General features: G+C 44.0%; 1 protein-coding gene across 3 annotated transcripts; it reads left to right on the forward strand.

Annotated features, from left to right (window-relative positions):
• Nucleotides 1–2,359: 2,359 nt before the first annotated feature.
• On the forward strand, nucleotides 2,360–109,410 carry RPAP1 (RNA polymerase II associated protein 1). Of its 3 annotated transcripts, none has more exons than XM_061611373.1 (25): nucleotides 2,561–2,668; nucleotides 7,771–8,010; nucleotides 23,494–23,639; nucleotides 25,760–25,852; nucleotides 36,558–36,744; nucleotides 43,409–43,585; nucleotides 44,165–44,401; nucleotides 54,828–54,937; nucleotides 56,687–56,785; nucleotides 57,494–57,595; nucleotides 59,532–59,699; nucleotides 60,646–60,840; nucleotides 64,324–64,458; nucleotides 64,644–64,823; nucleotides 65,836–65,993; nucleotides 67,389–67,568; nucleotides 82,353–82,554; nucleotides 84,619–84,728; nucleotides 91,526–91,721; nucleotides 93,383–93,532; nucleotides 94,334–94,476; nucleotides 99,017–99,821; nucleotides 101,443–101,619; nucleotides 106,548–106,604; nucleotides 108,981–109,410. In XM_061611373.1, exons 2-25 carry the CDS (start codon nucleotides 7,821–7,823, stop codon nucleotides 109,113–109,115), a joined length of 4,332 nt encoding a protein of 1,443 aa, XP_061467357.1. In that variant the 5' UTR covers nucleotides 2,561–2,668; nucleotides 7,771–7,820; the 3' UTR covers nucleotides 109,116–109,410. The 3 variants fall into 3 exon arrangements, with proteins under 3 accessions (XP_061467359.1, XP_061467357.1, XP_061467358.1); XM_061611374.1 differs by lacking the exon at nucleotides 2,561–2,668 and adding an exon at nucleotides 2,675–2,769; XM_061611375.1 differs by lacking the exon at nucleotides 7,771–8,010 and having other exon boundaries at nucleotides 2,360–2,668.
• Nucleotides 109,411–144,179: the final 34,769 nt, after the last annotated feature.

Genomic DNA, 144,179 nt, shown 5'->3' on the forward strand with positions numbered 1-144,179 from the left:
TGTGTGACCAAATCCCCCTGGGCAACTTGATTGTATAGCCAATCCCCGCAGAAAGCAGGGTTGAAGTCACCACCCACCAGCTATTTAAGTCTGCTTGATTAGCTGAGCAACTGAGTCATGGGGAACTCAATCATAGAGCTGATCCCTGCAGAAATTTTGCCAAGCGCAGAGCTAGCAAAGCCCCTTGTGCTGCAGTTATCAAGCACTCGACAACCAGCTGGCTGTGGGGCACTTAGGAAGTGCAGCACAGGGAGTTTTGACAAATGGGCAGGACAAGCCACCTGTCAATCATCTGCCATCATACTGATTGACAGGAGGGTTGTGCCGCCCACATCCCAAAGTTGGCCTGCGGGGGTGTGGACAGATAACAAGGGAGGAATGGAGCAGGGATAGCCCATGGGTTATATAAATATTTCTTCATACTGTGTCCCAATAAATATTTGATTTCACACGATGGTTGTAGATTATTTCCTCTACATTTTAAGTGTGCCCTTCTTCCTTGGGGTGAACCACTTCGTGAGGTCTGCCTGAAAAGTGGTATATAAATGCCTTAGGTAAATAATAAATAAAAGTGGGTCCTGGGTTGGAAAAGGTTTAAGGCCATTAATTTAGTATCTGGACTTCATGGTCTTATGACTCCCTTCTCTTTAGATGGTAATGTGTATTATTTCACTTATTTCAACATGTGGTGAGTCAGGTCTGCAGTGATGCATTGGGGCCCCTCCTGCTTCTTGTGCCGAGGGAGGCCCAGAACTTCAACCCCAATGCCCTGCCCTGACAACCCCACTGCTGCTAGCCACATTCTGTTTATGTTGGACCCTGGCATCATGTTGACTTTGTTACGTGGATCAATAACAATCATAAGCAAGAGGTTTCTCCTCTTCAGAAACAACTCCCAGTTTTCTAATGTCACTGCTGATCCTACAGAAGAAGAATCTGTTACAAGAAGCCCTTCAAAGATCTTGGACCAGAGTACTGAGATTATTGTTGGAAAAATGGAAATGGACTGCCTTCAAGTCGATTCCAACTTATGGCGACCCTATGAATAAGGTTTTCATGGTAAGCGGTATTCAGAGGGGGTTTACCATTGCTTTCCTCTGAGGCTGAGAGGCAGTGACTGGCCCAAGGTCATCCAGTGAGCTTCATGGCTGTGTGGGGATTTGAACCCTGGTCTCCCAGGTCATAGTCCAGCACCTTATCACTTGTGGAGTATTTGAAACAGAAGCAAGTCTAAATTATTTGTTATTTAATTCTGATAATTGTGCAGAGTGCCAAGCGGCGGTCACGCAGCCGAAGCTCTGCTCACGGCCGGAGTTCGATTCCAACGGAAGGAGGAAGTTGAATCTCTGGTAAAAGGGGTCGAGGTCCACTCAGCCTTCCATCCATCCGTGGTCAGTAAAATGAGTACCCGGCATACTCTGGGGGGTAAAGAAAGGCTAGGGAAGGAACTGGCAAACCCACCCCATATATACGGTCTGCCTAGTAAACGTTACAAGACGTCACCCTAAGAGTTGGAAACGACTCACACTATAAGTGCAGGGACACCTTTACCTTTATTATTTTATTGATGTATTATGTTCTATTGATGTATTGTTATGTTCGTGTTTTTTGTAAGCCGCCTTGAGGCCCTTTTGGCCATAAGGCGGGGTATAAATTTAATAAATAAATAAGTTTAAGCCAGATTTCTTCAGCGCTTAGTCCTGGAATGCCAGTTCAGTAGCTGGCTTCATTGTAGAACCACATTAGTAATAATGAAGAACATGCCATTGCACACAGACTGAGCAATTTCACCAGTGAGTAGCCACAATTAGGCATTCATGTAAATGTCACTCCCAGGACGACATGTGCCCTCATACCTCTCATGAGGTATGAAAAGAAATCAATAGAACATAGGAGGCTGCTTGGTATCAGGTCAGACTATTTGGGCAGCTATACTCTGGTCCTATCTATTCGGAGTGGCAAGGTTTCAAGCAACAAGAAGTATTTCAGTCAGCTATTAGTTGATCGTTTTTAAAACTGTAGGTGTCCGGGATTGTACTAGGAACCCTCTGCATGCAAAACATGTTCTCTATCAAAGTGCTATTCCCCCTCCCCCATCTCAGTTCGCTGGGAGAATCGCTATAGTGAGCTTCACATGACGCCCACCATTGCTGAAAGAACGCATGACGGGATCTCAGTCCCGCCGATCAGTGCCCCCCTCCCCCAGTGTCGCAGGGAAGAGCTCTGCGCATCGACATCAGTACGAGCGAAAAGCCCTTTCCAACTAAGGGAAAGAGAGGCGAAATAAAGAGCCGATACAGTTAACTACACCATTATTTGGGAATGGTTTCAGTGGGGCTTACTTCTAACTAAATATGCAAGGACTGGGGTGCATCCCCCCCATCCCATCGAGACGCGGTTGGCTGCGTTATCTTCAGTGTCTCCACTCATCCCGCTATTCCCAGAAGCTCTGCTCCTTCTACCTTCGTCGACAGTCGCTCTCCCCGAGTGCCTGGACTCCGCATCCAAAATGGCAGCGAAGGCGGAGCTGGGCCTAGACGCGCCCCTCGGGCAACCTTCCTATCCTGGCTGAGGCGGAAGGAAAGGCGTGTGCGTCAAGCGCTGCTGGGTGGAGGAGCGGAACCGCTGCCGCTGTTCAAGGATGGCAGAAGCAGCCCACGCAGTACAGGTCAGTTAGCGCCAGCAACGGCGGCGCCCGCTTCTCCTCCAGGGTGGGCAGCTTCCGTCTATCAAGCAAGGACGAGGAGGGTTGCACCAACCTAGGCAGTGGTACTGGTGCCCTCCATCTTCTACCACCGGGGGTTAACTAGATAAATATTTAGGAAAGAAGTGCCTCTGAGTACATGTCGAGGGCTTTTTCCTCACAGCAAACTCCTTGTAATCCGGCCCTGCATAATTGGGACTACTGAGCCTGCGTCCTTGATGGTGGGAAGGTGGAACCTTGTTAAAGACACTAACCATCGTATTGCTTTTTTTCCCCCGGTTCTGGTGCTTTCCTAACAGCAATTTCGGGGTGGGATGCGGAATATCTGCAAAGTGCGGCCTGTGCAGTCTAGATTCGCCCTTTGGCTTCAGGCGGGTTGTTTTGGAGAAACGTCCCACAGTTGCAGGCTAGAATTGGTTGAAGGGATTTTGTTCACGCATCAGATTCGGTCATGTTACCCTTTGTTGCAATGAGCCGCTAATGGCGAGTCGGGGGCCTGTGAGCTGGCCATAATATTTTCATGAGGGTAGTGGAAGAGGTGATGATACCTGCTTAGAAAAAGAAATCAATGTATGAGTTGAAAGAGAATGAGAGAGAAAGGCAGGTTTCTGCGTGTGTGCAATGGCACGTATTCAGTCCTGCTGGTGTTTTGTTTTGTTAAGCTCCATTGTTACATAGGAGCAGCCAGACAGTAGCCAGGAAGGGACTCTTTCTCTTATGGAGTGTAATGAAGGGGATTTGAGGCCTCTGGTGGAAAAGTTGACTGTACATGTTCATAGCTGTCAGACCATTGATCCATCTAACTCTGTATTGTTTACTGGCAGTATCTTTCCAGGATTTCAGACAGGGTTCTCTCCTAGCCCTACCCGGAGATTGACCCTGGGACCTCTTTCATGCAAAGCAGATGCTCTGCCACTGGGCTATGGCCTTTCTCATGTGACTGTCTGATGTGCATCAGATGTGGTATTTGCTCCTTGCATCTGTAAATCTGGCAAAAATAGGCACTTAATGTATATTTTAAAGGTGTATGTAATAAATAATGCACAGGTAGATAACCGATGGAGTCTGCCTGTATTTTGTTCCTATTTCTTTCTTTGTATTTTATTTAAATAATAAAAAGGATACGGGACATAGGAGCAAAAGCCAATTTCTCTGTATTCCTTCACTAATGACCCATTCGCTTCTGAAAGAAAATGCTCACTGAAAAGGATGGCTGGTTAAAGAGCATTACATTGGTAAAATTATTTCACTGTAAATTCACAATCGACTGTCATCTGGCAGCAGCCACTCTATTAGGCTGCATCAGTCAGAAAGATGGGAAGCAGGACTCATTCTCTGCCAAAAGACCAACTCCCATCAGGCACCTCCTACCCCTGAACTGATTCTTAAGAATTGGTGCTTGAGTTTAGTTTTTCCCTCTTCTCACCCTGTCTCTTTTATCTTGTGTGTTTATTTATTTATTTGATTTATATCCAGCCCTTCCTCCCAGCAGGAGCCCAGAGCGGCAAACAGAAATGCTAAAAACACATCATAAAAAGACCTTAAAATACATTAAAACAAAACAACGTTAAAAACATTTTAAAAAAAGCTTTAAAACATCTTTTTTTAAAAAGGGTTAAAAATATATTAAAGAAAATATATTAAAAGCAATTCTAACACAGACGCAGACTGTGTTGTGTTTTTTAGATTGTAAGTTTATGTGTTGGGACTGTCTTGTTTTAACTGATTGTATGTAAGCCCCTGTGGGAACATTTTTGGGTGAAGAGCTGGGTACAAATGCTTTAAAATAAAATATATATTCACTAATAGGCAACAACCTGGTGCGGTTTAAGAGCATACCTATAGCCAACAGATATTTCCATCAAACTTTAAAAAGCAGGGAAATTGCGCAGCTATAGTAAATGCACCAGGGGAGCAGGAGACCTGACCTTCTCTCTGAGTATTGTACTGCCCTACAAATTTGTCAAAATGCAAACACAATTTGGGTTGGTCTTTCACAGTCCAGTCCACTTCTTGTGTTGCTTGGAAGAATTTGGTAACATGTGCCTGTGAACATACAGTTATGTTCTTAAACCGCAAGGGGTTTTTTTGCCTATTAGTGAATTTCTCTGCATTTTAATCCGGGAGGTAAGAAATTGGATCCTGTGCAAGTTTTCTAAGAATGGATTGATCATTTGCATGCTTATTGAGTTCAGTGGGATTTACTCTTGTATAATTATGCTTAGGATAGGTGAAACTGACCATGGGGGGGAAGGGGAGGGCGAGGGCAGGTTTGAACATTTGCATGATTATTGAGTTCAGTCAAATTTACTCCCATGCAGTCATGCTTAGGATAGGTAAAACTGACATGGGGGGGAGAGAGGAGGAGATTGGGTGGGCACTGGGCAGAGGGAAAGCCGCTTTCCTTTTCTAAAGGAAAAAGGCAGACACATGTAGTCTTCCACCCAACTTTAAACCAAAGCTGTCCCTGGCCACCAGACATTTATTCCATTATAAACAGTTATGGTTTCCTCCAAAGAATCCTGGGAAGTGTAGTTTGTGAAGGGTGCTGAGAGTTGTCAAGAGATGTTCTCACAGAGCTATAATCAGCAGAATCCTTTGGGAAGAGGGGCTGACTGTTAAACCACTCTGGCTATTGGAGCTCTGTCAGAGGAATAGGAGTCTCCTAACAGCTCTCAGCACCCTTCACAAACTACACTTCCCAGGATTTTGGAGGGAAGCCATGACTGTTTAAAGTGAAATAAATGTCTGGCATGGGTGTGGCTCCCTGATTAGCCAAGCCAGACAGCTGTTAGTCTGGCTTTTAGAACACTGGCAGTTGGTTCTTACTGACCATGTCTGTTCTTATCATAGACTCCAGTGTTAATTTTCTTAACTTAATTAGAAATCAGCCATGCATTTTAAAGAAATTATTAAACTGCAGAAGATGAAGGTCAAAGTATGGGGCATGGTCAGTAATAGGATTACTGGTACTCTGTAAACATAGCTGATTTTTAATTAATTTCAGCAAAGTATGAGACCACTGACAGAAAAAGTCCAACCGGGGTCTGGAATATTTTACTCTTCTTTTAGACTTTGAACTCTTGATTATTTCTTAGTGTTTTGTGCATCGCCATGAAAACTTAGAGGGTTGTTAAGGAAGCATTTCTGAGTTCAGGACTATACTTTTTGTAAGATTTTGTTTTGAAATGAGCTTGGGAAGTAGAATGGCATGGGTTTTTTTTCCAATTTAACATGGTGGAATGTGAAAAGTCCATGCTGGTTATAGTATACAGCCACTCTTGTGACTGTATATTATATATACAGTACATACATTCATTTAATTTTGCGCTAGTGCAAGGATTAGTGCTACTAGAATGGGATTCCCCTCTCTCATCCCCCAGTACGCATCCTGCTCCATCCCCAGATCTGCTCTAGAGGGTTGGTGGAATCCCTAGAACAGATTTAGGGAGTGCACGGGGGGGGGGGGAGAAGGGAAGATTGTTCTGTCATGCAAGTAGAAATCCTTATGCTGACAAAACCATAGTGCTATATTGAATACAGCCCAATATATTTATTATTACATTTATATCCCACCTTTTTCCCAAGGAGCTCAAAGTGGTTTCCCCTCCCCATTTTATCCTCACAACAACCTTGTGAGGTAGGTTGGGCTGAGAAAGAGTGACTAGCCCAAGGTCATCCAATGAGCTTCATGGCTGAGTGGGGATTTGAACCCTGCTTGCTCAGGTCCTTGTCCAGGACCAGCTTGACTGGTGGAACAGAACTGTAGTACTAGCCTCTTGGTAGGCACATCACTGCCTCTTACTTACCTGGAGGAGTGAGATGGAGGCGAGGGCAGATGCACCAGGAGAGCCAGTCCTGCACTGTTGCTGGTGCTTCTGCACCGCCCCAACCTTTCTGCTCTCTCCCCCTTCTAGTAGGTTGCAGTGCCAGAAGGCTATTGCTACAACTCTTGCCCCTCTGGGCAAGCGACTCCTGTCCTTTCCCAACACTCTAACCACTACACCAAAGTGGTTCTCCTGGGTAACTGTTCTTAGTAATATTTTAATTAGGTCTTGATCTGATTCAAAGAAGAAGAAAATCCCCTCTTCTTTGGCATGCCTCCTGCACAAGCATTTGGTAATATTGATCTTGGACTAAAGGAGTCACATGATTTCACCTTCCAACTGTGAAAGTTGAGTTGCTAGAAGGTCTGTTCTTGTGGGGCTGCATGCCCCTAGTATCCATTGCTCTGGCATTGGGGTAGGGGTGTCCTTGTTAATGTTCACTGGATGTTGTGGAGTCAGAGTTGCACCTTACAGTAGACTGCCTAGGTAAATACACAAATATGTCAGCTTGCCTACACGATTCCTTTTGTTTTGAAGGAGGATAAGGACAGAGGAAACTTTGATCATAAGTCATAATCGACTTGAAGGCACATAACAACAAACAAAAATGTTTCACCTATGAGTGGTTGCAGTTTGTCCTGTGGTGGTCTTTTGAAATCACTTTTTCTAGGATATCAAACAATTGGTCTCTGAAGCCCCACTGCGTTACTATATATATCAAAAGTGGACCAGTTTGCTGAAATTTGCTTACTGTTCCCTCTGGATCTAAACTTTCCATAAATAAACTGGGGGAAAGTGCTTGTGCTATGAAGAACAGAAGAAAGGAAAGAACGCTTTAGAAATAACTGTTTGTGCAGTAGTCACATCAAAGGCAGGTGGATTCTGGGGGGGTATGTTCTGCTTCCTTCCTAAAATAGAAAACCCAGCAGCAATAACAACTTGTTTTCTCCCCTCTTTTTTGTCAAGAGAATGCATCAGTTGTTTACAAAGAACTTGTGCAATCACTATTGTAGTTCTAACTACTGATGGGTGTCATAGCAGGGCACCTTACTTAGGAGATGTGGGGGGAAGCCAGATGACTCTCCATTGGCACCTCTGGACTTGACATTAATATCTTTGTCTAAGCCTTTGAGATGCTCTGAAAGTGTGTGAAAGTTGAGGTTAATAAAAATTCTCCAAAAGCTTGTCTTCCCAAGAAAAGTTCCTTTCATTCATTTCCTTTCTCTCTGCCTGCACCAGGTTAACCTGTAAGCTTTACGAAGGAAGGCAGTGATAGCAAAAGGAGAACAATGTTGTCAAGGCCCAAGCCTGGGGAGTCGGAGGCAGATTTGTTAAGGTTCCAGAATCAGTTCTTGGCAGCGAAAGCTTCCCCAGGAGTGAAGATTGTAAAGAAAGCAGATAAGAGAAGAGGGGATGTGGGCAGTGGAAATGATGAGAGACCCCTATTGCAACACAACAGGGATGTGGTGACGCTGGATGGTAAGTTTATTTTTATTTCAAATTATTTTGTTTGCTGATGGTTTAGGACAGCCTTTGCCAGCCTTGTGCCCTAGATGTTTTGGACTACACCTCGCATCAGCTCATCTGGATGGCATTAGGTTGGGGAAGGCTGGTTTAGTAGAAGTTGACAAAAAACAAAAACATCTTCATTGCCTGTGAGATGCTAGGTATATTTGAATGGCATTCTGACTGACTGTAGCCCTGCCTGCACTTTGTACAGCTCCTAGCTTTAGTAAGGGATAAGCTAGATGGCAAAAACTTCCTTCCTTCCTTCCTTCCTTCCTTCCTTCCTTCCTTCCTTCCTTCCTTCCTTCCTTCCTTCCTTCCTTCCTTCCTTCTTTCCTTCTTTCCTTCCTTCCTTCCTTCCTTCCTTCCTTCCTTCCTTCCTTCCTTCCTTCCAGTAATGTGCTGCTTGAGGTGTTCAAGTCAAGTTATGATCTCTGCTCTAAATCCTTTCTGGATGGCTTTTGGGTGGACAAGAATCTGCTCAAACTAGTCCCCTTTGCCAGTTGGGGTGGCAGCTTCCGATTCTGTTTGCATAGTAGCCATTTTTGGTGCCAGATCATTGTTAGACTAGACTGCAACCTGTGATGCGTCCTTTCCTGGCTCTCCCTGTCAGGTTCCTACCTGCTGGTGGTTACTGCCTGTCTCTAGGCACCACCAGGGACTCCACCAGTCCGGACCGCACTCTCTTATGGTTTACCTCCCCGCTCTAGCACAGATCTCAACAGATCCCCCTGCTAGGCAACCACCAGTAACGTCCCAATACTAGTATTCCCAGAGACTCTGAATACTGGTATTGTTATTCTCTTCACCGCTGCCACCATTTGTTACAGTTCCCCTTCAGCCTTGGTCATTACCTTACCCTCCCTTCTGGTCTGTGAAACCCCAGCCAAGGATCAGGCCTTTGGTAAACCAAATTAAGTATTTATTACAGATAACAAAGCTAACAAGATTAACAAGATTTCTTCTTAAGGCACATAAGCATATGGTTTTACTCAATACTAATCTGAACTCCACCTCCCTCCTGGTAAACAACTCTCTAAACCCCACCAAGCAATCCACTCTTTCTCTTCTCCCCCCAGATTCCACAATTCACCACCTCACATTCCCCAGATTTACCTGTCATCCTTTCATTTATACTGTCAGCCATTTTAAACATTCAGCCAATCATCAAGCATTCTATTGCCCATTCACTCCCCCTCCTCTTTCACTACTTACCATGTATACTCTAAACAACCAGCACTTACCATATATACACTAATATATAGGAACATCACATTTCCCCCCCCCTTAAACAACAGCAGAGTATTATTCCTGTTCCAGGATTTATACGTCGCGTTAACAAACAAAAGTCTCTATGGGGAAAATGTCTTTCTTTGTTCCTCTGTCTGGTCACGTCACTGCAGTCCCAGCCACTTGCCTGGAAAGTCCATCGGCCAGTACATTGTCCTTGCCTTTTATGAACTGGAAGTCCACTTGATAGTCCTGTAGGGCCCAGGACCACCTCTGCAGCATAGTGTTATGGTTTTTCATAGTCTGCAACCATAACAAGGCCTGATGATCCGTAGTCACTGTGAATCTTCGTCCCCACACGTATGGGCGCAACTCGTTCAGTCCCCACACGACCGCTAGGCACTCCTTCTGGACCGACGAATAGTTTTTCTCCCTCGGCGTCAGCTTGCGACTCAGGTACGCCACTGGATGTCTGGTGCCTTCTCTCTCCTGCAGCAAGACGACTCCCAGCGCGAGGTCCGACGCATCTGTAGCCACGATGAATGGTTTCTCATAGTCTGGTGCTATTAATATGGGTCCTTGGCACAAGGCTTGCTTCAGTAGATCAAAAGCCTTCTGACATTCATCCGTCCATACCACACGCTCAGAACACTTCTTCTTTGTTAATTCATGCAAGGGGGTTGCTATTTCCCCAAAATTTCTCACAAACTTCCTATAAAAACCAGCCACACCCAGAAATGCCCTTACTTGTTTTTTGGTTAAGGGGATCGGCCACGCTTGTATTGCCTCCACCTTGCTCCATAAGGGGGTGATTTTCCCACTCCCCACCTTATGTCCTAAATAGATTACTTCCTTTAGTCCAAACTGGCATTTCTTAGCTTTTATTGTGAGGCCTGCTTTTCTTAAGGCCTCCAATACTGTTGTCAGGTGTTGGACATGCTCAGGCACCGACTTGCTAAAAATGGCCATGTCATTGATATAGGCCACTGCAAAATCTGACATGCCTCACAACACAGTATTGATTAGCCTCTGAAATGAACTTGGTGAGTTCCTTAGTCCCATGGGTAAGGTCACAAACTCATATAACCCATCTGGTGTACTGAAGGCAGTTTTGGCTCTGGATTGCTCATCTAGTTCCATTTGCCAAAATCCTTTACAGAGATCTAGTGTAGAGATAATGGTTGCTGCCCCCAATAACTCTAACATAGCGTCTACCCTAGGCATAGGATACGCATCTGGGACAGTAATTTTATTGATTAGCCGATAATCAATGCAAAACCTTGTCCCATCTTTTTTCGGAACCAGGACAATACTTGAGGCCCAGGGACTGATGGATTCCCTGATCACTCCTAATTCCAGCATCTCTTCCTTTTTGATCTCATTCAAAACTTTCCCGTTCACACGGTACGGAACAGATCTGATTGGGGCATGATCTCCAGTATCAATGGAATGTATAACTATACTGGTTCGGCCAGGTTTGTTGCTAAAGAGATTCCTATAGGTTTTCAAAACTCTCAGAATCTCCTCTTTTACTTCCTCCTTCACCTCCTCTGACCATTCCACTTGATCTACCCCTCCTTTGTCTTTGCTTTCCTGTACCAAATCTGGAAGTTCAGGCCCACTTCCCTCAGGGAATAAGGTAACTTACAACACCTTTGCATCCCTGGTATGGTAAGGCTTTAACATATTTACATGAACCACTTTGCTTTTGTTTAATTGGTCTGTGGTGATTACATATGTCACTGTGTCAAGCCTTTCTCTGATGGTATATGGTCCTTCCCAGTTAGCCTGTAATTTGTCATGTTTCCTGGGTATGAACGCCATAACCATATCTCCCACATCATACACACGTTCTCTGGCTGTTCTGTCATACCAGTAACTTTGCTTCTCCTGTGCATGACTCAAATTCTCTTTCACCACTTCCATCATTTGTTTCACTGGTTCACATTCATCCTTTCTCTCAGCAGGCATCCACAGTCTATATAAAATCCCATTCTCACACACAACTTGATTCCTCAGTTTGTCAGTGAAAGGAATCTGTTGGGTCAGCGCTTGTTCCTTTATCTGCTTCAGACTTATATCTTTATGCAGCTCTTCCCTGAATTGATCTGCTTCTTCCCCAGAGACCACTTGATACAGTTTGTCTTCTTCAGCAGGCCTGCTAGTGGTTGCTATGGTGACCTGAGGCTGGTTAACAGATTCCACTCTGTTAGTTTCAGCCCCCCTTAATATGGCTTCTTTTTCTCTGCCAATTTGCTGTCTGGTCACTACATATATTTTCCCCTGTGCCCCCATAACATCTCTTCCCAGTATTACTGGTTCTTGTTGCTGGGCATTAATACCAACTTTATATTGGCCCTTTCGGCCTCTCCATTCCATTTTCACTAGGGCCACAGGCAAACTCTCTGGTTGACCCCTCACTCCTTGGATAGTCACTGTTTCCTGAGGTAATATTACCTCAGATTTTATTAAATCTGGCCTCAGTAATGTCTGAGTGGCACCAGTATCAAGCAATGCCCAATAATTTGCCCCTTGTACTCTCACTTCCTCTCTCAGACTTGAATCCAGGTCTGTTACTTCTGTCCAGTTTATCTGGCAAAACTGAACCTTTTTCACTGTTTCTAAAGCCTTGGGCTCTGTTTTCACTGCCCTTGTCTGAGCAGGATTACTACTGGGGTTGGCAACCTCACATTGAAAACGTAGGTGCCCTGGTCTACCACATTTGTAGCATAATTTCTCCTCACTTTTAGGGTACACAGATCCACTCTGGGGTGTCCTGTGCCCTTCAGATTTTAATGGAGGACTCACTCGCTGTGGTACCACATCCCTTCTGCCAGCACTATATGGTCTGGGTTTAAACTCTCTTGATGTTTTCCCCACCCAGCCAGTTCTATTGGAGGCGAAGTGATCCGCCAACTCTGCGGCCTCCTGCACAGATGTAGGGGAACGGTCTTTGACCAGGAGCCTTATTTCTGGTGGTTACTGATGGTATAATTGATCCAGTATCATGAGGCTTTTCACCTCTTCCACTGACTGAGCTTTGGCACTACTCATCCACTTTCCAAATATATCCATCAACTTTGCTCCCAGTTCCACAAAAGACCTCCCTGTCTGTATCTGGCAATTTCTGAAAAGCTTTCTAAAATAATCAGGCCCCAGTCTGAATCTTTTAAACACTGCTTCTTTGAATTCAGCATAGGTGACGGGCTTGTCTGAGGGGAAATATTGGTATACCTCAGCCAATTCCCCTTTAATCAGGTTTGATAAATACTGCATGTATTTATCTTCAGGTAGCCCCCACAACTGAGCTGCTTTTTCAAAGGTGCTGAGGTAAATTTGAGGATCTTGACCAGGCTCATAGACAGCAAAGTCCTTTGGAGTAATTTTTATTTTTGCTCCATCTCTGTCTTTCCTTGTCTCCTCAGAGTGAAATTTCTCTCTATCAAATTTTAACTTTTCTACTTGTAATTCAGCATCCAATGCTCGTTGCTTCTCCCTCTCCTCAAACCCCAATCTCATTCTCTCAATTTCCAACTCCCTCTGTTTTTCCTTCTCTGCACCTTCCATCCTCAATCTCTCAGCTTCCAACTCTCTCTGCTTGTCTTTTTCCTCAGCCTCCATCCTCAATCTCTCAGCTTCCAACTCTCTCTGTTTTTCCTTCTCTGCACCTTCCATCCTCAACTTCTCTCTCAAGTACTCTATATAAGCGGGATTGCTTAAATATCCTTCTGGGGTCTCTTCTCTGACAGGTTGTTTTTGCTGGGCAGTTGCAAATACTATAAGTGCTACCCTCAATTCATCTACCCCTTTACCCTCATGAGGTAAATTGAATGTTATGCACTTCTCCACCAGCTCCTCTCTTTTCATTTTTATGTATTCAGCCATGGTGTTTGAGTTCACTCACTCTTTGCCACACACTCTTTGCCAGTCACTCTCACAAGAAATCTTGTTTTGTTATTTCTGTTTGCCACACAACTATTAGGGATTGTCTAGTATTCGTATCTCACTGCTACAGCCAACACCTGTGACGTAGTCTCCTTTGTCACCACGTGTCTTTGGGACTCTCTTTGGTTCGTATCTGGATTCTCTGTTGTTCATATCCCACCGCTACTGACACCACATGTGATGCGTCCTTCCCTGGCTCTCCCTGTCAGGTTCCTACCTGCTCGTGGTTACTGCCTGTCTCTAGGCACCACCAGGGACTCCACCAGTCCGGACCGCACTCTCTTATGGTTTACCTCCCCGCTCTAGCACAGATCTCAACAGATCCCCCCGCTAGGCAACCACCAGTAACGTCCCAATACTAGTATTCCCAGAGACTCTGAATACTGGTATTGTTATTCTCTTCACCGCTGCCACCATTTGTTACAGTTCCCCTTCAGCCTTGGTCATTACCTTACCCTCCCTTCTGGTCTGTGAAACCCCAGCCAAGGATCAGGCCTTTGGTAAACCAAATTAAGTATTTATTACAGATAACAAAGCTAACAAGATTAACAAGATTTCTTCTTAAGGCACATAAGCATATGGTTTTACTCAATACTAATCCGAACTTCACCTCCCTCCTGGTAAACAACTCTCTAAACCCCACCAAGCAATCCACTCTTTCTCTTCTCCCCCCAGATTCCACAATTCACCACCTCACATTCCCCAGATTTACCTGTCATCCTTTCATTTATACTGTCAGCCATTTTAAACATTCAGCCAATCATCAAGCATTCTATTGCCCATTCACTCCCCCTCCTCTTTCACTACTTACCATGTATACTCTAAACAACCAGCACTTACCATATATACACTAATATATAGGAACATCACACAACCCACTTGAATGAAAGGCATCTTTCAGTGGCTTAGCTTTACCTTAGGGTTTCTGCAAGTGGGATCTGGTCAATCCCAAATCGATTGTTAACTGAAGATGAGCATTTGCTGTGCTTGTAGATATGAGGAGCAAAGAGTTTAAGCAGGCATCTTAGCTGATTACATAATCACTCCTTATATTAATTTTTGTATCTAGAGCAGAACACTATTTTTGTGTTTCACTCAGAGTAACCTATCCTTGTCCAATGCACCTGTCTCCATTTGAATAGCTTATTAACTTATGAGGTTAACTGATATCTGTGATAGTATTCACTAAGAGGCAAAAAACCTTGCGGTTTAAGAACGTGCCTATAGCCAACAGATATTTCCATCAAACTTTAAAAAGCAGGGAAATTGGGCAGCTATAGTGAATGCACCAGGGGAGCAGGAGATCTGACCTCTCTGAGTATTGTACTGCCCTACAAATTTGTCAAAATGCAAACACAATTTGGGTTGGTCTTTCACAGTCCAATCCACTTCCTGTGCCACTTGGAAGAATTTGGTAATGTGTGTCTGGGCATATGTGAGTGGTGGCAACACCTGCCATCTCCAAAGATGGAGAATTACATTTTTGTATGTTTCTTGGTGTTCTTCTTACTTTGCTTCTTTTCTGTGTTACTACTGCTTCTACAGAGTATCTAACATAGAAAATTGTATTTCTCTCATTATTCATCCCAGCAATTTGTGACAAATTTTTATTTATTTATAGGTCAATGTCATATAATGGTGAAGACAGCCTTTTGTGTTTCAAACTGGAAGTTATGCTCTGTTTCTAGTCTGGGCGCATTAACAGTTGAATCTGAAACTGCAGTTTGATGTAAAATCACACTGATTACAATATGTTGCTACTTCAGCAATGACTCTAACTGTTGGAAAAAACAAACTTGGCCTGCCCAGGATGCATGTTTTCAGCCTGCTATGCTTAAACTACTCCAGTTAAGGAAAGATGGGCATGGTCAATTAAAAACATAGAGCACACCTAGAATTTTGCTAGAATATATTTTACCTCCCACTGTTTTATCTTGTGCAAACTGAGACACTCTTCATGTCTATTGGAAACTATTTTGCAGAACAGTCAGTGCCATTATTCCACAATTGTTTTTGGAGCTTTTTTTTAGTGTTGCAAAGTGTTGCTGTACTTCATATATTCACAGAAACAGAAGCAAAATAAAGTGATTTACTATAGGAAAATTGCAGAGTAAGTCAAACATATTTAAAGTGACTATATGAACCCTGTCAATTGTTTTAATATTGTTGCTTCCTCCCTGCTAAAACAAGATCAACACAGCACGTCTTGTTTCTGTTCTTTGGGCTGATTGTAGGTGTTGCCACCCCTCACCATATGCTCAGAGGCACATGTTACCAAATTCTTCCAAGCTACACAGGAGGTGGATTAGACTGTGAAGGAAGAACCCAAATTGTTTGCATTTTGACAACTTTGTAGGGCAGTCCAATATCTCAGAGAGGAGGTCAGGTCTCCTGCTCCCCTGGTGGATTCACTATAGCTGCCCAATTTCCCTGCTTTTTAAAATTTGATAGAAATGTCTGTTGGCTATAGGTATGTTCTTAAACGGCAAGGTTTTTTGCCTATCAGTGAATTTCTCTGCTTTTTAATCCGGGAGGTGAGAAATGTGATCCTATGCAAGTTTGCTGAAAATGGATTGATCATTCGCATGTTTGCTGAGTTCAGTGGGATTTACTCCCCTGCAATTATGCCTTGATAGGTGAAACTGACCACAGGGGATGGGGAAGGAAGGAGGGGGATGGGAGCAGGCAGGAAGGGGAGGAGGAGGGCAGGTTTGATCATTTGAATGTTTATTGAGTTCAGTGGGATTTACTCCCATGCAATCAAGCTTAGGCTAAGTAAAACTCACCATGGGGAGGGAGGCCTGGCATGGGCAGGGGAGGAGAGAAGGAAGAGAGAGGAGATGGGGAGGGGGATGAGGGCAGGTTTGATCATTTGCATGTTTATTGAGTTCAGTGGGATTTACTCCCGTGCAATCAAGCGTAGGATAGGTAAAACTAACCATGGGGAGGGAGGCCTGGAGTGGACAGGGGAGGAGAGGAAGAAGGGAGGAGGAAGGGAGTGGTGATGGGAAGGAGGGGAAAGGCAGCTCTGATCGTTTGCATGCTTAGTTTGGTGGGATTTACTCCCGTGCAATAATGGCTAGGATAGATAAAACTGACTATGGAGGAAGAGGAGGGGGAGGGGAGAGTAGAGGGAAGGAGAAAGGGGGAGTGGGGAGTGGGGAGCAGAAGGAGGAGGAGGGGAATGAGGGGGAGGGCATGCTTATTTACATGCTTATTGAGTTCAGTGGGATTTACTCCCGTGCAATCATGGTTAGGATAGGTAAAACTGACCATGGGGGAGGAGGGAGGGGAGGGAAAGGAGGAGGAAGGGGGAAGGAGGTGATTGGAAGGGGAAAGGGGAGGGGAAGGGAGGGGAGGGGAGGGGTGAAGGAAGGAGCAAGAGGGAGGGAATAGGAAGGAGGAGGGGAGGGCAGGTTTGATAATTTGCATGCTTATTCAGTGGGATTTACTCCTGTGCAATCATGCTTAGGATGGGTGAAACTGACCTGGGGGAGGGGGGAGGGGGGAAGGAGGACATTGGATGGGTGGGCACTGGGTAGAGGGGAAGCCCCTTTCCTTTCCAAAAGGAAAACATTGTGAACAGTATCATTCTTTTTCAGGGTTCTCCCCACCTTTTTATTCTACAGCAGGCACATGTAGCCTCCCACCTGTCAGGCCCAGGATGCGACTCAGGAACCAGACCAGAGGTTGTAGTTAATTCGTGTTTTATTAGGGTAATGTCCAAACAAAGACTGCGCTTTCTCATGAAGCAATACAGGGATACAGGTCCTGCGACATTGGGAGAAAGTTGACAGAGCAAGGGGCTGCTTCCCGCCTGTTCTTCAAGAAGGGGCTAAACGGGCGCGCAACCTTTCGCTCCTCCTTAACTCCCCCTCAGGTACTGCCCGCCTTCCCCCCCTTCTCTCCTGTCTTTTCAACCGCCTGCGTGTGCGTGGTGAGGGGGGAGGCATCACCTCCTCCTCTTCTGAAGTGTCCGATTCCACTATGGGTGATAAAGGAGGAGCTGAGGGTAAACCATCTCTCCGCCTTTCTGCTGTGATCAGTCCTCCCTCTTGCTCTGAGCTGCGGAGAAGGGAGGGCCTGGGAATGTCTGGGGGAGATTCTAAAACTTCAAGGCTCTCAGGCTCCCCGTTGCTAGGCGACCCTATCTCTGGCATGTCCTCTGTTTCGGCTTCGCTCCACAGAGGGTAAGTTCCTCCCTCCTCCCTCTGCCAGCCATCTGAATCCTCTTCTTCCAACCCCCCAGGAGCCCAGCTCATCCTCCCGACACCATCCCCCTTCTCAAGGTGTGCCCCCCTCCCCCTGTCTGGCTTGGGGCGGTGAGGAAAACGTTGATGGAAAAGTTTTACTAACTCTGGAGCATGCACATCATCTGCATTTTCCCATGATCTGTCAGCTACTCCATAGCCCTTCCAGTGAATCAAATACTGCAGCTTTTGGCGTCTGATCCTGGAATCCAAGATTTCCTCAACTTCAAACTCAAGCTGCTCATTTATCAGGAGTGGGGACCCAGGAGGCTCCTCCGGCCGCAGCTCACTGGGAGGGGCAGCTTTCGTTAAGAGGGATCGATGAAACACAGGATGTATTTTAAACGTGTCAGGTAGCTTCAGCCGGTACGCCACGGGATTAATTTGAGTTTCTATTTCAAAAGGACCCACCCTTTTGTCTTGTAATTTTTTACATTTGCCCGGCATCTGGAGGAAACGGGTGGACAGCTATACCTGGTCTCCTGGTTGAAGGGGGGGCCCTCCTTCCTGTGCAGGTCAGCAACTCGCTTGTACTCTGTTTTGGCTTCGTTTAACTGCTGTTTCAGTGTTTGTTGCGCCGCTTGCAATTCTTTTAGGAAGTCCTCAGCTGCCGGTACCAGCATTCCTTCTGAGCTGCTTGGAAAGACTTTAGGATGGAATCCATAATTCGCGAAGAATGGGGTTTGTTGAGTGCTGGAGTGTAGAGAATTGTTGTAGGCGAACTCTGCAAAATGCAAATATGATACCCAGTCAGTCTGTTGATAGGACACATAACTTCGTAAATATCTTTCCAAAACGGCGTTCAAGCGTTCCGTTTGCCCATCTGTCTGGGGGTGATGGGCGGAGGAGAGTTTTAATTCCGTCTGCAACTGTTTCCACATTGCTCTCCAAAATTTGGCTGTGAACTGAGTTCCTCGGTCTGAGACTACACTGTTTGGCAACCCATGCAGTCGGTAGACTTCTTTGATGAATAACTTGGCCGTTTCCTTAGCCTCTAAGGCCCCTGCACAAGGGAGCAAATGCGCCATTTTGGTGAGTAGATCTACCACGACTAAAACGGCTGTCATTCCTTGGGATTTGGGTAGATCAGTTATAAAATCCATGGAGAGATCCTTCCAGGGTTCATGTGGGACAGGTAGCGGTTGTAACAGTCCTGCTGGTTTTCCTGTTTGTGTTTTTGTCCGCAGACAGACAGAGCAGGACTTTACATAGCTTTCAATATCCCTACGCATTTTAGGCCACCAGAAGTCCTTGGCCACGTTCTGAATGGTCTTGTAAATCCCAAAGTGTCCCGCTGTGATGGAATCATGGCACTGGCGTAGGATTCTGAGCCTTAATTCTCCTTCTGGCACATATCTGGCTGTTTTGAACCATAATAGTCCATTCCTCCAGTGAAAGGTTACTTCTGAGTCTTGACTTTGTCCCGTCTCCTGCCCATATTTTAGTACGTCTGCATCTTCTTGTTGTGCCTTTTTGAGTTCCTCTTCCCACGAAGACTGGCATGATCCCAACATTAATTTCTCTGGCGGGATCACGTACTGAGGCTGGTCCTCAGATTCACTTTCTTTGTACTGTGGCTGGCTGGATAAGGCATCAGCTCTCTGGTTTTTGGCTTGGGCTTGGTAAGTGATCTTGAAGTTAAACCTGGTGAAGAACTGGGACCATCTTATTTGTCTCTGGTTCAGCTTTCTGGCAGTTTGGAGGCTTTCAAGATTCATGTGGTTGGAGCGCACTTCAATTCGATGAGGGGCCCCCTCTAGGTATTGTCTCCAGTTTTCAAAAGAGTCCTTGATGGCCAGCAGCTCCTTCTCCCAAACTGTGTAATTCTTCTCTGCAGGCTTTAACTTCCGAGAGAAGTATGCACAGGGGTGCAGCTCCTTTCCTTCTTGGTCTAATTGCAGAAGGACCCCCCCGATAGCAAAAATCTGAAGCATCTGCTTCCACGATGAAAGGGCGGGTCGGGTCAGCAAAGTGCAGAATGGGCTCGGAAGCGAACCTTCTCTTCAGCTCCTCAAAGGCCTGGGTGGCATTCTCTGTCCATTGAAACTTCTTCTTTCCCCTTAAACAGTCAGTCAGAGGAGCTGTCAATTTGGAAAACCCTGGAATGAACTTTCTGTAATAATTGGCAAACCCCAAAAACCGTTGTACATCCTTTTTGGTGACAGGTTGGCCCCAGTCCAATATACAGCTTACTTTCCCTGGGTCCATCTCCACGCCTTCCGCTGAGATTCGATATCCAAGGAAGTCTAGAGACTTGAGGTCAAATCCACATTTCTCTAATTTAGCATACAGGTGATTTTCTCTCAGTCTCTGCAACACCGTCTTCACATGCTGGTCGTGGTCTTCCTGGTTCTTTGAGAACACCAGGATATCATCTAAGTAACAGATTACATATGTGTCCAACAAGTCTCTAAACACGTCGTTCATGAATTTTTGAAAAATTCCTGGCCTTCCACAAAGTCCGAACGGCATGACCAGGTATTCATACTGTCTGTAAGCGGTCAAGAACCCTGTTTTCCATTCATCTCCCTGCTTCATCCTGATCAGATTGTACGCTCCTCTCAAATCCAACTTCGTGAAGATTTTTGCAGAGCGCAGTCGGTCCAACAACTCTGAGATCAGGGGCAGCGGGTAGCTGTTGGGGATGGTGATCTGGTTCAATGTGCGATAGTCGTTACAGGGTCTGAGTCCCCCCCCTTCTTTTTCACAAACAATAGTGGCGCTCCAGCAGGGGATTGTGAGGGGCGTATGAATCCTCGTCTCAGGTTTTTATCCAGGAATTCCTTCAGGGCCTCCCACTCAATCTCTGTGAGAGAGTAGATTCTCCCTGATGGAATGCTGGCTCCTGGCACTAGATCAATCGCACAGTCGTAAGGGCGGTGGGGGGGGTAAAGTCTCTGCCTCCTTTTCATCAAACACATCTTTGAATTCTTCATACTTTGGCGGCAGGGTCACTTGCTCGATCTCTTGCACTGCCCCCGCTAAGGTGTTTTTGATTCCTTCAGGTTGACAGTTCTCCTGGCAATACTGTGAGGTGAACCACACCACCGCCTCCTTCCAACTTATTTTGGGTTCATGCTTTGCTAGCCAGGGCATTCCCAGAATCACCTCAAAGTTCGAGAGATCTGACGCGTATAGCGAAATGAACTCTTCGTGCCCGGGGATTTGAAGTTTCACTTCCTCCGTGGCTTGTGTCACCCCTCCTGACTTCAGGGGTCTCCCATCGATAGTCTCCACAGCTAGGGGAGCGTTCAGTTTCCACCGGGAAATTCCATGACGCTTGACTAACTTTGCATCAATAAAATTTGTGGAGGCTCCACTGTCAATTAAGGCAGTGGAATTAAACACCACTCCTCTGGAAGTTGTAATCCGAATAGGCAAGACCAACACCCCCTTTGAGGGAGGTTGGATCGTTGGGGGGCCTTTATACCACGCTGCCCCCAGTCCACCGGCCTGCACGTGGACTGGGTGTTCTAGTTTCCCGACGGCTCAGCTTTCCCCCCTTTTAGTCCACAGTCTCTGGCCACGTGGCCCGGCTTTGAACAATAAAAGCATAAACGTTCTCGGCGGCGTCTTTCCTTTTCTTCTTCCGACAGTCTTGGCCTAGCCCCTCCCTGTCCGTCAGCTGCATTACCTGCCATTCCTGCAGAGGGAAGGGTCTTGCTGCGAGATGCCGAGGCTGAGTATCTCGGGACCTCCTGCTTCCTTTCCAGGCGCCTTCCTTCCATCCGGTGATCTGTCTGTAGGCATAGCCGGATGAGCCCTGGTAGGTCAGCGGGGGGGGAGGTCCTGGCCAACTCATCCAGGATTTCAGCATTTAATCCACTCCGGTACATAAACATCAGGGCGGCGTCATTGTAACCAGTTTCCTGGGACAGAATTTTAAAAGCGTTAGTGTACTCGGAAACAGTCCCTTTAGCTTGCTTCAGAGCGCCTAGTTGCCGCGCTACTGTTTCAGCTCTTTGCGGGTCTTGGAACATCTCGGTCATCTCCTGTATAAATCCTCTGTACCTTCTTAAGACAGTATCTTTTCTCACGAGATATGGAGTCACCCATTTTGCAGCTTCTCCCTCCAGGAGGCTAATCACGAAGGCCACTATAGCCCCATCGTCTGGAAACTCCATGTGCCTGACATCCAGATATAACTCACATTGAGCCACGAAAGTTGCCAACTGATCACTTTGTCCCACGTATTTGGGGGGCAATCCAATGGGAACCTTTACTGCGGCAGCTGGAGGGGCTGTTTGCATCTGGTCTATCGTGGCCTTCAAGGTTTGATTATCCGTCTTCAGCGCCTTGACTGCTGCTAGCAGGGCTTGGACATCCGTCTGCAATTCAGCTACCTTAGTCCTCAAGAGTTTCACTTCTTCCGTCTCAGAAGTGGGGTTCGTCCCCCCCGCTGCTCTCTTTGACATCTTGTCCCAGTCAAGTCAAGAGAGCGTTGAGGGTGATTTAGGTGGCTCTGTCAAGCTGTCAGGCCCAGGATGCGACTCAGGAAACAGACCAGAGGTTGTAGTTAATTCGTGTTTATTAGGGTAATGTCCAAACAAAGACTGCGCTTTCTCATGAAGCAATACAGGGATACAGGTCCTGCGACATTGGGAGAAAGTTGACAGAGCAAGGGGCTGCTTCTCGCCTGTTCTTTAAGAAGGGGCTAAACGGGTGCGCAACCTTTCAGTCCTCCCTCTTGCTCTGAGCTGTGGAGAAGGGAGGGCCTGGGAATGTCTGGGGAGGATTCTAAAACTTCAAGGCTCCCCGTTGCTAGGCGACCCTATCTCTGGCATGTCCTCTGTTTCGGCTTCGCTCCACAGAGGGTAAGTTCCTCCCTCCTCCCTCTGCCAGCCATCTGAATCCTCTTCTTCCAACCCCCCAGGAGCCCAGCTCATCCTCCCGACACCACCCAAATTTAAACCAAAGCTGCCCGTGGCCAAATCCACACCAGACCTTTATTTCACTTTAGATAGTCATGGCTTCCCCCAAACAATCCTTGGAAGTGTAGTTAGTGAAGGGTGCTGAGGGTTGCTAGGAGATGCCCTGTTCCCCTCACAGAGCTTCAATCAGAGCAGCTGACTGTTAAACCACTCTGGCCACTGTAGCTCTGTCAGGGGAATAAGAGTCTCCTCTCAGCACCCTTCACAAACTACACTTCCCAGGATTCGTTGGGGGAAGCCATGACTGTCTAAAATGAGATAAAGGTGGGTGTGGCCACCTGAATAGGCAAGCCCAGCAGCAGTGAGTCTGGCTTTTAGAACACTGACAGTTGGTTGTTACTGAGCATGTCCGGCGTTATTGAGTTCAATGCTAAATTTCTTAAATTAATTAAAAATCAACCAGGTATTTTTTTTAACGTTTCAACTGCAGAAGATGAAGGTGAGACCATTATGGGGCAAGGTCAGTAGTAGGATTACAGGTACTCTGTGAACATGGCTGATTTTTAATTAATTTCAACAAATTATGAGAACTCTGACAGAAAAAAGTCCAAAAGGGGTCTTTTTTTCCACTTTTTCCACTTTGAGCTCCCGATTCTTTCTGTTTTGTGTATCACCATGAAAATTTAGAGGGTTGTTAAGCAAGCGTTTCTGAGTTCAGGACTATATGTTTTGTAAGGTTTTGCTTTGAAATGAACTTATGGGAAGCATCAGAATGACATGGGGGGTATTTTCAATTTAACATTGTGGAATGCAAAAAATCCACGCTGACTATAGTATACAGCCACTCTGGTGACTGTATAATTTGCACATACATCTTGAGCAAGCTTGCTATAGAAGTGATATGATGTAACTGTTACCATTAGCATGCTTTAGCATCAATTGTTTTATCTTGTAGTGTGATCCCTCTCTCTTATTTGCCTATATAGCTTAGTTAAGTGAAAAAGCAAAGGAAGAATGTGCATAATTAGCGTCTCCGTTTTGTGCAACTCTTGTCAAGACGGTAGTTACCAAGTGGTGCTTCTTTAGTTTCATCACTGTTTCCTTGAAGAAGGAAAAACACCTGAAGCTTGCTGATGCTCTATGTTTTTTTGCTCTCTCAGACTTCCCTGATGTGCCCCCACTGCTGACTCCAGCACCTCCAAAGAAATCCAAATTCAAAAGCGCCCGTGTCCATTTTGATGAGGATCCAGAGGAGCAGTTGGATCACAGTGATCAACACATCACAGCAGTTTTCAGCAAAATCATTGTGTGTCCTGTTTGTAAGAACTATAGAAATAGTGACGAATCCTGTGGTGGTGATTGATCAATACTGAAGCTGGGGCTATATGCACTAAAAATAAAATAAAATGATATAATCTGCCATAGTAACCCAAACATTGCAGACACACCTCAAAAGCAGAAGTTGCATAATTTGTATATTTTATACAAATATACATGTATTTATTTTTATTTAGTTTATTCTGCTTCTACTAATCATGGGGTGAGAGAAGGTGCTTTCTGGGATCTGAAGGCACTTCCTAACCACTGAGTCTATAGGAAGCTGACTTATATGAAGTCAGTTGATTAATCTATCTTGTCCAGGATTGCCAGTGATGTCTAACTAGTAGTGGCTCCCTGAGGCCTTGGGCAGTGGTCTTTCTTAAACCTGCTGCCAGAGATCTTTTTAGGTGGAGATGCTGGGAACTGAAACTGCAAAAAAATGTGCACTGTGGAGCTGTGATCCTCTTCCCCAGGAGAGAGAGAGAGAGAGAAAAATATGTCTCATTCTCAAGATTTTCAAATACAAGCTCCAGGATTTTTCAAAGGATGCCCGTTTAGATTGCAAGCCTATGGGAAGAGCCTGCATATTATTTATTTATTCTATAGTTGTATATATTATAATTGATTATTATTGTTGTATACTATTATTACTATTATATAATTTATTATTTATTCTTTCATGCTAGAGCTTGGCTGCACATACCCCAAAATAAAATACATGGATGATCTATCAAGGGTGTGTGTAAAATATATTTTACCATGTTCTTGTTTGACTCTTTGGGAAGGGCCATAGCTCAGTAGTAGAATATCTGCCTTGCATGCAGAAGATCCTAGGTTCAATCTTTGCATCTAGGCATAGCTGGGAGATGCTCCTGCTTGAAATCCTGGAGAGCTACTGCCAGTCAATGTAGACAGTACTGAGCTAGATGGACCAATGGTCTGACTCAGCTTCTCATGTTCCTATGATTCACATTTATTTCTTACTTGGGTATGCTTACCCCATAGAAAAAAATTACGTGGAAATTAGCCCATATTGTGAACATGTTGTTAGATGTGAAGTTTGTGTGTAAGATTGTGAAATGATCAGTAACGGATAGTGTGATAGTGTGAGGTGCTTACCTCTGACCTTTTGGCGGGGGTCACTGATGATTACTGGGAAGGACAAGGGTGAGACGTGAGTACCAGTAGGAGTGCTAGATTGGCTCAGCCTGTGCATTTGCACTGTGCCGGTCTCATGCCCTTGCCCCCCCCCCCCCCGGGAAGCAGCAGCAACTCATCTGCCGGGAGGTCAGGTAAGCGCCTCCACCCCACCATGTCATCCACAACTGTCATGCCATCTATGACTGAAGATGTCAGTAATCAAATTAAAAGGCTGCAATTCTAAGCACCTTTAACTGGGAACAACTCATGGAACTCAGTGGGACTTACACCTGAGTATAAATGCTTAAGAGAGTGCTAAGAAGTTAAGTTAAAAATAAATAGAACCCCATTTGCATGTAGGCATGTGCAAATGTGTTTCAAAACTGAAGTTATACCTTGTCAAGAATGCAGCTCCTTGCTTTACATGGCAGTTGTGTTTACCAAGGGTCCACGGGGGTTTCCCACAGAATAATTGGATTAACTAATATTTTGACATTAATTTTGTTAATGTTAAGATAACATTTTTATCTTTTAGTAAGAATTTGCTTAATTGTGTCCTTTTGTTTTTTTTAAAAAAATATGCTATATTGTTTTAAAACATAGATATTATTTTTTTAAAAGCAAAATGGAAGTGTTGACAGTAGGCCAGCATCCTTCAGTACCTGTTTGCATACTTTTCAAGGGACACACTTTTATGCATTTGTTGTGTAAAGGATGGAGCTGCCCTTGTCCAATGACTATGAACCTATTGCCTGCTTCATTCTTACAAGTAGCTGCTATTTGTCAAGTGTAAAATGAAAATTGAGGGGTGAGGGGCTTGTACAAGAGCTGCTATCTCATGGCTGAGGAGGGAAGACGTGAGCATGAGTCATAAGGCCAAACTCTTTCTAGTGGGTCATGCTAGCTCGTCACACTTTAATGAATGAATCAAATGTTCATACAACATGGTCTCTTTATCTGTGGCAGGAACACGACACAAGCGCAGCCAGCGTGACCATGCCCGTGTTCACTGGATATCCATTTCCCAGAGTCTTTCACAGGTCTGAAATAAAAACAGAGGTAAGAAAAACAGCTTTGTATTTACCACCTTCTGTTTCTGTTTTTGTTTAATTTTTTGTTGTTGTTATGTGCCTCCAAGTCGACTACGACTTATGGCGACCCTATGAATCAGTGACCTCCAAGAGCATCTGTCATGAATCACCCTGTTCAGATCTTGTAAGTTGTTTAATTTTGCTTATCCTTTTAGTTCTGGATTTAATGCTTCATTTTAATGTAATCTACTGGATTACTGAATGTCAGAGGAAAGTGTTGGTGCATTCCACAAAAGGCTTAGCAAACTAGATGCAGTGAGTTAAGTTAAAAGCAGCTGGGGAAGGCCCCGTAGCTCAGTGGTAGAGCATCTGCTTTGCATGCAGAAGGTCCCAGGTTCAATTCCCGGAATCTCCAGGTAGGGCTGAGAGAGGCTTCCTGTCTGAATCGCTTGAGAAGCACTGCCAGTCATTGTAGACAGTATGGAGCTAGATGGAACAATGGTCTGATTCAGTATAAGGCAGCTTCCTGTATTTCTATGTAAACAGACCTGTTGTATTTTCAGTTGTGGGTGATGAGTTTTCTAGAAGGGTGAGGCAATGGTGGAAGCCAGTGGCTGACTAAGTGGTTATTTTTCTGGTGGTCATTAGGGCTCTGAAGCCTCACGGAGTTCCCAAGGATTTTAGCCCTGCCAGGTCCAGCTTTAAATGAAGCTGTGATGGCTTCATTCAAAGAATCTGAGCAGAGAAGGCACATAGGAGAGAGAAGGGCAACTGCTGATGCAGAAAACAAGCACTGTGAGTGGAGTAAGCATTTGGCCACGATTTCCCACCTGGCTCTGTAAGATGTCAAGGCAGGAGCAATGGCGCCTGTTACAGAGGTTCAGCTGGCCTCAACCAGAGATTGAGCATTTAATGTCACAAGTCCCACGCTGTGGAACACTTCTCGAGCAACAGACATCCTCACTTTTGACTTTCAGGCATCTGTTGAAGACCTTTTTTTTATGCTGACAGGCACATACAGTTGTTTCAAATTTTCTTGAGTAGCCAGTCATTTTAGTGATTGATCTGTACTGTTTTTAATAGTTTTTGAATATTTTTCTGTTGCTGTACAGAATCCTGATATTTTATGAGATGATGTTATCCAAATTTATTTATTTATAAGCTCCCTTTCTTCTGCACTTTAGGGCACAGAAGGTATGTTAACCCATAGAAAGATTTCTTTTGCTAAGGGAGTGTGTTGGGTTGGAAGGGATTTAGTCCTGTGAAGTTCCCTTTTTATTTATTATTTATTTAGACAATTTATATACCACTTATTTTTAAATGAAACTCTAAGCGGACAACATCAGTTAAACATTTTAAATAGCAAATGCAAAAAACTATACGGTCTATAAAATACAACTGATAACTGAACAGAACAACCTCGTTAGTATCAACATTTAGTATAAACATTGCATATAAATGAACTACAAAAATACAAGAAAAAATCATAGCAAACATAGTAGACAGAACAAAATATCCCCTAGGCATAAAAAAAGCAAGTTAAAAAATCAAATCTTATTTTTAAACATGGTAGATTAGAAAAAAGAAAATAAACTCATTTCTTAATAACTATATAATAAAAAGCAGAACAATTACAACAGCCAGCCTTTATAATAGCAAACAGAATTTCATCTAACTACAGTTGGAAATAGATATGATTCAATTTACTCAAGCACACCCTTAGAAGATCAACACACATTTATCCAGTATATTCTAAACCAATGCACTCAAGCATACTATTTTAATGACCCTCTGCAAGCACTCACATAATTCAGTCTCACATCCTAAAAACAGCACACTCGCATGTCCACTCCATGAGAACCACTCAAATCTAAATACAAATAAGCAACAATACGTACACATGCTAAATGCAACATTCATACCAAGCACACACACACACCCCTTGTCTCTCACTCAGGGGCACAGAAACCACCACCAGGTTGTCACCCTGAGGGTATAGAAACCACTTTTTCCAGCATAGTAGGCAATGACACTTCCCTCGTCTCACCCAAGGAACCAAAAGCTACTCAGGTATCAAGCTTTTACCCTGAAAAGAGGTGGGCTTTCAGTCACCTGTTAGTTTGCCCGTCTCTTTTCAGCACTTGCAGAGTGTGGCGATGATTTCTGTTGGAGGGAAATGGATTCCAGACTCCAAGTGTGCCACTGCCTCAGGCGGCCCCTCCCCTTTATATACCTGGAGCAGAGAGAAGATACGGCAAAGTTAAATTCTCATTTATCCAAGTAGTAGTAGGAAACATCTAAGGCAGCTTAGGGTAAAAGAAAATCTTTTATTCGTAGCATGATGGTCTGTTCTACCTCCACTGTCAGAGGCAGTATGTTTCTGAATACCAGTTGCTGGAAACTGCAGGAGGGGAGAGTGTTGTGCTCAGGTCCTGCCTGCCTGCTTCCCATAGGCATCTGGATGGTCACTGTGAGAACAGGATACTGGACTAAATGCCCCATTGGCCATCCTATGCTGGCATAGGCTACAGGGGATGTATAGAGTTACCTTGGTTGAGTAGACAGTCAGAGGAATGCATGGTAGTTGACAAGTAGCATAGAATAGCCTTCTCCAATCTTGTGCCTTCCAGATGTTCTCAGTTACAACTCCCATCATGACTATTGACCATGCTGACTGGCCTGATGGGAGTTGGAGTCTGAAAGGTCTGGAGGGCACTAGACTGGAGAAGGCTGGTTTAGAGTAATCGGTGAGAGTCCATCAGTTTCAGTGCCTCTCTCTCTAGGGTTATCTACTCCATTCTGGAAGAAGGTGATAGCCTATACTCAACCTCATCATTCTATGTCACTTCAGAATGAAAGTTGGGAAATCTAGTTTTGGATGCTGCTCCACATTAAATAATAAAAGGTAAAGGTGTCCCCGCACTTGTAGCGCGAGTCGTTTCCGACTGTTAGGGTGACGTCTTGCGATGTTTACTAGGCAGACCATATATATGGGGTGGGATTGCCAGTTCCGTCCCCAGCCTTTCTTTACCCCCCAGCATATGCCGGGTACTCATTTTACCGACCACGGATGGATGGGAGGCTGAGTGGACCTCGACCCCTTTTACTGGAGATTCGACTTCCTCCTTTCTTTGGAATCAAACTCTGGCCGTGAGCAGAGCTTCGGCTACATTACCGCCGCTTACCACTCTGCGCCACGGAGGATCTTACATTAATAATCTCCCTGCAAATAAAAAAAAAAATCTCAGCAAAAGAAAGGGTCCTATTCCAGTTTTTTAATAGGTGAGAGCTTTCAAAATCACTCAGAAACTTGAAATCTTAACTGATACAGCCCACTCTTGCGAACTCAGGAGACTTATCACCTCCTTTTGGTTCATGTGTAAATGAGATCTTCTAAGGCAGTGCTGAGATGGCAGCTTTGCAGCATGATCCTGGTGGTGCGATAATGGCACTAAATAGCAGCATGTCATACAGTAGTGGGGGATGGAGGGGGAGGAAGGTACAAAGTTGCAGGGGGGGTTGCAACAATTCCTGTGAAGGATGAACTAGTTGAGGTCAGTATGGGTAGGTCTGCACAGTCCTTTTGGGGGGTTGTTGGTATATTGCACACTCAGACTTGAGTACTTTGAGTCAACAGGATTGTTTTCAGAAACTTAAGTTTGAGGAAGCCCCGTTGAACTCAGTGGGATGTGCTTATGAGTAGACACACATAGGGTTGCACTATTCTAACTAGAGAGCAATTCATTTATGCAGTTATTCAACCAAATCATTAATTGCAGTTTAAAATGTGGTTGTTGATTAATCATTAGTACTCACAATAAGCAGCAACACAGTGACTTTGGGTTCTCGAAAGCAGTGTCATCACACAGGCTGCCTATATGTACTCTGCTTTCTTTAAGACTTTATGACAAAAACTTTTATACTGCAATCTTGTACATGTCAGTACATGTCTACTCAGAAGTAAGCTCAACGGGACTTGCTTCTGAGTAGACAGCGTATAGGCTTACCCTGTAAAAGTTGGTTTCCCCCCACTAGTTTGCATCCAAACATATTGAAACTACTATATTGTTAATCTCCAGCATCTTTGAGACCTAAATTGGGCATCCTCAAGATGGCTTTCAATGGTATGCTGTCTTTCTCTTGTTAAGATATGCAGGCAAAGCTTAATTGAAATCCATGTGTCATTCTTACCCTAGCTAGGTGCTCTACTTCCATATTAAATTAACATGTAAAGGAGAAGTGGGGCTGCCCCTAGTAGCCCTCCCATAATGCCATGTGCGTTGAATCGCCCCACTCTGGCACATACAGGTATTTCTAGAGAGGAGGCTGCAGGCTTCCTGTTCGTGTGGAATTCTTGCATTGTAGCCCCCTCCTTGTAGATGGTTGCTTTGTATATGCAAATGCCAGGATAAGGGTCTTCTTGGTGCATAGGGTGCAGCTACTTTTGCGCCCTTCTCCTCCCCCCCTTCCTCAACATGATAATTTAACAAGTAGAACTCCTGAATAGCGGTAATCTTTCACAATGCTGATAGACGTTGAGCTTGTTTGTCTTTTTAAAAGCCATTTTGGTGTGACGCTGTGGTAGGGTTACAGTGTCCAAAAGCCCAAAAAGGGTTATAGAAGCCCAGAAGGGTTCTGTGATTTGGCATTTTGTTTGCCTGTGTCTCTGTCCTTCTCTTTTACATTTTTTTTAGAAGAGCTACAGTCAGACTTGGCAGCCACTTTTTCCTCAGCAAAAAGTCACTCTCATCAGCCTCGCTATTGGAGTGCTTGGAGGTAGCAGCTCACAAATAAAACTGAGAGCATGTGAGAATTTTGTTTCCTGGGTGACAGCATGGGAGTGACCCTGCAATGTTTCTGCTATAAATATGGTAGTGTGCAGTATTGGCTTGTGTCACTTTACATATTGAAGGTGACATTTTTTGCCCCTGTTTTTAAAAAGCTGATGGGAGACATGGAACGGGATCCAGAGAGTCTCTTCCACGTGCACAAACAAGTTTTTGCATGCTGAACCAGCTCTCGTGGCTCTTGCTGGAGGGAGGGGAATTTGCACCTGTTTTCACACAGCTAATTATGTGCGTAGAGGTTGTGCAACTTTGGATGATGCAATGTATTATTTTCCATTCCATCACGGCTCCCTGAATCCCTACCGTGTAGGTGGATTTGCTTCGTGGCTTCTTTTCCTTATCAATAGTCAATAGGTCTGTGACAGACTCTGAGACACCATGCAGATTTTAAAATCCATTAGTTAAACACCAATAATCTAGTTTATTACTGTGAAATTCTTGCCCTATTATAGTCCCAAAATCTCAGAAATGACCTTTACAAGACTGTGAAGTTTGTTTATCCTCAGAAAAGCAAAGCATTCTGATAAGCAGCCTCTTGGGTTAATCATGGAGATGGATTGGAACATACTAGTCAGAATTTACCTACAGTTTGATGCTTGCTTGTTTCACCTTGTCAAGAACTGTATGTGTTTTCTCCTTCCTTCCATTTAAATATATAACAGCAAAGCAATATGTTCCATTGTATCTGGGAAAGAATAAGGAATAAGGAAGGCTTTAACTTCCTGATGCATTAAAATTATCTAACCCAGAACGTGGTGCCAAGGACACTTCTTTGGGCTTGGCCTTTGTAACATGTTAAAAGCTATTTTTTAATTTATTTGGATTTCATTTCAATTCATTTGCCCACAAAGACCACTGGCAATTCAGACGAGGTACAGTAGGGGACAAAGTTTCAGAACTCCTGACCTAGAGTGTTTACACCCCATGGGCAGAGGGTCCAAAATTAGTGTAAATAGAGGGACCCCCCTTTTCTCCACCCCCTTTTGATCACAATTTCCCCCCCTAGTTTTTTAAAGGAATCTACTGCAGCTGGTAAAATAAACTGAGCATGCTCAGTTCCCTAGCAACCAGGGGGAGTAGAAATGTAAAATTAGAAGGAGTAGTCATAAGCAGTGATTGATCCTTCATAGAGGAAGGACTGCTTGTGTGAATGGAAAATACTGTATTTGCAGCTAGCATTGAGCACTCACTGCAGATGGTGCAAATAGAAAATGGAGATAAAAACAGTGTCTTTAGTACGAACTAATGCTCCCATGTGGATAAACAAGCCAAACCATGGCTTAACAATAATGACCAAGCATGTGGGTACCCAAAGAGAACACGGCAGCTGCTTTGCTACTTGCTTGGTGTTCCTGCTGCTGTGCTACCTGGAGGTAAGCCATGGTTTGGCTTAGCATTACATATGAACCCGGGCTCATGGTTTGTCGTCTCTAAACAAACCACAAACAGTAAACCAAGAACAAACTTTGGTTACTGTTTGAGAGTGAGACAAACTATGAGTCTGGGTTCATACATAATGCTAAGCCAAATTATGGTTTAGCTCTGGGTATTGCAGCAAGAGTGGGGGAGGAGCAAAGCGATTTTTTACTTTGGGTACCTGTGTGCTTGCTTGTTTTTGCTAAGCCATTTTTGGCTTATTGTTACATGTGAACCGGACCTTTGAATGAATATATTTCATTGACGTGGATTTCGTTGAGTACTTTTATGGATCCATAGTAATCTTTGCAATTACTGCACATGCCCTTGGTAGATGGAACACATTTACTAGGGAATAAGACCCAGGCCCTGCAGGAGAAAGAAATCATCGCCCCAAGGGAAGGAGAGGCTGCTGCTGCTGTGCTGCTGCTGCTGCGGGACCACCACCCCCACCACCCTTCCCAGAGGGACTTCTGCCTGGCAGGACCAGGCCCCAGGTACCCAGCCAGCCAGGACTGATTCTTACCACCTGTCCCTCTTTGGAGGGATACATAAGCCGGCTGGCTGAGGTGGCCTGGGAGATCCAGGCCCTGCAGGAGAAAGAAAGCATCGCCCCAAGGGAAGGAGAGGCTGCTGCTGCTGTGCTGCTGCTGCTGCGGGACCACCACCTCCACCACCCTTCCCAGAGGGACTTCTGCCTGGCAGGACCAGGCCCCAGGTACCCAGCCAGCCAGGACTGATTCTTACCACCTGTCCCTCTTTGGAGGGATACATAAGCCGGCTGGCTGAGGTGGCCTGGGAGACCCAGGCCCTGCAGGAGAAAGAAAGCATCGCCCCAAGGGAAGGAGAGGCTGCTGCTGCTGCTGTGCTGCTCCTTTCTTTTTCTTTTTTTTTTTACTTTTTGTTGGTGTGTTGATGCAATTTGAGATGAATGGGTGCCTGATTATATGAATGTATGTTTGTTTATATGCTGTATATATGGCTGTATATATAGCTGTTTTTATACGTTTAATTGTTGTATATTTTAGTTGTATTATGTGCTTCAGAGAGAGTTTTATCCATCAGGCGGGGAGACTTGAGGGGGCCCCAATTGCCGTAGTGACGGGCAAAGGAAGGTATGGCGCTGTGAGAAGGACGTGCCAGGTAAGGGGAACGCGGTCCAGACATGTTGTGGCTGTGCCTTGTTCCGGTCCTTCCCACACCCGCAAGGTCGTTGGTAGTCCTATCAGCCATCTCTCAGATCTCCAGTTGCTGTTATTAAATGCCAGATCGGTATATAATAAAACCTCCCTCGTCCACGATTTGATTGTGGATGAGGCAGCCGATCTGGCATGTATAACCGAGACCTGGGTGGGTGAGCAGGGAGGAGTTGGTCTCTCTCAGCTCTGCCCACCGGGGTACCTGGTCCAGCATCATGGTAGATCTGAGGGTCGGGGAGGTGGGGTCGCTGTCGTCTATAAGAGTTCCATCTCACTCACCAAGCACCATGTTCATTCAGTTACTGGCCTGGAGTGTTTACACCTTGTGTTGGGCCAGAGGGACAGGCTGGGAATCCTTTTGGTGTACCGCCCACCTTGCTGCCCAATGGCTTCCCTAACTGAGCTGGCGGAAGTGGTCTCGGATATATTGTTGAGGTCCCCCAGACTAATAGTACTGGGGGATTTCAACATTCATGCCGAGACCACTTTGTCTGGCGCGGCTCAGGACTTCATGGCTTCCATGACAGCCATGGGGCTGTCTCAATATGTTAGTGGTCCAACACATGTATCGGGGCACACTCTAGACCTTGTTTTTGCTACTGAGCATGGGGAAAGTGATCTGGATGTGGGGAGTTTTACAACACTCCCTTTGTCATGGACAGACCACTGCTTGCTGAAGTTTAGACTTTCAGTAACCTCTTCCCTCTGCAAGGGTGGGGGACTTATTAAAATGGTCCGCCCCCGGAGACTAATGGATCCTGAAGGTTTTCAAAGGGCTCTGGGGGATTTTCCGGCTGATAGGACTGGCGCTCCTGCTGAAGCCCTGGTCGCTCTGTGGAATACGGAGATGACCCGGGCTGTAAACACGATCGCTCCTGCACGCCCTCTCCTTTGTAGAGCTCATACAGCTCCATGGTATACTCCGGAGCTGAGAGCGATGAAGCAAGATAGGAGGAGGCTTGAGCGGAAATGGAGACGAACTCCCGACGGATACAATTATGCGCTGGTTAGTGCTTCGACTAAGCTCTATGTAGGAGCAGTGAAGGCAGCTAAAAAACATCATTTTGCTGCCACTATTAAATCATCTCTTTGCCGCCCAGCGGAGCTCTTTCGAGTTGTCCGGGGGCTTCTCCATTCAAACCCTCCGGACAGGGTGGAATCATCGGAGGCCCGCTGTAATCAGTTTGCCGATCACTTCCAGAATAAGATCTCATGTATCCGCCGGGACCTAGACTCTCAAGTTATAGCAGTAGATCCTAGTGAGGTGTCCGGAGCACAGTCTTGTCCTGTTTTGTTGGATGAGCTTCAGTTGGTTCAACTCGAGGACGTGGACAAGGTGCTTGGACAGGTACGTGCAACCACTTCGGTACTGGATCCTTGCCCCTCCTGGCTGATAAAAACTAGCAGGAATGGAACAGGTAGCTGGGCCAAGGAAGTGATAAATGCCTCTTTACGAGAGGGAGTGGTCCCGGGCTGTTTGAAAGAGGCAGTGGTGAGACCACTCCTGAAAAAGCCTTCCTTGGACCCAGACAATTTTAACAGCTACAGGCCAGTGGCGAATGTTCCATTCCTGGGCAAGGTCTTGGAACGGGTGGTTGCTGGCCAGCTCCAGGCGCTATTGGATGAAACTGATTATCTAGATCCATTTCAATCGGGTTTTAGGCCCGGTTTTGGCACTGAGACAGCCTTGGTCGCCCTGTACGATGACCTATGTCGGGAAAGAGACAGAGGGAGTGTAACTCTGTTGATTCTCCTTGATCTCTCAGCGGCTTTTGATACCATCGACCATGGTATCCTTCTGGAGAGGCTCGCGGAGTTGGGAGTTGGAGGTACTGCTTGGCAGTGGTTCCGCTCCTACTTGGCGGGTCGTCTCCAGAAGGTAGTGCTTGGGGAACATTGCTCGACACCGCGGGCTCTCCAATATGGGGTCCTGCAGGGGTCAGTTTTGTCCCCCCTGCTTTTTAATATCTACATGAAGCCGTTGGGAGAGGTCATCAGGAGTTTTGGAGTGCGTTGTCATCAGTATGCTGATGACACGCAGCTCTACTTCTCCTTTTCATCTTCTTCAGGTGAGGCTGTCGATTTGCTGAACCGTTGCCTGGCCTCGACAATGGACTGGATGAGAGTTAACAAACTGAAGCTCAATCCAGACAAGACTGAGATGCTGTTGGTGGACGGGTTCTCTGATCGGATGGTGGATATATACCCTGTCCTGGACGGGGTTACACTCCCCCTAAAGGACCGGGTTCGTAGTCTGGGAGTCTTTTTAGACTCTTCCCTCTCACTTGAGGCTCAAGTAGCCTCGGTGGTTAGGAATGCGTTTTACCAACTTCGGTTGGTAGCCCAGCTACGTCCCTATTTGAGTAAAGAGGACCTTACATCAGTGGTACATGCTCTGGTAACCTCACGTTTGGATTACTGTAATGCGCTTTACGTAGGGCTACCTTTGAAGACAGTTCGGAAGCTACAACTAGTGCAAAATGCGGCGGCCAGATTGCTGACAAGGACCAAGCGGTCCGAGCATATAACACCTGTTCTGGCCAGCTTGCACTGGTTGCCAATATGTTTCCGGGCTAGATTCAAAGTGTTGGTATTAACCTATAAAGCCTTATACGGTGCAGGACCACGATACCTTGCGGAACGCCTCTTCCGATATGAACCGGCCCGTGCACTACGTTCTGCTACGAAGGCCCTCCTCCGGGTTCCAACTCACAGGGAGGCCCGGAGGGTGATGACAAGATCTAGGGCCTTCTCAGTGGTGGCCCCCGAACTATGGAACAGTCTCCCTGAGGAAGTACGCCTGGCGCCGACTCTGCTTTCCTTCCGGCGCCAGGTCAAAACCTTCCTATTCTCTGAAGCATTTTAAGTTACATTGATCTAATTTTAATAATGTTTATTGTATTGTTGATTGTATTTTAATATTATTTTGTTATTCATTGTATTTTTATACTATTTTATGTTCACCGCCCAGAGAGCTATTGCTAGTCGGGCGGTATATAAATTTAATAAATAATAATAATAATAATAATAAAAATAAGCCCTATTAAGCAGAGCAGGATTGATTTCTGAGTAAACATGCATAGAATTGCACTGTATATCAAAAAGCATATACAAATACATGTTGAAGATAGCAGAAAATCTGGATGGCGCATATTGACGCAACTGTATTGGGTGGCAGGAATGTTGATGAACTGTTTTTATTGTTGTTTTTGTTAATATAAGAACACAGAAAGACAGAGGAGTGTTTACTTGCTGTCTTGTCTTCCTGCAGGCCAGATCAGCACCTGGAAAGAAAAGTATCTTTGCCCAGAAGATAGCTGCTAAGAGGGCAGCCACAGTGGCTCAGGCATCTAATCCTGCCTTTGATGAAGCTGAGCAAACAAACATAGAAAAAGCAACTCCAGAGGCTGGGTTCCCTCTTGAAGCCTTGGATACCCAGTTTCACGGGGATGAGAAAGGTGAATGTTGACTCCTGTGTAGCAAGGTCCTCAAGTACCCATGGGCATGCGGAAGCCTTGAAGGTGCTTCTTGGAGCTGAACAGTAGTGCAGTGGCAAATTCAGAAGTGTAGGGTCATTTCGTGATAGTCACGTCAAACCTTGTCATTGCCATGTCCCCTTTTCCACTTTCCCTCATCTCCCTGGCTCTCACTGACATCTCAAAAGTCCACACTCCACTACAACAAACATCCCTAGGAGCCAATCAAGATGAAAGGGGAAGCTGTGTGTTAGCCATTGAGAAGAATCTTTGTTATTTTGTACTGAATGGAGCCAATTAGAGTGAAAGGAGGTGAGTCAGCCACTCAGAAGATTCTGCTTAGTAGGTAACACACAGCCTCCCCTTTCATGTTGATTGACTCATACATAGGGACCTGGCTGGGACCCTGCTCCCAAAAGTAAAGGGTCTATGATCCCCCCGCAACCCCAGACAACTACACCTTGGAGATGAATACAGGGAACGTAGGGAAGCAACTATCCCTTTTAAAGCAGATAGTTGTGCCAATGACTCTTAGCACTGAGGCTGCAATCCTGTGCACTGTTACCTGGGAGTAAGCACCACTTAACTCATTGAGATTTATCTCTGAGAATACATGCATCTGATTGTCAATCAAATCAAGAGGTTTAGATAAAACCTCTTGTGCTGCCTTGATTTCAAGTAGGTTGTGCTGCCTCTCTTTCCCATGCCCCAAACTGCTGAATATTTTGGCAACTGTCCATCTTCTCTGTAGAAGACCTGCCTTATGCTTTGGGAAATACTGCCATGGAGCATTGAAGTCCTCACATTCTTCCCTCTATTAATGATGTTCAGAGGTGGGTGCTGTTGCTTATGTAGCCAAAATGGCACCATCCATTCACTTTTAAGAGGGAGGCATTGGCAGACTTGGGGAAATGACAGGAAAAAATTGTATGCATGTGTCACTCAAAAAATAAATTCATTGAGGACTTCCATTGACTGTTATGGAGGGGAAAAATAGAAACCTGAGTGAGAGGGGGAATGAAATAGAGTGACCTAGAGGAGGGCACGGCTGAATGATTGCACTGGTCAGACAGCAAATGGAATAGTTAAATTTTACTTTGGCAGGGAAGGCCAGCTAATTCAGCCTGCACTTAAAGTCTATAAGGCAAAAGTAGCAGGACAGTTGCTTTATGGAGCACAGCTCTGGGGTAATAGTGATTTACAGAGGATTGAATCTATTCAAGAACAATTTTTCAAGTGCCAAATGGTACACCATCTTCCCTGCTACAAGCCTAAGCAAACTTGCCAAAGCTGACCTCACTTATAAACGATCACAAACATCCGCTGGGACCTTGACTCCAATATTGTAGCAGTTGAGCCTAATGAGGTGTCCGGAGCACAGTCCTGTCCTGTTTTATTGGATGAATTTCAGTTGGTTCAGCTCGAGGACGTGGACAAGGTGCTTGGACAGGTGCGGGCGACCACTTCTGCTCTGGATCCTTGCCCCTCATGGCTAATAAAAGCTAGCAGGAACGGAACAGCCGGATGGGCCAAGGAGGTGATCAATGCCTCTTTACGAGAGGGAGTGGTACCACCCTGCCTGAAACAGGTGGTGGTGAGACCGCTCCTAAAGAAACCCTCCTTGGACCCTGAAAATCTTGACAACTATAGACCGGTAGCAAATGTTCCGTTCCTGGGCAAGGTTTTAGAGCGTGTGGTCGCTCACCAGCTCCAGGCTCTCTTGGATGAAACTGATTATCTGGATCCATGTCAATCGGGCTTTCGGCTGGGGTTTGGTACAGAAACAGCCTTGGTCGCCCTGTATGATGACCTCTGTCAGGAGAAAGACAGAGGGAGTGTAACTCTGTTGGTTCTCCTTGATCTCTCAGCGGCTTTTGATACCATCCACCATGGTATCCTTCTGGGACGTCTTGCGGACTTAGGAGTTGGAGGCACTGCTTGGCGGTGGCTGTGCTCCTACCTCGAGAATCGTCTCCAGAAGTTGGTGCTTGGGGAGCATTACTCGAGTCCCTGGATACTCCAATATGGGGTCCCACAGGGTTCAGTTCTGTCCCCCATGCTCTTTAATATCTATATGAAGCTGCTGGGTGAGGTCATTAGGAGATTTGGAGTGCGTTTCCAGCAATATGCTGATGATACGCAGCTCTACTTCTCCTTTTCATCTTCTTCAGGTGAGGCTGTTAATGTACTAAACCACTGCCTGGCTGCGATAATGGACTGGATGAGAGCTAATAAACTGAGACTGAATCCTGACAAGACTGAGATGCTGTTGGTGGGGGGGCTCTCTGCCCAGATGGTTGATGTCCGACCTGCCCTAGATGGGGTTACACTCCCCCTAAAGGAGCAGGTCCGTAGTTTGGGGGTCTTATTAGATCCGCTCCTGTCACTGGAGGCTCAAGTAGCCTCGGTGGCACGGAATGCGTTCTACCAGCTTCGGCTGGTAGCCCAACTACGACCCTATCTGGATAGGGAGAACCTTGCCACAGTTATCCATGCTCTGGTAACCTCTAGATTGGACTACTGTAATGCACTCTACGTAGGGTTACCTCTGAAGACGGTTCGGAAACTTCAGCTGGTGCAGAATGCTGCGGCCAGAGTTCTTACTGGGACAAAAAAAATTGATCATATAACCCCTGTCCTGGCCCAGCTGCACTGGCTACCAATATGTTTCCGGGCCAGATTCAAAGTGTTGGTTCTTACCTATAAAGCCCTTAACAGCATCGGACCGCAATACCTGGCGGAACGCCTCTCCCGCTATGTACCTACCCGGTCGCTGCGCTCGACGTCGAAGGCCCTTCTCTGTGTCCCAATGCATAGGGAGGCACGGAGAACGATAACTAGAGCTCGGGCCTTCTCAGTGGTGGCCCCCGAACTATGGAACGCCCTCCCTGATGAGATACGCCAGGCGCCTTCTTTGTTATCTTTTCGGCGCCAGGTAAGGACCTACCTCTTCACCCAGGCATTTTAAAAATTTAAAAATTTGAATTTAAAATTGAAAAATTTTAATTATGTTTTATTGTGTATTGTATTTACATCCACTTGTATTTTAACCTGTTTTATTATGCTGTACACCGCCCTGGGAGCTTATTGCTATAGGGCGGTCTAAACATGTAATAAAATAAATAAATAAATAAATAAGATGCTAGTCTACTGAATTAAGATGGTTTATGGAGAGAGCCAGAATCTCTCAAATCTGGCATTGATTAGTATCTCAGATAGTGGTTGGGTTACGACTTCCGGGAAGGATTGCTTCGCTTGTGCCTGCCTCTGAGACGAGCTCTCGTCTCAGAGGAAGCTTTTTCAGTTTTAAAACCAGTCAAAAGGTTTTTTTTGACTGGTAAAAACTTTATCCCAGGCAAGGGAGAAACGAAGAGATCATCCACAAGCTTCGTTGTGTTTGTTGGGGGACTTGAATTCATTAGGATTGCCTATGAACGAAGGACCAGCCAGCAACGTGGGACGGAGCCAAGGAATTTCAAGCAAGCTCAAACTGATTAAGCGAGACGTTTTTCTTTTCTTCAAAGAAAAACAGATTTTAACAGGCAAGCATTCTTCTTTCTATCCTTATCATTTGGCTTAAATTGTTGCAGTAAAAGAGATTTGTTAAAAGAATCAGCAGTAAAGAATCCCTGGGTGAGTTATAACTTTTCTCTTTTATACACGGAATTAAGGCGGAAGGAAATCGAAATAGCTTATCTTTGTTTTTATTGCAAAAAGCTGGCCTGGAATTGAGAATTATAAAGATACAAACGGATGAGAGATATCTAATCTGAGGAGAAAAATTTTGATTTATATGAACTTTTGAGTATTATATGTCTGGGACTATTTTTTCTGGTCTACTTCATTTTGACAAATCTGCTTGTTCTTTATGCCACTAACTATTTGGATGCTGTGAACTAAATTTGTTTTGCATTCTTGGACACATAAGAGATAAGGCAGTTTGTGCTGTCTACATTATGATGTCATCAGGTTTGGAATATTAACTCCTTTGTTGCTGGAAAAAGAAATAAATTGCTCTTTGCTTGGGAATAGTGCTATACTGGAAATTGAAGGGTTTTTTTTTTCTTGGTTTTAAAAATGACAATTAAGAAAGTGGCTGAGACCCTGGAAGTAAATATGTTTCAGAAAATAATGGATGAGATTGAGATAACGAAACAAGAACTTAGACATGGCAAACAAGAGAAGAAAATTGAATTTGGCAAAATGAAGCAGGAGCTGAAAGAAATAGGGGATTTTATGAGAGAGGAGGTTGATGAGATCAAACATATAACTAGACAAGCAATAGAAGAAGAAAGAAAAATTAAAGGGAAGATGCAAGTCCTGGAGATTGGAACAGATATATCAAATGTGGAACTGGAAAAAGATTTGGAGTTTATGGACCTTAGAGATAAAGATTACTGTTTGGAATTCAGCGTTGTCCCTGAAGAAATTGATGAAGATATCAGAGATAAAGCTATCAATGTTTCGAAAAAATTTCTGGACTGGAATGATGTGATGGAGCTTGAAATAGAGAAAATTTATAGAATTAATTACAGATATGTGACAATGGAAAAACTCTCAAGAGATGTGCTAGTGCATTTCGTAAAAAAGAGGAACAGAGATATGACTTTACGACAACATTTCAGTAACACATTCAGAAATATTTGTGAGGAAGAAAATTCCCATCAGACTCTTATTATATGACTATGACTATGACAGCAAGATTATTATGGATGCAAGGATGGAAGATGGAAGATGGAATTAACACTGATAATGGAAGAATGGCTATTGAAATTACTGGACCTAGCAGACTTGATGAGATGGATTAATCGACATGTTTTTTTGGAGAAAAATCGATGGATATATTTCTCAAGGACTGGAAACCTCTCTTTGACTTTTTGCGGAAAGAATAAAGTGATGTTAATGAGATTTGATGATTAATTAAGATAACTACTGGAGGAAAGTGATTTTGTAATATATTAAGAGACAGGTTTGTTATATATTATAGACCTATAACTGATCTGCGACAAATCGGAAGTCAACATTTTATTTTATTGTATTAGTTATTAATTTGTTTTTGTTTTGTTTTGTTTTGTTTTTTGAAACTTTGAATAAAAAAATTAATGGGGAAAAAAAAAAGATAGTGGTTGGGTTACATCAGTATATTGGCGGATAGCCTCAATAGGATTTCCAGTTGAATTCCTAGTAATGCAAGGGAGGAAAAAAGCAACAGATTTTGTAAGGCAACGTATAATGGATCTAGACTTTCATGAACTGCTGGCAGAGATTAATACCCAAAGAACAGCCTCCCTGTACTCAAGATTGGATGTAAGGAGCTCTCTACCCTTATATATAATAAAATTAACTTATCCAAAATGTCAGAGAACAATTACCTTGCTAAGAATGAACAGCTTTCCCTCAGCAGTTATCATGGGACAGTTCAGAGGGATCCCCTTGGGAGAACGCTGGCGTCAGTGTGGATGGTCAGCTGTGGAGACCTTGGAACAGAAATTCATACAGAAGTGGTAGGGGAACAAAATGGATTGGAGTGGAGAGGATATTTTAGTCTTCTTGCTGACAAGCCAGATCCATCAGATTATTTTTAATCTAGCCAGCTTTTTGGTAGCCATTCTGGCTATTATTATTATTATTAATAATAATAATAATGATAATAATAATGATAATAATAATATCCTGCCCTTCCTCCCAGCAGGAGCCCAGGGTGGCAAACAAAAACACTAAAAACATTAAAACATCATAAAAATAAACTTTAAAACACATTAAAACAAAACATTTTCAAAAATGTTACTTAAAAAAAGCTATCAAAACATCTCTTAAGATTAAAAACATTTTAAAAAAGAAAGTTTAAGAACATATTAAAAAGCAATTCCAACACAGAATTCTTTATTATAAGAGAATGGGCTGAATCTCATATGATTGACTGCCAACATGATTCAGAGCAATGAAAGTAGGGAGGTAAACCTGCCAATAGCGAGCTAAGAGTATTAAACTACATTATAGGCAATATTTTTTTTGTTATGTTTTACTGTCCTTTAGCATTGAGGGAGCATGGAGTTTTCAGAAGTGCTGTTTTTGTATTTTTGTTATTGTACAATTGATGGCCCTTGGCTAATGAATAAAGACTTTGTTTGAACCACTGAACAAGAGCACCCCATACAGCAACATTTTGGTGTACATCCCACTTGTTCTTATCTAAAGCCTGTTGCCACTCAGCCTCTCCTGGCTGTGACCCTCAAGGTTTCCTACCCCTTTTGTCCAGCTAAACTCCTCTTTCAGAACTGGAGCTTTAATAAAGGCAGCTCTGAAAAAGGCAGCTAGTGACTGGATAAGAAAGGAAAGTGGGTAGAGCATTGTGTTGCTTTCAGGCACAGTGGATTAGCTGTACACTACCACCTGAAGCACAACACAGCTTTCCAACCAGCACCTTTAAATTTTTCTTGATCGTAGATCTTTATCTTCAGGAGCTAAAGCAGAGCATTACAGAACTCTTGTATTTTTTGTGGCATTTCTTCCATAGGTGAGCCACTGATTTGTGAAAAACTGTAACTAGCTTATGTTGGATGCTGCTTTGTATTACTAAATCAGCTTTTGAGATAAATGGGTAAAGTATGTTGTCAGTTCTGCCCATAGTGTTCTTGGTTTCTAGATACGCCTGCTGGTAGTGTACACAGACAGTGGTCTCGTATTGTCACCGGGAAAGGTCTTGGAAGCCTGGCAGGTGAGCAAGAAGCCCAGAACATCCACAAGGAGAACTTGAGGAGGCTGCAATCCATGTCTCAAGAACAGATTTTGGAGGAGCAGAATCGACTGCTGGCTCAGATAGGTACGAACTGCTTGCTGACTTCCTTGGGTCCAGCCAAATACATGAGATGATAAAATTGCATATCTGTACACTGTATTCATTCATTTTTTTAAATCCCCCTTTATTTTTTACGGATTGGGGCAGTCTCCATCAGTTTTAAAAGCACAAACTGTAACATGAACTCTGTGTGAGAACACATTGTCCAAAGCCCTAAGGCCAACTTCAGACCCATAGAATAATTCCTTTGAATTGCTTTCATGTTTGAAGATTTCCTGTTGGCATGTTTAATTTATGCAGCAGATTTCACAACAGGCATGCAAACTGCAAAGCTGCTTCCACAGAGCTCATGGGTCTTCTGCTAGAGTTAGCTGTGTATATTAAATTTTTTTGACAATTCTTATGAGACATGAATGTGATCTTGTGTCTTTAATTTGCAAGGTGAAAAGCAGCCCTCTGTCTGAAGGCTAGTGGGTAGCCCTCTGCTGCAAATATGGTCAATCAATATATTTGACTCAAAGGACTGACACCCAAATCTTGAGCATAGCATCAAAGAGGAATATTAATGCTGTCAGTATTTTTTCACATTTTCATTGTTGTCAGATCCCAGTTTACTTGCGTTCTTAAAGTCACAATGTGATACCAAGACAACTCAGGATGAAGAAGGCAAAATGGAGCATGAAAGGCCAGGAAAGCTTACGCATCCAGAAATGCAGCCCAAACCCCAGTATGAAGAAGAAACAGTGAAAGCTCCTTTGTTACAGAAGCCAGAGATGGGAGAGGAGTCGGACACAGAGGGGTCCCTGAGGACTGCACCTGGTACTAGAATGGATTACACAGGTAATGTGTACATGTTCCTGCGATAGATAAGCAAAGCTGCCAAGTTTCCAGATAATATGGATGCTCATGTTTCCAGTTTTTTGTTCATTGCCCCAGTGACCAGGAATTCTCATGTCAAATTTGCCATCCAAATGGAAAAATTGCAATAATTTTGTTTTGACCTCCAAAACACGTTACAGAACCAGGAAGAGGCTGTTTTACCTGATCTGGCCTGTAGGGGAAAAAGGTTCAGCACAGTTTTGACATACTTTTCTTTGCTGTTAGTGCAGTACTACCTGGTGAGGGATTGTAGAGAAGAGAAAGTGTGGTAATTACAGATGCAGCTGCTGATGGGAGACATTTTGAATGGCACCTTCACTTTCACTTCTTGGCGGGCTGGGTGTCCTTTGGGAACAATCAATGTATTTAGGGTTTGTTTTGCTGCTGATTCATTCACAGTGTTATCTCTACTGTGCCAAATGGCAACCTTACCTGCTCCCTGTGAACATATGCACATTTCAGGGACATTTTTTAAAAGCCATTGTCCCTTTTGGCTTCAGCTATCTGCTTTTACTCTGAGACGACATCAGCCCTTTTCAATTTGCAAGTTGAATATGAGCCTGACTTTATCTCTTGATTCCCAGAAGTTTGAAGTTAATAATGGAGCTAGGTACTTCGGTAGAGGATATGTGCGAGTAGGGGAGCTGACTTATGAGACTGAGGAACTGGATAGACAAACAGGATAAGCAGTAGGAAGTTTTTTGGGATGCAGGGAAGTACGTTGGCAATTGGTCAAAAGAACCGCCTCTGTCAGTAGCTGCTTGTGCCGTGGAAGAAGTGAGTGAAGATAAGTTGGAACATGTTTTAGTTAGAAAATGGTGGCTGGACCAACAGAAGCTGCGGACATAACTGGGTTTCCTTCTGTAATGTTGCAGAGTTTGCTAAGGTCAGTGAGAAATTCCTGTGGCTTTTGGGAATGAGATTGGATGCAAAGCTGAGGGGCTCTTTCAAACTAGTACTTGCTGTGGACAGAAAGTCTTGGGTTGTGGATGAAGAAAGCAGATTTCTGTAGCTGCTTAAAGCTAGCTGGAGTCTTTCCAAGACAGATAAATCCTGTAGAATTTAAGGATCTTGTGTTTATATTTTCCTCAGCATGGATTACCTAGACTTAAAAGGTACACAGCTTGGATTACCAATTGATTGGTTGGCTATAGGGACTCCTACCTTCCATCTTCTTCAAACCATAGAAAGGGGGCTAATATGTATGTAGGAGGAAATACTGTGGTTGAGATGCTCAAATTAAAATTAAGTCCATAAGAACGACCAATGAACTCCTGTTAGAGCTTGCATTCCGCTGATGATAAGGATGAGGTTGCTGCAAGATCTTGTTGGATCAATACTCCCTGTGGTCTTGCCATGTCGTCGGATCAGTTTCCGTTTCCTGTACTTACGTGAACTTGCTAGTGGGTCCAGACTGTATACACCTGCAGACAGTTCTTACTGATGGACAGCCAGAAGCAGCACTCATCACTTTCCTTATCCCCAGACGACAAGGATGGTGTAAAAAATGAATTTGAGGTGGAATAAACCATGTCTGTGCCTCAGGGAGCTTACATTTACATTTTAGCAGTGATGGAACACAACAGAAGAATGAAAGGGAGAGAGAGAGCAGAGCATGAAGGGCTGAACATGAGTAAATGCCGTTAAATGTGTTTAAGGCTTTATGCCAGTTGTGAAGGAGACTCTTAGGGATCAAGCCAAAATCTTTGCGGCCTTTGTCTTGGTCAGTTTAAGGATTCTGTTCTTCAGCCCCTTGCCTCAGCCTTGCATTATGATAAAGCGCAGGTTTAGCTCAGGGGTAAGAGCATCTGCTGTGCATGCCGAAGGTGTTAAGTTCAGTCACCAGCATCTCCAAGTAGGGCTGAGAGAGACCCCTCTCTGAAATCCTAGAGAGTTGCTGCTAGTCAGCGTAGATAATCCTGAGCTAGATAGACCAGTGGCCTGACTCAGTGTAAGGAAGCTTTCTATACTCCCTTAAGCAGCCACAGAAGCAAATAAAGCTCACCATAGTGGCTCTCCGGGAGGACTCTTAACCTTCTTGGTTTTACTATGTTCCTGGGACTGCAAACACAAGGGGACTCTCAAGTATCTGGCAGGCCAAAATACATGGCCAGCGATGGGCTGTGTCTGGTCCTTTGGGTCACAACTTGCAGACCTGCTCTTTTGTAAGCTTTAATTGAAACTTGCCTGCTTGCAGTTTTTATGCCTTCTCTTTGCCTCCTTCCTTTTCTCCCATCTTGTTGCTTACCTCTCTTCTTGAGTGTTTTACCTCTCGCCCTCCCTGACCCCCACTCATTGTTGCGGTTTTCTTCTCTGATCCTTTGTTCTGCTATATTCTCTGGGTCTCACTGCCACGTGGAACCTGCTTAATGAGATCTTTGAATCGCTTTTGAATTTGAGCGGTGTGGTTTGGTGTGATAAGGGTGGTGTTTACTGGATTAGCACTTGCAGAAGAGCTGCTTCCCCTTTCTCTCCCCCCCCCCAGTTTTGCAATTTCTCCACCACATTTTCATCTTCTTTCCATTCCTTTCCTGCATCAAGTTTAATTTTTAGCAGGCGGATGCTAGAACAGTAGCTTGTAAGTTGTGCTACTTGAAGAGACATGTTGGATGATCCCTCTACACCAGGAGAAAAACTGTCCTTCAAGCCAAGCAGCCCTTAAAAATATGGAGAGGAGCAGATGATAGCAAAGGATTGATGAAATGGTATTTTGGGAAAGATGAAGTGAGGGTGCAGAGGGGAAAACAGACACTCATTCTGAGGGAAAGTAAAAGGTGCATTGAATCAAGAGAGGTGATTGTCCGTCTGGCGTCTTAGTATATTGCTGGAAAGAGAGGAGCTATTATGAAAAATCAATGGAACTTTTTAAGCCACCTGAGGTTATGCATGCAGCACATTGTGCCCAACAGGAGATGTAATGTTAATTTTGCATTTGCACTTAGCATTGAAAAGCTGCCACTGTTGATGCCAAGGAGTAAATTCATCATGAATTAACTAACAACAGCCATGATTCCAGAGGGAAGAAGGCAAGAATATTGCATCTCCTGCTTGGATTCTTCCAAACAAAAATTCATTCTTAATAAGATTGAAGGTTTTGGCTTAAGGTGTTGGACTATGACCTCGGAGACCAGGGTTCAAATCCCCACACAGCCATGAAGAGCACTGGATGACCTTGGGCCAGTCACTGCCTCTCAGCCTCATGAAAACCCTATTCATAGGGTCACCATAAGTCGGAATTGACTTGAAGGCAGTACATTTACATTATCTCAAGGTTCTGTATCCAGTCTCCTAGGTGGGACCAGCCCATGAGGTGGTGCACTGTGTTTTCTGCAGCTAGGGTTTGTTTTATTTATATCCCACCCTTTCTCCTAAGGAGTTTAAATCCCTATTGGGCTGTCCTTACCAGTGGAGAAGCAAAGTCTTTGGTTTTGGGAAGGACCCTAGATGAACCACATGGTTTGCATACAGAAGATCCTAGCCATGCTGGTTATGTTCAATTTCCATGGTTGGAGACAGTATGCCTCTGAATGCCCATTGCTGGGAATCACAAGTGGTGGGAGTGTTGTTCCACTTAGGTCCTGCTTGTGAGCTTCCCATCAGGATCTGGTTGGCCACTTAGAGAATAGGATGCTGGACTAGATGGACCATTGACCTGATCCAGCAGGGGTCTTTCTATGTTCTTATCCCAGCTTTAATCCCTGGCATCTTTCAGTTATAAGAACCTTGGTTTGCATGGTGACAGAAGACACTTCTGCCTGAGACTCTGGAGAATTACTGCCAGAATGGATAGGCCACAAGTTAGAAGGGCTAAAGTTGGGATTAGTGACAATTTAGCTTGAATGACAAACTTAAACGCTCAACTACAGTTAATCAGAAGCAGAAGCAAAAGGTTCTGATCTCTTTGCGGCTATACTGGAGAAGGAGGAGAAGCATGGGGCCAGAGGTGATATCAGCACCACCACCCATTTCTCTAGAGAGCTAGAAGCATTTTAGTCACACAACAACCCAGTGAACTAGATTGCTCTTGGAAGAGACTTGCCCAATGCCACCTAAAGATCTCCATGGACAAGCAGGATTTCAACCTCGCTTCCCCATGTGCATGCCCAACAGTTCTCTATGCTGTGCATCCTAAAAAGACATAACAATACAGGTGAGGAAGCTTGATAGAAACCTAAGTAATTTTCTGTGGTTAATGTTTGTAGGAGGCATTTCTCTGCAACAACATCCTCTTACTGTTCTTTATGCTGTAATGGCATAGGAGATGAGTCTGTTGCTGAATCTGAGTACAGGAAAACTAGAACTTTAGCAGATGTGGAGATTTGGCTTGGTGGGGGCCATGCTTGTAAAACAGTATGTAGGGGAGAGCCAAGCTGCAGGAAATGGCACTTAAGGCTGACTGTATGTTGCACACCCCAGTCTGAAAAACAAAGCATAAGTTTGGAAAGGTTCAGCTCATATTCACCATCTGGGCTGCCAGCTTGTGTTTCTGTAAAGGGGTTTCTCAGCAGTTGAACAATCTGCTGATAATCCTAGAATACATATCAGTCCTTTTTCCTGTTGACAAGAATGCAGTGCTAGTGTCTGGCGGTACACATTACTAATTTGACATGAAGCATGGTTTAATCAGCCTTCTCCATTTAGTGATTAATGGAGAGGGGAAAAACAAATACTCGATGAATTGCAAATACCAGAAGACTGCACCCTTCTGCTTCTTCCTGCTTCACACCCACGATCCTGGTGTACTCATTCTTCATTCCAACATTTCCTTAAAAAATAAAACTGAATATGTATTGAACTGAGTGTGGATTAGGCTGAATTGGTGAATTGTTTTTATGCCTGGTTAGGTAAGTTTGGGGTTGGTTCTTTGCTTTTTGTTGTGTGTTGGCATTGTGGAAATTATTTGGGCTCTTCTTTGCTCAAATGAGGAAGAGAAAGCAGCCCAACAGCTAGTCTCAAAGAAAGGGACAGCTTAATAGAGCCGTTGTCATCTGGGAAGTGTGCTGTAGAAGTTGCGAGTTGACAGAAATGAGGTTTTCACAGCTTGCCATTCTTTGGATCAGTGTTTTGGGTTTGTATAAATATTCCTTGAAATCTGAAGTTGGAGAATGTTCCACAGTCCAGGCCATGACAGGTGCTTTCACATGGCCACATTTTGGTTTATTTTCAATCCACGGTGGTCTCCTTATCTTGGATGTGGTGAAGTGGCTAGCCTTAGTGCTGACCCACATCTTGTTTAATAATAATAATGCTTAACATTGGTATAGTATTTTCAAGGGTTTGAATGCTTCACATTGCATTATCTAGTTGAAATCCTTACAACAACCCTGTACGGCAAATCAGTTGCAGTTGCCAGGGACTGAGGCTGAGAAAAGTAGCTTGCCTAATGCCACCTAATGAGTGTATGGCAGAGGCCAGAAGCAAACCATTCGAACTTCCTAATTCATAGTTCAGTCGCTTAGCTGTTATGCTACAATAGCTTTATTTTAAAACATATTCTTTAGTTCCTTTCCAACTAAAACACTCTCAAAGTGGCTTACCAAAATTGCTGTATTAAAATCACAGGGGGGGAAACTGATATAAAATACCCTATTAAAAACAGTGGGTGGCATCCAACAAACTCAAGGATTTCCATTTGCACAACAGAATTCCTCTGTCCCACCTGTGTGCCTCCTAAATCTGTTCTGGTTTTTTTCCCTGTAACCCATTGGAGCAGATTTGGGGAGTGGAGAGGGGGAGAAGATCTGTATTAGAGTGTGTATAAAGCCTTACACGGTGTGGGACCGCAATACCTTGTGGAACGCCTCTCCCGCTATGAACCTACCCGCTCACTTCATTCAGTATCTAAGGCCCTCCTCCGGGTACCAACTCACCAGGATGCCCGGAGGACTGTTACTAGAACTAGGGCCTTTTCTGTGGTGGCCCCTGAATTATGGAACAGCTTACTGGAGGAAATACACCTGGCGCCTACGGTTCTTTCTTTTAGGCGCCAGATTAAGACCTGGCTGTACTCCCAGGCATTTTAATGTTCAATGTTTTATGTTTAATGTTTTAGTTTAATGTGTTCCTTTCTGTTACTGATTTTATTCTATATTGTATTTTAATCTCGTTTTGTACACCGCCCAGAGAGCTATTAGCTATGGGCGGTCTAGAAATGAAATAAATAAATAAATAATACATAAACGCACATGATCTCTAAAACCTTAGATTTTAGCTGGTGCATTTTATTGTATGTATGTATATATCTGTGTGTGTGTGTGTGTGTATATATATATATATATATATTGTATGTTAGCAGCTGATGAAGGCGGAAGCTGAAACGTTTTGTTAATATAATAAAAACCGCTGTTTGGTTAATCACAATTATGTTCAGATAGAGAGAGAGAGGGAGGGAGGGAGAGAGGGAGGGGGGGAGGGGGAGGGGGAGGGGGGAGGGAGGGAGGGAGGGAGAGAGAATACAGCCACAAAAGTGGCTGTATACAATAGTCAGTGTGGATTTTTCACATTCCACAATGTTGAATGGAAAATATTTCCACGTGCCATTCTGAACCTTCCCATAAGCTCATTTTCAAACAATACCTTACAAAACGTATAGTCCTGAACTCAGGAATGCTTGCTTAACAACCCTCTAAATTTTCAAGGTCATAAACAAAACAATCAGAGAGAATCAAGAGTTCAAAGTGTAAAAAGAGAGAGAGAAAAACTAGACCCCTTTTGGACTTTTTTCTGACAGAGTTCTCATAATTCGTTGAAATTCATTAAAAATCAGCCATGTTCACAGAGTACCTGTAATCCTATTACTGACCGTGCCCCATACTCTGACCTCCATCTTTTGCAGTTGAAAAGTTAAAAAAAAATGCCTGGCTGATTTTAAATTAATTTAAGGAATTTTTGCTTCAACTCAATGATAATGTTGGGCATGCTCAGTAAGAACCAACTGTCAGTGTTCTAAAAGCCAGATTCCCAGCTGCTGGGCTTGCCTAATAAGGGGGCCACACGCACACCAGACTTTAATTTCACATGAGACAGTCATGGCTTCCCCCAAAGAGTCCTGGGAAGTGTAGTTTGTGAAGGGTGCAGGAAGCTCATATTCCCCTGACAGAGCTCCAGTGGCTAGAGTGGTTTAACAGTCAGCCGCTCTGATTGAAGCTCTGTGAGGGGAACAGGGCATCTCCTAGCAACTCTCAGCACCCTTCACTAACTACACTTCCCAGGATTCTTTGGCAGAAGCCATGACTGTCTACAGCGAAATAAAGGTCTGGTGTGGATGTGGCCAGGAACAGCTTTGGTTTAAATTTGGGTGGGAGGCTACATGTACCTGCTAAACAGGTTGGGAAAACCATGAAAAAGAATGATACTGTTCACAATGTTTTCCTTTTGGAGAGGAAAGGGGCTTCCCCTCTACCCAGTGCCCACCCACCCAATCTCTTCCCCTACCTCTCCCTTCCCCTTCCTGTCCTCCCCTCCCCAGGTCTGTTTCGCCTATCCTAAGCATCATTGCACAGGAGTAAATCCCACTGAACTCAAAAAGCATGCAAATGATCAAACCTGCCCTCCCTTCCTTCTCCCTCCTATCCCCTGTCTCTTGACCCTTCCCTCTCCCTCCCTTCACCCCTCTCTTCCCCTCCCCATCCCCTTCCAATCCCCTCCTTCCCCCTCGTCCTCCCCCATGGTTAGTTTTACCTATCCTAGGACTATGAGCTGGGAGACCAGGGTTCAAGTCCCCACACAGCCATGAAGCTCACTGGGTGATCTTGGGCCAGTCACTGCCTCTCAGGCTCAGAGGAACGCAATGGTAAACCACCTCTGAATACCACTTACCATGAAAACACTATTCATAGGGTTGCCATAAGTCGGGATTGACTTGAAGGCAGTCCATTTCATCTGCAAGCATGATTGTACGGGAGTAAATCCCATTGAACTCTAAGTATGCAAATGATCAAACCTGCCCTCCTCCTCCCCCCCATCACCGATTTGCTCCTTCTTTCCCCCTTCCTTCACCCCTCTCCTCTCCTCTCCTCTCCCCTTCCAATTCCCTCCTTCCCCCTCCCACTCCTTCTGCTCCCTCTTCTTAGTTCCCTCTACTCTCCCCTCCCGCTCCTCCTCCCCCATGGTCAGTTTTACCTATCTTAGCCATGACTGCACAGGAGTAAATCCCGTTGAACTGAATAAGCATGCAAATGATCAGACCTGCCTTTCCCCTCCTTCCCCTCTCCTCCCCTTCCTCCTCCTTTCTTCTTCCTCTCCTTCCCTCTTCCTTCTTCCTCCTCCCCTGTCCACTCCAAGCTTTCCTCCCCATGGTCAGTTTTGCCTATCCTAAACATGATTGCACGGGAGCAAATCCCATTGAACTCAATAAGCATGCAAATGATCAATCCACTCAGGAAACTTGCACAGGCTCCCATTTCTTACCTCCCAGACTAAAAAGCAGGGAAATTCATTAATAGGCAAAAAACAAGATCAGCATAGCACATGTCTTGTTTTCGTTATTTGGGATGATTGCAGGTGTTGCCACCACTCACCATATGCTCAGAGGCACATGTTACTATATTATTCCAAGCTACACAGGAAGTGGATTGGACTGTGAAAGACCAACCCAAATTGTGTTTGCATTGTGACAAATTTGTAGGGCAGTACAATATTTCAGAGAGGAGGTCAGATCTCCTGCTCCCCTGGTGCATTCATTATAGCTGCCCAATTTCCTTGCTTTTTAAAGTTTGATAGAGATATCTATGGACTATAGGTACATTCTTAAACAGCAAGGTTTTTTGCCTGTTAGTGAATAAAGTTTTTACTTGTTGGTGGAAGGAGAACTGGGACTATATGCCTGGATTCTACAGCACACATTGCAAACACTTCAAAAAGATTGCTTATGGTAACAATATTAAGGTTGCAGTTCTATATACCAGGATGGCTAACCTTTTTTTGGTGCAAGGGTCACGCTCACTGTTGACCAATCCTCTGAGAACCATATTCCAGCTGTGGGTGTGGTTAAAGTGAAAGTAGGTGTGGTCAAACCACTTTGTCTATCTTGCATACACACGCAAATTGGTGCACACAGGGATCTGCTAATCCCTACACAATAGCTCAGGAGTGTGTGTGTGATATTTTTCTTCCTCATTATAGTGCTGAACTGGGTGAAGAGTAACCTCTCTGCCCAGCCCTCCCAGCTCAGTGCGGCCTCCGCTCCTCTGCTGACCTTTCCATCAGTGATGGCAGCAAAATTGGTATTTGCAACCTGTCTTTGACGTGTTAGCAATGGTGATGTGCAAAAGGGAGGAGAGGCACCTTGTCCAGTACCAATCTCATCTACCCTGCCAGTTGTGATTCCACCAGTAAATTTGGGCTGGTGAGCCATGGCAAATGGCTTGGCAGGCTGGCTCAGGCCTGTGGGCTGCTGGTTCACATACCTGGGAGTAAGACCCATTGAAGGGCTTACTTCTGAGTAGACTTGTGTAGGATTGCATGGTAAAACAGCATCTGGGCATATAAAACAGCATTCAGACAACTGCTTCATCATGTCTGTATTCCAAAAATAAATAATAAGAAATGATTGAAAATAAAGTGGTTGTGTGAATTAGCCCTTATAATTTTACTAGAGCTTTGTTTAACTTGATTTGAATGCTTACTCCATTACTGCTTCTGAACCCTGTTGTCCTGGGACAACATTCCAGAGATAACTCAGAAGATTTATCTCAAGAGGTTATGAAGGTGCTAATAGTTTCTTTCCATTTCCTGCCTAGTCTATAATTCAAAATAATTGATCTCCTTGATATTCAAGCTATTTAAAGACTTTTTGGCTATGCTCATAGTCTCCTAGTTAGTTGTTGCGGCTGAGCCAAGATGTCTGTATAATTAGTTAATTTTTCTTATAGTTTCTGGATTGCCCTTTTTGGGAGGCTCAGAATTCTAAATATTATTGCTAGTGAGATTGTAACAATGGAACCCTCTGAACTTCCTTTTTAACACCCTTCGTTTCCCAGATTATCTGTTTTTTCTCCTCAGTATCTTTGTTTTGAGATCCTTTTCTTACAGCTGTTGCAGTTTCAATCATTAGTCTCATTTTATTTTCTGCTCTTGATTTTCTAATCTCATTGTATTTGTTCCACATCCAAGTTGGTATTCAGCTCGTCTTCATGTTGTCTGTGAATTTCATTAAAGGCGCCATCCACTTGCCTTCTCTAGATCTCATGGAAGATTAAACCATCATGGACTTTTGACGTTTGTGTATTGACGATGAGTCAAATTTGGATTTTCCCCCCTCTTTGTTGTGCCATGAAAGAGGTATTTGATGCACTTTTTCAAAGCCACAAATGTTGGCAAAGTAAGTGATGTGTGCTCTACTTTCATGCCCAGGAATAATAATATTAGTTTTTGTCTTTCTAAAAAGACCTTCCAGTGAAGCCTCAGAAAGAGTGGCTCCACATGGACAATGTAGAGTTTGAGAAGTTGCAGTGGATGAAGGATCTCCCTGAGCTTCGGCAGAAGAAAACAAAAAAGGTTGGAAGAATATAATGCAATCCTTCTTTCTTGCTTTCAAAAGATCTTTCCCTAGAACCAGGGGTAGGGAACCTTTGTCAGCCTGAGGGCCACATTCCCTCATTGGTAACTTTCCAGGGGCCACATGCCAGTGATGGGTGGGACCAGAGGCAAAAAGTGAGTAGAGCAATGCATGCGACTCTTGCCTTTGTTAACAATAAGTTACATTCCAGCCATGAAAAGTCAGAGGTTTCTACACATACACACACAGGGCCCTCTCTATCCTCCTTCCAGGCAACCAAGAGGCATTATCACAGGTCAAGGACACATTCCAGCCTGGCAAACGCACTCAAGGAGAGTGTGGCTTGTGAAGAATCCTGAGGGCCAAATCGAGAGGCCTGCAGGGCTACATTTGGCTTCTGAGCCTAGGTTCCCCACACCTGTCCTAGGACATGTGGTCAGCAGATAATTGCAAAAGTTTTATTTAACAGTTTATATACCGCTTGATTGTAACAAAACCTCTAAGTGGCTTACAAGAAATATTAAAATTATCAATGAAAACAGTTAAAAACAAGTAATTAAAAGGCAATTGCAATCAGCAGTAAACTGAAAAGAGATTAGAACACAACAATCTTTATGTGTCTGGATAGGGTTGCCTAAACAAAAATGTTTTGAGCAGGCACCAAAAAGAATGCAGCAAAGGCACCTATCTGATGCCAACAGGCAGGAAGTTACAAAGCGTAGATACTGCCACACTAAAAGAACAGAGCAGAACAAGTATGGGGCACCTGTAACAGGACCAGTTCTGCAGATCAAAGTGGTTGAGTGGGCACATATGGGGTAAGGTGGTCCCACAAGTAAACTGATCTCAAGCTGTTAAGGGATTTATATACCAACTTGACCTTGGCTCAGTAACAAATCGGCAACCAGAGCAGATGTCTGAGCAGAGATGTTCTATGTTGACAGGATCCCACTTCTTCTTGGAATATGTGGTTCAACTCAAACTGGTCGGTTGGGACTGCATGGGATTAAAAAGGGTAGCTATAGAGGAGACCTCCTGATTGCTAGGCTAATACCTATCCTTTGATCAACTGCTGACTCTGCCTTCCTGCTAGACTGATATGCTTAGGATGTTGACCACATCTTCCGGTCTCCTTCCTTCCTTTCTCTTGAGAGGGAGAGCAGACATATTTTCTTTGTCTCTCCCTCTCCTCCAAGCATGACAGCAAACACTAGGCTTCGTGTTTGCCTCTCCAACTTAGCTAGTTAGCTAGATGTAGAACTCTTTCCTATCAAGTATATTTCCAGAATAAAGTAGTTATTTCTTATTTTAAAGCTTAAAGTCTCTGACTAATTTGCAGGGAAGGTGTAATCTTTAGCAAAGATTCAAATACACAAAGCTCATTCAGACGCTCAAATACCTAATTTTGGTACTCTGCAACGCTTCTGTCACTGATTGTGTTGCATCATTCTGCCCTAACTGTAGTTTCCACGTCAAGAGCAAGGGAAGCCCCACATAGCGTGCATTACAGTAATCCAGTCATGAAGTCATCAGTGCCTGAATTACTGTGGTCAGGGTATCCCAGTCCAGGAATGGTTGTTCCAGGCACAGCTGGTAAAAGGCGCTTCTAGCCACTGAGGCTACCTGGACTTGTATAATAGGGTTAAGAGGTCTAAATCCTACTAGATAAGAGCAACTAAGTTTGTGAATAGCTGGATGACATGGCAGGCAATAAAGATAATCTTTTTATTTGTTTCTTTTCCCAATAGGGAATGCAGGCACGCTTCAGTCTGAAGGGAGAACTTGTTCCCCCAGATAAAGACCTCCCTACATATCTGGGCTTACATCACCATGGAGAGGAAGCAGAAGTAAGGAAAGAATAGACTTGAACACAGGAGCGTGTTTATCATCTCATTTCACGTTTGACTGTCAGTTTTCAGTCTGTTCTTCTGGACAGTTAATGATTCTCAGTTGACAACATGTAAATTATTTCGCACTTTCAAAAATGGAAGAAGCAGAGAGAAAGAATTATGATAAAAGAAAATGATTTGCATGAGCAAGATTTCTTTTTCCATAATGTATGATGATGGGAATTACCCATGCCTTCCTCTTCAGGTAGCAGGAGTTACCTGAACTATAGAGCCCAGAATATTGGATAGTGTAGTGTAGCTTTTCATTGAACATTTCCCTGGGAAGGTTCAATCTTTGGTGTTTTGCTCAGAGCCTAATGGGGTGTTATAAGAGAAAGGAATCTCCTACCTTAACTTCCATCAGTTTGGTGCTTACTGACCTTGGAAGATTTCTCCAGCTCTCCCTGTAGTGTCTTGCATGCTTGACTCCTCTGGAGCTATTCTGCTCTGGAATCACCCTTGTTGGCTCTGCTGTGTATATGCATCATACTGTGGTCTGGACTGTGTTGTGGGTCTGGTAGAAGGATAGTCCTGTTGACCTTTTGCTTCTTTTATATTTTGTTCAGGTGATGTATCTTCAGTTGCTCGCAAATTAATACAGTGATAGAATTGATGTAGGCATCCTTACCATAATGATCATGTTTGGATATTTTATTTTTATGTTAGAGGGCTGGCTATTCACTCCAAGAGCTCTTTCACTTGTCTCGCAGCCAAGTAATTCAGCAAAGGACTCTGGCTTTACAGGTGCTAGGCCATGTTGTCCAGAAGGTGAGTTAACCTTTGCATGGAACTCTCTTCCTCCTTATCTACAGTTTTTTAGAAACCCATAGCCTCTCATTTAGTTTTTGTGACGAGGTGAGCTTGAAGTGACAAGATGGCAGCCGAGTCAAGCCAAGTTTCTTCTTACACCACTTGTGAAATCTACCTTCACCAAATCACCAGTTTGTTGTTTGATTTCTGATATGGTACATTATGTAATTGGCCCTGGAGAATCTCTAAATTTAGACAACTAATCTGAATTAGTCATTTTTACAAAGTTAAAGAATGACTATGACTTATCGCAGAAAGCCTTATCCTGTGACAGTTCTTAGGTGGGTCACTTATTAAATAGCCTTCCCCAACCTGGTACTCTCCAGATGCTGCTTAGACTACTACTCCCATCATCCCTAACCATTGGTTGTGCTGGCTGGCGCTAATGATAATTGAACAACAGCTGGTGGACTTTAAGTTCCTGCCTCATTACTCAGTCATTAAATTAAAAAAAACCTTGGAATTCTGTATATATTTGGTGGCTTTGTTCAGAAAGGATTTTGAAAGGATGTCGTTGAATAGATTGAAACCTTATTAGTTTGTTGTTTTCTGATGCTGCTGTTATCTAACTTGAAAGGTTCAAATTGTGATTCTTGCACATTAACCAGGAAACAAACTCCACTAAAACCCAGTGGGGTTTGTTTCTGAATAAACATGCAGAGAAATGGGCTGTCAGTTAAGGAAACAAAAGGCAAGTAGTAATTTAATTTACTAACTACTGCCCAAAGTTTTGATGGTAAAAGAACAGAAAAACATTTGCTTTTTATTAATTTGTGGTTTAGATAAATATGTTGGCTTTTAGGGACAGTTAAATTAGAGCCTTACATGCTTTAAAGCATCAAGGAAATGTTATGAAACCCAGCTGAAATTGGCTGTAATTGTATATTGTTATAAGCCAGAATCCATAAATCTTGGCTGGTTAATTCCCTTTTGGTATGCTGTCATTATTTGTGGCAAGCATAGAGGATGCAAGTTCTCATTTGACCTTTGGAAATGCTCATAATGTCTCCAAAACACAGGCCAAAAGTCAGCAATGAAACAGATAGCCACCTTTTGCCAGAGTTTTAGGTTCAGTCAAGATGAAGGATTGATCTCCAACTTTTTGCATTACACTCAGAAGCTGCGAGTGCTTCTAAAACACAATATGAAGTCAGATGAAGGAAAGCCTTCCAGGAACTGGAGCACCATTAGCATGGGAAGGAGTCCTAGCTACCAGTTGTCTACCGGGCCCAATTCAAGGTGTTGGTGTTGACCTTTAAAACCCTATACGGTTTCGGCCCAGTATATCTGAAGGAACGCCTCCAGAATCACCGATTGTGCCGCCTGACGAGATCAGCCTCGCAAGACCTTCTCTCGGTCCCACCGGTGAGAACAGCTAGGCTGGTACGGACCAGAGAGAGGGCATTCTCTGTTGTGGCCCCCACCCTCTGGAACTCTCTCCCTTTCGATCTCAGACATGCTCCCTCCCTGTCCAGCTATCGCCGAGCCTTGAAGACCTGGCTGTTCAGGCAGGCCTACAAGATTGGGACAGATTAACTTATGTTACAATTGAATTAATGAATGGTTTTTTAGCTTAAAATTTGATTATGTTGATGTATATGTATTGTTTTTATTCTTGTTGTTCGTCGCCTAGAGTGTCCCTAACCCGGACAGATAGGCGGCTGAAAAATAAAATTTATTATTATTATTATTATTATTACTAGCATGGTTCCTTCCATGCGATGTTGGACTTCCAACATAGTGTGTTACCAAGCAGCAAGGAAACAGCTATGCTGGAATGGCTCCACTGCTGCTGAAGGTCATGTTGGGGTTCTTCTAAAGCATTGTTTACTGCTCTCTAAAGTACCTTCCTTTTTTCCCTTTAACTTGACCTTAATTGTCTTGTGAATTTCAGGCCAAGGCAGGAGAGTTTGCCTCCTTGCTGACAGGAAGTGTCCTGCGTGTGCTGCTTGATGCTGGTTTCCTCTTCCTGCTCCGTTTCTCCTTGGATGACCCAGTGGATAATGTCATTGCAGCCACTGTCCATGCCCTCCACGCACTGCTGGTCTCTCCAGATGATGAGGTTTCTATATGTAGAACCCATGAATCCATTTAAAACGCTTTTGACTGTTGCCACCTGTAGGAATAGATCTCTTGAGTTCCTTAGTCCACGATGGATCTCTTCTCCCCATAACTTCTGGGAAAAGGCTGTAGCTCATTGGTAGAGCATTTGCCTTGCATGCAGAAGATCCTAAGTTCAGTCCCCAACATCTCTAGGTAGGGCTGGGAAAGACTCCTGTCTGGCACCCTGGAAAGGCTAGGGAACCTTTTTCAGTCCTAGGGACACATCTCCTCATAGGAAACCTACTGGGGTGGAGGGGGTCTTATGCCAGGGGTGGGTGGGGCCAGAGGCAAAAGTGGGTGGAGCAATAGATGTGACTCTTAGCTTTGTGTCAGTAGTCTACATTCTAGCCACCCACACATTTCTCTCCATCCTTGCTATCTAGGCAAGCAAGAGGTGGTATTATCGTTCAAGGAGACATTTCAGCCAGGTAAAAGCTTTGAAGAGTGTACAGAGCAGGCCTGATGAGGGGCTTGGCTTAGGGAGAGTTCTCAGGGCCAGAAAGAGAGGCACAGTGACTGCATTTGGCCCCTGGGCCTGAGGTTCTCCACCCCTGGTGTAGACAGTACTGAGCTAGATGGACCAATGGTCTTACTTGGAATAAGGCAGCTTCCTATGTTTAAGTGTTTTGCATTAAACTGATCCTTTATGTTTTCTGTTTATAGAAGAATTCTATTCTATTCTGTTTATAGAGCAATTCTGGATCCATGCCTTTAGAACTTATGAAGTAGCATTCTAGTGATGAAAATCACACCGTTTATCCCAGTGGAGGGCTCTTTCCCAGCCTTGCTGCCCAAGATGGCCAGGAATGAACCTGGGACATTCTCTCCCACTGAACCATAGACCCTACTCCTCTTTCCACCAATGGTTACCAAGAACTAGTTTCTTATTTTTCATTTCCTTTCAGGAGTATCTTGACAAGACTTTCTCGTGGTACCAGGGTATGACTGTCTACCCTTTTATCTCAAACAATGAGGATGAAAAAGAGACGGAGGATGAAGATGATTGGGATGAACAAACTCTAACCCAAAAGGCACTGGAGAGAAAATCAAAGGATGAAAACAAGCCAGATCCAGAAGTGGCACAATATGATGTTGTAAAGGTAAGCCGCTGGTCACATCCAGAATTTTGCCAATAAAGCAGTATCTGTTTTTTAAAAAATGTACACAGTCAATTAAAACCTTTACTGAGTCATACACTGAAGGGAAGTTTGGGGAGCCAAACTGGGGCTTTTGTCTTAGATATGCTACTTATGGTGATACCACAGCTCTGGGAGGAGTTGTTTGACTGAAAGGTTGGATGCAACAGACCAGTGATCAAGGATAGTGCCTACAAAGGAAAGGTTGATCTAAACAGGATTTCTGTTCCCACCTGCAAGATGCACACTGCCTTTGTCTCCATTCACCTGGCAGGATCTCTGCTACTTTTAGTGCTCGGTTTCCATTTTGTTTGTAGCTGCTGCAGGAGTAGAGTGCCCACTGCAAAGGAGGTGAATGTGACCAAGAGATAACTCTCTCTGTGTGTTTAAAATAGGTTAGATCAAGTAATATCATACATCTTGCATCTTGCAGTTATGTTAATGAGCCACATCACGAGTGGAGAGCTATCTAATTTAAGGGAATTAATTATTTGCTGCTAACCTCCTTTAGGATGCACACCTTAACGTGGTGTGGTGGTTTGAGAGTGTTGGAGAAGCTGAGAGCAATGCCGTCAGGAGTCTAGACCAAGAGGCTAGACTCCTAGCAGGGGCACCCAAGGCGGAATGGTCAAAGCTGAGACACCAGACTAAGATGCATCCAAACTCAGAGGAAGGCAATGGTAAACCACCTCTGAATACCTCTTACCACAAAAAGCCTATGAACAGAGTATCCAAAATGCAACACGAGATAGTGCTGGAAGATGAGACCCCCAGGTCAGAAGGCACTCACCAAGCTACTGGGGAAAACAAAGGACAAGTACGAGTAGCGCTGTGACTAATGACGCAGCTGGGTCAAAGCCAAAAGGAAGCCCAGAGGCTGATGCACACAGATGCGAAAGGAGAGTCCGGAGTTGTAAGACGCACACAATAGGAACATGGAATGTGAGAAGCATAAACCAGGGAAAGTTAGAAATTGTCAAGCAAGAAATGGAACGTATCAACATTACAATACTTTGTGTGAGTGAATTAAAATAGACAAGAATGGGACATTTTCAATCAGGCAACTACAAAATATTTTATGCAGGAAATGAGAAATTAAGAAGAAATGGGGTTGCTTTAATAGTGAGAAGTGATGCAGCAAAAGCAATTAAGAGCTATAATGCAAGGTCTGAGCGAGTGATATCAATGAGATTAAACAGGAAACCTATTAGCATAGCCATCATCCAAGTCTATGCTCCAACGGCAATTATCAATACCTCGGCACAGTCATTAACCAAAATGGAGACAACAGTCAAGAAATCAGAAGAAGGCTAGGACTGGGGAGGGCAGCTATGAGAGAACTAGAAAAGGTCCTCAAATGCAAAGATGTATGACTGAATACTAAAGTCAGGATCATTCAGCCCATGGTATTCTCGATCTCTGTGTATGGATGTGAAAGTTGGACAGTGAAAAAAGTGGATAAGAGAAAAATCAACTCATTTGAAATGTGGTGTTGGAGGAGAGCTTTGCGCATACCATGGAGCGCGAAAAAGACATATAATTGGGTGTCAGAACAAATTAAACCAGAACTGTCACTAGAAGCTAATATGATGAAACTGAGGTTATCATATTTTGGACACATCATGAGAAGACATGATTCACTAGAGAAGACAATAATGCTGGGAAAAGCAAAAGGGAGTAGAAAAAGAGGAAGACCAAACGAGATGGCTTGATTCCATAAAGGAAGCCACAGATCTGAACTTACAAAATCTGAACAGGGTGGTTCATGACAGATGCCATTAGAGGTCGCTGATTCATAGGGTTGCCATTAGTCGTAATTGATTTGAAAGCACATAACAACACAACTAGTTAGCAAAATATTTTCTCTGAGGTAAAGTGCTTAAGATCTGATAAAAATGCCAATCGCTGAGAAGAAACTGAACAATGTTGTATATTGCAATGTTGTGGATTGACATATTGCAAAAGAAAGCTAAACAGATGTGTTCTGAAATTTTTTTCCAAAAATTTCTTTTTGGAAACCTAAAAACACTGTGACTGGTTTGGGATGTAATGATAAAGCATGGTTTATCAAGATGGGAACAAGCCTAGGCAAGCCTTGCTTTTGTGTGCTCCCCTTTCCTCCTTGGGTGAAGCCATTTTTAATTTTATTTATTTTTATCGATAAATTATTCATATTCTGCCCTCTTGCTGTGCACCGCCCTGATGTTTTGCAACATGAAAACATTTAAAAGCAATAAAACAATCATTAAAATGACTGGCTACTCAAAAGCATTTTAAGCAGCTGCATGGGCCTGTCGGCACAAAAATGTCTTCAAGAGATACCTGAAAGTCAAAAGTGAGGATGCCTGCCAAATCTCTGCTGGAAGAGTATTCCATAGCATGGGACTGGCAACACTAAATGCCTGACTTCTGGTTCAGGCAGGGGTTCAGGCAGGCCTCTAACATTTTGAAACATGAGGAGTTTGAAAACTTTTAATTATACTTTTGGTTATCTTCAATTTGACATGTCACTCAAGCCTGTTGTTAATTTTAATGATGCTTTGTGTGAAACAAGCCAACTTCAAGCTATGTTTTTTTAGAAAGTTGGCTTGTTTCAACAAACCATGGTTAAGATGGTCACAATTTAGGGTTTGGGTGACGTGCTTGATTTAGTGTTTAGGGTTTGGATGACATGTGGTTAATCTAAAATGGAAGCAAAAGCTTTTAATCACTTCCACAAAGCTGTGCTGGAGGAAAAAAGGGAAGTGAGGCGAGTTCAAGCCAGAGGGAAGCTAGGCTTGTCAAGATAAACCATGGTTTAACATGGGGTCCAAATGCAGCCTGTGGGTCATTTTTGTGGAACTGCATATATTCTTTATATTCTGAATAAAAAGAATTTATACAAGGAAAAAGATTGTGGCTCTAAATAAAATGGTTTCAGTGGTGTTTGAAATTCTGGGATTGCCATAATCTACATGTGCAAATGTGCTATGGAAAGTTTAAGACCAGGAGTGATACTGCTTAACATTGAGCACATATGCCTATACTTTTCAAGCTTTTATGTTTATCAGTAATCCAGAGAGACAAGTCAAAGATATGACTTGTTCTTGCAAGGAACATTCTGCCTCCAAGCCCCAATAATAATAGTAACAAAAACAACAGCAACAACAATAATAATAGTGGTGGTGGTGAGGGTTACAAAATCTAAAATACAATATTAAAAAGAATTAAAACACATTTCAATCACAAGAATAGGGTGGGTTCTGAAAACCTCCCATCTCTTAGATTCCCCATCTAGCTTTTCACCTCTCTTGAGGAGGTCAGCATACAGTCTTGAGCAAGCTGCTGAACTTCTAGCTCTAACACAGAAATAACTTTACCTTGTTTCAGAAGCTCCTAGATGATCCCATCTAGTAGTTAAGGAAAATCCAGACATCATCATTTTTTGTCATTGCTTTTATCTCCAAGGGACTTCTAAAGACCAGGATTCTTCACCGCATGAGATACATTCTGGAAGTAATGCGACCTGTGCCTTTGGTTGTCCTGGAGATTCTAGACATCCTCACTCGCATTGCAAGGCATTCCACTGAAGCATGCAGTTGGGTAGGTACCTATGTTCTCCGAATCAGAAAATGTGAGTAAACAGAAATAAAGAGGAAGAAGGGAGATAATAGAATTTCTCAGGTTCTTTTTATATACTTGGCCAGATGGCTAAATTTTACATCACTGTACTGAAAAACAAGTAGCTTTGTGCTGCTGGCTATTCTTTCTTTAATTTCTGTTTACAGATCCTGGATTGCCCTCGTCTGGTTGAGATGGTCATCAGAGAATTCATCCCCACCCAGTGGAACCCAAGAGTAGCTGAACCTGGGCAGTTGCTCACAAGCCTGCATCGAGTTCCTTGTGCCACTGCCATGAAGCTGATTAGAGTCTTGGCCTCTGGAGGGCGGAATGCAGCTGCCAGGCTGGTAAGAGCTGCAATCGGCCACAGTCTCTCCAGCCAATTAAAAGGGGCAAAAATTCAATTAACAAAAGAATAAGTTTGGTTACCCAATTTCCTCAGAGCCTACTGATCACTCTGTTGGTATTATCTATAGATCGACACAAAAATTCAATTTTTTGCACAATGGAAGCAAATCGTGCTTGAAATAAGTACGGCAAACCTTCCAACTTTAGGTTTTCTAAAGAACCTTTATATGGGGGTGGGTGGGAAGGAGTAGGAAGTGCTCAGGTTGCAGAGGGCAAGGGGGAAATGGATGAAGGGGAGAGACTAAGATGGAAGGATCTAATGACAAGGAAGAGCAGTGGGTAGTAGGAAGGCCGCAGATGATCATTTTTAACTCTGCTTCCACTCATTTCCAGAGGGCTGTTACAAGGGACCTAAGCAGTAACAGACGGTGTATTGGGGTGCTGCTGCTCATCTGACCTCTAGTTAATCATGTCACTGCTGTTTACTGAGAAGTAAAGGGGGAAGAGTGATGTGGCAGCAAGGTCAGTGTGGTGCAAATGCTCTGGCAGGCCAATCCGGCACTCCTGCCAGTGTATTTGCACCATGCCAATCTTCTCGCTCTCTCTCCCTCTTGGTAAGCAGCAGCAACATGACTGACTAGCTATCGGATGAGCAGTGCTGCCCCACCAAGCCGTCTGCTACTATAGAATAGAGACTGGCTGAATCAGCCCTATGATTGTCTAGCATCATGCCTCCCCTAGCAGCCAACTAGATGCATCCAGAAGGTCCATAAGTAGGGCATGCTGGCAATAGCCCTCTCCCTCTGTCAGTAGCTCAGTACCTCTGATCATAGCCATGTTGCTATGAGCCATTGACAGATCTGTCCCCTATGGATTTGTCCAATCCCATTTTAAAGCTCTGTTAAGCCAGTGAGCATCATTAGGTATTCTTCCTATTACCCTGGGTGTCAGCATGTATTCCCGTCTCCTGAAGCCCTCCATTTTACTCGGTCATCTGCTTATTATTCACAGCTTAGTAAGTTTGAAATGAAGAGTCGGCTGAGTCGGTTTGTAGCTGAAGATCCCAAAGACCTTTCCCTGAGGATAGAGGAAGCCATAAAGATGAACACTGAAGCTTTCCGCTTGTGGGCTGTGGCCGCCGGCTATGGTCAGGCATGTGATCTCTTTAGGTACATTTCCAGTATATGGTGTTTTACCCTGATAAATCCTTACTGCACTGTTGTAAAATATTGTTAATTACCTGGGTTTCCAACTAATAGCTTGGATGTGAATCTGGTGGTGTCAAAACCTCTATGGCAGGAAGGTAACCTCTTGCCCCCACCATAGTGAAATTGTGGTCGATTTACCATTGTTTCCTTACCTGCCTATTACAGTGGATGGGGATCATTCTTTCTTTTGCAGTATACAGGAAAGGAAAGAGCATCAAAAAACTTCTGCAGTAACTTAGTGGGAGAGAGGTGTATCTCTCTCATATAATCAGTAATGTAGAAGGTCACATCTTATAAGATCAATGGGGTTTGTTTAAGATGGATAACAAGCCAAAAATCCCAATCGGGGGAGTAACCAGAGCAGATGTCAGTTTAACAAGAATCTAGGAAGCAGAGAGTGATTGCCCCTGAAATGGTTGGGCAGCCTCCTTTCCTAACACGTTCCTTGAGTGAAAGAGGTTAGAATGGAGGTAGTGTCTGTGGAATCAGTCACTGGGCTTCTTTAGCAGGGCCCAGATTTGAGGATTGCAGATTTGACGCCATTCATTAGCAGAGGGAGCTGTTGACACTTCCAGCCCACAGAAGAGCCAGCTTCTCCAGGCTGGTTTTCACAAGACAGAATGGGTCCACTTTGTAACAAAAATGTTCATATATATCCAAATGCTAGTTTTGTATGGTGGATGACAACTGATCCCTAACAAGTGGAATTCCGATTCTGTGTTCAAGCCAGCAACCAAAGTAAACCAAAAATGAATGATACTATTTTCTGTAAAGTTAGTTGCGCTTGGTTTTTTTTTTTTGTCTTCAGGTTCTGACATAGACTGCTCTAGCTGCCTTAAATGTATAAGATGTTAGTTATCTTTAATGAGAAAGGTGTTATCAAGGTAAATAAGGATGAATAGTGATATCTTTTAATCGTTTGAAAAATCCTTATTTCTATTAAAGCTTTTCCATTTTTTAAAATGAACTTTTGGTTAACTTTTATCGAAACTTCAAAATGGAAATGGCCTGCCTTCAAGTCGATTCCGACTTATGGCGACCCTATGAATAGGGTGTTCATTGTAAGCGGTATTCAGAGGGGGCTTACCACTGCCTTCCTTTGAGGCTGAGAAGCAGTGACTGGCCCAAGGTCAACCAGGGTGCTTCATGGCTGTGTGGGGATTCGAACCCTGGTCTCCCAGGTCATAGTCCAACACCTTAACCACTACACCACACTGTCTCTCAAAAAAAACCCTTCTCTGCAGTCACAGTCTTATCATGGGATTTTGGCTTCTGTGGGGATAAACAAATTATTTTGATCTGTTAGTCAATGTTCTGTGATTCTCTTCCCCCCCCCCACTTTCCCTCAAATTACAGGGATCTCTATCCTGTGCTAATGAAGATGGTCCCATCCCTGTCCCAGTTGGTTGGCAATTTTCAGGAGAACAACTCTGTATTTGAGCTTTCTGTCCAGCAAGCTGCAGCCATGGTTACATTGCTTACTCAAGTGACACAAACAGCAGGGTGCAGGGCAGAGCTACAAGCCCAGCTTAGCAGGTATAGCCACCTTCTCTCGCCAGTCCTTCTTTGTGTGTGTCTCTCCCCCCATCCTCCCAAAGGAATCTTCTGCAGAATCTCTTTAGAGATGCAGTAGCAGCATATCTTTAAGGTGGGTTCACATGACTCAGCGGAGTGCAAGTTGGCTACATTTGTTCTCTACTTTGTCTGTAGGTCACACTTATTGTGTACAAGATCTAGGAATGCCAAAGGAGCACAACAGCATTTATTTATTTATTTATTTATTTATTTATTTATTTGTGTATTTATTTATTTATTTATTTATTTATTGCATTTCAATACTTCCCCTTAGCCGAAGCTCTCTGGGTGGTTTACAACAATTAAAAACAAGTATACAAATTTAAACCATTTTAAAATCTGCTTTACCTGCCTTTTTGTGGGTCTTGAGTCATGTGCCTGGGAGAGAGGACTCAGAGCCAAGTGGGGAGATTTGAGGGGGGGCCAATTAGTGTAGTGACAGGTAGAGGGAGATATGGCGTTGTGAGGAGGACTTGCCAGGTAAGGGGATCGCAGCCCAGGCAGTTAACGGCTGTGCCTTGTTCCAGTCCTCCTCATACCTGCAGGTTTGTTGGTTGCCCTATCAGCCAGCTCTCAAACCTCCGGATGCTGCTCCTAAACGCCAGATCGGTGCACAATAAGATCTCCCTCATTCACTATTTAATTGTGGATGAGGCAGCCGATCTGGCATGTATAACCAAGACCTGGGTGGGTAAGCAGGGAGGAGTTAGTCTCTCCCAGCTATGTCTACCAGGGTACCTGGTCCAGCATCAGGTCTATAGGAGCTCCATCTCCCTCTGCAAGCACCCTGTCCATGTGACTACTGGTCTGGAGTGTTTGCACCTTATGTTGGGTCAGTGGGAACAGACGGGGATTCTGTTGGTGTACCGCCCACCCCGCTGCCCAATAGATTCCCTAGCTGAGCTGACGGAGGTGGTCTCGGGTGTACTGTTGAGATCCCCCAGACTGTTGGTTCTGGGGGATCTCAACATCCACGCCGAGGCCACCTTATCTGGGGTGGCTCAGGATTTCATGGTCTCCATGACAACCATGGGACTGTCCCAATATGCCATTGGCCCAACACATGTAGCAGGGCATACTCTAGACTTGGTTTTTGTAACTAGACATGGAGATGGTGATCTGAATGTGGGGGGCCTTGCATCAGTCCCTCTGTCATGATCATTGCTTGCTGAAGTTTAGATTTACAGCAGCTTTTCCCCCCTGCAAGGGTGGGGGACCTATTAAGTTGGTCCGCCCCCAGAGACTAATGGATCTGGATGGTTTCCAAAGGGCTCTGGGGAATTTTCTGGCTGATAGGGCTGGCGCTCCTGTCGAAACCCTGGTCGAACTGTGGAATACAAAAATGACCCGGGCGGTTGACATGATTGCTCCTGAGCGCCCTCTTCTGTGTAGAGCTTGTACGGCTCCATGGTATACCCCAGAGCTGAGCGCAATGAAACAATATAGGAGACGGCTTGAGTGCAGATGGAGACGAACTCCTGGTGGATGCAATTATACACTGGCAAGTGCCTATGGTAAGCTGTATTTAGGGGCAGTGAGGGCAGCAAAAAAACAATATTTTGCTGCCACTATCAAATCATCAATCTGCCGCCCAGTGAAGCTCTTCAGAATTGTCCGGGGGCTATTACACTCTGGCTCCAGGGACATGGTAGAACCATCTGAGGCCCGCTGTAATGAATTTGCTAGGCACTTCCAGGATAAAATCTTTAGCATTCGCCAGAACTTAGACTCCAGTGTTATAGCAGGTGAATCAAGCGAGGTATCCAGAGCACAGCCTTGTCCCGATTTCTTGGATGAGTTTCAGTTGCTGCAGCTTGAGGACGGTGACAAGGTGCTTGGACAGGTTCATGCAACCACTTCTGTGCTGGATCCTTGCCCTTCTTGGCTAATAAAAGCTAGCAGGGATGGAACAGCCGGCTGGGCCAGAGAAGTAATTAATGCCTCTTTGCGAGAGGGGGTGGACCCTGGCTGCCTGAAAGAGGCGGTAGCGAGACCACTCCTGAAGAGACCCTCCCTGGACCCAGAAAATCTTAATAACTATAGGCCGGTAGCAAATCTTCCATTCTTGGGCCTTGAATGAGTGGTTGCGGGCCACCTCCAGACGCTCTTGAATGAGACCGATTATCTGGATCCATTTCAGTCGGGTTTCAGGTCTGGTTTTGGCACGGAAACAGCCTTGGTCACCCTGTATGATGACCTTTGTCGGGAGAGAGACAGGGGGAGTGTGACTCTGTTGATTCTCCTTGATCTCTCAGCGGCTTTCGATACCATCAACCATGGTATCCTTCTGGGGAGACTGGCTGAGTTGGGAGTGGGAGGTACTGCATGGGGTGGTGGTTCCGCTCCTACTTGGCAGGTCGGCTCCAGAAGGTGATGCTTGGGGAACATTGCTCGGCACCCTGGACTCTCCAGTATGGGGTTCTGCAGGGGTCAGTTCTGTACCCCATGCTGTTCAACATCTACATGAAACGGTTGGGTGCAGTCATCCGGAGCTTTGGAGTATGTTGCCTTCAGTATGCTGATGACATGCAGCTCTATTTCTCCTTTTCATCTTCTTCAGGTGAGGCTGTCAATGTGCTGAACCGGTGCCTGGCTGCGACAATGGACTGGATGAGGGCTCAATCCAGACAAGACTGAGATGCTGCTATTGGGTGGTTCTTGTGACCAGATGGTGGATGTCCAACCTGTCCTGGATGGGGTTGCACTCCCCCTGAAGGAGCAGGTTCATAGCTTGGGGGTTCTCCTAGAACCATCTCTGTCACTTGAGGCTCAGGTAGCCTCGGTGGCACAAAGTGCCTTCTACCAACTTCGGTTAGTGGCTCAACTACGTCCCTATCTGGACAGGGAGAACCTGGCTTCAGTTGTCCATGCTCTGGTAACCTCCAAATTAGTTTACTGCAATGCACTCTACATGGGGCTGCCTTTGAAGACGGTTCGGAAACTGCAGCTTGTGCAAAATGCAGCGGCCAGATTGGTAACAGGGACCAGACGGTCCGAACATATATAACCGATTCTGGCCCATTTGCATTGGCTGCCTGTTTGTATCCGAGCTCGATTCAAGGTGCTGGTTTTGACCTATAAAGCCTTACATGGCTTGGAACCAGAATACCTGATGGAATGCCTCTCCCGATACAAACCCACCTGTACAGTATGTTCAAGATCAAAGGCCCTCCTCTGGGTGCCTACTCCAAGGGAAGCTGGGAGTCTGGCAACAAGGGAAAGGGCCTTCTCAGTGGTGGCCCCCAAATTATGGAATGATCTCCCTGACGAGGTTTGCCTGGCGCCAACACTGGGTTTTTTTTGGCACCAGGTCAAGCCTTTCCTCTTCCAGGCATTTTAGCATGTTTTTTAAATTTTTAAATTGTGTTTTAAATTGTTTTTAAAAGATGTGCTTTTAAATTTGTATATTTGTTTTAACGTTTTTAGTTACTGTAAACAGCCCAGAGAGCGTCGGCTATGGGGCGGTATATAAGTACAATAAATAAACAAACAAATAAACAAACAAACCCATAGAAACAGATAAGCAAGTAATTTATAGCTGCCACTGAAGACCTGTATAGGTTGAAACGCGAATGGGATATGTTCAGCACAAAGACATTTTATTGTTATACATGGATACTTTATACAGGTAAAATATGAGCAGGGGGTTGTACTCGATGGCCTTGTAGGCCCCTTCCAAGTCTACTGTTCTATGATTCTGTACATGGTTTTATGAGTGCTAGTCATTTTATGTGTATTATACTTATATTTATTAGAAAGACCCAGCACAAGGAATTGTATTGATATATATGGAAGTTTTTAACCATGTCCTATGATTGATAGCCATTTCAAACATAACAAAGTACATGTAATGTTTGAGTAGATAGATCATCTAGCCCAATTGTGCTCTTCCAGCTCTCACTCCTGTCAGCAGTGTGGGTGCAGCATCCTGCACTAGCTGAAGTTTCTGGGTCAAGGGCAAGGGCAGTCTCACATAGAGTGCATTGCAGTAATTCAGTCTTGAAGTCGCCAATGCTTCAGCTGCTGTGATCAAGCTCTCCTTGTCTAGGAACTGTCATAATTGTTTTAAAAAGAGCAGCTGATAAAAGGTACTTCTAGCCACTGAGATTACCTGGGCCTCCAGTGACAAAGCTGGGTCCAGAAGCACCCCTAAATTGTGTTCTTGGTTCTTCAGGAAAGTGCAACCATGTCAAAGGCAGGCAATTGATCAATTTCTCATACATGGGAACCACTCAACCACAGTGCCTCAGTCTTGCCACAATTCAGGCTTAGCTTATTTTTCTTCATCCATCCTATGTCCAGGCACCAGTACAGGGCCTGCACAGCCTCTCCTGATTTGGATGTTATGGAGAAGTAGAGCTGAGTGTCATCAGCATACTGATGACACCTCACTCTAAAACTCCTAATGACCTTGCCCAACAGCTTCACATAGATATTAAATAGCACTGGGGATAAAATGGTACCCTGCGGCACCCCACAGCACAGCTGCCAGGGAGCCAAAAGACAATCACCCAGTGCTAAGTCTCAGGACTCTGTCCTGCAGGTAGGAGTGGAGCTACCATAACATGGTGCCCCCAATTCTCATTCTATGAAGCCAGTCCAAGGGATTACCATGGTCAGCAGCATCAAAAGCTGCAGAGAGACCAAGAAGTAGGAGTGCTCCTCCTGTCCTATTCTGTGTAAAGGTCATCCATCAGGGCAACCAAGGCTGACTCAGTCCCATGGCCAGGCCTGAACTAAGATTGGAAAGGATCTAAAAAATCAGTGTCATCCAAGAATAATTGTAGCTGTCCCACCACTACTGTCTCCACCACCTTCCCCAAGAAGGGTGTATTTGCAACTGGTTAATAGATATTCCAGTTCAAAGGGTTCAGGGTCGGTTTCTTTAGGAGTGGCCTCACCACTGCCTCTTTCAGGGACCACCCCCTGATGCAGTGAAGCATTACCCAAACTCTAGACCCAACCAGTCAAACCCTCTCTGCTAGACTTAATAAGCCAGGACGAACAGGGATCAAGAAGGCATGTGGTCAGACATGTAAGCTGCCAGCACCTTGTCCACATCAGGTGACTACATAAGCTGAAACTGATCCCACAACACATCACTGACTCCAGCATTAGGCATTTCATCTGAAACTGCAACAGCAGAGTTGAGGTCAATCTGAAGTTGAGCGATTTTATCCTCAGTGTAGCCAGTTGGTCACAACAGGTCCTCAAATGCTCCAGAGGCCCCTCCCACACTGGGAGTCAGTAATCTCTGAACCATTCAGAATAACTCTGCTGGATGGCTACTGGAGGATGCAGTGCATCTTCTTTGCAGCCCAGGCTGCCACATGGTAGGCACGATTGTGTGCACTAACCAGTGTTTAGTCAGCTTTGGAGAAAGACTTGCACTCTACTCTTCATCAGGCTTTATTTATATGTCGCTTTCTGTCACCCAAAAGTCACACACTCCCCTCAATCAAACAAGAAAGTGAATTTAAATACAACAAAGCTAGGAACGGGATGAAACAGTCAAAGCATAATCAATAGGGGAGATAGAACTTCAAACCGAATAAAAAGCTAAACAAAATAACAGCTTGTCTAAAATTGAAAAGAGATGGAGCCCAATGAATCTCTGTAGGGAGGAAGTTCCACAACCTGGGTACTGCAATGGGAAAGGTCTTGTGTGTCCTGAGGGTAGTGAGGTGCATAGCATAGCAGGGCCCCTGATCCTGAATGCAGTGGGAGGGTGGGATTATAAGAAGTGTTCCTTGAAATATCCTGGCCTCATACCTTCCTCTTGGAACCTTCTCATCAAGAACTTATTTGCAGAGATGCATCCATGCATATAGACAAGGCAATTCTTCTCCAGTTTTTTTGTATGTTTGCACTTGTTCCCATGATATAAGGATGGAAGAACCTGCAGGCCTCCAGATGTTGTTGGACTGCAGCTCCCATGAGCCCCAGCCAGCATGGTTCATGGCCAGGGATGATGGGAGCTGTAGTCTGATATCATCTGGTGGGCCACAGGTCTCCCATCCCTGCCATAACAGTTGTCTTTGTCTTCTGGTGGTGATGAGAATTGTGACAAAACTCCTTTAGTTTTTTTAATTGTGAGCAAGGTATTTATAAGGGTGGGGATGGCGTCCCAGTAAAAAATTGGTCACTGTGGCTACTGATGTTGTGAAGCCATTACATGACCATCAAAGTCTTTTCAACCTACCAGTGTCTCATTAATTTTCCTTTTGAGAGGAATTCTCGTCTTCCCAGTGTGTGGCCTATTATACCCTATTTTTGTATTGCTTTTCCTCCCATTTTCTTTTTCCTCTTCATATGATGAGTGGGAGGACATAATTAGACTTTGTTGAAGAGCAGTTTGTGGTGGGATTCCTCAGGAATTCAATGCTGAGTCCAACAAATGTCAGTGTCAATTCTTGCTCTTGAAGTGGAGGTTGATAGTGAGAAGATAATCATTTGGGTGGGTGTAAATAAATACTTGGCTTTGTGACAGAGCAGTAGGCTGATCTGATGTGACTGGGGCAAGTGTGGGAGCATTTTGAAGGAAAACAAATGGGATTGGTAGATTGCAGGGGCAGACCAAGTAAAAATCCTTTGCTAGCCACTTTACTTGGTTTGATTGGTGTGTCCAGCAGCAGAGGAAAATGCTGTTGCAGTAAGATTGCTTTTCTGTGTGAATTTGGCTTGCATGTATGAAGGAGACATCGCGAATCTGATCTTACAGATGGAACTCTATCACTGCAAGCATAATGGGTTGAATCACATTGTGCCTTTCTGCTTGTGGAAGAGCTTTTAAAACTTTGGATGCCTCTGCTAATGGAAGAGGAAGGTGTGTGGGTTTCCCCCCTAACTTCCCCCTTTCCCTTTTAGCACCCTCAGTTACACTGCTTCAGAAGTTTGGGGGACCCTCCAGAATTGGAGGTGATGTAGTAGCTTGCAGGAGAGATTGATGAAAATCACCTCACCATTTTGTTTGTGGTGGTAGGGCCGGCGCCAGGTATGACTGAGCCCTTGGGCACCAGCCTGCCCCGGGCCCACGGCATCCACCCGCATATGCCACCTACCTCTCTTGCTGTGGTGAATGCTGGCCGCTCTGCTGGTACATGCCTGCCATCAACCAAGATGGCAGCATTGGCTTCCCTAAGGAGCTGATGCCCCTGTCGCCATCTTGTTTGATGGCATGCATACACTTAGGGAAGCCTTGGCCGCCATCTTGGTTGATGGCAGGCATGTGCGCACAGTACAGCCAGCATTCACCAGAATGGGAGAGGTAGGTGGGGGATGCAGGCAGGTGTTGCAGACCTGCACAGTTGTAGGAGAGGTGCCTGGGAGCTCCCTCTCTGTGATCTGTGGCAGGGTGGGGAGCCGACACTGTTGCAGATCATGAAATGAGAGCACTACCCACCTGCCTTAAGGAGGGGCCCCTCTGGGCCCCATGGGTCCGACCTGGCTGGCCTTTGGCGCTGGCCGTGTGTGGTGACATCCCCTGGATCAAAAGCCTTTCTACAAGCAATTAGATTCAGCCCAATAATTTTCAGTGGCATCAATTCATATAATTGGCCATTAGAAATCAAGTGATATATGTGCATGTGTGAAGCAGCTCTTAGTCTTTGATCAGCCAAGGGCTTTAACCATTTCCTGTGTTTATTTTAATTTTTATTCTGCTTATTTCACACTTAGCTCACCAAAAAGCAATGAAAATATTACAATGCTAATAAATAGGCAATAAACAGACAAATATTAAAATTGCAATTGATGAATCTTCTCCAGCCAAACAACCACTAATCATTTGCTAAAACTAACTCCTTTTAGATACCCTAAATCAGCCAGTGTGTCAGCTCTACACTGCATCAGCAGTGTCAGGGGGGGCTGGAAATTCCTGGGTCTTTGGCGGGGAAGGAAAGTCCTTAGCCAGCAGTCGGGTTGTAAATCTGCCAGGCCTATCCAAAGCGTACTTGCCGAGTCAGAAGTCCAGAAGCGAGGTCAGTGGAGGTCCAGGATCAATTGCCAAGGAGGTCAGTCAAAGAGGTGCTGCAGGGAAACTAGGTCTACACAAAGCCACGCATGACGTTGCAGTCAGCAACAAGGTGCAGCCAAGGTGTGCCTTATAAAGAGCAGGATGGACAGCAGGTGTGAGCCCTCAGCGTTTGGGCCTTAAGGAGACAGGCCTGCCTCTCTTCTGCTGTCTACGTTCTGCAGGTGAGGGGGGAGTATCCTGTTCACTGTCTGTGTCTGGCTGCAGGGCCTCTGCTGTCCCTGGGGTGCTCTGCAGCTGAGGGGCAGAAGGAGCTGGATTCTCAGGAGGCTCCTCCGTCTCTCCTTCTGAGTCTGCTGCTCCTGGGTCCGCTGCTGTTACTCCCGAGTCGTCCTCATCTGAGGAGTCCTCTGACGGGGCCATGACACTATCCCCCGCCCCACGACCAACCCTCCGCCTCCCGCCAGGGCCCGGCTTATCCGGGTAGCGCTGGTGGAAGCGCCGGACCAGACGAGGGGCATGCACCTGCGCCGCATCTTCCCATGAGCGTTCCTCAGGGCCGTACCCCTGCCAGTCTATGAGGTACTGGAGGCAGCCCCGATGCCTCCGGGAGTCCAGGATCTGCGCCACTTCGAATTCCTCTTCCCTGTTGACTTGTATCGTTGGTGGGGGCCGTGGTTGACTACCCAAGGGGTGAGGTGGGAGAGCGGGAGTCAGCAGTGATCTATGGAAGACAGGGTGAATGCGGAAGGAGGCAGGGAGTTGGAGCCGGAATGCCACCGGGTTAATTTGCTGGGTGATCCGGAAGGGACCTGCATTCCGAGCCTCCAGCTTGTGAGACGGCCGTTGTGAACGCAGGAATTTGGTTGAGAGCCATACCCGGTCGCCTACCTTCAGCGGCGGGCCTGGTTGGCGGTGGCAGTCAGCAAAGCGCTTATACGCGTCCTTGGCCTGCTCCAGCTGCTCCTTCAGGGCTGCCTGCACGGCTTGCAACTCCTGCAGCATGACATCCGCAGCGGGGACCGGCGACGGGGGTCGCACTGAGGGGAAGAATCGGGGGTGGTAGCCGTAGGAGGCAAAGAACGGGGTCTGGCGCGTGGAGGCAAGCACGGAGTTATTATACGCGAACTCCGCCAGCGGTAACAGATCCACCCAATTGTCCTGTTGGAAGCAGGTGTAACACCGCAGGTATTGTTCAACGGTGGCGTTGGTGCGTTCAGTTTGTCCATCTGATTGAGGGTGGTGGGCGGAGGACAAGTGGATCTGGACGTTCAGGGCCCGAAACAGGGCCTGCCAGAACCGGGCGGTGAACTGGGCTCCTCAGTCAGAGATCAGGTGGTTGGGGAGGCCGTGTAACCGGAAAACGTGGGTCAAGAACAGTTGTGCAGTTTCTGGGGCAGAGGGTAGGCCAGCACAGGGGAGGAAATGGGCCATCTTGGTGAACAGGTCTACGACTACGAGGATGGTGGTCATTCCCCGGGAGGCCGGTAAGTCCGTGATAAAATCCAGGGAGACCGAGCGCCAGGGCCCGGGGGGGGTAGGCAGTGGGAGCAGGAGCCCCGGGGGCTTGCCGGGGTGGTTCTTGGCTCGCTGGCAGGTATCACAGGCCGCTACATAGTCCTTGACGTCCGCTTGGACCCGGGGACACCAGAAATCCCGTAGGACCAGGTGGAGGGTTTTATACGTTCCAAAATGCCCTGCAGGCTGGCTGTCATGGCAGAGGTGGAGCACCTCTCCCCGCAGAGCTCCCGGGGTAACGTACAACCGGTTCCGGTGATACAAGAGGCCCTGCTGCAAGGAAAAGGGGCTGTCCCGGGCGGGCATCCCTGACTGGAGCTCTCGCTGCTGGGCCAGGGCGTAGGGGTCCTTTTGCTGCTGTTCCTGCACCCGGTCCAGGAGGGGTTGTGGCTGGTGGGTAGCGGCGAAGTTCTCTGGGCGAAGAATTGGGCAAAGGGGGCGATCGACCTGCTCGGCTCGGTATTCTGGCTTGCGAGAGAGTGCGTCTGCTAGGGTGTTTCGGCGGCCAGGGAGGTAGGTGACTGTGAACTGGAACCGGGAGAAAAACAGGGACCACTGGATCTGGCGTTGGTTCAGCCGTCGGGCGCTTTGCAGGTGCTCCAGATTTCGGTGGTCTGTTCGTACCTGGACCGGATGGCGTGCCCCTTCCAGGAGATGACGCCAGGTCTCGAAGGCTACTTTGATGGCCAGTAACTCCTTCTCCCAAATGGTGTAGTTCTGTTCCGAAGTGTTGAGTTTCCGGGAGTGGAACGCACAGGGGAGCAGGGACTGCTTGCTCCCCACCGGCTGAAGTAGGACCGCTGCCACTGCCTTATCCGATGCATCGGCCTCCACTATGTAAGGTAGGGTCGGGTTGCTGGAGGATGGGTTCAGATGTGAAGGCGTGTTGGAGGCGCCGGAAGGCCTGTTGAGCGGCCTCGGTCCAAACAAACTTCTCTTTGCCTCGAAGCAGTTCTGATATGGGCGTGGTGAGTTCGGAGAAGTGGGAGATGAACCGGCGGTAATAGTTGGCGAAGCCCAAGAAGCGCTGCACATCTTTGGGGCTTCGCGGAGCTGCCCAGTGGAGGATGGTCTCAATTTTGGCGGGGTCCATCTGGATACCCGAGGGCGAGATCCGATGGCCTAGGAAATCCACGGTCGTGAGGTCAAAGGCGCATTTTTCGAGCTTGGCGAAGAGGCGGTGCTCCCGCAGGCGCTGCAGCACCGCTCGAACGTGCTCCTTATGTTCCGAGGGGTTCCGCGAGTAGATCAGGATGTCATCCAAGTAGATCACCAGGAAGCGGTCTAGGAGGTCCTGGAAGATGTCGTTCATGAAGTGCTGGAAGACGGCAGGAGCGTTGCACAAGCCAAACGGCATCACGGTGTACTCAAAGTGCCCATAACGGGTGCGGAAGGCCGTCTTCCACTCATCGCCCTCCCGCATACGCACCAGGTTGTAGGCCCCTCTCAGGTCTAGTTTGGTGAAAATGCGAGCGCCCCGCAGCCGCTCTAGCAGTTCTGGGATCAGGGGCAGAGGGTAGCGATTCCGAACTGTAATCTGGTTGAGGGCGCGGTAGTCATTGCACAGCCGGAGTTCCCCACATTTCTTTTTGACAAAGAGGACAGGGGCGGCTGCAGGGGACGTGGAAGGGCGAATGAACCCTCGGCGCAGGTTCTTGTCGAGGAACTCTCTGAGGGCTGCCAGTTCAGGTTCTGACAGGGAATATAGCCGGCCCACGGGAATCTTGGCTCCGGGGAGCAGATCAATGGGACAGTCGTAAGGACAATGGGGCGGCAACTGGTCTGCCTCTTGCTTCTCAAACACATCCGTGAACTCCCGGTACTGTTCCGGTAAGGCCTCGGGCACGGAGCTTGCCTCCTGGGTCATCAGGATGCGCTCCTTCGGCCTCCAGCAGTTGGCTTGGCAATAGGGGGATCCGAGGGTCAGTCGGCCCGTGGACCACTGGATGATGGGGTCATGCCGCTGGAGCCATGCCAGGCCCAGCACGACCGGGAAGTGGGGTGTGGCAGCCAGGTAGAACTGGAGGCTTTCCTCGTGCTCCCCCAGGGCCATGTCGAGCAGCACTGTCTCCTGTACTACAGGGCCCGAGGCGAGAAGCCGGCCATCAATAGTCTCCACCAGGAGGGGGCGGTGAATGGGTTGACTAGGAACCCGGTGGAGCTTGGCAAAGGACACATCCATAAAATTGCTGGTGGATCCTGAGTCCAGCATGGCGGATACTTGTAGGGTCCCCCTTCCGGGGACTGTCAGTGCGATCAACACAGTCAGATGCTTGGGCGGTGAGGAACTGAGGTGGCAGGCCCCTTGAACCATGAGGTTGCCCCGGCTCAGGGGCCTGTGAAGGCCGGGGCATGGGCGTTTCCCAAGGCAGGGGCTGTGGGTCGTTTCGCGGAACACTGGGCTGCAAAATGTCCCGGGGCCCCGCAATACAGGCAGAGGCCCTGTTGCCGGCGTTGCAGCTTTTCGGCCGCAGAGAGACGTGGCCGAGCCCCTCCCAGCTGCATCGGTTCTGCCGGGGGTGTAGGGTCCTTGCCGACAGGCTCCAAGGGCCCAGCCACTGGGGCTGATGCTCTGTAGACTGGCCGGGGTCGGTTGGCAGCACGCCTGCTTTCCAGCCTCCCGTCAATCTGGAGACACAGGCGTATGAGGGCTTGCAGGGTTCCAGGGCGCTCCACCCTAGCTAGCTCATCCAGAAGCTCATCCCACAGCCCCTCCTGAAACTGGTCCATGAGAGCGGCTTCGTTCCAGCCCAGGGTTTGTTGCAATAGACGAAAGTCTGTTACATATTCCCCCAAGGGGCGTCGGCCTTGCCGCAGCCTGCGTACCCGGCTTTTGGCTGTGGCAGATTGGACTGGGTCCTCGAACATAGCCTTCAGTTCTCTGGTGAAGGCGGCTAGGTCGTTGAGCACGGGGCTCCACTCGAGGAGCAGGGTTGTGGCCCATCTAGCTGCCGTCCCGGTGCAGAGGTTAATCAAGAATCCCATCCGGGTCTTATCATCTGGGAAGGCCTCTGGGCGTAACTCCATGAAGAGCTGGGCCTGGGCCAAGAAGGCTGAGAGCTGGTCGGAAGCCCCAGTAAATTTCTCTGGGAGAGTCACAGGGCACTTGGCTCTCCTTGTAGGGAGAGGGGGTGGGGCTGCTGCTAGCTGGGTTTGCAAGCCTTGGACGGCCAACAGCAGCTGGTCTACTTGTGAGCGCAGGAGCAAGTTTTCCTGCTGGAGTTGCTCCATGGTCAGCACTTCCCCCACTCCTTTGTTGCTTGCTTTGTTTGGGCTGACTGCAAACTGTCAGCTCTACACTGTATCAGCAGTGTCGGGGGGCTGGAAATTCCTGGGTCTTTGGCAGGGAAGGAAAGTCCTTAGCCAGCAGTCGGGTTGTAAATCTGCCAGGCCTATCCAAAGCGTACTTGCCGAGTCAGAAGTCCAGAAGCGAGGTCAGTGGAGGTCCGGGATCAATTGCCAAGGAGGTCAGTCAAAGAGATGCTGCAGGGAAACTAGGTCTACACAAAGCCACGCATGACGTTGCAGTCAGCAACAAGCTGCAGCCAAGGTGTGCCTTATAAAGAGCAGGATGGACAGCAGGTGTGAGCCCTCAGCATTTGGGCCTTAAGGAGACAGGCCTGCCTCTCTTCTGCCTGACCTTCTGCTGTCTACGTTCTGCAGGTGAGGGGGGAGTATCCTGTTCACTGTCTGTGTCTGGCTGCAGGGCCTCTGCTGTCCCTGGGGTGCTCTGCAGCTGAGGGGCAGAAGGAGCTGGATTCTCAGGAGGCTCCTCCGTGTCTCCTGCTGCTCCTGGGCCTGCTGCTGTTACTCCCGAGTCGTCCTCATCTGAGGAGTCCTCTGACGGGGCCATGACACAGTGGCCTAATCCATAAAGGCCTGCTTTTAGTTAAAAGATCTTCAATTTTTTCTTGAAACCTAGCATGTTGGGATGGAGGTAAACTTTTCTACGGAGAGAATACATGCAAGAGGGACGTCTACAAAGGACGCACTAGTGGGTACTTCAAACAGGTGTGAGGCAAAGCAGTGCTGATGATCAAGCAAGGCAAAAGGTTAGGTGAAGGCAAGGCAGAGGCAAGTGCATTCAAGTCTTGCAGGAAGCAGTAGCAAGGTGAGCCCCCCTTTTGCTCTAGTGTAAGAGCAAGTCAAGTTTGTAAGTGATTATATATATAGTGTGTGTGTGTGTGAGAGAGAGAGAGAGAGAGAGAGAGCACGCATCATTGTCACATCATCACTGTCTGGTTTCTGGCAAATTTGATTGGTCATCCATTACTTTTGACCAGTATTCAGTGACTGCACAGCTGAACCCTGTCTGATGTCTCCTACTTGTACAAACCTTGGCAACCACCATATGCGCCTTTGTAACTTTAGTGAGCCAAGTCTTTGGTTCTGTATGATGGGAGTTATAGCCCACAACTTCTTGGGGACCCAAAGTTGGAGAAGACTCCTGTGGTGGGATGAGCCATTCCTGAGAATGAGTGGGCAAGTTTAGAAGACTGACTGATGCCACAACCCCTAGAAGGAGGAATTCTAATCTCTGAAATTCTCTTCCCTTTTATTCAATTAAATTCTTATTTCTTTTGCTTTCCCACTTCCCCTCTTCCAATTATTTGGAGCAAAGAAATTTCAACTCTCACTCAGAAGTAGAGCTTTTGGCTTTAATGTTGTGTTTTCCGTTTATGCTAGAACACTGAGTGATTTTTTGTTGTTACATTTATTTTATTCTGTGCTTTATGTTTTTTTTTTTTTGTTAGTAGCCCAGAGAACTTGGGTTATTGGGTGGCATGTAAATATTGTTAAGAGTTCAATTCCCCCTTAATCCATGAAGCTCACTGGGTGACCTTCATCTAACCTACCCAGCAGGTTTGTTGTGAGGATACAACATGGAAGAACTGTGCATGCCACCTTGGGCTCCTTGGAGGAAAGGTGGGATATAAATGTAATAAATAATAAGTTAAATAATAAAATTAAAAAGTTTTGGGCAAGATACCAATTTAACTGGTGAAGCCATCTATTTATAGAATGGGCATATATGATACTCTAATTAAAGTTTATTTACTTTATTTGGAATATCTACCACCTTTCAACAGAATATTATATAGTAAAACTGGGCAGCAATTAAAGCATTCTAAAACATGTTCCACAGAGTTTCATTCACATTCCTCATTAAGTATTTTAGGCCTCTTTGGCAGTTTACATTTGTGGTTTGAGCCTTACGTTTCCTCATCATCACTCACCTTTCTGTTATGTTTCAGGAATGATCCAGAAGGTGGTGACCAGATTCCGCCTCCATCAGTCACCTGGAATCAAGTGTCAGGCTTCAGACCCATCATTGAAACTCAGTTAAAAGGATGCCTTAAACAGATATCTCAGCTGGATACCTGGCAGACACTGCAGCCCCTTACAACAGCCTATGTCCTTTACATGGCAGTCTATTACAGTAACTGTAATCAACAGGTGAGACCTGTGAAAACAAAGCAGTGTCTCTGTATGTGTCTTGTGAGTTGATATCTTATTGGCCAGTGCAACTGTCTGTCTGAACATGGCTTGGTGTACGTGCCAGGGAAGTAAGTGCCGCAGTCTGAAATGGTGTAGGTGTCTATCTTCTGGACTCCTTTGTTAAACCCAAAGGAAGCTTGAATTAACTTAAGTGACTTTCAGTCTCATAATTTGCCAAGGCTTTTTGCAAAGTAAAATTCCCATCTTTGTATGGGAAATGTATGCAGTTATATATGCTGCAGCCTTAGGATGGATTCCAGTGAGAACAACAAAGTCTTGTGGCACTGAAAAATTTATTATGATATGAACTTCCATGAACTAGAGTCCACTTCAACAGATGCATGAAGTGCATGTAATCCTTAGTTGGCAGTATATGTACACATGGGTGTGAAGGGAAAAGTTAAGGTTGGCATTAAATGGCAATGAAATTCAAGAAGTACAGTCTGACAATTCATTTAGAACTGAAATGTATGCAAATAAGCACAGTGACCTTTCACAACAGCAGTAACTGGTGACAACAATGTTAAGATGACAGTGTTAAGTGAATTAACACCTGCAACGAACCTCTTCTGCTCATTTAACATTTTTTAAAGTCATCCTATGATGCCACAGTTATATATCAGGGAATTTCTCTTCATCCCTTACTGAGAAGACTGGGCAGGATCAGTTTAATGTATCTTCCCTACTCATAGCAATGAGAGAGCATCAAAAGTGTCAAACTTTCTGAGTGGTAAAGATTTAGCAGACTTAACCTGTAGTTTTCAGCCCATGTTGAAATGATCTTCAGAACCTTTCTCAAAGCAACTACCAGTCAAAAAGTTCTAAAAAAAAATCACCAAGCAAATGAAAATAATTCTGTCATTGTTTATACAGAATGTTTTAGTCTGAGCCCTGATGACAGCCAGAGCCATATGCATTCTGTAGCTGCATTCACATAGGACACTAACCTATTGTTTGTCCAACAAGTCACGAGTCAACTCACCAACAAGCAAACAAGTCGTGGGTTTGATTTATTTTCCAGCTCTTCTTGCCTCATACTTGTGTAGTTTGGTAAGCATCTGGGATGGGGTGGCGAAATAAACGGCTCTTTGGTTTGGACATAACACCAAACTATAGTTAAAACAAGCCATGAATTATAAGCTTCACATTTATGCATTCATTTTATTAATTTATGAATCTCCTTCTACATGAATCTCAAGGTGATTTACATGCCATAAAACAACTAAAAATAGTTTTGGAAACAGTACAAAAAAACCCCTCAATACAAGTTTTTATTCTCTATTGTTTTTAAACCTAAAACGGAGACCTTTGCAAACACTGGTTTGTTGCCAAAAAACAAACCACATTTAGACTGCTGAGCTGTGTTCAAACAAGCCATAGTTAGGCCAAAGAAACCATGGGTTAGCATTATGTGCAAACCAGGCCTGTGTGAGAGCACTTTTGCCATTCATCCATAGCTTGGACCAGCATCAAGCTGGAGGAGTACAATGTGCATCTATATGATTCTGTGTTTTGTCTGCTGTCTTCCCTACAGCACAGGTAAGGAGAATTCCTGTGGGGTAGGAGACAGTGGAAGCACTTTCCTAATCAACTCTGGAGTGTGAACAGGAAAGAACAGTTTCTTCTGTTCAGTACATCTTGGCACACTTGATCAGTTGCTGATCCTGTATACAAAAAGTAGTCATTCTAAGTGGTTGATCTCTTTAACTTGCAGGGACTTTGATGAGACTCTTTAGCTGTCCAACTTGATGCATAAGGGCAGCTGTATTAGTCCTCAACACCATAGACCCTGTTCTCATCAGACAGCACACCTTGTACTTCTGTTCTTTAATAAAACATCCATAGGCATTGCTCATGCACAATAAATCATAGTTACGAACATTAGCATGAAGCAAAACCACTGTCTGCAGCATCTTGAATTAAAAAAAAAAGAAAATGAATAGATCCGACTTAGGTCGGATATAAATTGTTGACTTCATTTAAATGTCTTCATAAAAACCTTTTTTTCCATTTTCTCCACAGCCATCTGTAAACCCCATTGACTCCTTAGAGGAAGTGGAGCATCTAACATCTGTAGTGCTGCTGCCTCTCCTTAGCCAGCCAGCCATGCAGCACCTCTGGGAAATGCTCAGGTAATATCTGTTCCCAGATATGTTATTGCTGCTGCAGATCAACAAGCTGAGGACACTAGTCTGTGATGCTATACTGTTGTTCTCTGGGCAGCCGAAGGAGCCTTGTTAGACTGACGGGGCTATGTGTATTCTTTCATTCCGCTCCTGTCCCTGTTTGTCCTTTTCTCCTGCTAGCAAAGGCAGAGTAAATTATGCAACATGAACATATGCTAACCTGCATTATTTGTACAGGTCACAGAATCCTGCTTTTGGGCACAGAATATGAGTTTGATACAGAATGTAGGTTTCTTTGTTGGGGTGTGTGTGGCAAAGTGTTATTATTTTATTTATTTAAAAGCATTTATTAATCACTTAATATTTTAAAAATCTGTTAAGTGGTATACAATATAAAAAAAACAATTAAAACAAAAATACAACCTAAAACCAATTCAGCAGTATAAAAGCAAATAAAACAAAATTTCAGTGAGTTAAGGTGTATAAAACAGGGAGCCATCTTACAAGTCAGGGAAAGCCTGGGCAAAAAGATATACATTCCAGAGAGGTTGCCGTGTTAATCAGTTGTAGCAAGAGTCATGGCACCTTAAGCTAACAGATTTGTTGTGGTATAACCTTTTGAAGTAGGGTGGGGGCCGGAGGAATCCTTCTGTTGCCTAACACACTTGGAGGAAGCGGATTATTTAGATCCATTCCAATCGGGCTTCAGGACTGGACATGGAACTGAAACAGCCTTGGTCGCCCTGGTGGATGATTTGAGGAGGGCGTTGGATAGGGGTGAATACTCATTCCTCATCCTCCTGGATCTCTGCGGCTTTTGATACCGTCGACCACGGTATCCTTTTGGATCGCCTGGAGAGATTGGAAATCGGGGGCACTGTGCTACAGTGGTTCCGATCCTATCTCTCTGACAGGCACCAACGAGTGGCATTGGGGGAGGAGGTTTCAGACCCGTGGCCTCTTAATTGTGGTGTGCCACAGGGCTCTATCCTCTCTCCCATGCTATTTAATATCTATGTAAAGCCGCTGGGGGCCATCATCAGGAGATTTGGGCTGCAGTGCCACCAATATGCGGATGACACTCAGCTCTCTCTCTCATTTAAGTCCTCATCGGAGTTGGCTGCGGAGACCATTTCCAAGTGCCTGGAGTCCATAAGTGAATGGATGGGAGGCAACAGGCTGAAACTGAACCCCGACAAGACCGAGGTACTGCTTGTGGGAGACAAGAGAAGATTAGGAGATTTTGACCTGGTGCTGAATGGGGTTAGTTTACCCCTGAAGGACCAGGTTCGCAGCCTCGGGGTCATTCTTGACTCCCAGCTGTCCATGGAGGCTCAGGTATCAGCAGTGAGCCGGGCAGCTTGGTATCAATTGCATCTGATACAGAGGCTGCGACCCTATTTTCCGGTTCATCTGCTCCCGCGGGTAGTGCATGCACTGGTCTCCTCTTGCTTAGACTACTGTAATGCGCTCTACGTGGGGCTACCCTTGAAGACGGTCCGGAAATTACAGCTGGTACAGAATGCAGCGGCACGGTTGATTACAAACAGCCGCCGGCGGGATCACATCACCCCGGTACTTGAAGATCTACACTGGTTACCAGTTGTTTACCGAGCCCAATTCAAGGTGTTGGTATTAACCTTTAAAGCCCTACACGGTTTCGGTCCAGTGTATCTAAAGGAGCGCCTCCAGCATCACCAAGTATGCCGCCTGACAAGATCAGCCTCTCAAGACCTTCTCTCGGTCCCACCAGTTAAAACAGCTAGACTGGTGCGGACCAGAGAGAGGGCATTCTCGGTTGTGGCCCCCACCCTCTGGAACTCTCTGCCATACGATCTACGCCATGTCCCTTCCTTGGTAGGTTTCCGCCAAGGACTAAAAACATGGCTATTTCAGCGGGCATATAGAATCCCTAGTTAATTTTAGTTTTATAGTGTACAGATGGGGGTAACTGACTATGTTATAATTGTATTTTTATGTATTTTATAAGTGTATTTTAAATTTAATTATGTACGCCGCCTAGAGTGGCTGTTCATTCAGCCAGATAGGCGGCCTAAAAATAAAATTTTATTATTTATTTATTATAATAAGGAGCAGGGAGTGGCAATAGGCATCCAGCAGGTTACAGTGGAGACCAAGGGCCACATCTTCACTGTACATTGAAAGCAGTATGATACCACAGTTGTGGTTACCACCAAAGAATCTTGGGAATTGTAGTTTAAGGGTGTTGAGAGTTGTTAGGAGGCCCCTATTCCCCACACTGAGCTATAATTCCCAGAGTGGTTTTTACAATCAATCCCATTTCCCAGGGAACTCTGGGAATTGTAGCTCTCTGAGGGGAATAGGGGTCGTCTCAGAACTCTCAGCACCCTTAACAAACTACAGTTCCCAGGATTCTTTGGGGGAAACCATGACTGTTTAAAGTGGTATGATACTGCTTTAAATGTATAGTGTAGATGGGGCCCTAGACACATCAAGGGAAGTGGGAAAGCTTGGGCTGCATAAGAATAATGTTTTTACCCCTTTTTAAAAGTTTTTTTTTAATGTTTTTAACGCTGTTTTGTTTTAATGTATTTTAAGATCTATTTTTATGATGTTTTAAAGTGTTTTTAGTGTTTTGTTTGCCGCCCTAGGCTCCTGCTGGGAGGAAGGGTGGGATACAAATTAAAATAAATAAATAAATAAATAAAAATAGAAAAGGCAGCAAGAACTGAGAACTGAACTGGCTGAAACACCAATAATTGCCTGTTTCAAGCAGAGGAGAAGTAGCAGGTTACCTGAGTTGGCAATGGCCTGGCAGCAGTTGAAGATCCTATCCTTAAGGAATGCGAGCAACTGTTGATTAGTTTACCTGTAGAAGCCATACTATTTGGGGAAGACGCCTTTGTTCTTGCCAGGGTGAATTAATGGCCAAATCAAGGTGTGCTGGTGTTGGCAGTTGGCAAATAGATCTGGTGCAAAGTTAGGCATTTGCATACCCCTGGAGCGCTTGCTTCTGCTAGGTACTGAGGGCAAGTTTGTCTCCTATTAATGAGGATAGCAATGTACATTCTGGTTTGTTTCTCTGTTGTGCTTGCCACAGTCACCTGTACAGCAAAGCTGAAGAAGCAGCCAAGGAATTAGGAAGTATGCTCAGGGTGACAGCCTGACTGGGCACTTGGGGAGCAGGGTGGGTGGTAGAGCTCAGACACGTTTAGCATATTTTGTATTTGAAACCTTATGCTGTAAATGGATTTGTTAGGTGGTAATAGCAATGTAATGAAACTCCTCTCAAGGATGTATATACTGAGCTGGACTCAGTGATCAGAGAAATTTTGAGTGTGCCTCAGGCAGACTAAAAAGGACCAATTGAAGCAGAGGCTTGACATTGGCACCTGGAACAAAATTTGAGACTGCAGGACTTGGCCAAGAAGAAGGGAGGACGTAAAATATGTTTCAACAGCTTGGAAAGCTCAAAGTGTGAGCATTTTACATGGTATGCACAGATGCAGAATCCAGGCCTCTGGTATACCTTACCACTCCCTAGTGGTAGCAGGTCAGCTGAGACCTTGATGTGCCTTCGCTCATCTCTAGAGGATATAGGGAGGTTCGTGAAAGAAACCAGTGCAACGTAATGATTGCTCAGTGGGGGTTTTTCATTATAGTGATACGTCTCCCCCCCTGACTAGTTACAGATGTAAGAAGCTGCCTTATATTAAATCCTTATGCGAATATAAGAACATGAGACAATACCTGATGGATCAGGCCAGAGACCAATCTAACCCAGTATTCTTTCTAAAGGCATACTGCCTCTGAATGTGGAGGCAGAGCATAGCCATTGTGACTGATAGCCATTAATAGCTTTATTCTCCAAAAAATTGTCAAATCCTCTGTAAAAGCCTTCTAAATTGGTAGCCATCACCACTATTCCATAGTTGATGAACTGTGTGAAGAATACCACCATATACTGGAAGAACCAGGCAATAGGAAAAAGCCATCATCTTCATGCTCTGTTTGTGAGCCCCCAAAGGCATTTGGCTGGCTGCTGTTGGAAATGGGACCAGATGGACGTTAATCTAATTCCGGTTTAGCTGACGTGGTGTCCTCCAGATGTTGTTGGATTACAGCTTCCCTCATCCTGACCATTAGCCATGGTGTCTAGAGCTGATGGTCATTGAATACCATATTTACTACCCTTGGGCTACTGTAATAGGATACTTTGTATGTTCTTATGACCATACTGTCATATAGGTATTGGATGCTGCATGGAAGTCCTGCATGTTAGGTTGAATACCAACAATGAGCTTTTTTGCCATGCAGAGGAAGGATTTGATCTCAGAAATGCGTAGTGTACATTAGAGAAATTAAAGGGAAATTCAAACCAGGAGTAGGGATATTAAATAATCAACAGGGGAACACATTGACTGACCAAGATGAAAAAAAAGGAAAATGGAAGCAATACACTGAAGAACTATATAAAAGATATGCAAGGATGACAGATTCATTCACGGAGGAACTGTATGATGAAGAACTGGAAACTTTAGAATGTGAGGTGAAAGCTGCTCTTAAAATACTTGGAAGAAACAAATCACCAGGAACAGATGGCATGCCAGTAGAGTTGCTACAAGTTACTGAGACTGAATCTGTCCAAATTTTGACAAAAATTTGTCAACAAATATGGAAAAGAAAACAATGGCCCACAGACTGGAAGCGTTCAATATATATCCCACTTCCAAAGAAAGGGGATCCCAGGGAATGCAATAATTATCGAACTATTGCCTTATTATCCCATGCAAGTAAAGTAATGCTCAAGATCCTACAACAAACTCCATATATGGAGTGAGAAATTCCAGATGTCCAAGCTGGATTTAGAAAAAGAAGAGGTACCAGAGATCATATTGCAAACATACGTTGGATAATGGAACGGACCAAGGAATTTCAGAAGAAAATCACTCTGTGTTTAATAGATTACAGCATGTAGATCATGAAAAACTGGAATGCTTTAAAAGAAATGGGGGTGCCACAGCATCTGATTGTCTTGATGCGCAACCTATACGCTGGACAAGAGGCTACTGTAAGGACAGAATATGGAGAAACCGATTGGTTCCCAAGTGGAAAGGGTGTGAGCAGGGGTGTACTTTATCACCCTATTTGCTTAATCTATATGCAGAACATATCATACGGAAAGCGGGATTGGACCAAAATGAAGGAGGTGTGAAAATTGGAGGAAGAAATATCAATAATTTAAGATAGGCAGATGACACCATACTACAGGCATACCCCGCTTAACGTCGCTTCACTTAACGTCGCCTCACTATAACGTACATGCTCCATAAGCCACTATGCCCCGCTTAACATACGCGTGCTTTGCAATTACGGACACTTAATGGCTGCTGCCATCTAGTGGTGATTGCCGTGCAGTACATGCATAGATAATTGCTTCACTTTTAAGTACATTTTCACTTTACATACAACGCTCCGGTCCCATTACGTATGTTAAAGCGGGGTATTCCTGTACTAGCAGAAACCAGTAATGTTTTGAAACAAATGTTGTTGAAAGTTGAAACATTGTTGTTATGTGCCTTCAAGTCGACTACGACTTATGGCGACCCTATGAATCAGCAACCTCCAAGAGCATCTGTCATGAACCACCCTGTTCAGATCTTGTAAGTTCAGGTCTGTGGCTTCCTTTATGGAATCAATCCATCTCTTGTTTGGCCTTCCTCTTTTTCTACTCCCTTCTGTTTTTCCCAGCATTATTGTCTTTTCTAGTGAATCATGTCTTCTCAAGATGTGTCCAAAGTAGGATAACCTCAGTTTCATCATTTTAGCTTCTAGTGATAGTTCTGGTTTAATTTGTTCTAACACCCAATTATTTGTCTTTTTTGCAGTCCATGGTATGCGCAAAGCTCTCCTCCAACACCACATTTCAAATGAGTTGATTTTTCTCTTATCCGCTTTTTTCACAGTCCAACTTTCACATCCATACACAGAGATCAGAAATACCATGGTCTGAATGATCCTGACTTTAGTGTTCAGTGATACATCATTGCATTTGAGGACCTTTTCTAGTTCTCTCACAGCTGCCCTCCCCAGTCCTAGCCTTCTGATTTCTTGACTATTGTCTCCATTCTGGTTAATGACTGTGCCAAGTTATTGATAATCCTTGACAAGTTCAATGTCCTCATTGTCAACTTTAAAGTTACATAAATCTTCTGTTGTCATTACTTTAGTCTTTTTGATGTTCAGCTGTTGTCCTGCTTTTGTACTTTCCTCTTTAACTTTCATCAGCATTCGTTTCAAATCATTACTGGTTTCTGCTAAGAGTATGGTATTGTCTGCATATTACTGCAGCTCAGTTTTTGTAAATTTCCCATGCTTTTAAACATGCAGTCTTGGTCAAATAAAAACATAACCTTGGGAAAAGACAAAAAAATCACCTGCATCTGGAATGGTTTGAAATACTTGACGTGAACCAAGCAACACCGAAATATTTGATGTGCACCATAATCATGACATTAAAATAGGTCTGAATCTATTGAGAAGCTATCAGTACTGGCAAAACATTAACAGTGAGATCCATCACAGTACCAGTCTACTTGGAATTAAGCCCTATTGAGATTCATGAGATTCCCAGGGAAGTGCGTATAGGATCACACCCTAAATTTACTTTCATTGCTGAATGTAAGTGTATTTTGCTTAGGTGGCGATCGCTTGTTGCATGGATTTGTTTTTAATGAGTTGCTTTTTTTCTCAATGAAATCAATGCCTTCTGGTGTATCATTGTTCTGTCTCTCTCTCTTTCTCTCCTTCCTCCCTTGCAGGCCATGCTCTACTCTGTGCAATCCTTTAACCTGCTCCCCAACACCAGAATATATTCCCAGCATTGTTTCTCTGAGTTGTACTGGAGGCAAACCCCCAATGAGCTTAGCAGGCCCTAAATCACCATTCCCTTTCCTTACCGCCCTCCTTGTCCTTATCAACGGCATCACCACTGTCCACAAAGGGCTGATTGGCAAGGTGAGTCCTGGTGTTGTGCTGTCGTTTATGTAGAGCCTTTCCATTGGGGAAGTGCTCTAACTGCTCAAAAGCAGAAAGAGTCCTTAGGAGTGTTACATTTGGCATGGTAACAATTGCAAGTTTGATCCAGTTACATTTGTTGGACAGCCACAATAAAGCCAGGAGTGTTGAGTGAGGCCTAAAGGCCAGCCATTGGGCATAAAAGCCCCCTTTAGGTTTTATAAAATTGTAAGCATGTAGGAGCCATGGGGCCTAGTGCACCACTTCTGTTTGGTCCCAGGCTAAAGGCACATGTGGTCACCATCTTGCTGAACCTAAGCAGGCCTGGGTCTGGTCAGTGTCTGGATGGGAGACCCCTTGGGAACCATATGTATGCCACCTTGGGTTCCATGGTGAAAGAAAGGCGAGGTATAAATGTACCTAATAAATAATAAATAAATATTATTCCGACTTGGCAAGGTCTGAAGATGGTTTATAAGTGTGTTTGCTTGAACACAGTTGCAAGCCTCCTCACAGTGGGGAACCCCGGTTGCAAAGGGTTTCTGATTGCAAGGATGCTTGTAAGAGTCTTTAGGCAAACCCGCTTACAAACCCCCTTCAGACTTTGCCACACCACATTGCAAGGTTGGAGGAGGTGGGGATGGTATACACGGCCCTGTGCCTCCTACACACTTAAAATGTTATAACACCTGACACCCGTAGAGGGCTATAGTAGGAATACTATATTTCCCCTGACCTGTATCTCATACTGTTGTATCTTAAGAACACAGTGTACACAAGAGGTGTCTAAACATTTTTGGCGCCAAGAGCTGCACTGAGTGTCAACCGCCCCTCCGAGGGCCAGCCAGTGTAGGTATACACACACAAACTCATACATACATTCATACACACAAACACGAGCAGATTCTGACTCTCTCTCAGCATTTTCAGCCCTTCCCGAATCCAGTGCTATGGTGGGGTTGGCAGGAAATGTTGTCTTTTTAGTTTGCACAGATTATTCTGTACAAAATAAACAGACAACATTTCTGCCTTTCCCCACTCCACTGTTGAGGTGGGTGGAAATGCTGCCTTTTACTCTTGAAGAGCAAGCAGATGGCTTTGTATCCAATTTTAGCGCTGTGGTCCTTGGCAGTAAGATTTGAGATAAAAGATCTCTCTTCCTGCTTTTTGGAGAGGATCTCTAAGTAGCAAGCAGTGGGATTTTATCTCCCTATTGAGAGATAAAGTGCCTTGTCTGCTCTTTAGAGGTTACTCAATAATAATAATAGTAATAATACCACCAGCAAGAATCAAAGCAGCATGCAGGTGGTAAAGCCAGGAATACGAGTGATAAGTGATTTGCCATTGCAAGTTTGAAAAGTTCAGGAACAGGCAAAATTGTTAGACTTGGTAAGAAAGGGAGAGCCATGACTATAACTGGATACATTTCCCAACGGATGGGCTGTCTTCTTATGTCTCTTAAAGTTTGAGCGGAAAGAGTGAATGAAGAATGCATTATTCTCCCATGGGAAGAAGCCTTCAGTTGTAAATTGTACTAGTAGACAGTGAGAAAGATGCTGGACATACGAATGCCATTTCTGTATGACAGGAAAGATCAGCTAAAGGAGTCTATTTCTCTCTTCAAATGTATGTAAACTGCCTTTTATTTTATTTTTACCCAGTATGACTCTATACTGGATGTGAAGGATGTGAAAGACTATCTGCTCCAGAGCTGGACTGTTGGGCTGCCTTCTATAACCTCTTCCTCTGCATGGCTGTTGCGCCATGAGTACCACTTTCAGTATCATGTGCTTTTACTGGCTCGGAAAATGGTAAGCTCTTTGCTTCCAAATCTCTTATAGATCGCCCAGCCATTGCCAACCTGTTGCCCTCCATGTGTTTTGGACTACAACTTGCTTCAGCCCCAGTCAGCATGTGGCCATCTATGTATTATGGAATGTGCAGGCAAGGGGAGGGAGGGGGATAGAGCATGGTGAATGAGACTAGGGATTCTTTAACATAATTTGGGGCCCACTGATTCAGTTTATAACCTCCCCTCAGTTTTCTCCCCTTTGATAAAGAAATGGAGAAAAGAAGCATCTAAGTATTGTTCTACCCCATCCCAATTTGCCACACAAAAAGAAAATACCCAGCAGCTTATTAACAGTCTGCAGATATCTAAAGCAGTCGGCTTCTAGCCCACCTGACCTCCCAACATAGAGGGGTTTCATTTGCTCTCAAGGGACTTCTAGGCTGGAGGGTTTTAGGGGCTGCATGTATAACCACAAGGTGAAAATGGGTGAAAATTGGTGTAGATGATCTACTGTGCCAAAGCTTGGCAAAACCCAGATTTTGGCAAACCAAAGTCTCTGTCTCACCTTGTCTCTTAACATGTTGAATAAACACAGTGCAAAATTGTGCGTGTTGTGTTGATTTAAGGAATATGTGGATGTATAAAAAGCCAACAAGTAGGGGAATAAGTGTTGAGAATGTGTGCATTAACAGCTTGGCAAATAATATCTCCCTTTATTCATGGACCTGCCCCATATAATGTCCTCACCCCACCCATATATCTTTGTCAATGCAAATGACTACCACATTTTTATATACTGGAATTTTTGTTTCCTATGCAGGCAGATACTAGTCCAGATTACAGCCGGCATGCTTCACTCCATCACTCTGTTGCCATGGTATTGTTAAGCCGTTTGTTGCCAGGCAGTGAGCACCTGGCTCATCAGCTCCTGTTGGGTCTTGCTTTTAATGCAAAACTGATTCCGTAAGTTTCACTCCTTCTCCACCCCTTCCCTATGACTCCCCTTGAATGACCCTTCTAAAGCTGAGGACCTGGAGAAAGCATTTGGGAAAGAAAGAAAGAAAGAAAGAAAGAAAGAAAGAAAGAAAGAAAGAAAGAAAGAAAGAAAGAAAGAAAGAAAGAAAGAAAGAAAGAAAGAAAGAAAGAAAGAAAGAAAGAAAGAAAGAAAGAAAGAAAGAAAGAAAGAAAGAAGGAGATTTACAGAAGAGTTTTAGTCTAGGGGGAAAGTAGGCCTTGTTCTGCAGCCTGTCCTAGATTACCTTGTAGTGAGGAGTTAAGAACATAAGACGAGTTTTGCTGGGTCTGACCAAAGGTCTAACTAGGCCACCACTCTGTTCCATCAGAGGCTACCGGGATGCTTCTGACAAGCAGGACATGAGCACAGTAGCACTCTGCAGTTCTTGATTTCCAGCAATTGGTATTCAGAGGCATACTGTCCCTGATCCCGAGGGCAATACATAGCCATAATGACTAATCTGCTGTCTACACAATTGAAGGAACATTCTGCTGCAGCTCCGTGGCACTGAAGGAGAAATGCTGACTCCTTGCTCTTCTGTGCACCAACTGTGAAGTGCTTCAAATTACCTTGCCATCTTCATTGTTTTTCCATTGGTAAAGTTCCTCTGCTGTGTGAAAGATAGAGGCTATGTTTGTTTAATTTTTTTCAAGACATCATCTTTGATAATAACATACCCTTAATATAACCACTGCAAAGTGGATTAAGCTGAGAGAGATTTCCTCAAGCAGGGATTTGGAATCATAGAATCGTAGAGTTGGAAGGAGCCTATTAAGCCATCAAGTCCAACCCCCTGCTCAATGAAGAAATCCAAATTAAAGCATACCCAACAGATAGCTGTCCAGCTGCCTCTTGAAGGCCTCCAGTGTTGGAGACCCTACCACCTCCCTAGGTAATTGGTTACATTCTCATACTGCTCTAACAGTTAGGAAGTTTTTCCTGATGTTCAGTTGAAATCTGGTTTCCTGTAACTTGAGCCCATTATTATGTCCTGCACTCTGGGATGATCGAGAAGCAATCCTGGCCCTCCTCTGTATGACAACCTTTCAAGTACTTGAAGAGTGCTATCATATCTCCCCTCAATCTTCTCTTCTCAAGACTAAACATGCCCAGTTCTTTCAGTCTCTCCTCATAAGATTTTGTTTCCAGTCCCCTGATCATCCTTATTGCCCTTCTCTGAATCCTTTCCAGCTTGTCTGCATCTTTCTTAAAGTGTGGTGTCCAGAATTGGACACAGTACTCAAGATGAAGCCTAACCAGTGCTGAATAGAGGGGAACCAATACTTCATGCGATTTGGAAACTATACTTCTGTTAATGCAGCCTAAAATAGCACTTGCCTTTTTTGCAGCCACATCACACTGTTGGCTCATTTTCAACTTGTGATCAATAACAATTCCAAGATCCTTCTCACATGTAGTATTGCTGAGCTAGGTATTCTTTTTCCTAGGTGTAGAACTTTGCACTTATCCCTGTTAAATTTCATTCTGTTGTTTTCAGCCCTCTCTTCCAACCTAACAAGTTCCCTTTGAATTTTCTTCCACGGTATTAGCTATCCCTCCCAATTTTGTATCATCTGCAAATTTGATAAGCATTCTCTGCACCTCCCCATCCATGTCTATAATAAAAATGTTGAAGAGCACTGGGCCCAGGACCAAGCCCTGCGGTACTCCCAGTTTGAGAAGGAACCATTGATAAGCACTCTTTGAGTACTATTCTGTAGCCAACTGTGGATCCACCTGAAAGTTTTTCCATCCATCCCACATTTAGCTAGCTTGCTAATCAGAATATCATGGGGCACTTTGTCAAGAGGTTTGCTGAAGTCAAGATATATTATTTCCACAGCATTCCCACAGTCTGCCAGGGAGGTTACCTGATCAAAAAATGAGATAAGATTAGGTTGGCAGGATTTGTTCTTGATAAATCCATTTTGATAAATCCATTGGCTTCTAGTAATCACTGCATTGTTTTCAAGGTGCTTACAGATTGACCACTTCATAATCTGCTCCAGAATTTTCTCAGGGATTGATGTCAGGCTGACTGGTCTGTAGTTCCTATGTTCCTCCTTTTTGAAGATAGGGACAACATTAGCCCTCCTCCAGTCATCCAGCTCTTCACCCATCCTCCATGGTTTCGCAAAGATAATAGACAGTGACAGAGAGTTCTTCAGCCAGTTACTTCAATACTCTAGGATGCAGATCATCAGGCCCTGGAGATTTGAATTCATTCAAAGTGATTAAGTATTCCTTGACTGTTTGTCTATCAGTCTGAATCTGCAATCCTGCCCCTTCAACTTCACATTTCCCTGGAGGGTCATAGACCCTCTTTTGGGAGAAGACTGAGCCAAAGTAGGAACTGAGTACTTCTGCCTTTTCTTTGTCATCTGTTATCATTTTGCCATCCCCATTGAGTAGCTGTACCACCATTTCTTTTCTGTCTTTTACTATCGATGTACCTGAAGAAAGTTTTTTTCTTGCTTTTGGTATCTCTCCCTCATTCTCAGCTTTAGCCTTCCTGACGCCATCCCTGCAGTTCCATGCTACCTGTCTGTACTCTTCCTTTGTGGTCTGGCCTTCCTTCCACTTCCTGTATGTGTCCTTTTTTGCTTTCATGTCATCTCTAAGCTTTCTGTGAAGCCACATTGGCTTCTTCTGCTGTCTTCCCTCTTTTTTCCTTGATGGAATTGTTTGCCATTGCGCCTTTAGAATTTCCTCTTTTAGAAACTCCCACCCATCTTGGACTGCTTTTCTCATTAGGGTCGCTTGCCATGGAACCTTACTTACCATTGTTCTGAGCTTATTAAAATTGGCTTTCTTGAAGTCCGCGTATGGCTACTCTCAGCTTTTGCTTCCTTTAAAATCAAGAACTCTAGTATGAGAAGGGCCGGGATCTCTTCTTGATCGTCCCAGGGTGCAGGACACAGAATGATGGACTCAAGTTGTAGGAAGCCAGATTTTGACTGGACATCAGGAAAAACTTCCTAACTGTTAGAGCCATTCGGCAATGGAATCAATTACCTAGAGAGGTAGTGGGCTCTCCGACACTGGAGGCATTCATGAGGCAGCTGGACAGCCATCTGTCGGGAATGCTTTGATTTGGATTCCTGCATTGCACAGGGGGCTGGACTTGATGGCCTTCTAGGCCCCTTCCAACTCTACTATTCTATGATTCTATGTGGGCACTTTCCCCCAGAGTTCCTGTAACTTCACTATATAATTTCATCCCACCTAGTCTAAGCCTAATACTTTCTGTACTAGCACTCCACAAGAGTCGGTCTGAAAGCTGAGAATGGGGCAGCTGGGTTGAGTTTCTCCATGACTTGTATTCAAACCATTTCCCCTTCAAGATTTTCCTCAGTCTACCCTTGAAAATAGGTTCTTAAATTTAGCTTCAGTGAGCTAGTGGTGGTAATCGGAAAGGGACCAGAGACAAACCAAAAATAACAATTCAGGGCTCAGTAATATACATGCCTAATTGTAGCTGTTTGGTTAAGTATTATGTTTGCCAATCTAGTGTTCTTTTCCTTTAATAGATTGCCTCTTGTATTTCATTCATACATTTTTCTTATTTTTATATTTCAGTTAATGCCAAGTTTGTATATTTTGATTATTTCTGTGTTTTGGTTTAAATAAATCTTTGCAATTTAGTTTTGGTCTTACTCTGGCAGGTGGGTGTAGCTTGGCTGAAATGGCCTCGCTGGTGGGTCTTATTAGGCACAGGAGCCAGAGGTTCACCACCCCTGACCTATTGCCACAAAGAGTGGGTGGAAGTTTAAGTCAATGTAATGCCGTACATTTTGGGGTGGGGGGTGGGAAGGGAGTTTATTTTTTGTCAACGTTTCTCTGCTGATGGTCACACTTGGTGATTCATTTATCAGTTTTGCTCAGGGAAGTTGCACATTACTAAACCACTCCACAAGAAAAACAATGTTTTGGGATTTCACTTATTGAAAATGTGATGAATTTTAAAAGGAAAGATCTCTCAATAACTACCAGCCAGCCTTCCTCAACCTGGTCTCCTACAGCTGTTGCTAGGCTCTAGCTCCCACCATCCCTGACCATCATTCATGTTAACTGGGGTTGTTGGGAGTTGGAATCCAACAACATCAGGTTGTGGAAGGGTGCTATAAGCTATGATAAATGAGTATTTCCATTTTCAGTCTCATGGAAACACTATTCACAGGGTCGCCATAAGTAGGAATCGACTTGAAGGCAGTACACTCCTGGAAATAGCTAGTCTAAATGAATCTCTGGTCTAATCCTGCAAGGCAGTTCTGACATTCTTTCAAGCAGCGTTTGCTATAAAGACTATGTTTCCTCAGGGCAGTGCCGTGGAATCATGCTGCATCTTTATTTGTGAAGATGGAGATAATAGACTCTACTGGAGATTACTCTTAGGCTGTAGGAAACAGATAAGGAAATAGCAAACATCCATATGTGCCCCACTGCATTGGGATTGACATTTTATTATCTGTGTTCTCCTTTTCACAGAGAAGGAAAAGCAGGGGGCCCCGAAGCTGCTGACTTCTCAGACCTCCTGCACTTGAGCTCAAAGGCAAAGCTGACACAGCCAAGCTCAGCAGCTGCCCTTACTCCGCTCCCTAGTCGTGGTGCCTTACTGCAGGAGGCATACCAGCATCTCCCACTTATCCAGGCCTGCTACCTCACTCATTTTGTTTACTTGGAGCCTGCTCTTGTTCGTTCCAGAAATGTCTATGAAGGACGAACTCACCTCATCCAATCCATGCTTCTTCCTGAGGTCAGAGGACCCATCCTGCCTTCTGATTGGCCATTCCTTCCTCTTGTCAACGTCTATAACAAAGTGACTGGTGCAGAAACACGATGGGCTGTACTGAGCTCTCTTCCAGTGGATCTTGTAAATACCGTGACGCGGAACCTACAGTGGGTCCTTTTGTTGGAGACTTGGCGAGCCAAAGTCCTTCAGAGCATCTCAGCTGCAGCTAAACTTGCAAGGCTTATGTGTGTCTTCCTCACAGGCAGTGACTTGTTCCTGGAAGGTCCTGTCCATTGCTACACGGCTGCCCTGCTCTCCCTTTACTGCCACTCCAAAGTCCTGGACTCTTTGAACTTGGATGCTCCCCTCCCTGGCTTAGCTTCTTTCCATGACCTCTACATGAATCTCCTGGAACAGTTTGAAGGTGTCTCCTTTGGAGACCCTCTCTTTGGAGTCTTTGTGCTGCTTCCTCTGCAGAGGCGTTTCAGTGTGCAGCTAAGGATGGCAGTCTTTGGAGAGCATGTGAGCACCCTGAGGGCACTGGGAGTTCCGCTCCAACAGGTGGGTCTCATGTCTGCTGCTTGAGTTCAGCTCACCCAAAGTGTAGTAAGACAAGACTCATTCCCATGTTTGAGTGGGTGCCCTCGAGGGCTAGGGTCCAAATTTCAGGAGGTATAAACTTCTTAGGAAAACAAGGGAAGGGTTGCAGATGCAGCACCATCCAAACACACTGAGGTCAAGCATGGAGAATCAGTCTAGGTCCAAAATGTAATCCAGAGGCAAGATCAGTCCAAAGTTAGTATCATAGGGAGTTCATCTTGGGACAGCACATTCCATTGTTTAATTAAGTGCTGTGTACTTCCTTTTGTTTATCCTTATGTCTCTGAGTTCTAGTGTTCTGAGAGAGGGGAAGAGAAAAAAGTGTGAGGAAGTGGAAGCAACTTGCAAGACTGGGATGAGCATAAGCTCTCTTCCCAGATAGGGATGGACTGAGCAGCCTAACTTTCTCCTATTTAAGTTTTGCTGGCACTCAGTCATAGGTCCATTCCATCCTATCTTGGGTAGATTTTTTGGAAAGACTGCATGAAAAGTCCTCATGTAAATTGTACACACTTGTTAATGTAAAATACATATTTTTCAATGTTTTTCAATGAATTCTATAAAATACACATTTTTAACATAAAACACACATTTTTGTACACTTTTTGCAAACCAAAGCTACTGAAATCTGAAGAAAGTGTGTAATCTGTCCTGATCCGCAAGCAAGTTCAGAACATTAGAGCAGCTTGCTCTGCTCAAAAAAGGTGCAAATTCCTCCTCCATCCCATCCAGGCTGTAACTAGGGCTGCATTCACTCTGCTCTTTCTCACAAGCTAATCAAATACTTGCAACACCCATAGTGATTTGTTGGGTGAATGGTGGGTGTAGAAACCCAGTGGAGCGGCTGTTTGCTTCACTGTATACCCTAATCATGATTCAGTTTCCCTTGTACGAAGGCCCTTGACTCCTAAGTATTCGTAGATTTCCCAAGCAGGGAACAGGTAATGTTAAGGGACCAGTAAAGGATACAGTGCTGGCTCCAGGTTTTGAGGGGCCTCTGTTGAGATGCTCTTAGTGGACCCTCCCCTCCATGAGTGGACCCATCTCCCGAACACTGTTGCCACTGCTCACTTCTATTACCCTTTACCTCTATGTCCAGTTCACACAACCGCCCAAGAGATGAGCCCAAGACAAGGTGGGGGTTATTCTGTCTCCTCGCTGTGGTCGTTGCAACCCTGGAGAGGGGAGGTGAATAGGCAGCAACAGCAGGAAGGGAAGGGTAGTGGAGCTTGAAGGTGCTTAGTGTCATATGGTTGCGGGTCTCAGCAGGTGCCCGACAATGCTAACTCCTGACACCAGCTCTGATAGTGAAGGGATAGAGGAAGGAGCCTCTGTCTGGCTTCTAGAGCCGCTTTGCAGGACGGAATGGTGATTCATCATTGCTGAGGTCACTGTGAGGTTATTTCTTCTCAGCCCTGAGCTCAGGTATATTGACACTTCTGTCCCTCAGGGGCACCTAGATGCTCCTTGTCCTGGGTTTTTCTTTCTCAGCATAACATGATCCACAGTCATTATACTTTTGCGTGCAGAGACGCCTGATCATTGGAGAAGGGTGATGTTGCTTTCTTGGCTTTTGTTGCAGTTTCCTGTGCCTCTGGAGCAATACCTTTCTCCCCTTGAAGACAACCTGAACCTTTTAAGGCAGTACTTCCACACTTTGATCACAGGGACTTTGCGACAGAACTGGTGTCCTGTACTTTATGTGGTTGCTGTGGCCCATGTCAACGGCTTCATTTTCTCACAGGATAGCACTACACAGGTATGTCATGAATTTTCCACGTCTGGCCCTAGTGCATCCTGCTCTTCCACCAAGTGTTTGCATAATGTAAACATACCCTCCCTGTGATGTTGATGTGGTTGTGTGAAAAGCCTCCAGTTTTTACCTGGCAGGACGTGTATAAATGTCTTGTCCTGCACTGTCCATATGGATCTGGGATTTTTAATGTAATAAAAATAGCCCAACAGCAATGTTGCAGGCTATCTTTTGGAGACTTTTTGGAACATTCCATTTGTCCAGAATTCAGCAGCCAGAGTTTTTTTGGGAACCAGCAAAATTCACACCGTGCTATGTCGACCCATCAACTTTGCTGGGTTGCCATTTTGTTTCTTGGCTCAATTCAAGGTCTGGTCCAAGGCTTGTTTGAGGCTTTAAAGATTACCTCAGGAAAGGCCTCTTTCCATGTGAATGTGGTCTAGAAATTTACCTTACATCTTAGATATTTCTCTGTCTCTCCCTCCACCTCTACCATCAGAGTGATGCAAGTGAGCATGAGAGACAGCGGGGCCTTTTTGGTTGCGGCACCTAGTTTGCAGAATGGCCTACCAGGGGATGTACACCTGATTCCTTCATTGACTGCTTTTAATTGGGTGTTGAAAATGAACATTTTAAAGAAGCTCTAAATAGGTTTTTACCCTACAGATTATTGTTATTACTGCTTTTAAAGCCATCCTTATGATTGCTTTGATGTTTTAATATGTTGTCTTATTGTTTTGTATAAATTTGTAAGTCAAATTCTTCCTCCAGTAAAGACATCTCCCAGGTTTTTCTAGAAAAACACATGGGGACACAGTAAAGCCAATGTCCCCGTTGCATTATGATTTTGTTGTCAGTTAATAGTGGGAATCCAATGTGAGGATCTTCCTGGACACATTAGATTGTATCCAATAGTTGTGCAAGTGGAAGCTATTCATGTAATTGACCTCCCTGTGGCCTCCAAAAAGCCTCCGTGGTGGTTTGGGGAGCTTTGCTGACCATAGTGGACTGTGTTATGGGAGGATGGAGGGGGAATTGCCCACCACTGGGTGGTGGTGCCTTGCAGGAGCGGAGCTTTGCATTGCTTCCCTTTCCATCTCCTGGTCTTATACAGTAGTGGCAACCCATGTTGGATAACACAGCATCCCCATCTAGCAGGGATGGGGAACTCTCAGCCCGCCAGCAGCAGCCTGCAGGGCCTCTCCATGCTAGGCTTGCTAGGCTCTTCTCAGCCTGCACCGTGGGCTGTGGGGCTGTCCTGCTTAATGGGAACAACTGAGCAACAGGGGAAAGGGAGACATGGGGGAGGGAAAGTAAAACTCTTCCTTCTCCTTGTGATCCCAATGACAATTGCCTCATTGCTCCCCCTGCTGCTGTGAAGAAAAAACTAACCTTATGGAGCGATCTTCGTCTGAATTGTGGGGAGGACAGTCAACAGCTTAGCAGCGGGGAAGAGGTGGTATGACTTCAAAGTCCTGCTGTTTAGTTGAGCAGCAGGACTTGGTAACCCCTTCTTCCCTGTGGCTTGGTTGTTTCCCACCAATCACTTGAGCAGCGCAGGAACAGGTGAGAAATTTAACCCTTTCCTTCCCTCACAATCCCTATGACAAATTACCGGTTACTTGAAGGGACACCTCTCCCTATATCATTCTGCCCAGGCTTTAAGATCTGCTGGGGAGGGCTTCTTTGTTACTCCATCATCAAGCGGGTCCAAATGTCTGCCACTTGTGAAAGGGCTTTTTCAGTGGCAGTTTCCCTGGCTTTGGAATGCCTTTCCACCCACAATCCAACTGGCGCCTGCTCTGTTTGTGTTTTGGCAACAGCTGAAAGTGTATCTCTTCCACTAGGCTTTTAATGATATTGGCGTCTGAAGTTTTAAGCCTCTGTTAGTTGCAAACAAGAAGGAGAATTTGCTATACCTGTTGTTCTGACAAAACCAAAATATTTTGTTGTACCTGGAATAACTTGTGCAATGAAGGGCAGGTTCAAAATGAAATCAAATATAATAATGCATGCCTCTACTCCTGGCTATTAATATATTTAGGAAAAACTTAACAGCTTAATTGAGGTAGGGCAAATCAGGTGCTGGGGTGGGGAGGCAAGGAGAGTCATGTGGCTTGAGCCTCAAGCATCAATTTGGGGGCATTTGGTAAATTTTGCCACTTGTTTTTATGTGTATCAGACCAAAATGTGACCCACTGTTTCAGCTTAGAGCTGCAAATTCAAGCAAATAAGGGTTGTGATTTGGTAAAAGACATTTTTTTGTTAACTGATAGAGATTCTGTCTTAAAGAGTTTGAAATGCTCATAAATATTAATAAAAATATATCGGTTCTGATGGCTGAGAAGAGGGGCTGAGTAGGGGTCATCTTTATCAGGATTGTAGAGGGGGAGCTAAACCTCTCCCTTCCCCACCCCCTCCCCATTATGTGTATGTGTGAGTGAGAAAGTTGTATGTTGGTAGATGGGTGGGTGGTGTGTTGATAAATAGTTTCCTGTGAAGGGAAGGAGGCAGAAAGAAAAAGAGAAAGTGGTGTCCCCACCCACTTTTGGCTTTGGCCCCATTCCCTCCAAGAAAAGGTAGCCTAGATTTTTTTAAAAAGTTTTCCACCTCTGCCCTACAGCACCCTGACTGCCTCTGAAACTTAAAGAGAATGTGAGTGGTGCTGTGCTCCCATGCAAGCTAGCAGGGATGATCAGCATTCATTCTCTGCTTCACCCCAGCCCATAGTGCGGATGCTGGGTTGCATTGTGTAGCTTTCTTTCCCGTGCCACCATGCAAGTAGCCTGGGACTTGTAAGGCCATATACACAGTAGGGATGGGATCTGTTGGCCGGTGCCACACCAAAAGCATTCCATCGACCTAACTGGTGGTATTGATTCAAGTTTGTTCTTTGTCTGCTATCCATTGCTTTTACTGGTCTGATTTTTTCCACCCCACAAATATCACTATTAATATTGAAAGGAATTGTCAATATTTTGAAAAGAAAGCAGCTTTGTATCCTCCTCCACTATTGATTCCTCATTGCTTCAAGTGGAGGGGGAGTGGCAGAGAGAGGAAGAGAGCCGTATTGCTGTGCCGTGAGTAAAATCAATGAAAAATAAAAATATATTTGAGGGAATATTCAAAGGGGGGAATCCGGTGTCACGGAAAAGCTGCCGAAGTTCAGAGCAAACAGGATTGCTCTGTAAAAACAGAAAATATACAGACCATTTTAAAATCCGATACTAAATCCTTAATTCAGCAGAATTCTCGCCCAGTAGGCCTGGTTTGCACATCACTCTAAGCTAAAACATGGCTTAGTATGAAAACATGAGCATGCAGGTTCTTGGAGAGAAGATTGTGCTGCTTTGCTTCTGCTGCACTAAATTCAGCCATGGCTTGGCTTAGCACAGCGTTACCCAACCTTTTTCGACCCAACACGCCTTTGCAAAATCTTTTTGTGCCCAACGCCCCGCCTCAGATTAAGTATATGCCAATGCTTCCTATTCTTCCCTTAAAATATGAGTAATACATAAAAGGTATTTTCAATGATTGTTACTGATTGTTTTTATCATGCCTTTTTATTGCACTTAGATTACACATTGAATTCTTAGTATGATTTATTAATATACATACATAGTTATAGAAAAGTAAATAAAATGAGATTTATTATAAAATACTAGTGTGATCCTTGAGCTTGATGAGTTTTGGCTTACTTCACAATATCTGGAGTATACTTGGATAGTAATAGTCTTAAGTCACCACGACTAACAATATCCAAACGGTTTCGATTCTTCACTAGTATGTGATCAGTTTACCGGCATTGTTTTGTTAAACAAGTTCATTTAAACATCACAGAAACAATGGGTAGCGAGTGTGTCCCATTCCTGAAGAAAACCAGCAAATAACTGACTGTCTGCGTCACCTGTTTGCACACGGCACTCATCCGTTGGAAGAATGTGCCCTCCACCAATACACCCATCTTATCAAACTCTCTCTTGTGATTGGTTCCAACATCCCTCAAGACAGCATCGGAACATTACCTAGTGCCGGGGCATGGCTAATATCCCCATTCCTTGATATGACACTGGCCGCTATTCAGAATTTCTTTACTAAAGAGCACACACTATTTATAGTGTTATTTCCATGAATTGAGACTATTAAATACATTCTAATGGGGGACAAAACAGTTTAAAAATTAATGATTTGTGTATTAAATAAAATTAAACTTAAAGCTTCAACTGTCGCATCAGACCGCCAAATGTCAACGCCCCCCTAATGAACTCAAATGCCCCCCTAAAGTTTGTAGTCACGCCAATGTCCCCCTGAAAGGCTGTAATGCCCCCCAGTGGGGTGCTACCGCCCACATTGGGAATTACTGGCTTAGCATGTTGCCCGAACCTGGGCTTGTGGTTTAGCTCTCCTGGACAGATCACAAGCTGTAACCTATAGGACAAACCTTGGTTACAGCTCATGGTTAGTTCACATGAAGCTGTGGTTTGGCTTATTATTATTACTATTATTTATTAAATTTATACTTCGTCCTTCCTCCCAAAGGAGCCCAGGGTGGCAAACAACAAGTGATAAAACAATAAACGTATCTTAAACAGAGTTCCAATACAGATGCACACTAGTTTAGAGTGATGTGTGAATGAGGCCACTGAATCCTCAGTAAGCCACAGAATGTGGCCCATTGGGCCACTTGTTCTGCATGCCAGAGTAGCCCAAGAAAAAAGAGGTGCCTTCATTGGTTCTTCTGTGCACACCAGAGACTCAAAGAAAAAGGTTGATATATAGGATATACAGATTTCAGCTCTTGTAAATTTATTGTTCTGTGATAGCCAATAATTCCCTTGGGTGTCCTGAAGAGTTGGAGGTCTTGCTCTTTAGAAAAAGCAGCTGTAAAGATGTCTTAAATCTAACTTTTTTTGTGTGCATGTATTTTCTCTCAGGAGGCTGACATGGTCCGAAAAAGCATGCTACAGAAGACCTGGCTGTTGACAGATGAGGTAGGTTCTCTGCAACAGGCTCTCAACACCAGTCTTTTAATACTACAAACAGACTTCTGTAGGGTGATGAATTATCACACCTTTCTTATACTCCCAACTTTGAAAACCTGTCTGTATGGGATATGTAGCTGGGACACATTAGTTCAGCCCATTTGCTCACTGCAAACAATTGTGTTGATTTCTGTACTGAGTCCTCGTCCTCTGCTGGACAAAGGAGCCATCGTTTCCGTAGGAATGCAGGAAAGTTGGGCAAAACCCTGGGCAACTGTTGTGCACCCTCCTTACAGTTGCAGTTTAGCCCTAAAGTGCTACACTAGCAAACAAGCCCTGATGTGAACATGCCTTTGAGACATGGACTTATGTTTTCATATGGTATGGAACAGAGCACATTTTATTGTGTGGCCAGTTGGATAATTTTCCTGAAAAAGATATTGTTGGATGAATACTCCCACTCTGGTACAAAAAAATGGAGGGAGCACTCCCAGACTTTTGCTTGGTCCTGTGAGCCTGTGTCTAGTTCAATCTCATCTCGGCCACAAATTCAGTAGAGGGCCTTTGGCAATCCACTAAAAGTGATGTGAAGATACAACAAGCACTATTGTAAGGTGATCTAGATCATTGGTTTATTTATTTTATTTATTTATTATTTAATTTATATCCTGCCCTTCCTCCCAGCAGGAGCCCAGGTTCCCACCTGTATGAGTACGGGACCCCCTTTGTAACTCAAAATGTTTTGCAACCCCCACATGCTAATTGTTGTAATTTTAGTCTCTGTTAATTGAAAAAATGCGTTATTTATTTATTTATTACTTTATTTATTTATTAGATTTATATCCCACCCTTCCACTCCGTAGGAGCCCAGGGCAGCAAAATAATGAAGCGCTAAATAATGTCACTTTTTATTCATCACAAGAACAAATATGATGGTGATATTTATTAACTGCCCTTCACCAGAATGTCCCAGAGCAGATTACAGCAATATAAACAACTTTTAACAAATGTTGAAGGAAATGAAAGGAAGGAGATAAAAGTAAACCACCCAGAGTGGTGAACAGAGCCTGGTTGATGCCAGGGCATTTAGACTCTGGTTTTAAGCATTCCACCTGTATACAAGGATGCCTCCTCTTCCGCACTCTGCTCTGGAAGCTCCGTATGACAATAATAATAGTGATATGTCTAACAGGCGAAGCTTTCCCCATAATTGTATTTACCTACTAGAAAAGGCTTAATTTAATTTCTGTTTAATTTCTGCCTGCCACACAGCTGTTAAAGGCGCAAGAGCCCTGCTCTCCCCAAGTGCCAACCCTAAACCATGCAAAGAACTCAAGTTGAGGAAAAACAACAAAATTTGGGCAACTTAACTTCCTTTAAAATATTTTAAAATATAATGAACATATACAACTGTATAAAAACATACCCAGTCTTGATAAACAGCAACAAAAATACACTGAGCATGTGCAATTTCACATTTTAAAAACTTTATCCATCTTTTCTTGTTCACTTACTGCCTTGGGTCAGCTACTAACTGTCAGCCTAACCTACTCCATCTGGCGGTTGCTCCACTGAATTCTATAGGACTTCTGAGTAGTCCTGTTTAGGATTGCAGCTTAAGTCCTTGTAATGATAGACATAATTACTTACTTTAACCAGTAAAGCCCACCTCCCCGCTCAAAACAAAAGTAGTACAGTTTCAAAGCTTCAACAGAATCTTAGTCTGGTCTGATTACTGCAATTTGATTCACCTGGGAGTGAGCCCCATTAAATATGAAGAGACTTACTTTTGAGTAGATATGTATGCATTGTACTATAAGTTAACTATACAGTGAATTTTTAATGTGTGCCCAGGTGTGTATTTGTGGGGCGACGCTCCAGGACTCTGTCCTGTCATTTTATTAGCAGGCAGACCCCTCCTGAGGTCCCTCTTGTCTCTACAGCCAGAGCCAATCAGCTCGATCAGTCATCCCTTGCTGCTGCTGGAGCTTAAATAAGCCCAGCTGGCCCCTTCTCTTGATGCACGTGATCGAGTGCTGCTCAGCTTTCTCTGTGGTGGGAACTGACTGTGCCGGCTGGGAGGAAGGGAGGGGAGACGGAAGTGGCTGAGTGCACATGCAGTGCAGACTCACCAGTTGGTAGCCCACAGACCGGCCATTAATTATTTTCTTATTTTTAAAAAAATTAATAATTCTTTTCTTGGCTCTTTGCGGCCCCCCTGGGTTTCCCTTGTGCTCCTCCCCCCCCACACACACACATACACAAAAAAAACCATAGTCTGGAATGGCCCATATCTCCATGATTCAAGCCATACTGGAGCGTGTTGGGGAAATTGTCATCTTTTCTTTCAGCTGTACTCTTATTTACTACTGTTCCTTCTTTCAGGTACTAAAGCAACATCTTCTCTACTACAAATTGCCAAATAAAGACAACCCGATGGGGTTTGACGTTTATGAGCAGCTTCCTGCCATCCGACTGAAATACCTGCACACTGTGACTAAGAAGGACCCTTCAGTATGAGACTTGTAGAGAAGAATCTCAGCAGCCACCTGACGAAGTGGGGGACAGAAGTGCCAAGGCTGGAGAGAAGCTTGATCAGCTCTGTGGTCTCTCGCCTTGCCTGATGAGTACAACAGAAAGGAATCTGCACTGTCGGCCTCGGCTTGGCCTGGCCTTGGGAGAACATTGGAATATCTTTCCATTTTCAAGCACCTGATTTTTTTCATGGTGGAAGAAACTGGATAAACAAGTGTATACCCAAGATGGAAGACACATGATTTTAAAAATAAAATGTGATGCAGGTAGGATACTGGAAGAGATTGTGTGTGTCTTAATTAACTTCTATTACAGTAAAATGTACCTGAACATGAGAGGGGCCTGTTGAATCACACCAGTGACCCTTTTAGTCCAGCATCCTGTTCTCACAGTGGCCAACCAGATGCCTCCAGGAAGCCTGCAAGCAAGACTGAATGCTAAGACTCTCCTCTCCTGCAGTTTCCAGCAACTGATACTCAGACGCGTAATGCTAGTCTGATGTGCAGCATTAGGTTTGGCTGGAAGACTGTAGCATCTCAGGTAGAAATATAATAATAATAATAATAAATTTAATTTATGTGTCGCCTCTCTGGCCAGTGGCCACTCTAGGCGACGTACATACAATAAATATAGCAAAATACAATACAAAAATACAGTGTAATAGTATAAATTATAAAACAAACAATACATAATAGGAGGCATGTAAACAAAAAATATTAAGCCTCCCCAGAAATCCCAAAAGCCTGTTGAAAGAGCCAGGTCTTTAAGGCCTTGCGGAACATATTCAGGGAAGAGATGTGCCGAAGATCTTGTGGGAGGGAGTTCCAGAGGGTGGGGGCCGCCACTGAAAAGGCCCTCTCTCTAGTACCCGCCAATCTAGCTGCTTTGGTTGGCAGGACTGAGAAAAGGCCTTGTGTGGCCGATCTTGTTAGGCGGCATGATTGGTGGCGTTGTAGGCGATCCTTTAGATAAACTGGGCCGAGACCGTATAGGGATTTAAAGGTTAATACCAACACCTTGAATTGGGCCCGGAAAACAACTGGAAGCCAGTGTAGATCGAACAGCACTGGCGTGATATGGTCCCGGCGACGACTGTTTGTGAGTAGTCGAGCCGCCGCATTTTGTATAAATTGTAGTTTCCGGACCGTTTTCAAGGGTAACCCCACGTAGAGCGCATTACAGTAATCTAATCGAGAGGTGACCAGGGCATGCACTACCAGTGGGAGCTGATGAACAGGAAGGTAGGGTTGCAGCCTACTTACAAGGTGTAGTTGATACCAAGCTGCCCGGCTCACAGCTGAAATCTGAGCCTCCATGGACAGCTTGGAATCAAGTACAACCCCGAGGCTGCGGACCTGGTCCTTTAGGGGTAAACTCACCCCATTGAACTTCAGGTCAACAGTTCCCAACCTTCTCTTGTCCCCCACGAGCAGTACCTCGGTCTTGTCAGGGTTCAGTTTCCGCCTATTTCTTCCGATCCATCCACTCACGGACTCCAGGCACTTGGACAAGGTTTCCACAGCCAACTCTGGCGAAGATTTAAACGAGAGATAGAGCTGAGTGTCATCCGCATATTGGTGACACTGCAGCCCAAATCTCCTGATGATCGCCCCCAGCGGCTTCATATAGATGTTAAATAGCATGGGAGAGAGGATAGAGCCCTGTGGCACACCACAATTGAGAGGCCAAGGGTCTGAAACCTCCTCCCCCAATGCTACCTGTTGGTACCTGTAGGAGAGAAAGGAATGGAACCACTGTAATACAGTGCCTCCAATTCCCAATCCCTCTAGGCGATATAAGAGGATACTGTGGTCGACAGTATCAAAAGCTGCTGAGAGATCGATCCGGGAAAGTGGAAACCGATTCTTCAAAATTGTTCTTGGGATAGTGATTTGCACAAGCTGTTAAGAGTCTGCAGCTGTTCTGTGCCAGACGTGTCAGGAAACAACATTAGAAGTTTTCATCTCTGTGCAAAGCCACCTGTCTCTCCTCCCTGTCTCTGTGCATTAGCTGTTTGTTCTTTCTATTTTTAAAACCTTATTATATTAAATAAAGTTATCTTTTGCAGAGCAGGATGTTTTGGCAGCTGCAACCACTCCCCATGAGGTAAAAGAAGAGGAGTGTGTGGCTGGTTGGTTGGAAATGCACAGTGCAAGAAATGGAACTTAATAGATGAGAAGGCATGTTCAGTGGTGCCATCCCAGGGTTCTGTAGGAGGCACACTGGGGGAGAGGGGAGCATGCAAACCCAAAGGGAGGCTTGGCTTGTTCCTGTCACAATTAACCATCATTTTCTGCCATGTCCAGATGTAGCCAGTGTTAGCCATCTAATCACACTTCCTGTGTAAGGGGGATTCAGTCATCTTCCCCCAACCATGGGGTATATTAATGTTCCCCATGAGATTTACAGAGGAAGCGTAAATGGGAGATGTGTGCCAATCGCTCACACAACCTTTATTGGTGCTTCTTGCTCTGCCCTAAGCCGATATTTGTTCTTGCAAAAAGTAAAGGTAAAGGTGTCCCCGCACTTGTAGTGCGAGTCGTTTCCGACTCTTAGGGTGATGTCTTGCGACTTTTACTAGGCAGACCATATATATGGGGTGGGTTTGCCAGTTCCTTCCCCGGCCTTTCTTTACCCCCCAGCGTATGCCGGGTACTCATTTTACCAACCACGGATGGATGGAAGGCTGAGTGGACCTCGACCCCTTTTACCGGAGATTCGACTTCCTCCTTCCGTTGGAATTGAACTCCGGCCTTGAGCAGAGCTTCGGCTGCATTACCGCCGCTTGGCACTCTGCGCCACGGAGGATCTGTTATTTGTTCTTGCAATACAGTGTTATTTAGTGGTTCTCCAACAAGAGGGAACCTCTCTCAGTAGCAACATTAGCGTCACCCTAACTTTTTTAAAAGTTTATGAATATGTGCCAGGATGCATATTTATTTCACCATAACAGCTCCATTGGCTTCGGTGGGAGAAGGTTAAAGGGGATGCAGGTGGTGACTTTAGTGTCAGGGAAGGGTGGCAAATTTTGCTGTAGCCTCAACAGTCTTGCAAACTGTAGCCCTGTAAACATACTCTAGAGCAGTTTAAAATAAGCCATTCAGTTTTAGGAGAAAAGAAGAGTCAGAAGGCAGGAAAGGCAGCACCTCCTTGGCTATTGCTGCTGACCCTATAGTGCAGGCACTGCCAATGTGGTGGCCTCCAGATGTTGGACTACAACTTGAAGATGGTCCAGACTAATGCAAAATGCTGTGGCAAGAATGCTGATGGGGTAATATGCTTGCACCCTGCTGCTCCCATCTTAAAACAGCTACTCTGATTGCCATTTGTTTTCTGGGCCCAGTTCAAGGTGCTTGCTCTGATCTTTAAGGTCCTCAATAGCTTGGGACCCAAATTTGTGCACCTTTTCCACATCCCCCTGCCCATGCTCTTAAGTTCAGCAAATGAGGCCCTGGTGGTTTCTCCTCAGTATAAAGTATGTAGTGTGGGGGACTAGGAAAGGGCTTTTGCCCTGTAACCCCTCGTGTGTAGCCCCCTCCCTACTGAGATGCGTCTGCAACCATCTTTATAGTTGTTGCATTTTAACTAGCTGCCTACGTTTTCAGCAGGCATTTAGAGGAGGAGGAACTTGGGTGTGCTGCTATTAATAATAGTGATTTGTTACGGGGTTGTTTAGGGATTGTATTATTTTATGGATTAGAGAAATGTATTCGCCTGTTGTAAACTGCCCTGTGCAAAAGGTGATATATAAAGTATCTAAATAAACTCCTGCTTAGAGTGTTACCACAGGTTTTCTTCTAAACTAGTGACAAGTCACGAAAGGAAGGTTGAGCACCAATGCCTGCAGCTGCTCACTGGAGCATGGCCAGATGAGAATTGTGAGGGATGTCCCCCCCCCATCTCCTCCCCTCAGGAACCCTTGCCACGCCAGAAGTTCAGTCCCTGCACCACACCAGATGCTCAGCATGAACAAGAGTTACTGAACTGATGTTTCAATATGTGATGGCAAGTGGGATTGAAGCAAGGCAAGTGTTTACTTTCTGAATGTCGATTTTTGACATGCCTCTCTCAGCTGCAAATCAACCCCTCATAAAATCAAAGCCCAAGAAGTGGCTGATGATTCATTTTTCCATTCTCCTTTCTTGAGAGCTGTGAACTCTAACTTGTTTTTTCTCACAACTCCTTTCCAGTTTGAATTATCAAGAAAAATATGTATTAGGTTAAGTCATCTGTATAGTTACATGTGATAACTGAGCTGGCAGGGATAAGTTCTCTAGATGTATTATTTTTCCAAACTTTCTGGGGGAAAATTTATCCAGAATGTTCCCTGAAAACAATATCCTGGGAACAAGTGAAACTAATGTTTTGTCCATTTTGAAAGAGTTTAGTTTTGATAAAGCAGAGGCTATGTCCAGGAAGATACCGGGAAAATGGAGCAAAGAGTTTATTCAGTTGTATTTTAATGGGCTAAAGCCGTTTTTTTTCAAACAGGTTGGCGACAAAGAGAAGGATGTTGATTAGCTTATGCAGGTGCAAGCATTTTTCAGGAAACTTTAAGACTGGACCATCAATCTCATTTGTGCACATGTGGAATGCAAATATGTGGCTTACATCATGGGATTGCTGGGAAAGGAAGACAAAGATTGTTTATTTTGTGTCCAATAGTGTACACTAACGTGCCCCAAAATTGTGGCTCTGCATTTATCTTCCAAATTCTGCAATAACACATTTGGCAATTTGAATAAATAGGGAAAATTAAATACAGTGTGCCAAATTCACTAAACAAAGCCATTTTCAGTTGCGTGCCCTAAAATATAGTTGCCTTGCCTGCTGGTCATCTTACAGATAGTTATTCACTACAAATCATCCAAGGATAAAAGAACTAGCCATGATGGCTATGTTCTCCCTGCACTGGCAGAAGCAGCGTGCCCCTGAATACCCATTCCTGGGACTGCAGGTGGGGAGAGTCCTGTTGCACTCAGGGTCTGCTCTCGGGCTTCCCATAGTCATGTGGATGGACGCTGTGAGAACAGGATGCTGATCCTGCATGCTCTTCTTATGTTCTCATGTTTCTAGGAGTTTATAAAATAAAGTTGCCATCCTATATATTTACAATACCTGGCAGTAAGTCCCACTGAATTCTGAGTAGGCATTATAGAACTGTGCTTTAGGTTAGCTAGGTCAAGTTCTGTGTAGACAAGGCCAACCCATCATTTATAGTGTATTCTTTCTATAAATCAGTAGAGGGTGCCGTTGCACAAAATATAAGTAAAAATCCTAGGTGCAACCTGTTCTCAGTTTAGTAGACAAGACTTTCCATTTTTGCAGAACCAAGTTAAAGCTCAAAAACTGGTTAAACCTTCCTTTGGTGTGTTCTAATCTGATCACCAGGAACTGGCACAATGGCCATTTTTAAATCAAATTGGTTAAAAATAAAGGCAGGGTCAAGATATGACCACTAATCTTGGTTAATCCGTATAGATGGAAAAACAAAAGTGATTTGTCATTTGACTGGTGCTTTTTATTGGGTGAAATATAATGGACATTAGATGCCTCTTTGGGACTAGTGTCTGTAGCGTTGTTGCCACCCAGTCATCTCCCTGACCGAACTTATTTATTTATTTATTACATTTATATACCGCCCCATAGCCGAAGCTCTCTGGGCGGTTTACAGCAATTATCTTGTCTAACTTGTCTATCTCGTCTGCTCAGGATTTTGAGGTTAAAAAATTCCACAGTTGGTAAAAACTTGGAATTGGCATTTTTCTTGGAATTGATGTTTTAGATTCAATAGGGCTTACGAAAGCAAGCATAGAATTGCAGCATCAATTAATTGTTTCCACTTTGGCGGGATCTTATTTGCAATTACTGAGAGGAGTGGGATTCCCTATTTCTAACTTTTGTTCTTTCTCTTGGACTTTTTAAACTGCAGTCCTAGACACTTACTAGGGAGTAAGCTCCATTAGAAACAGTGGGCCTGACTTCCAAATAAACATGCATAGGATTGCACCATCAGTGTCTCAGTAAGAAAGCCACTTTTATTTCATACATTTTGTCTTGTAAAGGGAAGATATTAACTAACAGGTGAGAAGATTTTAGAAACCCTTTGCATTATTTTCAGAAGACATATTCCAATTCACACTTCATTAGGAAAGACATTTTATGTAAGGTATCTTTGGCATCTAAATCTTGATGAAAGAATCCTGAGAGAGATTCCTTGTCTGCATTCCCAGTGATTTGATTGCTGATGCCAAACTTTCTGTTACTCTTGAGACTTATACATGTTGTCATTCACTGAAATGGGTTCACCTAACAGAACAAACAGAAGCCAGAGAGGACCTTGGACTATTTCATAGGTACGTTTCTATTAAGCATTCAGTTAGTTGTCTGCCATGTACTGAACTTGCAGCAGAATTGTAAAGAATTGTCATAAACTGCTCTTGTCCTTTCAAAAGGTATCAAATACAGGCTTGCTAATTTAATTTTAGATAAATTAGTAAACTGTTTTGTCTGAGAATATTTTTTTAAATTCCGCATAAACATTTTTGTCTATATCCCATGTCCTGAGTAAGAGGTATGGGACAAAGGGAATCTGGAGCTTTCCATTTAAAAAATAAAGAAGATAAATATTCTTGAAAAACAACAGTTAACTAGATATGTTACTGCTACAGATGGATGACTGACAATTTTGGTTTCTCGTTTTCTTTAATCTTAAACTCAGTCCTCCACATTTCCACATCAGTTTTGGATTTTTTTAAAGTCATAAAAACTCAGCATTTTAGAGCATATTTTGCCTAATATACAATTTTGTATGCAATCTTGCCTAATATACAACTTTTTGCAAAGCGGTTTTCCCTAATATAATGTATTCTGTATTTTTTTATAGTATATATGCATTTATATGTACACTTTAGCATATGCATTTTGTACGCATAGCTTGACTGGAGAACTATATTGCAAAACTCAGAAAAGTGCACATTTCAAAAGATGGCTTTGTATCAGTTAACCTAATGTTTTGCAAAGTGTGGATTTGGTAGGTTCGCCTTGAAATTCAAATTCTCTCCCTCCCTAATTACTGCAAGAATAGTTGTTGCTGTAAAGGCTGACGCCTTGGCCTTTGGTATTAGCCCTGCGCTCTCTTCTCTTTTCCCAGCTGCAAATCCTGGATGGATAGTGGTTGTGTATCATATCCTTAAGCCTATCTTTTAGTGTTTATTATTAATAATAACCATTTAATTTATTACCTGCCCTTCACCCTGAGGTCTCAGGGCAGATTACAACAATTTAAAATACATCAAAAACAATTTAAAACAACTTACAATTGCAAACATCATGAAAATAGGGTTGGTCCCAAAAATAAACATCTTAGGTGTCCAAGGCTAGAGTAATTTTCCAGTGTTGGAAAAACACTGGATAACATTGAGGTGATTTCTGATCACCCTACTTGTAAATGTCCTTGGGTTCACTTTGGGACAGTTAAACATCTCAGTTACTAAGGTGGTAGGACCCAACACACTGTCAGTCAGAGGGCGGAAAATCTCCCTAGATGCATGACCAAAGCTGGCATTTGGTTTGAGTTGTGTTAAGATTCGAGCTGGCAATGGTGTCAGGAGTCAGACTAAATATAAAACATGGACTGAAAGCAAGAAAGCTATATCAAAATGGCTGGATAATGGAAGGGAGGACTGGGTTTGCTGGCAAATGCACAGCTCCAACTAATTGAAAGCTGAGCTGGGAGCCAAACATGATTTCAAATGCTGAGGTGGGAAGTTTCTTCTCCTTATTGTCCTTTTTATGTTGGCAGTGCAACAGGAACAAAGGTCTGCCTCTGAGCTATAGGCAAGGGCCAGGGACAGCAATCAGAGTGCCAGTCCATAATTTTCAGTATCTACTGCCTATATACTCTTTCAGCAACTTGTCCGCATTTTATCTTTTGTAGTGTTCCCTGCTCCTGTTCAGCCAGGCTCCCATTGGTGTGGATTGTTTGTCTGGCCCAGAGTAGGAACAAACTATGCGGTATAGTTACCTCTTCCTTTTTATTTGAAGTTACAGGCCCAGGGGGTGGGGGTGGGGTGGATCATTCCCACAAATGCAGTAAATTGGGAGGGGAAGTTTCTCTTTCGTCCCCACTGCAATCAGAACACTTTCCTGCCGTCACCCCCACTCCCTGCAGTTAGAATGCTTAGAAAAACTTCCCAGCGATACCAACTGGAAGTTTTTCCTAAGTGGTCTACCTGTGTGGGAGGGGGATTATTTTAGTTCCATCCTCACTTACTGCATTCCCAGTAAGGATCACTCTCCCACCCCCAGTATGCCTGTGTTTCATAAAAGTAACTATGTGCATGTTAAACATTAAATGTAGGATATAGTTTGGCCCTCTGTTGTGATTTTTGCTCCAACCCAGGCATATGATTGCAGGTTCAGTAGAATTCTTTTCTTTCTGCCCTCTTGCTTTCCTCCTTGCCATGGTCCAATTGCACATCATAAATAATCCTCACTTAGCTTTTAGTATCTGAAGGTTTAACAGTCTTGAGTGCTGCAGTCTGCAGTGAATAATATACAAATAAGCCGAGGCTATGAGAGCAGTGGGAATAATTATCCTGCACATTCACTTTTGTTGGGGGGGGGAGTGACAAGGAATATATTTAGAACTCCAATCAGCTGTTCCTTCCCCTTCTCTTTAATAGAATTTTATTCATAAGCTTATTGGAGTTCAGAAACCTCAGACTGGTAATCAAATCAAGTTGCAAAATATGTTTACATATTGCTTATGAGTTTTTTCAATTTACTGTGTGGGTTTCTGATTTCTCTTAGGAGAATCATTCCAACCATTTCCCTTGCTCTTTTTAAAAATAACTTACAAAAGCCTCTTTTCACTCATCATTATCCATCTTCCTTAAACCAGAGCCCCTTCATATGCCAGCATATGATATTTACAGCCTTTATATCCTGCCCTGTGTTCATTTTTTTCCCCACATGAGAGACTTGGACAGCTGAAAATGGCTTCTGAAGGTTGCAATAATTGTCCAGGACTTGCTGAAATAGTTTACTTTTAGGAGAACTGGCTTATCTTTTGGATGAGGCAGCCAAGGTTTCCCACTCAGGCATCCGCTCTGGGTCTCACAGTGAGAACGTTGCTGTCACTTTGAGGAGTGGCAGAGCAGCCCAGACATTTTTGTCTTCATTTTGGATGCCAGTGGCATTTTTGGGGTGTGGGTGAGAAAATAAATGTATGTTTTTGTTTCAGCCACCCTATCTGGGCATGTAAACAAGTTATGTATACCTGTTTTTAAATTTTGCATATTTTATTTATATATTGATAATTGTTTTACATTGTTTTATGTATTACCATTTAGGGAGTCTTTGAATAAGTGGTTTATACTTTATTCTAAATAGTAAAAGAAAAGAAAATGGTGGCGGCTCCCACTGCTCAACAGAACCATCTTTTCCCCCACGAATGCCCCTGGGAATGATATAGCTTCATTCTTCTTGGGGCATTCTGTTCAAAATGAAAATGGAATGCTGCTGGGCTCCTACGCCAGTGCTTGAAGCAACAGCAGTGTTTTTATTTCATGAAAAGAAAAGACCTTGTCCCATATTTTTTTAAATTGTGTTTTGAATTTTTTTTGTGTTTTAAAATTTGTATATTTGTTTTTAATGTTTTTAATTGCTGTAAACTGCCCAGAGAGCTTCGGCTATGGGGCGGTATATAAATGTAATAAATAAATAAACATTGGAATAATAAGCCATCCCTCACCTCCCCCCAAAAAGAAAGTAGGAATTCAGCAAGGCATACCTGAAAGTGACCAGAACTATGGCACACGGGGTGGGGGGCATTACCACCTAAAAATCAAAGTGCTGGAAAAATAACTAATGCTTCTTAAGAGTAACTGCTCCGGCGAATTACATAGTGGTCAAACAACTGGACAAGCAGCAAACACAATAAAAATCAGTCATGATATAGTAGCATTAATATGACTGAATTTTCTGTGTGTGAAGAAATTCTAGCCATAATTGTAAAAACTATTTTTGTTAAGCTTACTTTGAACTAAAAAGAAGCCATTTCTAAAAACATACTCTCGGTAATGTGCATTCAAATTAATTAATGACGGTTTTATGTAGATATCACTTTTGAAGGTATAAGTGAATTTCTGATAGTAGACAATCACCCATCACTTATTTTGATGTCTCTTCCCTGTCCTTTCACTGAAGTTTTAACTAGGTCTGCCTTCTCATTTTGTCGAGAACTTAAGTTGGGAAGCTCTGTTTGCCTGACATCAATGTATGGAGTTTTAGCTTATGGAGGTGGGGGTGGAGGACTTTATATTATTACCCACCTAATTCTGTGAATTAATGTGTGACTTCATCTAGTCTCCCAGGTTTGTTAAAGGCCTTTGATGAAAAATAGCCAGTAGAAAGGTTGGGATTTGGCTTATCATTTGCATATATATAATCTTCAGATGCTCTGAAAGTATGGATACAAGTGTTGCTTGCTATCTGGGTAGGAACACTCAACACAACCACACTTTGTGTACCAGTTTCAATAGATGGTATGATGGGGGGGGTGTTACGTTTTCCCAGCAACTGCAACTTTCCATTTGACTGCTGGGAAAATGCAATTTCCTTATACTAGACTCAAGCTGGGGTTAAACGGGTTGGATTCCTCTGCACGGAAAGGACTAGCTGGGGCAACAACATTTGTATCCCATGCAACCATTTGGAAACTGCTGCATACTTGCTATGTGAATAACAATTGCTAATCTTTGGGGGGGGGGGTTCCTAGCTGTGGTGGCTGATCTTCCATTAGGATGAATATCAGCAGACAAAGACACACATATACCCCTTCATGATCTTCAGATCACTGAAGCAGCTTGAAGAAAACCTGCCATTGCTTTTTAAAAATCCATTTTCTTTAAAAATGTTTTCTTAAAAGATACTGGCAACAGTGGAGGTGGGGGAGAGAATGAGGTGATTGAAGCATGCTCATTTTTAAAGCATCATATGTTTAAAATATTGATAGAGGGAAATTTTGGCCTGCTGACCATGCAGGGTATTCCTATCAGCAGCTGCAAACATTTCCCCACAATTATGTGAAACTCAGCAAAAAAAAAAAAAACCCACCATGAAATGAATTAATTCATTTTAGATATATGTCAGCGGTTACAAGCAGGAGTGGGAAGAAACCTCTTCTGTGCCAAATACCATATTGCCCTCATGATTGTCACTAGGGCAGCTGTGGGTTACTTTTAGGGATGGGGAAGAAATTGAATTCAGCTTGCATTTAAAGCCAAATTTATCAAATTCGCACTTTCTGAAATAACCTGAGAACCAAAACACAGCCACCCTTTGAAATTTGCACTTAACCAAATTTTGCAATTCAGTTCTCCAACCAAGCAATGTTTACAAAAATATATGTATTAAGGGAAAGTGGGCACAAAGTGACTATATTGGCAAAAATAACATACAAAAATGCATTATATTCAGATAAATTGCTTGCAGAATGTGTACATTAGTCAAAAGTGCATACAAAATATGTTAGGTGAAATTTTAATGAGAATGTAAAAAACAAATTTCTACAGAAATGTGGAGAATCGAATTTTAAGACTGGAAAAATTAGAGACAGAGAACTGAAATTGACAGATTATTCCATCCCTAGTTAGTTTACACAGATGCAGGTCCAGGTTTGGGGGGAGCCTGGGCAACCTGTTTTGGGTGCCCCCTCCAGTGGCCAGGGTCCTGTAACAGCCACCGCCATGGCTGCAGCCACCAGACTCTCCCTCCCCTTCGCTTGTGCAGAGGATGTTCAGGCAGGTGATAGCCTTCTCTTTGTGCATTGTGGAAGCCTGTGAATAAAATATATAAAAAGGCAGATCAGTTAAAATTACAAAAATGAATAAATCAAACAATATATTTTTTGTGGGGGGGAGTTAGACTGGATGTCATCTGAGGGGATCTCTTCAAGCCATGTGATTCTTGATTGTAAGATTGGGTGAACCAGGAAACTCGGGTCAAGGTAGGGGTCCAGGCGCAGTGTGTGGAGTCATATGGGGGCAGGATGTCCTTGGGGCTGAGTGGTTTGGGCTGCTCTACTGTAACATCAGGTTCTGCACGGTACCCAGTTGTGCCAGATGTCTCCACAAAATCCAACTCTTCTTCCTTGGATGAGATCCTTCACCCCCAGACGCCGTGATCAGGCTAGACTCTGACAAGAACCCGCTTCAATCTGTGAAACTGGTACAGTTACAGGCGCCACATAATACTTGTTCCACAGTTGTAAGAATTTTTTTTAGTGTTGCAGCACCTAAGGTTTGGCACTCCCTGCCTATTGACATCAGGCACACGCCTTTGTTGTATCCTTTTTGGCGCCTCCTTAAAATGTTTTTGTTGAGGCAAGTCTTTCCAGACACAGATGCTGCTGGTGTGTTTTAATCTCTTTTTAGTCTACTGTTGTTTTTGTTCATTTTTTTAAAAAAAGTTTTGAATTACTTGTATTTAACCGTTTCTAATTTTATTTGTTTGTGTAAACCACTTAGAGGCTTTCCACAATCAAGTGATATATTAGTTTTGTCAAATAAATAAATAATAAATGGGGAGCCTCCATCTCACGGGCCAAATTGGTCCACCAAGCCTCCTAAGGTAATGAAGTACACATACAAACTTGAAACAAATTACAGGATCAAAGCAGCTCTACTAGGGCTTAATTTGAGTAAGGATTCAGCATGCATCATCAGCCCAGATCTTGGACTTTAAAAGGGTTTACAGGAGCATATGGGAGAGTGCTTTTCCCTTACTCCTGGGTAATCACAATCTGCACACAAACAACTAACGAGAGGTTGAAGAGAGTGGGTCATATTGAGGCTGGGTCCACTTTTGTTATAGAAGTTAAACATGGACAGGTTGGTTGTCTTGCACTCTGAAGAGTGAGAAGCCATGCAAATAATCAGGACCCCTGAATGCTGATCAGCATCTAGTATTTCTAAAGTGGGGGTGGGGAACCCATGGCTCTCCAGATGATGTTGGACTGCAACTCCCATCATCCCTGACAATTGGCTGTGCTGGCTGAGGAGAGTTGGAGTCCACCAGGACCATGCATTAGTCACCCCTACTCTGTCAACACTCCCAGGATTGGCTGTTGGCACTCTTTTGCCCTTTGATTGGAATAAACCTACTCAGCTTTATTACTTCAGTATTTCATGTCTTCCATATAACAGGCTGTGACTTGCCAGGCAGTTTTATTGCTTTTGAAGTTTCACGTTCGACCACTTCCTCTGACTAGGGCATAGTGCTGACGAAATCATTTGGTACTTTGCTTTCTTCACTCTTCTGTTCCTGCTGTTTTATATTTACAAGTCAGTTATTGCATCTTTTAAACAAGCCAAATCCCCTAGAAGCCAGTGCCCAAATTCTCATTTATCTTAATGGATCTATATTGCAACAAATCTATCATCCTGTTGATTCTACAGCATTCTCCTGTAAGATGAGTGACACAAATCCAATCTCAATGGAGTGAGAGAATGGCAATCCAGTCAGTGGCAACCTGGCAGGCACTTCCTGTACTGTTATGGTTGGCCGGGCATAGGGAAAGGGTTGAGATAGCTTAGAGAAATGTAAAAAGATAGGGGTGCAACTGTGCAAGTGGCAGGAAGGGCTCGAGCTGTGGATTATAGCAGGTCCTGGCCATGCCTGTCTTAAGAACTTCCATCCCTCTCCATCCCTGCTCTTTCATATTGCTGCTATTAAAACAAACATATGCAAAATATTAAGTATTTAAGGACTGCCTCCTAGCCTGCACAGTTTTGCAATGGCTGACTGCTGTCCAATCAATGATCAAACAGGCAATTTATGACTCAGTCCACAATTGACAACAGCAGCAGAAACTGACCTATCCTGGAATGGGGGAGGGATGTGTGGACAGAAGACCAGACACTTTATCTTCCCCATCTCACCCTAGCTAAAAATGAGTCATAAGCTGTCATGCTCCTATGCACAAAGACTATTGAAAAACTGATGTTAGTACAAGGATTGTTGCTAAACTGAACCCACACACGTATGCACTCACAATTCATCAGCACTGATCATTCCCTATGAGTGGTGTGTATCAAGATCCATAATCTATTAAGCACTGGGCCAGTTTCCTCCCCATCCCAAAAGCGCTAACTCTAAAGCAGACCTGTACAACTGGTGATTCACTAACCCAACCTTTACCACCCTGGTGTCTTCCAGATGTTTTTAGACTACAACTCCCATCAGCCCCAGCCAGCATGGCTGTATTGTGGCGTTCCAGGTGCTTTTGTAGTCCCAATGCCCCTGATAGGTGACTAAATACAACTGGTGTGCTATGTTTGACTTAGTAATGACACCTTGTGCATGCCTAGAGTTCTCTGAAGTTATATGCATAAACTCATAAAGGGATAAAGAATGTGTTTCTCCATTTGCGTCTCAATTTACTTTTCATTCCCTTTCACTGATCAGAAGAGACCTGTTAGTCTCATGCTACTTTCTCTCCCCACACCCTTCCTTCAGTGTTATAAGGAAGGTGGCAAAAGCCAAGCCATTACTTGACTTCTCTGGCATGTCAGATAATGTGCTGACTGTGCACAGTGGTATCACGTCAGTGTTTCCCTTGATGCAAAAGAGATATCCATTTTGCACATGTGACTATGTGTTCAATTTAGGCTTCTCTGTTTCTCTGAGTTCATAGAATACCAGTAGCATAATAAACAGGAATAATCCTAGGTAACTGGAATTAAAGTCTTGGAAAAATAGACCTTGTAATCTTTAACTACTGGAAAGGGGTCTAAACCCCTAGTTTTATGCTTCATATAAAATACTGAATTTACAACTCGCATCTCACTGTCCTCAATGGCTGATCTGGATCATCATTTCATAGACTGCCCTTCTTTGTAAAGAGATTAATGTGGTGGTGGTGGTGAAAATGAGCAGCAAGCATTCCTTTTCTTCCCCTTGACTCATTGTCTAAATGAATTTCTGATTGCTTTGTGCCCCCAATCATACATTTTATTCTCTGTCCAGTTTATTTTCTCCCAATAGAGGTCTTTGACACATGAATGCCCATTTTGCACTAAGTTGTGAACATTCTCATCATTAGGTTTATATATTATCTTATCTGGAGAAATTTGCTATAGACTTGTTATACTGAGTAGGCTGCTGTTGTGATAGACTTGCATCATTGCAATGCTTTGATCTTCACCTCCACCACCTCCTCAGTATCAGTTTGCAATGGAAGCCTTAGCAGTGCTAGGGGACTCTTCCAAGTTGCACCAGTGTGTGTGTGCTGTGCATCATAATTATCTGCAAGACAACTGGGATCTTTTTAACTGTACCTTCTCTTCTGCTAGTTTGAGTTGCTCTCTACAGCTGTTGAACCGTAGTATCAAATCTGGTTTAAGAACATAAGGGGATGCCTTGTATTGGGTCAGATATTTGTGCATCTAACCCAGCATTGTCTACTGTGACTGCTACTAGATCCTTTTCACTGGCAATGCAGGAATTGAACTAAGGATCTTCTGTCTGCAAAGGCATATGTTCTACGGTCTATCCCTGATATTTATGATGGGGTGTGTTTTGGTTTATTATTTTACCTCACACTGGCTCAGTGAAAATTTAGAATGGCAACTATACAATCAACAAGTGTCATGGGCAAGATTGGACTCTCCTTGCCTCAATGTTTGATAACTGCTACTCAGTCATGGAAAATGAAAATGGGGCTGATCTTGATCAGGATTTGAAGAAAGGACCACAGTGTCAGGATTTGATTTCTGTCTTTTAATGATCAATGCTTCCTATACATTTATTCATTTTCTTTATCTCTTATTTGGGAAGTAAATCCAAGGACATGTCTTTTGAAGTCCTTTTTGAAAAGGTACCTCCACTTTTTGCATTACCCCGGCTGTGCTAAGTGCTCTTTGGTCCCTAAGGGCTATTCTACCTGCCGGAACAATTTGGACATTTTCTCCCGCATTTTTTTAATGTGTATTTTTATGTATCTCATTTGTCTTCCTCCTTTAATGCTCTGTTCCATTTCTTTGGATGTTGCATTTTTTAACCCAACACATAGGCTTCTGATCTTTTTTGGGGGGGGGGACAGCTATTAGTATCTACAAGGCCCTATGCCAAATCCCTTTAAAGTGTGTGCTGCAATCAAATCCTAAAATCCAGAAGTTGGAAGAAGCATTTTATTTACTGAAATTTAAACTCTGTTTGATCTATTGGGCTCTGAAAGATTAATCATGTTTAAAATATATACAGGATATTATTACATGCAAATCAAGCCTCTGTCTGTTTTCCCAGCCCATGTCAAGTTGAGATTGTTTATTGTTCTCTTATACTAACCAATGACATTCCCTCCAGCTGGGGGAGAGGGAAGGCCCACTCCCTTTAGCCCACCTTCTGGAAGCATCTCTAGCTAGTAGTATGTCTGGCAGTCTTCTGTACGCATTAGTCGTACAAAGATATATTGAACAGATCTGGCTACAGCAATTAACAAAGGCGCTATTTTGGCCAATTTCTCTTTCTACAGAATCCCATCTTATAGATATAAAGCCACAAGCTTGGAGGAGACCTCAAAGAAGACATCCACACTAATCCCCAATGCTATAACACTAATTAAAACTATAATCACCACATACTGATTTCCTCTGCACTAAATGCCTACCCAAATTAAATCTGTATAAATCATGTCAGAAAATAGGAAATAAAAACATCTTACAATGAATTGAGCTTGAATTTGGTAGTCTTCTGTGGTGATTTCATTTCATATCTCTTTATACATCAGGCTTATCCACATAGGAGCATAACTTCGTGCTAAAGATGCTGTTTTTACCTCAGTTTTCTGTTTGCACTGTCTACAGTAAGGGATCAAGGCCAGCTGCAAACATGGTGTTTTCTAGTCACACTTGAGAAGAAGCATCAATCATGCAGTTTCCTAAAGACCACGCCCTCTAATTTAACATTTCCACTCCCTCTGTTAACCTGGCAACCGAGCATGTTCAGTTTGTTCTACCAGTAAGTTTCATTTTAAAAAACAACCCGGAAGTGCAATTATTTGTGTTTTCACTGGTACAATACAGATGAAACACAAATCTTTGTCTGAGCAGTGTTATGCTTTTGTGCACAATTTAGGGGAGAAAAGAAAATAAAGCCACCATTTTCAGCAACTTAAAAAAAGCTTGCAGAATGGGAGAGAGAACAGGATGTTTCTCTTCAGCCTACAGGAAATGAAAGAAGGGAGGAGGAGGAGGGAATAGGTGCAGAGAGGGAAACGATTGACACACCCACCTAAAAGCATTGAAGCAAAGTGTCTGCAAGCCCTACAGATACAGAGTGGAGATGTGCTTTCCTTCCCTTTTCGGATTATCAGAGGATCGGGTTAGTATGGATTTACAGGGGGGGGGGAACTGTGTGATAGCTTCTGTTTGCCAGTAACATCATGTGAACCATGTGAATTAAAAGGGGATGCAAGTAACACCAGACGCATAGTAAAACCCTGTGTAGATGAGCCCATCTTCTGCCTTCTGTCTTTTCTTCTGCCTCCCCTCATTTAAATCACCATCTCTTGATGAAAACATCTTATTGCTTTTATTGTGATATTTAAACTAAGTCAAAATATTTAACAAAGGAACCAGGGAAGAATCAACAAGAGAGAAAACAAAAAATATTTTTGCTGTCCAAGGAATGTTAAAATGTGCCCCTGATCAGCAGATCTTTTCAATATTTGAGTCAGCAGGAAGTAAAGAAGTGAAATTGAAATCAGGTGGTCTCTGTTTAAAGAAAATAAAGGTTACTTTTTCCCAATGAGTCACCATTTAATTATTACATTTGATTGAATTCGTAATCTGCTTAGGGGTGCTGTGTTCACGTGACCTGCTGGTGGTCTGTAAAACCTCATGGTTGATAACCTTATGAATGGTGAATTGTAAGGTAGTCACACCATTGTTTTGGCATCAAGCTCTGAAAAGGTCAGGATAAATAGCCTCCTTTGATGCGTCTGGCTCAATTGACAGGCACTGTACATAAGGAATTTATTACAAAATGGAAATATTGTACATCTGACCCAGTACCAGCCTTAAACATTTTACTATCTGAGGCAAAGGACAAGATGATGCCCCTCCCATTCCATGTACAGATACTGAATGGAATGGCAAGTGAATCTTCAACACTGGCAATAGAACATCCTCCTCTGTACCTGAGGGTTGCAGGCTTATGGGGTGCATTCCAACAGGTTGGAATGGCTAGGGGGCTCAGGGGGAATGGCTGGGAGAGGGCTGACAATGCTGCCCCCACCATCATCTGCCACTTTGACTGCCTCACTCTGCCCCATACTAGACACAGCCCCGGTCAGACCACTGGTTATGTTGGTCCCATTACCTGATATGTAAATATTTCCTCAAAGTTTGCTTTGGAATGCAAATGTCACTAGTCAGTAATGCTCAGGACATAATTTCCCCCACAAGTTCTTCCCTAGCTCTGAATGTACAACTAGATTCCTTGTAGGCTCATGTGGAGATGTTTTCTTTAAAAATGTGAGCCTCTTACCCTTGTTGAAATGTTCACTGATCACCTTGGAACTATATGAACTGCAAAGCCAACTCCTTTCTAGGCATACACTAATTATACAGCCATAAGAGTGGCTGTATACTATAGTCCACATGGATTTTTTTCATTCTGCAATGTTAAATCAAAAATACCTCCCCATGCCATTCTGATGCTTTCCATAAGCTCATTTCAAAACAAAACCTTACAAAACTTATAGTCCTGAACTTAGAAATGCTTGCTTAACAACCCTCTAAATTTTCATGGTGATAAACAAAACAGAGAATCGAGAGTTCAAAGTGTAAAAAGAGAAAAATCCAGACCCCTTTTAGACTTTTTTGTCAGAGTTCTCATAATCTGTTGAAATTCATTAAAAATCAGCCATGTTTACAGAGTACCTGTTATCCTATTACTGACCTTGCCCCATACTCTGAACTTCATCTTCTGCAGTTTAAAAGTTTTAAAAAATGCCTGGCTTATTGTTAATTAATTTAAGAAATTTAGCATTGAACTCAATAATGTCAGGCATGCTGTCAACAAACTGTCAGTGTTCTAAAAGCCAGACTCATAGCTGCTGGGCTTGCCTAATCAGGGGGTCACACCCACGTGAGACCTTTATTTCACTTTAGACAGTCATGGCTTCCCTGAAAGAATCCTGGGAAGTGTTTGTGAAGGGTGCTTAGAGGAGACTCCTGTTCCCCTGACAGAGCTTTAGTGGCCAGAGTGGTTTAACAGTCAGCCACTCTGATTGAAGCTCTGTGAGGGGAACAGGGCATCTCCTAGCAACTCTCAGCACCCTTCACAAACTACACTTCCCAGGATTCTTTGGGAGAAGCCATGACTGTCTAAAGTGAAATAAAGGTCTGGTGTGGATGTGGCCAGGGACAGCTTTGGTTTAAATTTGGTAGGAGGCTACATGTGCCTGCTGTAGAATAAAAAGGTGGGGGAAACCCAGAAAAAGAATGATACTGTTCACAATGTTTTCCTTCTGGAAAGGAAAGGTGCTTCCCCTCTTCCCAGTGCCCACCCATCTAATCTCGTCCCTGCCCCTCCCTTCCCCCTCCCTGCCCCTCCCAGCCCCTCCCCCAGGTCAGTTTCACCTATCCTAAGCATCATTGTACAGGAGTAAATCCCACTGAGCTCAATAAGCATGCAAATGATCAAACCTGCCCTCCTCCCTCTTATCCCCTTCTTCTTGCCCCTTCCCTCCCCCTTCCTTCACCCTTCTCTTCTCTTCCCCTCCCCCATCCCCTTCCAATCCCCTCCTTTCCCCTCCTCATCCTTTCCCTCACCGACTTCCCTTCTCTTCTATGGTTAGTTTTATCTATCCTAGGACTACAACCTGGGAGACCTGGGTTCCAATCCCCACACAGCCATGAAGCTCACTGGGTGACTTTGGGCCAGTCACTGCCTCTCAGCTTCAGAGGAAGGCAATGGTAAACCACCTCTGCTTACCATGGCAACCCTATTAATGGGATCACCATAAGTCGGAATCAACTTGAAGGCAGTCCAGTTCATTTTCAAGCAAGATTGCATGGGAGAATCTCATTGAACTCAATAAGTTTGCAAATGATCAAACCTGCCCTCCCATACTCTTCTCTTCCACCACCCGCTTTTACCCCTCCCCTTTCCTTTACCCCTCCCCTTCCAATCCCCTCCCTCCTCCCCCTCCTTCTGCTCCCCTCTCCCCCTTTCCTCTTTCCGCTCCCCTCTCCCCCCCTTTCCTCTTTCCCTCTACTCTCCCCTCCTCCTCCACCTCCTCCCCCACCTCCTCCCCCATGGTCAGTTTTACCTATCCTAGTCATGATTGCATGGGAGAAAATCCCACTGAACTCAGTAAGCATGGAAAGAGAGCTTCGGCTATGGGGCGGTATATAAATGTAATAAATAAATAAATGATCAGACCTGCCCCTCTCCTCTCCCTTCCTCCTCCTTTCTTTTTCCTCCTCCCCTACCCACTCCAGCCCTCCCTTTTCTCCTCCTCCTCCCCCTGCTCAGTTTTACATATGCTAAGCATGAATGAATGGGAGTAAATCCCATTGAACTCAATAAGCATGCAGATGATCAGACCTGCCTTTCCCCTCCTTCCCTTCTCCTTTCCCTTCCTCCTCCCTTCTTCCCCTCTCCTCTTCCTACTTCCTCCTTGCTCACTCCAGGCTTCCCTCTGCATGGTCAGTTTTACGTATCCTAAGCACAATTGCATGGGAGTAAATACCACTGAACTCAATAAACTTGCAAATGATCAGACCTCCCCTCCTCCTTCCCCTCCTGCCTGCTCGCCTCCCCCTCCTCCCCTCCCCATCCCCTGTGGTCAGTTTCGCCTATCCTAAGTATGACTGCAGGGGAGTAAATCCCACTGAACTCAATAAGCATGGAAATGATCAATCCATTCTCAGCAAACTTGCACAGGATCCCATTTCTTACCTCCCAGATTAAAAAGCAGAGAAATTCACTAATAGGCAAAAAAAACCCTTTTGGTTTAAGAATGTACCTATAGTCAACAGATATTCTATCAAACTTCAAAAAACAGGGAAAGTGGGCAGCTATAGTGAATGCACCAGGGGAGCAGGAGATCTGACCTCCTCTCTGAGATATTGTACTGCCCTACACATTTGTCAAAATGCAAACACAATTTGGATTGGTCTTTCACAGTCCAATCCACTTCCTGTGTAGCTTGGAAGAATTTGGTAACGTGCCTCTGAGCATACAGTGAGTGATGGCAACACCTGCAATCAGCCCAAAGAACAGAAACAGGACATGTGCTGTGCTGATCTTGTTTTAGCAGGGAGGAAGCAACAATATTAAAACAGTTTATATAGTTCAGATAGTCATTTTAAATATGTTTGCTTTACTTTGCAATTTTAGTTGTTTCCTGTAACAAATCATTCTCTTTTGTTTCTGTTTCTGTGAATATGTGAAGTACAGCAACACTTTGCAACACTAAAAAAAAAGCTCCAAAAACAATTGTGGCACTGATTATTCTGCAGAATAGTTTCCAATGGACATGAGGAGTGTCTCAGTTTGCACAAGACAAAACAGTGGGAGGTGAAATATATTCTAGCAAAATTCTAGGTGGGCTCTATGTTTTTAATTAGCCATGCCCATCTTTCCTTAAGTGGAGTAGTTTAAGCATAGCAGGCTGAAAACATGCATTTTGGGCAGGCCAAGTTTGTGCCACCACTCACCATATGCTCAGAGGCACATGTTACTAAATTCTTCCAAGCTACACAGGAAGTGGATTGGACTATGAAAGACCAACCCAAATTATGTTTGCATTTTTCCAAATTTGTAGGGCAGTACAATATCTTGGAGAGGAGGGCAGGTTTCCTGCTCCCCTGGTGCATTCACTATAGCTGCTCAATCTCCATACTTTTTAAAGTTTGATAGAAATATCTGTGGGCTCTTCCGGGAAGGGTGACTTAGCCTGTGCCTGCTTTTGAGACGGGCTCCTGCCTCAAAAGAAGCTTATTCAGATATATCAGTCAGATTTTTTTTTTTTTTTGACTGATTAAACTTCTCCCGGGTAGGGAGAAACGAAGAGATTAACCTCAAAGCCTATTTTTGTTGGGACGACCAGATCTCATTAATTTATGGGACGAGGTCCAGCCGACGAAGGTGGGACGGATTTTCAACAACAAGCTCTATCTGATAAAGCGAACGTTCATCTTATCTTCTAAGAGAGAACGCACTAACAGGCAAGCACCCTTCTTTCTATATTTTTCTTTTACTTGACTTAATTGTTGCTGTTTAAAAGAGATTTGCCAGATTGATCGGTTTTTGACATCTCACTGGGGAGCCATAACTTCTCTCTGCTACTCACTAATTAATAGCTTATCTCTGTTTTTGTTGCAAAAAGCTGTCCTGGATTTGCATTCTAAAGATATACACAGAAGAGGGATTTCTATTCCAGATTTTTATTTTGAAGAATATTATATTGTCTGAGACTACTCTCTTTTTGGTCTATTTTATTTTGACGAATCTGTTTCCTGACGACCGCCATTAATTGTTTCGATCCTGGGAACTGCATTTTGTTTACTTAAGCATGGAGAGATAAGGCTGTCTGCTCTGTTTATACTGTGATGTCACCAAGTTTGGAGTATTAACCCAATTGTTGCTGAAATAAGAAGTGGTTTTCCTATATTTTTCTTTTAAAATGGCAATTAAGAAAGTGGCTGAGAAGCTGGAAATAACTATGTTTCAGAAAATAATGGATGAGATTGAGATAACGAAACAAAACCTGCGACAGGGTTGTAAGGAGCTGAAAATTGAATTGAGTAAAATGAAGCAGGAGATTAAAGATATAGGGGTCCCTGTGAGAGAGGTGACCCTGGAAGGGGTCCCTGTGAGAGAGGAGACCCCGGAGATTGGAACAAACGTGGAACAGGAAAAAGATTTGGAGTCTATGGACTTTAGAAACAAAATCTATTGTTTGGAGACACAGGAGATTAAAGACATAGGGGTCCTTGTGAGAGAGGAGACCCTGGAGACTGGAACAGGGGTCCCTGTGAGAGAGGAGACCCTGGAGACTGGAACAGGGGTCCCTGTGAGAGAGGAGATCCCGGAGATTGGAACAAACGTGGAACAGGAACAAGATTTGGAGTCTATGGACTTTAGAAATAAAATTTATTGTTTGGAACTCAATGTTATCTCTGAAGAAATTAATGAAGATTCTAGAGATAAAGTTATCAATGGCATGGATAATCTTCTGGACTGGAATGATGTGATGGAGCCCAATATAGAGAAAATCTATGGAATTAACTGCAGCCATGTGACAATGGAAAAACTTTCAAGAGATGACCCAGTGTATTTTGAAAAAAAGAACAGAGATATGATTTTACAGCAGTATTTCAGCAACCTATTCAGAATGGATGGCAAGAAAATATTTGGGATAGAGGTAATTCCCATCAGACTCTTACTATATGACTATGGCTTTGACAGCAAGATTATTATGGAATACTGATAATGGAAGATTGGATACTGAAATTACTGGACTTAACAAGACTACTGAAGATGGAAGATGGAAAATGGAACTAATAGGGATAATAGAACAATGGCTACTGAAATTACTGAACCTAACAGATTCTGATGTGATGGATTAATTGAAATGTTTATTTTGACTATGGTTATGACAATAAGATTATCATAATTAGTAATGAGATGGATTAATCGATATGCTTATCTGGAAAAAAAAATTGATAGATATATTTCTTAAAGAATTGAAACCTCTCTTTGACTTTTTGTGGAAAGAATAAAGTAATGTTTATGAGATTTGATGATTAAGTAAGATAACTACTGGAGGAAAGTGATTTTATAATATGACTTAAGAGACAGGATTGTTATATATTATAGACTTATAACTGATTTGATTTTGTCTTGTATGTTTTATGAAAATCTGAATAAAAATTATTGAAAAAAAAAAAAAAAGAAATATCTGTGGGCTATAGGTACATTCTTAAACTGCAAGGTTTTTTGCCTATTAGTGAATATTAGCCTCTTACTCTCACTGCAAGTTCTCTTAACTGTTGTGAATTGTGTAAGCAAACCATCTGACCAACCAGCTTTCTGTTTAGTGAACATCTTATTTCTTTATTAGCTTTATATCCTGCCCTTCCTCCTAGAAGGAGCCCTTTTGTATTTCAGTCAATTTCTAGATAGTTTCTTCTTCTGTTGCTCGAGAGGTCAGAAATCGCAGGGAAGCAGATTTTGACTAAACATTTGAAGAAGCTTCCAAATGGTTTGACAGTGAAACAGACTGCCTTGGGAGGTGGTGGGGTCTTCATAGGAGATATTTAAGTAGAGTCTGGATGGTCATCTATCAAGGATGCTACAGCTGCATCGTGCATTACAGGGCGTTGGACTAGATTACCTCCACTAATTTTCTGATTTTACAGTAGTCCCTCATCCAGCCTTTGAGCCAACTGTCTATTTGTAAACACAACTGGATCAACTCCCTCAAGGTGCCTGGTGGGGAGGTGCACGCCAATTTGTCCAGCACCTCAGAACTAAGTCCATTCCGGTAAAAGTACATCAAAGCCGGGTCATTGTAATCAGTCTCTTGGGCTAACACACTGAATGCATTGGTGTAGACTCCCACAGACCCTTTTCCTTGTTTCAAAGTTCCCAACTGGCGAGCAACTGTCTCCTTCCGTTGAGGATCATGGAACATGTTGGACATGACTCTAATGAAAGCGGTGTTCTGGCCCAAAACAGGGTTGTTTCTGATCAGGTACGTGGTGGTCCATTTGGCCGCTTCCCCTTCCAAGAGACTGATGATGAACACCACCTTCGCATCATCGGTCGGAAACTTGGCTTGGTGTACGCGAATGTATAATTCACACTGGGCAAGGAACGTGGTGTGCTGGTCACTCTGGCCACCATAACGGGAAGGTAGCCCCAAGAAGGACTTGACTGTGACCGGCGCCGTGGATGGCTGTGCTGCACCTCTCTGGGCGATCAGAGCTCAGAGGTTCTGGTTCTTGAGTTGCAGGTTCTGGGTTATGATTCGGAGGTTCTGAAGCTCGGCATACAAGGTCTCTACGGTTACTGGGAGTCCCCTTTCTGCGCCACCACTTGCCTCCATGCTGTCAGTCATGGGAATGTCGGTGAAGAGGGATGGTGGCTGAGTCAAGCTGTCCTGCCCAGAGCCCGACACAGGAGATGGAGGTGAGACTGGCAATCATTCTTGCTTTATTAGAATCACGGTTACATGAAAAGCAGTGTGTTTCATAGACCTAACTAGGCTGGCTCACTGCTGATACTAACTATGCTAACTAAGCATTCTCTGCAGTGTGTAGAGTAAGTCGACTCAGCACCTCAACCAGGGGGGCGCTGCCTTAAGTAGGGAAGGTCTTCGCTCCTAATGTCCAACTCCTGTATGGTTTCACCCTCTGACTGTCCTGCTTCTCACATTGTCACGAGGGGGGCAAGTCTCCGCCTGCTCATTGGTCAGTACAGGCTCGCTAGGTGCTGGCTTGACTTCAGGAGGCGGGGAGCAAGTTGGCAGGGAAATGTTTGAAGGTCCAGGCAGGGAGTCCTGGGGGGTTGGAGTTGGCACACGCACAAGATCGCTCCCCAAAGGCTCTGGCAGAGTGGAGGTCACTACAAGGTGAGAAACCACAGGGGATTACCCCTGTGGTGTGTTCTCTCCTCAGATGCCACTGGGGGACAAGGACTCACCCACATGAAAGTGGCAGACGGAGGGTGGAAGGACCCTGTGTGAGGGGAAGAGAAGTGGAAATTTCCCAGGGTTGAGAGACTGGGAGATGAAAGGAAAGCTCCTAGCAAGGGAAGCTGGGAGAGTCTGTCATTTTCTGTGAGGACAAGAGTGAGGAATTAAGCACTACTTTTGTATAGAGAATAGATTATGTATTTGTACGTTGGTTTTGTATTTTATGTACCCTGCAACTGATTTTCCCTTCCCTTATTTCTTAGGTTGCTGCTATTATATATGTATGATGTTTTACAATTGTATCTAAGAATTTGTATTTTATTATGTATATATTTCTTATTATTATAATTGCTTTAATTTTTGTATGGTACAGATATTATGTTAAGTGTTGGCAAATATTGTTTGTCATTTTTTATGCTGTAAACCACCATAGGGTCTCTTGATGAAGGGTGGTACATAAATTTAATAAGCAAACAAATATCTGTGTCAAGGTCATCATGAATGCAAGCAATTTTATCTGTGAAGCACTTAGCAAATTGGTACAACAGCTCCTTGAGAGTTCCAGATGTTGCTGCTTCATGCCCATACCCAGGAGACACTGTTATTCCCATTTCATTTTTAATGACCCCATGAGGACCAGTTCCTCACTGTTTTGCAAAATGAAATGGATTTAACATGACATAACTATGTGAAGCTGTAAGGTACCTGCTTTGGCTTTAAATGGCACAAGCCATATTGCACAGGGCAGGTTTTCAATAGATTGTGCCATCTCTGTCTTCATATCACTGTCCACACCATAAGCTCATTGTAAGCATATAATGAGGAGGACTGAAGCAAACTGGATAGAAAGGGCAAGTCATGAAAAGCAATTTGAATATTTCAAAGTCAGGCCATTTTAAAAAAATAAAACTCTGGTGACAGAAGCTTTCTTTCTTTCTTAAATGTCCCCTTTCTAGCAAAAAATATGATTTATTAGTTGCTGCTACATTAGAGCCCTTTAGTGTTGCTGAAGCATTGCTTTTCTATAATTAGTCAGAAGCAGGATTAAATTGGAGGTTCCACATGGGACAACTAGCCTTTCTGTCCTGTGCAGAATATAGAAGGACATTGCTGGCAGATGTTGGCAGATATTATATTGGAAGATGAGCAGGTGAATGAACTCCTGAGATTGTGGATGACATGATTAGGTCCTGTTATAGTGTTGTCCATGTAAACATGGGGGCAGAGATGGCATCTGGGCACTATTACAGGACCTAGTTATGTTATCCATAACCTGAGAGGTTCATTCGTCGGCTTATTTTCCAGGGCAGTGTCTACGCAAAGAATAAATGAACACAAATTTGGCATCAGAAATAAAAACAACCAAAGGCCAGTGGTGGAAGATTTCAATCTCCCAGACACACTGTAAATGACCTTAGAGTGGCCATCCTGGAGCAAAGGAATTTCAGAGGGAGACCGCTGAATTAAAATATATTAAGAAAGGTTCAATGCTATTACTTGTGGACTGAGATGAGACAAAGGGGTTTTAGCACATATGTGTCAATTAATTAACGTCAGGATGTCTGTGTTAATCATTTTGTGAATGATCACTGTTAATGGAGGACTTTTTAATCACTGTCTGTACTTCTCCAGATTTCATTTTCCTATCATCTTACTATTTACAATTCCAGTCCCTCTGAACTGCCACAAGCCACGTGTATGTGTCCATATGATATATGCTGTAACTCAGGAGAACACTTCCTGAATCTGATGAAGTGGACTGTCTTTGATAGTCTTTAAGGTGTCACAAGACTGTTGTTTTTGCTGGAAAAGACTAACATAGCTACCCATCTGGAAATTATTTAAATTATAGTAATTACTCTAAATCTGCATATGCACATGCAAACCTCATGCAAATCTATATCCTCTTTTGTGTGCGATGCAGAAATGGCCACCCTACTGCAAAATAATAAATGAACATAAAGCTGACCTTCAAAATGGAAACATTTAGAAACCAGTGGGAAAACATTTCAGTGTTCCAGGACATCAGGGTAGGCTCCAGATTTGTTGGGGCCCAGGGCAAGAGTGCCCTATATGGGCTTGTCCTCCCCACCCACTCTGGATTTACTGGGTTGGTGGGTATTGGAGGAGAAATATCCCCACTTGTTCTACTCTGCCTGCGCCTCCTGCCCCCTCTGCCCGCCTCTTCAATTATTATTTTCTTTCATTTTCCATTGCCCCATTGAATGCTGGGACATCTTTTTTTTAATTGATCCAGGCAATCCAGTGTAATGCAGGCAGGCAATGGTGCTATGATTTACTGGATGGAATGAATGGAGTAATGTTTCAGGCTTGGAATCAATCTACTGAAGCATTTGTGTTGCTGTGGCTTATGAAAGTAAAGCTGAAAATTAATTCAAATGCACTTGGATCTAAGTACTGTCACATGGACTGTAGCCTGGTTAAAGAATCATAAATGCAGGGAAAGAATAAACAACAACTTGGCAAGCTTGAGGGCCAGATTTCCAAAGGGAGAATGGCAAAGCTTACCAATACAAATGTTTTGTTTGCTAAAGAGAACTCTCCTTGAGAATGAGAGCAATGCAATAGTGCCTAGAAGATAATTAATGTTACAAATATGGGGAGGGCCATAGATATTATATAGAGACCAAAGAGGGCAAGATAGGTTTGGAAATCAGGACAAACTGAAGAACATACAAATTGCCCCATCTAGTCACAGTATGGCATACCTAATGTCGGGGCAGCATCAAATGCTGCAGAAAGATGGGTCTGTTGTAAAGCTGTGTGCAAATAGCTTCTTGAAATCCACTCCCCAAATTTGTGGGCAGAGAAATTGGGGGACCATTTTACTGAATTTATCCAGGGGAGGAGAAATTCTCTCAACAGTTTATAAGAGTGGGCTCACCATTAGCAGTGATACAGCTTCTTTGTCCCTTGTCCTCCCAGGTTTTTCTGTCTTCTGCCATAATGGGCGGCAGCAGCAGCAGCAGCAGCAGCAGCAGCAATGTTGGCACTGGCAACCTGAACACCAGTTTGCATCCACAGCAACGGCCGAGACCCACATCTCTTCCCTGTGTTCTTCTACCTGTCTTCCTTCCATTGTAAACGGATACACTTAAGGAGCTGACCTCACTTCTCTCCTCTCTTTCCTCCTTCCTCTCGGACCAGCTGAGGGAGAGGAGACATCTTCCCTTCGCCTTTCTCGCCTGAAGCATGAGGGCAATGTCCAAGACTGGGCATTGTCCCTCCAATCTAGTTAGTTAGCAAGAACTAGAGCCTTTCCTATCAAGTATGTATTTCTATTAATAAAGATAGTCGTCTCTTATTTTGAAACCAAGTCTAAGTCTCAGTGATTGAAAGCCAGGTAAAAGCTTGCTGTCTCTCAGGTAAACCACATATGCTCATGCTGCACAGAAACGCCGAGCAAGCTACTGTCAGCTAAAATCTGCTACTTTAATTTAATCTAATTTAATTTACCAATACTCCAACATGTTACAGGTTACACCGTCATCTCTCTCCCCACCTCCCGCAAATGGTGAAATGAGATTCTGCCCCTCAGCAAGATTCTGGCTATTAAGAAGCAGTATGCAGTGTGGTTTGAGTGACAGTCATAGGCACTTCTACTGGATAGCCCATGTGACATCACTAATTATGTAATGCCACATTCACACCAGACATTTATTCCATTATTATCCCACTTTAAACATTCATGGATTCCCTCAAAGAATCCTGGGTAGGGTAGTTTGTGGTGCTGAAAGCTGTTAGAAGACTCCTATTCCCCTCACAGAGCTACAATTTTCAGAGTTTTCTGGGAAGAGGAAATGCCTATTGAAACAGATTATCTTGACCCATCCCAGTCTAGGTTCAGGCCTGGTTATGTGACTTGGTTGCCCTGATGGAAGCCCTTTATCGGGAGAAGGACAGGGGGAGTGCGACCCTATTACTCTTACTTGATCTCTCAGTGGCTTTTGATACCATTAACCATGGTATCCTTCTGGGCCGACTTTGTGAGATGGGTATTGGAGGCACTGTTTTACAGTGGTTCCGATCCCATCTCCAAGGTCATTTTCAGAGAATAGCATTGGGTGATTATCTTTTAGCCCCCTGTCAGCTGTGCTGTGGAGTGCCGCAGGGTACCATCTTGTCCCCCATGCTGTTTAGCATCTATATGAAGCCTTTGGGAGTGATCATCAGCAGATTTGGGGCGAGGTGACAGCGGTATTCTGACGATACCCAGCTCTATTTCTCTGTAACATCTGAATTGGTAGAGGCTGTGCAAGCCCTGGACTGCTGCATGGACTCAGTGGTGGGCTGGATGAAGGCCAATAAACTGAGTCTGAATTTGAGCAAGAAGAAGGTGCTATGGGTTGGTGGTTTCCGAGTTCAGATAATTGGTCAGTTGCCTACTTTGGATGGGGTCGTACTCCCTCTGAAAGAGCAGATCTGTAGTCTAGGGGTGCTCCTGGATCCATCTTTGTCACTAGAGGCTCAGGTGACCTCTGTGGATAGGAGTGCCTTTTACCAGCTTCGGCTGTTAAGATAGCTGTGGCTGTTTCTGGACTGGGATAGCCTGACCACTGTTGTCCACGCAGTGGTAATCTCCAGGATGGATTACTGTAATGCACTCTATGTGGGGCTTCAGCTGGTGCAAAATGTGGTGGCGAGAATGGTCACTGGGGCAAGGTATCACTAACATGTCACCCCGCTGCTGAAAGAACTGCACTGGCTGCCCCTTTGCTACCAGGCCAAGTTCAAGGTTCTAGTTTTGGTGTACAAAGCCCTGTATATTTTGGGTCCAGGATATCTGAAATACCATCTTATCCCTTATATACCCAGTCAATCACTGCGCTCTGCAGGTGAGGGTCTCCTGCAGATACCATCTTATCAGGAGGTCCGTTATGCACAACATACGAAGCGGACCTTTAGTGTGGCGACACCTACCCTGTGGAATTTAAATATTAGACAGGAACCATCTCTGTTATCTTTTTGGTGTCTATTGAAGACCTACCTCTTTCAACAAACCTTTTAAGTTAGAGACCTTATCTCAATCTGTGTCTGTGTTAGAATTGCTTTTTAATATGTTTTAAACATTCTTTTTAACCTTTTAAAAATGTTTTGAATGCTTTAATATTTTTTAAGCTTTGTTTTAATGTATTTCAAAGTCTGTTTTTATGATGTTTTAAAGTGTTTTTAGTGCTTTTGTTTGCTGCCCTGGGCTCTTGCTGGGAGGAAGGGCAGGATATAAATCAAATAATGAATAAATAAATAAATAATAAATACTCTGTGGGCTGCTATAAACTCACTTTGACAGCCAACCCAATTCCAGTGAGTAATAATTGACAGAGAGAAAACACACAGGCAGCAGCTTGGGTACAACAATTGCAGCCGCACTTTCCAGTATGTGAATTCTCTTTTAGCACTATTGGGCAAGAAACAAACTGTCATGAAACCAACAAGGTGCATCATCCGTGGGTTTAAGGGGGTTGAGCTGAGGACATGGAAACAGTGTTGTTGCTTCTATGGATGTAAGGGAGTGAGGTTAGATTCTTTTCCAGAAATTGAATTTTGGACCTTTGCATGCAAAGCATATGCCCTACCACTGAACTACAGCCCTTCCTCTGTTTTAAAAAAGTATATTTTAAAATCGTTCTTTTCAATTCACTAATGAATGCACATCATATCTAGGCCAGATACACACCATTCATTTAAAGCACATTCAACACACATTTGAAGCACATGAATCACACCACAGAATCATGGGAACTGTAGTTTGTGGGAACTATAACTGTGAGGAGGAAACTATACTTCCCAGGATTTTTTGGGGAAGCCATGTGCTTTAAATGAAGAAATATTTATATAACCATGACTGTCAAAGATGTTTATTATTTACACAGCCTGCAAAGATATTTGTAGTGTAATCCTATATTTGTTTACTCAGAAGCAAGTCCCAGTGCATTCAGTGGGTAAAGGTGAGGTTAAAGCAGAGCTTGGAAAAGTTACTTTTTTTGAACTACAACTCCCATCAGCCCAATCCAGTGGCCATGCTGGCTGGGGCTGATGGAAGTTGTAGTTCAAAAAAGTAACTTTTCCAAGCTCTGGGTTACAAGTACATGAAATGCAAATAGAAAAAGAAAAACAAAAGACAGTGATGATTTCCTAAATGCAAAACCATACTAACCACAACAAGATTCCTATGAGTAAGGCAGAACACTCATCATCCAACAACCAGCCAGGATTCCTAACGAAAACTAAAAAAATCCTGGCAGCCAGTCAGCCAAGATCACAGAAATCCCCATGTAGCACAACCTGACCCAGGGGCTGCAGTTAGTGCAGAATGCTGCTGCATGATTGCTGACATGAGTGAGACCCTGTCAGCACATAATACCTCTGCTCTGAAATCAGCACTGGTTGCCGATATGCTACCAGGCCAAGTTCAATGTGTGCTTTTCCTGTTACTGGTGCCACACAGTACTTGTTCTGCTGCTGTAAGAAATCAGTCCTTTAGTGTGGCAGCACCTATGCTTTGGAACTCCCTACCTATTGCCATTAGGCAGACACCCTCATTGTACTCTTTTCAACACCTGCTAAAAACATTTTTGTGTAGGCAAGTCTACCCAGGCACGTAGAAGCTATTCTGTTTTTTATCTGTTTTTAACTCATTATTGGTTTTATTATTTTGAATGTTTTTAAATACCTGTCTTTAATTGTTTTTCCCAATAATTTTATTGTTTTAATTCCTTCTGTAAACTGCTTTGAGATATTTTACAATAAAGCAGTATATAAATGTTGTAGATAAAATACATAAATAAATTTTGGAGTCACAGTGGCCCTTGGGTCTCTTTCCACTTTTAGGAACAAAGGAATCTGCCTTATACTGACTCAGGTCATTTGGCACCATCTAGTTCAGTACTGATGACATGGACTATCATTGGCTCTCCATGATTCCAGGCAAAAGTTTGCAAAACCCTACCCTCTTCAACAGCCCAGGAAAATTTAAACTTGTTTGACTTCTGCACACAAGAGAGAAAAAGACTGAAAACTATATACTTACTCAATTTATGAAACAACAGTTTTCAGGCCTTGCAATGTGGTCTTGGTACTGCCTGGAGCCCAATACTTATTGGCTACAAACCTGAAAGGGCGGGGTTAGATCAGCCATCTACGAGCTTGTTTAAGAGATGTTGCGAGGGAGCAGCTGATGTTTTGGTATATATCTCAAGAACCAGGCCACTTAGAAACTCTTTTTTTAACATGAAAGCTGAGAGTCCGGAGATTAAGTTGACTTACCTGGTGACCCAGAGAGGACCCCCCAAAAATGGAGTCTCTGGGCAAAAACCAGACACTTGGTAACCGTATTCTTTTATATGCCAAGTATGCGCTCTTCCACTGAGTTACAACCCTTTCCACACGTACCTGTGCTTTGGACTTTATTTGGTTGCTGATGTACTCAAATCATTGGTTTAACTGACAGCAGCTCTCTTACTTTAAGGCCACATCTCCTTTGAGTACCCTTGTACAATGTTTTTTGTAATATAAGTTTCAAGAAGAGGATGCCACACAGAAGATGCAAAGATAATGATGACTTTAAATACAAGAGCCTGAGGAAGGAAAAAGCCATGCAGCACAAAGCTGCTTGCAATACAGAACTGAAGACTGAAAGCCTAATACCTGAAAGCTGATTCAGGTATGGTAAGTTAGGAAGGCCAATTCACTAGGAAGCCATGGGAGTGATTGCCTGCCACTGTCTTCTGTTGCCTCTTTGTTGGAGCTTCAGGAATCGGAGGGCTGTCATTTTGGGGTTTCCTCATGTCTTGTTTTTCTACTGATCCATGCACAATTGTTTCAATTTTTGTTTTGTTGTTTGTTTTGTAATGAAATCACTTTGGACCCATTTTGTATGCCTCAGAGATAAGCCAATCAATTATAATTAAAAGAACATTTTGCCTTAATGTGCTCTTTACACAGTTCAGCTGCTCCTAATAACTGCACATCTTGTTGAAAGCTGTTAATGAGAGTTAAACATAATGGCATAAAGCAATGCTTGCCTCTGGGTTTGATTGGAGAGGCTGGGCGTGTGAAGATCTGAAGGCAGATTGGCCCAAGAGAGAGTGTAATGTGACTGTTTATACAGCATGGGACATGGATAGGTGACCCATCATTGTCCTAAAGAAGCCCCTCATCATCAGCAAGGTCAAGTATATGATTTAGACAGAGGGGCTGCTTCTTGCCCAGCAAGGTGTGAAATAGCATTCAGAGTGTGACTTTATAAATATTGATTCAGAAATTGCTCTAACCGCTGCCTCCACAAATAGTTTCCTCTGTCCAGGGAAAGGGGAGATAAGGAAAGCAGCGATGGCTCATCATCCAAAGGATAGGTTTTTAAGTAGGGAGCGGCCATCCTTTAAAGGAAAGAGTAGGTAGATTCTTTAGCCATCAGTCCCATCCTAAGCATGTTTATGCAGAATTAAGTCCCACTGAGTTCAGTGGGACTTTCTCCCTACTGAATGAACCTCAGAGGATCAACTCCAGCCACCACATATGTTCATATCATTTAATTTATTTATTTTGAAACATTTGTTGTTGTTGTTGTTGTTATGTGCCTTCAAGTCGATTACGACTTATGGCGACCCTATGAATCAGTGACCTCCAATAGCATCTGTCATGAACCACCCTGTTCAGATCTTGTAAGTTCAGGTCTGTGGCTTCCCTTATGGAATCAATCCATCTCTTGTTTGGCCTTCCTCTTTTTCTACTTCCTTCTGTTTTTCCAAGCATTATTATCTTTTCTAATGAATCATGTCTTCTCATGATGTGTCCAAAGTAGGATAACCTCAGTTTCATCATTTTAGTTTCTAGTGACAGTTCTGGTTTAATTTGTTCTAACACCCAATTATTTGTCTTTTTCGCAGTCCATGGTATGCGCAAAGCTCTCCTCCAACACCACATTTCAAATGAATTTATTTTTCTCTTATCCGCTTTTTTCACTGTCCAACTTTCACATCCATACATAGAGATCGGAAATACCATGGTCTGAATGATCCTGACTTTAGTGTTCAGTGATACATCTTTACATTTGAGGGCCTTTTCTAGTTCTCTCACAGCTGCCCTCCCCAGTCCTAGCCTTCTTCTGATTTCTTGACTATTGTCTCCATTTTGGTTAATGACTGTGCCGAGGTATTGATAATCCTTGACAAGTTCAATGTCCTCGTTGTCAACTTTAAAGTTATATAAATCTTCTGTTGTCATTACTTTAGTCTTTTTGAAGTTCTGCTGTAGTCCTGCTTTTGTACTTTCCTCTTTAACTTTCATCAGCATTCATTTCAAATTGT

Source organism: Rhineura floridana, chromosome 2, assembly GCF_030035675.1.
Source record: "Rhineura floridana isolate rRhiFlo1 chromosome 2, rRhiFlo1.hap2, whole genome shotgun sequence".
NCBI classification, from domain to species: Eukaryota; Metazoa; Chordata; class Lepidosauria; order Squamata; family Rhineuridae; genus Rhineura; species Rhineura floridana.

Excerpts from the sequence above, each read along its gene's own strand:
- RPAP1 (XM_061611373.1), top strand. The coding sequence starts at position 7,821 with ATGTTGTCAAGGCCCAAGCCTGGGGAGTCGGAGGCAGATTTGTTAAGG. Across the intron at positions 54,938-56,686 it reads GGCAGAAGAAAACAAAAAAG|GGAATGCAGGCACGCTTCAG; the intron begins GTTGGAAGAATA and ends TTTTCCCAATAG. Across the intron at positions 94,477-99,016 it reads TTTAATGCAAAACTGATTCC|AGAAGGAAAAGCAGGGGGCC; the intron begins GTAAGTTTCACT and ends TCCTTTTCACAG.